General features: G+C 52.7%; 7 protein-coding genes and 2 long non-coding RNA genes across 22 annotated transcripts in view; 4 read left to right on the top strand and 5 right to left on the bottom strand.

Moving 5' to 3' along the window:
* Positions 1-107, top strand: part of C20H19orf67 (chromosome 20 C19orf67 homolog) — a 5,929-nt gene extending 5,822 nt beyond the window's left edge. For both annotated transcript variants that reach the window (XM_054538687.2, XM_002828784.5), the window contains exon 6: positions 1-107. This exon is cut by the window's left edge and continues 278 nt beyond it. The gene's annotated coding sequence lies outside the window, so the exon portion shown is untranslated.
* Positions 108-6,509: 6,402 nt separating this feature from the next.
* Positions 6,510-8,989, bottom strand: MISP3 (MISP family member 3). Of its 2 annotated transcripts, none has more exons than XR_010138419.1 (3): positions 7,698-8,416; positions 7,109-7,249; positions 6,510-6,866 (listed from the first exon to the last, which is right to left on the bottom strand). XR_010138419.1 is itself a non-coding variant. In XM_024237042.3 (3 exons), the coding sequence occupies exons 1-3, from the start codon at positions 8,263-8,265 to the stop codon at positions 6,849-6,851; spliced, it is 660 nt and encodes a 219-aa protein (XP_024092810.3). In that variant the 5' UTR covers positions 8,266-8,989; the 3' UTR covers positions 6,510-6,848. The 2 variants fall into 2 exon arrangements, 1 of the variants encoding a protein (XP_024092810.3); XM_024237042.3 differs by having other exon boundaries at positions 7,109-7,182; positions 7,698-8,989.
* A 14,830-nt stretch (positions 8,990-23,819) lies between these two features.
* On the top strand, positions 23,820-28,154 carry PALM3 (paralemmin 3). The gene is made up of 5 exons (XM_024236948.3): positions 23,820-24,106; positions 24,662-24,804; positions 24,953-25,037; positions 26,049-26,094; positions 26,233-28,154. Exons 2-5 carry the CDS (start codon positions 24,689-24,691, stop codon positions 27,888-27,890), a joined length of 1,905 nt encoding a protein of 634 aa, XP_024092716.2. The 5' UTR covers positions 23,820-24,106; positions 24,662-24,688; the 3' UTR covers positions 27,891-28,154.
* Positions 28,155-28,283: 129 nt separating this feature from the next.
* Positions 28,284-48,152, bottom strand: IL27RA (interleukin 27 receptor subunit alpha). Of its 2 annotated transcripts, none has more exons than XM_054538682.2 (14): positions 47,823-48,152; positions 47,289-47,406; positions 41,985-42,142; positions 41,740-41,912; positions 38,912-39,071; positions 38,734-38,807; positions 35,175-35,358; positions 34,895-35,083; positions 32,412-32,513; positions 32,181-32,339; positions 30,610-30,735; positions 29,790-29,880; positions 29,517-29,610; positions 28,284-29,394 (listed from the first exon to the last, which is right to left on the bottom strand). In XM_054538682.2, exons 1-14 carry the CDS (start codon positions 47,920-47,922, stop codon positions 29,200-29,202), a joined length of 1,923 nt encoding a protein of 640 aa, XP_054394657.2. In that variant the 5' UTR covers positions 47,923-48,152; the 3' UTR covers positions 28,284-29,199. The 2 variants fall into 2 exon arrangements, with proteins under 2 accessions (XP_054394657.2, XP_024094121.3); XM_024238353.3 differs by having other exon boundaries at positions 41,740-41,897; positions 47,823-48,149.
* A 714-nt stretch (positions 48,153-48,866) lies between these two features.
* RLN3 (relaxin 3) lies at positions 48,867-51,667 on the bottom strand. Its single transcript, XM_009252879.4, has 2 exons — positions 51,430-51,667; positions 48,867-49,105 (listed from the first exon to the last, which is right to left on the bottom strand). Exons 1-2 carry the CDS (start codon positions 51,617-51,619, stop codon positions 48,867-48,869), a joined length of 429 nt encoding a protein of 142 aa, XP_009251154.4. The 5' UTR covers positions 51,620-51,667.
* A 21,116-nt stretch (positions 51,668-72,783) lies between these two features.
* Positions 72,784-73,418, bottom strand: LOC134760626 (uncharacterized). The gene is made up of 2 exons (XR_010138425.1): positions 73,061-73,418; positions 72,784-72,956 (listed from the first exon to the last, which is right to left on the bottom strand). It is a non-coding gene; the product is annotated as an uncharacterized LOC134760626 (long non-coding RNA).
* A 23-nt stretch (positions 73,419-73,441) lies between these two features.
* Positions 73,442-119,735, top strand: RFX1 (regulatory factor X1). Of its 9 annotated transcripts, none has more exons than XM_054538677.2 (23): positions 73,469-73,530; positions 81,962-82,161; positions 87,113-87,481; positions 97,523-97,632; positions 97,848-97,931; positions 98,890-98,997; positions 100,455-100,571; positions 101,600-101,695; positions 102,070-102,399; positions 103,063-103,157; positions 108,104-108,491; positions 111,071-111,252; positions 112,349-112,468; positions 112,564-112,679; positions 114,514-114,632; positions 114,735-114,844; positions 115,488-115,639; positions 115,719-115,816; positions 117,250-117,399; positions 117,521-117,729; positions 117,991-118,144; positions 118,227-118,272; positions 118,401-119,735. In XM_054538677.2, exons 3-23 carry the CDS (start codon positions 87,163-87,165, stop codon positions 118,568-118,570), a joined length of 3,273 nt encoding a protein of 1,090 aa, XP_054394652.1. In that variant the 5' UTR covers positions 73,469-73,530; positions 81,962-82,161; positions 87,113-87,162; the 3' UTR covers positions 118,571-119,735. The 9 variants fall into 9 exon arrangements, with proteins under 9 accessions (XP_054394653.1, XP_063575376.1, XP_054394652.1 ...); XM_054538675.2 differs by lacking the exon at positions 73,469-73,530 and adding an exon at positions 74,024-74,182; XM_054538678.2 differs by lacking the exon at positions 81,962-82,161 and having other exon boundaries at positions 73,442-73,530.
* An 85-nt stretch (positions 119,736-119,820) lies between these two features.
* Positions 119,821-128,832, bottom strand: DCAF15 (DDB1 and CUL4 associated factor 15). Of its 3 annotated transcripts, none has more exons than XM_063719309.1 (13): positions 128,652-128,832; positions 126,841-126,938; positions 126,617-126,752; positions 125,261-125,367; positions 125,016-125,155; positions 124,756-124,926; positions 121,777-122,211; positions 121,583-121,674; positions 121,361-121,489; positions 121,187-121,272; positions 120,865-120,969; positions 120,677-120,792; positions 119,821-120,324 (listed from the first exon to the last, which is right to left on the bottom strand). In XM_063719309.1, the coding sequence occupies exons 1-13, from the start codon at positions 128,781-128,783 to the stop codon at positions 120,269-120,271; spliced, it is 1,803 nt and encodes a 600-aa protein (XP_063575379.1). In that variant the 5' UTR covers positions 128,784-128,832; the 3' UTR covers positions 119,821-120,268. The 3 variants fall into 3 exon arrangements, with proteins under 3 accessions (XP_063575379.1, XP_063575381.1, XP_063575380.1); XM_063719311.1 differs by lacking the exon at positions 128,652-128,832 and adding an exon at positions 128,454-128,564; XM_063719310.1 differs by lacking the exon at positions 128,652-128,832 and adding an exon at positions 128,444-128,546.
* Positions 127,911-131,961, top strand: LOC129051734 (uncharacterized). The gene is made up of 3 exons (XR_008516173.2): positions 127,911-128,179; positions 128,868-129,052; positions 131,656-131,961. It is a non-coding gene; the product is annotated as an uncharacterized LOC129051734 (long non-coding RNA).
* The last annotated feature ends 5,138 nt before the right edge of the window (positions 131,962-137,099 follow it).

Here is a 137,099-nt window from a genome sequence, read left to right as displayed (position 1 = left end):
TCCAAAGGGCCAGGCCGAGCTGACCTGTCTGCACCGAGTCCGGCTTGGCCGTGGGGCCCTGAATGCGGACACGTCAGTTTTGTGTTAAATAAAAGAAAGAGGTCATAGGCTCAGCGTCCGCTGCGAATGCCGCGCCCCTCCCCCGGGGGTGGCCCCACCCACTCGCATGGCCTGCTGGGAAATGTAGTCTTTTGAAAGAAGCATGGAATTCGCCAATAGGCGGACGAGAGTTTGGCACATGCGCATAGGTGCACATGAAGCAAAAAGGGAAGTGGTGCCCGTCAACACCGGAACCCAGAAAACTGCAAGTTTAGGGTAGCGGGGAAATTCAACGTCCACTGAAGGAAGAGCCTTAAGGCTACGCCCACTCCCACATTTTGACCCGGAAGTTATTTCTTTTAGCGTAAAAGACTACTTTTCCCGACGCGCCCCAGGAAAGTGCCCTCGATCAGTTTCCGAAGGGCCCGAGTTAGACTTTTTCTCTTCCAGCTTTTGGGACTTGGGGGCCGGACAGGTCGTCGTCTTTCTTGGGGTATCCGGGGTGCGGACAAGGTGGGAGAGCCCTATGGAATCTAAGCTTAGGATCTCTTAGCCTCTCTCCAACCTCGGACTGGAGAGGAGACCCTGGCTGAGAGAAATGAACTCACCTGCTCAAAGCTCCTGCGAGCAAGTGGCGGACCTTGGACCTGAACCGGGTACTTGTGGCCCGTTGCAAGGGGAAGGGTGTCCTCCTGAGCCAGGTGTCACTCAGCTGCGGGTTATCCCCCTTTAATCCAAGAGGCACCCTTTTGGTTCTCCTCCCCTCCCCCCGCCCCGCAGCATTTTCATAGAGGAGACACCCAGATCCCTGCCCTTATTCATGATTTTGAGCAAAGCACCTACCTTCCAGTCCCTGGCACATAGTATTAGCCTCCGTTTCCAGATGATAAAAAAGGACGTTAGAGGTGAAATCAATCAATATTGGATGCCAACACTAGTTTCGCTCTTGTCGCCCAGGCTGGAGTACAATGGCGTGATCTCGGCTCACTGCAACCTCCGCTTCCCAGGCTCAAGTGATTTTCTTGCCTCAGCCTCCCGAGTAGCTGGGATTACAGGCTCATGCCACCACGCCCAGCTAATTTTTGTATTTCTAGTAGAGACAGGGTTTCGCCATGTTGGCCAGGCTGGTCTCCAGCTCCTGACCTCTGGTGATCCGCTCGCCTCGGCCTCCCAAAGTGCTGGGATTACAGGCGTGAGCCACCGCGCCCGGCCACTATTGCTCTTCCATGGGTATTTCTGGTGACAATTTCTGACTGCATCAAGGATGTTTTTTACTCCACAGCTGTGGTCTGAATGACATCAAGGAAATCCTGATGCTCCCTGATACCGCTTTGAGGGATTCCCTGTGAGTTTTCCTGTGGCTCTAAGATTTTTTGGGGGGAGGGAAGGGTCTTGCTCTGTCACCCAGGCTGGAATGCAGTGGCGCAATCCTGGAACCTCCAACTTCTGCAAACTCTGGGTTCAAGTGATCCTCCCACTTCAGCCTCCTAAGCAGCTGGGAGTACAGGCAGCGATGATGCCCCTATTTTATTGTTATTATTATTATTATTATTATTATTATTGTAGAGAAGGGGGTCTCCCTATGTTGACCAGGCTGGTCTTGAAATCCTGTCTTCAAGCTATCCTCCCGCTTCGGCCACCCAAAGTTCTGGGATTACAGGCGTGAGCCACCATGCCCGGCCTTTAAGATTCTTTAGACTCGTGGGGTCCAATGGAAATATCAAGTGAGCTGCAAACGCAAATCACGTATGTAGTTTCAAATTTTCTAGTAACCACATAAAAAAATTAAGAGGTTAGGGCCGGGCGCGGTGGCTCACGCCTGTAATCCCAGCACTTTGGGAAGCCGAGGCAGGTGGATCACGAGGTCAGGAGATCGAGACCATCCTGGCTAATACGGTGAAGCCCCGTCTCTACTAAAAATACAAAAAAATTAGCCGGGTGTGGTGGCGGGCGCCTGTAGTCCCAGCTATTCAGGAGGCTGAGGCAAGAGAATGGCATGAACCCGGGAGGTGGAGCTTGCAGTGAGCCGAGATCGCGCCACTGGACTCCAGCCTGGGTGACAGAGCAAGACTCCGTCTCAAAAAAAAAAAAAAAATAAGAGGTTAGATTCATTTTCGTGATATTTTATTTAACCTGTTATACCCAAAATATTGTTTCAATGTATAATCCATGTAAAAAAAATCATTGAAGTATTTTCCTTTTTTGTACTGTCTTAGAAATCTTGGCCGGACATGGTGGCTCATGCCCATAATCCCAGCACTTTGGGAGGCTGAGACAGGTGGGTCACTTGGGGTTACGAGTTTAAGACCAGCCTGGCCAACATGGCAAAACCCTGTCTCTACTAAAAATGCAAAAAAAAAAAAAGGTGGGTGTGGTGGTGGGCGCCTGTGATCCCAGCTACTCAAGAGGCTGAGTCAGGAGACTCGCTTAAATCTGGGAGATGGAGGTTGCAGTGAGCCGAGATCGCGCCACTGCACTCCAGCCTGGGCGACAGAGTGAGACTCCATCTGAAAAAAAAAAAAAAAAAAGCCAGACGCAGTGGCTCACATCTGTAATCCCAGCACTTTGGGAGGCCGAGGCAGGCGGATCATGAGGTCAGGAGTTTGAGACCAGCCTGGCCAACGTGACGAAACCCCATCTCTACTAAAAATACAAAAATTAGCCAGGCATGGTGGCAGGCGCTGGTAATCCCAGCTACTCTGGAGGCTGAGGCAGGAGAACTGCTTGAGCCCAGGAGGCGGAGGTTGCAGTGAGCTGAGATCGTGCCATTGCACTCCAGCCTGGGCAACAAGAGCAAGACTCCATCTCAAAAAAAAAAAAAAAAAAAAGAAAAGAAAAAGAAATCTAGCATTTCACATTTACAACATATCTCAATTCAGACTAGCCACAAGCAGCTCTAGATGGTCTCCTTTAAGTCAAATCCACTGTCTTTTAAGACAGGGTTTCGGGTGGGCGGTGACAGTACAGTACTGGAAGGGGAAGGAAACAAGCTTTGTTTCCTGGGTCCTGTTGCTGAGCAGCTTTCTACACCCTTGATTCTCAAACTTCCTAGTGTGCATCAGAATCACATGGAGAGTTTAATCATTAAGTCTGGGATGAGACCCAAGAAAGTGCTTTTTTTTTTCCTCTCTCTTTTTTTTTTTGGTAGAGACTTTGTCTTGCTATATTGCCCAGGCTGGTCTTGAACTCCCAGATTCAAGCAATTATCCCACCTCAGCCTCCCAAAGTGCTGGGATTATAGGCATGAGCCACCACACCTGGCCCCTGGAAGGCGCATGTCTAGCAATTCCCCAAGCATCGCGGATACTGCTGGTCCTGGTGCCACTACGTTGAGAACTGCTGGTTTATATTTACTTCATGGTTCTCAGACTGAGCTGTATATTGTAATCACCTGGGAGCTTCAAAAAATACTGATGTCAAGCCCTTCCCCCATTCTGATTTACTTGACATATGGGGGCCTCAGTTGAGTTTAATATTTAGAAAGTTAGAGAATCCCTCATCTGTACTTAAGTAGTCCCGTCACTCTTTTTTTTTTTTTTTTTTTTGGAGACGGAGTCTCGCTCTGTCACCCAGGCTGGAGTACAGTGGTGCAATCTCGAGGCTCACTGCAACCTCTGCCTCCTGGGTTCAAGTGATTCTCCTGCCTCAGTCTCTTGAGTAGCTTGGACTACAGGCATGAGCCACTGCACCAGGCCTAATTTTTGTATTTTTAGTGGAGATAGGTTTTCACCATGTTGGCCAGGCTGGTCTCAAACTGCTGACCTCAGGTGATCCACCCACCTTGGCCTCCCAAAGTGCTGGGATTACAGGCATGAGCCACCGCGCCCGGCCCCTGTCCACTCATGACATACTTAGTTCTTGGCTCCCCTGCTGGAAATTAAGAACAGCCTCTAGGTGTTTCCATTTCCCACCTTCCCAGGCTCTCTCCGCCTTTCTCTACATAGCTCCCACAGTCACAGTGAAGTATGCTGAGGATGGGGTCACTGGGCTGAGGATAGGATCAGCTGATGAGCCCTTCAAGGGCTGAGCTGCTCTTGGGTGCAGCCTTGTATCAGCGTGACCTCTCTGTATTTTATGCATATGGATTTCACTAGACATTTGATGGCTCTATACAAGAGACAGAGTTGGACAGAGCCAAGAATTTGTTTTTGTTTAAGACAGAGTTTCGCTCTGTCACCCAGGCTGGAGTGCAGTGACATGATCTCAAGAGCCAAGAGTTGAAACAGCGATTCTAAAATGTTCCTGGGTTGGGTGTGGTGGTTCACACCTGTAGTCCCAGCTACTCAGGAGGCTGAGGCAGGAGGATCACTTGAGCCCAGGAGATCAAGGTTACAGTGAGCTGTGATCATGCCACTGCACCGCAGCCTGCGTGACAGAACAAGACCTTGTCTCCAAAATTGAAAACATTTTTAAATTTAAACTTCCTGGGTCTCCCCTTTTCTGGTCTTAGTGAATTTTTTTTGTTGTTGTTTTTTCTTAGGTTACAGATCTCACTCTCACCCAGGCTGGAGTGCAGTGGCTCAATCATAGCTCACTGTAGCCTCAACCTCCCAGGCTCAGGCGATCTCCTGCTAAGCTTCCAGAGTAGCTGGGACCACAGGCACATGCCACCACACCCGGTTAATTTTTTGTAGAGATGGGGTCGGGGGTGGGGCAGGGTCTCCCTGTGTTGCCCAAGCTGGTCTTGAACTACTGGGATCAAGCAATCCTCCTGCCTTGGCCTCCCAAAATGCTAGAATTATAGGCATGAGCCACCGTGTCTGGTCCTCAGTGCACTTCTTTTTCTTTTCTTTTCTTTTTTTTTTTTTAATACGGAGTCTTGTTCTGTCACCCAGGCTAGAGTGCAGTGGCGCAATCTCGGCTCATTGCAACCTCCACCTAGCGGGTTCACGCCATTCTCCTGCCTCAGCCTCCTGAGTAGCTGGGACTATAGGCGCCCACCACCACGCCCGGCTAATTTTTTTTTTTTTTTTTTTTGGTATTTTTAGTAGAGATGGGGTTTCACCATATTAGCCAGGATGGTCTCGATCTCCTGACCTCGTGATCTGCCTGCTTCGGCCTCCCAAAGTGCTGGGATTACAGGCATGAGGCACTGCGCCCGGCCCTCAGTGCACTTCTAAGACACTGTAAAACTAGTCCCAGAATGTTAACTGCGTAGATACAGTTTTAGAGACAATTTAGCATGTTCACCCACCCTCTTGAACCCCCATCCAGGGGACAGAAATTAACCAGAGCTTGCAAATTGACAAGCCACAGGCCCTATTGCAAACAGGTGTTGCTTGCCACCTTCCTTCCTTCCTCTCCTCTCGCACTTCCTTCCTCTCCTCTCCTTTTCTAGGCAGGGTGCCTAGAAAAAACTGGGAGGCTGAGGCCGGCAGATCACTTGAGGCCAGGAGTTCAAGACCAGCCTGGACAACATGGTGAAAACCCATCTCTACTAAAAATACAATAAATTAGCCGGTGTGGTGATGTGCATCTGTAATCCCAGCTACTCGGGAGGCTGAGGCAGGAGAATTGCTTGAGCCCAGGAGGCAGAGGTTGTAGTGCGCTGAGATCGCACCACTGCACTCCAGCATGGGTGACAGAGCGAAACTGTCTCAAAAAAAAAGTTTTTCCCAAATAGTCACAATCATAAAAATGCAGATTTCTCTCTTAAAAGCTAGGTTTCAGTTGCCTTTTTTATTTTTTTGAGGCAGAGTCTCACTGTGTCACCCAGGCTGGAGTGCAGTGGCCCGTTCTTGGCTCACTGCAACCTCCGCCTCCCCGGTTCAAGTGATTCTCATGCCTCAGCCTCCTGAGTAGCTGGATTACAGACATGCACCACCACGCCCGGCTAATATTTTGTATTTTTAGTAGAGATGGGGTTTCACCGTGTTGGCCAGGCTCGTCTCGAATTCCTGGCCTCAAGTGATCCACCCACCTCGGCCTCCCAAAGTGCTGGGATTACAGGCGTGAGCCACCGCGCCCGGCCACGGATGCTTTTGGAAAGCAGAAACTCTTGACCCAACACCACGAATGGTCCTTTCATAGTGAAGACCCATGAGGTCAAGAAGAATGGTGATCATTGGGAACTAATAATGTTGAGAAGCCTGAACCCTCACCACCTCTTTTTTTAGTAGCTATTGTTTACGTTCCCAGGGTAGGAACAGCCTCTTATCACCACTGTCTGGCCAGTGCCCAGCGCAGGGCACACCGCTGGCACCAATAAATGTTGACAAGGAAGCCTGGAAACGAGGGTGTGAACTCGGTCCGCGCGCCACATTTTGCGCCCGGGCCGCCAGGGGGCGGTAAGACCTGGGCCAGGCCTTGTCGGGCCGTGCTGGGGGAGGCGGGCAGCCCCAGAACAGGGCGGTAAGGGCGCATTCCTGCATTCCGGCCCTCACCTCTTGGGGTTTTCTCGGGCCTCCCTCGGCCCGCCGTGCTCCCGCCCCACCCCAGACGAAGAGGACCCAGAAAAAAACAGGCTGCAGTGCCCTGAAAGAAGAGGCTTTATTGGGGGTGGGGGGAGTGGGGCAATCAAGGCAGTAACTCCGGCCCTCTTAACAGTCAAGGGAGAGGGTAGTTCAGTTTGCAATTAGGCAGAGAAGGGCTGGGCAGTTTCACTGGCGGAGTTGTGGGTGGTGGTCAGTTTCCCAATGGGGGACTGTAAGTTTTATAGAGGGGGCTGGTCAATTTCACAAAGGCAAGTCGATTTCATCTTCCCTAATGCAGAGGGCCGACCCTTCTCCAGGCCTAATGCTAGACGCCCGCCGCCCTGTTCCTCTGACGCGTACGTTACTTCCGGCCGGGGGTCCCAGGCTTTTCAAACCTCAAGGTTTGCGCTCCTCCTGGGGACAGAGGGCCAGAAGGAAGGCCGGCCTCAGGGACCTGCGCACTGCATCCAGGCTCAGGGTGGCGGTTTGGGCCCCAAGACCACCGTCTCCTCTTCACCCCGGGGATGCGTCCCAGACTGAGTTCTGACCAGAGTGGCCCTCCAGGGGGGATGCACCTTTCCCCACCCAGCGTCCTGGCACCGGAGGGGTGGGGGGACCGACAAGCGCTACAGGCACACGGGTAAGGGGGCTCCCACCTGCTCCAGGCCGTTCTCCGAGACCTTTCTGCGGGGGGGCCAGATCACCGCCAACTTTCCGTCGCCCCTGCTCGCTGCGGGGGAAGGGGCGCTCAGCTCACCAGCTGGCGGCAGCCAGGATGAAAGAGGCCGGCCGCACCCCTTAAACACACACAGGCGTTCACCCTCCGCCTCCCCATGAAAGCCTCCATTCAACTCCAGGCACCCAGGAACCCGAGGGAGGAGGGAGGTGAACCCAGAATGGAGAAGCAGGAGCCCGAAAATTCAGAGGGAGGACCCAGGAGTGCCAGAACCCAGTCAGGGTTCCCTGGAACCCGACAAAAAGGAAGACATCTGGAATGCCCCCACCCCCGCGCAGCCTGGGTGGTGTGGATCAGAGAGTCCATCACTCCCGGTGGAGGGGTGGATCACAGCGAGTAATGGAGCTCCAGAAGTGGTAGGCAAGAGACAAAGTTGAGAGGGAGTCTGGGAGCTTGGAGGGAGCGACCCCGAGAATCGGAGGGCCACAGGAGGGGCCATTGAAGTTGGGCAATCGGTGGGGGCGGCTGGAACCCTGGGGGTCCCCGGCGTTGCTACGCCCGCGGCTTACCGGTGAGGCTCGGCGTAGGCTCCTTCAACTCCGCGGTGCCATAGACGCTGCGCCGCTGGCGCTGCAGTTCCTGCTCGCGCTCGCGCACCGCGCGCACCTCCTGCTCCAGCAGTGACGGAGTGAAAGGCGGCGGGGCGCTGCCCAGCACCAGGCACCCGCCCTGCACGGCAGAGCGCGGCCATCCCCCAGGCTCTGGCAGGCTCTGCGGGCCCGCGCCGTCCCCCGCCCCCGCCGAGGAGCCGCTCCCTGCCGCGGCCTCGAAGAAGCGCTTGAGTTCGCCCAGCGGCTGCGGCGGCGACCGGGCGCGCGGCTCGGGGGCCGCGGGGCGCGCCAGCGCCGCCTGCCGGTGGGCCTCCCGCTCGATGTCCCGCTGCATCTGCGCGCCCGCCCGCGCCCGCTCCAGGGCGCGCGGGAGCGCCGGGCCAGGACCCGGCAGGTTGAGCACCGGCCGCACGCGCAGCTCGACGAGTTCACGGCCTGCGCGGCCCGGGCTCAGGCCCCGGCTCCTGCGCAGGCTCTCCTCGCGTTCGCAGCTGCGGCGGATTTCGCGCTCAATGGGCGTCTCCATGAACTGCTCCTCCGGGGGACGCTGGAGAGCCTCGGGGCACGGCGGAAAACGCAAGTGGGGGCTTCCGAGCCTGACCTTGAGGAGGAGGTCTTAGGGCCTGGAGGGGGACGCTGCCCCTGGACCTCTGCCCTTTGCGCTTCGGACGGCCCAGGGTCGTCTCTGCCTGGCTCAAGACTCTCAAAGCCCGCAGCTGTGGACAGCCCGGGGCTCTCTGCGTCCTGCTCGACTGATGGCTCGAGGACTTCGCTCTCTTGCTCCAGGATCTGCACGTCCTTTGCGGAGGGCTTGAGGACCTCGGTGTTCAGCTCCGCAGCAGCTCTGGGGCTTCGCTGTCTGGCCCTGGGGACTCCTGGCTCCCTTCTTCAGACGACCCCAGGGTTTCGTTCTCCGGCCGGTGGGGGCCTTGGTGTCCAGGGTTGGAAGCAGTTCGGAAGCCTCAGTTCCCAACCGGGGTTTTGATTCCCAGAGCGAGGACAGAGGGCACTGAGGCACCTGTGGCGGCAGTGGCGGCCCGTGGGTTCCAAGGCGTCGCCCGCACCAGCCGCTTCTCTGACCCGCCTCTGGCCTCCAGGAACGGCCCCCGGGGGCAGGGCCGGGCACCGCCCCCGGCACCTGCCAGGAGGACTCCCGCCCCGCCCTGGCCCCGCCCTCGGGACAGGGGCGCCTCGGTGGGGCACTCAGTTTCAGCAACTAGCGCGCCCAGTCACCTCAGGGCACAGGACTTCTTGGAAGAGGGCTTCCCTAGACCCGGCCTCGCTCTCTGGGGGGCCATTCTGGGTGCTGGGTTCTACTGAGCGCACCCTGGCACTTTTTCAGAGCCATGTCCCCGTCATCGTCCCGGAGACTGGGCCCAGTAGCGCGTCGGACTGGGGTTCTGAACCACTAGCCCCTTGGTGAGGTGTCCCCCGAAGCCGTCTTTTCGGGACCCGGGCAGCCCCGCTCAGTCGTGCCAGCCGGCAGGCAGCGACTCAGGCCCCTGGGCCCTCCCTCCGATCCAGCCTTGCAGCGCACAGCTCCGGCCCGAGGGGGCGCCAGGAGCCGCCTTACTGCGCGCTGGGGTCTCCCTACTAATGCCTGGGCTCAGCGAGGTTCCCAGACGCGCTCCACTGCCCTCCCGCCAAGCCGAGAAGCGGCTTCCCCTCTCCTCCCGGAAAAATCCGGGAGGTGTCCGCGGCCAAGGGCACTCCCGGATTGAGGGAGGAGGGAGAGACGGACACAGCGCACCCCGGGCGCAGCTCAGCGGTTGCAGTTGAAAGGCGGTCACCTTGGGCCCGGGCGCCTGGGGAGGCCCAGACAGGAAACAAGAGGCGTCCAGGGTAGGGGGAGAGAGCAGCTGGGGCCGGATCATGCGGTTCAAGGGCAGGATCGATGCCCTTGCGCGGGCCACCCTCCCCTAGGGACATTTTCCACTTTCCCCCTAATGGAAGCAGACTCTTCCCAGAACCTACCCCCAACCCCACCATTCTGGGGTGACCAGAAGGAAAAATACAGTTACCGGCCGGGCACGGAGGCTCATGCCCCTGATGCCAGTACTTCGGGAGGCCGAGGCGGGAGGATCACCTGAGGTCAGGAGTTCGAAACCAGCCTGGCCAGCATGGCCAAACCCCGTCTCTACTAAAAATACAAAAAAAAATTAGCCAGGCCTGGTGGTGGGCGCCTGTAATCCCAGCTACTCGGGAAGCTAAGGTGGGAGAATCACTTGAACCTGGGAGGTGGAGGTTACAGTGAGCCAAGATCGTGCCACTGCACTCTAGCCTAGGCAGCAAGAGCAAAACTCTGTCTCAAAATAAATAAATAAATAGATAAATAAATAAATAAATAAATAAGCTGTATACTTCTGGGAAAAAGTTGTCTCTATAGCACCTTCCCCACTGTATCATCTCCTGGTCCTTCCTCCAGCCATGCCAACTGGGCTGGGTTCTTGGCCCCCATTCCCGGGAACATTTTTTTCTTTTTCTTTTTTGAGACGAAGTCTCACTCTGTCGCCCAGGCTGGAGTGCAGTGGCGTGATCTTGGCTCACTGCAACCTCCGCCTCCCGAGTTCAAGCCATTCTCCTGCTTCAGCCTCTGGAGTAGCTGGGATTACAGGCGTGTGCCACCACACCCAGCTAATTTTTTTGTTGTTTTAGTAGAGACGGGGTTTCAGCATGTTGGCCAGCCTTGTCTCGAACTCCTGACCTCATGATCTGCCCGCCTCAGCCTCCCAAAGTGCTGGGATTACAGGTATGAGCCACCGCACCCGGCTTCTGGGAGCTTTTTCTGACAAGGGCACCTATGATGTCCGTTTGGCAGATTCAATCACTGACTTCATTCCCTGTCCTCCTCTTCATTAGCTCCTTGGTCTTTGGGCACACCACCCCCTCCTGATTTCCTTCCACTTCACAAGCACCCCTTCTCAGACTTCTCTTTCACCTTCCTTCCCCTCTGGCTTCCTTGGGGTCACCTGATGAAAGAGAGGAGAGTGAAGCTAAGGTGTTTATCCCAGCCAGGCACGGTGGCTCACACCTGTAATTTTAACACTTTGGGAGGCCGAGGCAGGAGGATTGCTTGAAACCAGCCTGAGTAATATAGGGAGACCCTGTCTCTAAAGAAAGAAAGAAAGAAAGAAAGAGAGAGAGAGAGAGAGAGGGAGGGAGGGAGGGAGAGAGAGAGAGAGAGAGAAAGGGAGGGAGGGAAAGAAGGAAGGAAAGAAGGAAGGAAGGAAGGAAAGACATCTTTTAAAATTAGCTGGGTATGGTGGTTTGTGTCTGTAAGCCCAGGTACTTGGGAGGCTGAGGTGGGAGGATCATTTGAGCCTAGGAGTTTGAGGCCGCAGTGAGCTATAATAATGCCAATACACTCCAGCCTGGGTGATAGAGAAAGACCCTGTCTCTAAATAAATAAATAAATAAAATAACACTAAAAAAAGATGTTTAGCTGGGCACGGTGGTTCACACCTGTAATCCCAACACTTTGGGAGGCTGAGGCGGGCAGATGGCTTGAGCCCCAGGAGTTCAAGACCAGCCTGGGCAACTTAGTGAGACCCCATCTCTACAAAAAAATGCAAAAATTAGCAGCATGTTGGTGGTGTGTGCCTACAGTCCCAGCTACTCAGGAGGCTGAGGTGGGAGGATCACCTGAGCCCAGGGAAGTCAAGGCTGCAGTGAGCTGTGATCACACCACTGCACTCTAGCCTGAGCAACAGAGTAAGACTCTGTCTCAAAAAAAAAAAAAAAAAAAAAAAAGTTGGCCAGGCGCAGTGGCTCATGCCTGTAATCCCAGCGCTTTGAGAGGCCGAGGCAGGTGGATCACCTGAGGTCAGGAGTTCGAGACCAGCCTGGCCAACATGGCGAAAACCCATTTCTACTAAAAATACTAAAAATTAGCTGGGCATGGTGGCGGGCACCTGTAATCCCAGCTACTTGGGAGGCTGAGGCAGGAGAATTGCTTGAACCTGGGAGATGGAGGTTGTAGTGAGCTGAGATCACACCATTGCACTCCAGCCTGGGCGACAGAGCAAGACTCTGTCTCAAAAAAAAAAAAAAAAAAGTTTATCCCATGTCCCCTCCCTCCAAGCCCCATTGGTGACATCCCTCTGCTACAGGCAGTAGCTCTACACAGCTCTCTCCAGGGCAAAGAGGTGGTCACAGCTCCCAGGCGTTGCTAACCCAGGATGTCTGTACTGTGCCTTGATGGTTTCTCCTCCAGCTTTATAATCTGAGTCTTTATTAAGTTCTCATCAACCACTGTGTTCAAGTGCACAATCTTTTCTTTTTTGAGACCGAGTTTTGCTCTTGTTGCCCAGGCTGGAGTGCAATGGTGCGTTCTCGGTTCACTGAAACCTTTGCCTCTCGGGGTTCAAGTGATTCTCCTGCCTCAGCCTCCCAAGTACCTGGGATTACAGGCATGTGCCAGCACGCCCACCTAATTTTTTGTATTTTTAGTAGAGACGGGGTTTTACCATGGCCAGGCTGGTCTTGAACTCATTACCTCAGGTGATCCTCCTGCCTCAGCCTCCCAGAGTGCTGGGATTACAGGCATGAGCCACTGCGCCCAGCCTTTTTTTTTTTTTGAGAAGGAGTCTTGTTCTGTCGTCCAGGCTGGAGTGCAGTGGCACGATCTTGGGTCACTGCAACCTCCACCTCCTGGGTTCAAGCAATTCTCTGCCTCAGCCTCCCGAGTAGCTGGGATTACAGGCACCCACCACCACGCCCAGCTAATTTTGTATTTTTAGTACAGACAGGGTTTCACCATCTTGGCCAGGCTGGTCTTGAACTCCTAACCTCATGATCTACTCGCCTTGGCCTCCCAAAGTGCTAGGATTACAGGTGTGAGCCACTGCCACCAGCCTCAAGTGCACAATCTTTCCTGTCCGGACTCAGGCTCTGACAAATTTCAATCTCATGTTTTAAACATCTAGGCTGGGCTGGGCACAGTGGCTCAAACCTGTAATCTCAGAACTTTGGGAGGCGGAGGTGGTGGATCACTTGAGGTCAGGAGTTCGAGACCACCCTGGCCAACATGGTGGAACCACATCTCTACTAAAAATACAAAAAAATTTAGGTGGGCATGATGGCGTGGGCCTGCTACTCAGGAGGCTGAGGCAGGAGAATCTCTTGAACCTGTGAGGCGGAGGTTGCAGTGAGCCGAGATCGTGCCACTGCACTCCATCCTGGGTGATAGAGTGAGACTCAGTCTCAAAAAAAAAAATCTACACTGGGTGCAGTGGCTCACGCCTGTAATCCCAGTGCTTTGGGAGGCTGTGGCAGGAGGATCACTTGAGGCAAGAAGTTTGAGACCAACCTGGGCAACATGGCAAGTGGCGAGACTCCACTTCTAATATATATATAATATATAACACATATTATATATTATATATTATATATCACAAATTATATAATATATACTATATATTATATAATATATATCACATATTATCTATTATATATTATATAATATATATTATACACTACATAATATATATTTATACATAATATATAAATATATAAATATTATATAAATATATAAATATATTTATATATTTATATATTTATGTTATATTGTATAATATATATACTATATATGTATAATATATATTGTACATATAATATACTATATATGTATAATATATAGTACATATAATATACAATATATGTATAATAACATATATAATATATTTTATATGTATTATATTATATATTATATATTACATATAATATATATAATATATGTATTATATAAAATATATATTATATATAATATATTATATAAAATATAATATATATTATATTATATATTATATAATATAATATATAATATATAATATATAATATATAATATATAATATATTATATAATATATAATATATAATATAATATATATTATATAATATATATTATATATAATGTATATTATATATTATGTATTATATATCTAATATATTATAAATATATAATATATAATATATATAACATGTCATATATGATATATAATATATAATATATAATATATAACATATTATATATAATATGTAATATATAATATATAATATATAATGTATAATATAATATATATTATATTACATATTATATATAATATGATATATCATGTAGGACATATATATGATATATCATGTAGGACATATATATGATATATCATGTAGGACATATATATGATATATCATGTAGGACATATGATATATAGTATATTACATATTATATATTATATTATATATCATATAATATAATATATAATATAATATATATTATATGATATATAATATATATTATATTAAATATAATATATATTATATGATATTATGATATAATAATATATATATTATATATTTATAATATATTATATATTATATATTTATATATTATATATCATATATTTATAATATATTATATATTTATATATTATAATTTATATATTTATAATATATTATAATTATATAATTATAATATATTATAATTATATATTTATAATATATTTATAATATATTATAATTATATAATTATAATATATTATATATTTATAATATATTATATATTTATTATATATTATATATTTATTATATATTATATATTTATTATATATTATATATTTATTATATATTATATGTAATATATATAACATATGATATATATTATATCATATGTTATATAAATAATCTTTATGCTGATGTCTCCCAAATTTCTGTCTCTAACTCTGACTGCTCCCCTAGGCTTTGGGCTCATGTCTGGCAGTCTCAGGTCTGATAGACATTTCAGACTGAACACTTCCAAAACCACATTCTTGGTTTTTCCAACCCTACTCCTCCTCACCATGTGTGTCAATTTCACCCATTCAGTTTTTTGTGCCAAAAAGTACCCCAGGAGTCAGCCTTAATTTCTTTCCTTTAGCCACCCTCCAATTCATCAGCAAACTCTCTTGACTCCGCCTCCAAACAGATTGTGGATTCATCCACTTCTCTCCATCCTTGTTCCAGCCACCTCCTCCCTCTCAAAGGTTCCCATCAAGCCACGCACAGTAGCTTGCTCATGATCCTAGCTACCCTGGAGGCTGAGGCGGGAGGATCGCTTGAGCCTAAGTTCAAGAACAGCCTGGACAACATACTGAGACACCATCTCTTAAATAATAATAATAATAAAAATAAAACAAAGGCTCCCACCAAATTTAGAATAAAAATACGAATTCTCTACCTTGCCTCAGCAGGCTCTGCCCACTTCTCAGGTAACATCTTTTCAAACTGTCCCGTTGTGTCACTTCATTTCAGCTTTGTACTTCCCTTAACCCCTCCCCCAACTGCTTCCCCACCTCAGGGTCTTTGCACTGCTGTTTTCTCTGCTTGAAATGACAGTCACATGGCTGGTTCCTCTATTCAGGTCTCACCTCAAATGTCACTTCTTCAGGGAAGTGGTCTCTGATAACCCAGCCTACAACAGCACTCCTTCTTTAGCCCCATTCCAGGTATTCTCAATAACTCACCCCCAATTGCGGTTGCCACCAATTGCTTTTATTTTTATTTTTTTAAATTTTATTTTATTTTTGACAAAAAGTCTCACTCTGCCAACCAGGCTGGAGTTCAGTGGCACGATCTTGGCTCACTGCAACCTCTGCCTCCAGGATTCAAGCAATTCTTCTGCCACAGCCTCCCGAGTAGCTGGGATTACTGGTGCGCACCACCGCGGCTGGCTTATTTTTCTATTTTTAGTGGAGGCGGGGTTTCACCATGTTGGCCAGGCTGGTCTTGAACTCCTGACCTGATGATCCACCCACCTCGGCCTCCCGAAGTGCTGGGATTACAGGCATGAGCCACCGCGCCCAGCCTTCTTCTTCTTCTTTTTTTGAGAGGGAGTCTCGCTCTGTCGCCCAGCCTGGAGTGCAGTAGCACGATCTCAGCTCACTGCAAGCTCCACCTCCCGGGTTCATGCCATTCTTCTGCCTCAGCCTCCCGTGTAGCTGGGACTACAGGCGCCTGTCACCACGCCTGGATTTTTTTTTTTTTTTTTTTTTTTTGTATTTTTTAGTAGAGACAGGATTTCACCATGTTAGCCAGGATGGTCTCGATCTCCTGACCTCGTGATCTGCCCGCCTCGGCCTCCCAAAGTGCTGGGATTACAGGCGTGAGCCACTGCGCCTGGCCCCAGCCTTCTTTTTATTGTTATTATTTTTTTTTTGAGAAGGAGTCTTGCTTTGTTGCCCAGGCTGGAGTGCAGTAGCGCCATCTCGGCTCACTGCAACTTCCACCTCCCAGGTTCAAGCGATTCTCCTATCTCAGCCTCCTGAGTTGCTGGGATTACAGGTGCATGGCCGGCTAATTTTTTGTATTTTTAGTAGAGTCGGGGGTTTCGCCATGTTGGATAGGCTGGTCTTGAACTCCTGACCTCAGGTGATTTGCCTGCTCGGACTCCCAAAGTGCTGGGATTACAGGCATGAGCCACCAGGCCCGGCACCAATTGCTTTTATATTTCTTTCTATTTGTGTATTATCTGTCTCTCTTCCCATACAAGAAAGGGAGCTGCATAATAGCATTTTCTGGTTGTCTAGTTCATCTCTATACCCAATGCCCCCATGCCTAGAATAATGTCTTATTATTATTATTATTTGAGATAGGGTTTTGCTCTGACACCTAGGCTGGAGTGCAGTCACTGCAGCCTCAACCTCCTGGGCTTAAGCAATCCTCCTGCCTCCGCCTCCTGAGTAGTTGGAATTACAGGCATGAGCCACCATGCCTGGCTCCAACATCTAAATATTTGACAGTTATAAAATCAATCTACAAACAATTAAATGGGCTGGACGTGGTGGCTCATGTCTGTAATCCCAGCACTTTGGGGGGCGGATCACTTGAGGTCAGGAATTCAAGACCAGCTTGGCCAATATGGTGAAACCCCGCCTCTACTAAAAACACAAAAATTAGCCAGGCCTGGTGGTGCATGCGTGTAATCCCAGCTACTCAGGAGTCTGAGGCAGGAGAATCACTTGAACCTTGGGGGCAGAGGTTGCAGTGAGCCAAGATCGCACCACTGCACTCCAGTCCAGCCTGGGCGACACAGTGAGACTGTCTAAAATAAATAAATAAATAATAAATAGAATATTTTATTTCCTCCAAAAGGTGGAAATAATTCAAATGTCCATCAATGGATAAATGGATCAGCAAAATATAGTATAGTCATATGATGAAATATTATTCAGCCATAAAAAAGGAATTAAGGGGGCTGGGCACAGTGGCTCATGCCTGTAATCCCAGCACTTTGGGAGGCCGAGGCGGGTGGATCACGAGGTCAGGAGATCGAGACCATCCTGGCTAACACAGTGAAACCCCGTCTCTACTAAAAATACAAAAATTAGCCGGGCGTGTTGGCGGGCACCTGTAGTCCCAGCTACTCGGGAGGCTGAGGCAGGAGAATGGTGTGAACCCGGAAGGCGGAGCTTGCGGTGAGCCGAGATCACACCACTGCACTCCAGCCGGGGTGACAGAGCGAGACTCTGTCTCAAAAAAAAAAAAAGGAATTAAGGAACAATAAATACACGCTACATGGATGAAATTTTAAAACGTGATGCTGAGTGAAAGAAGCCAAACACAAAAGGCCGCATAGTGTGTGAGTCTTTTTTTTTTTTAAGACTGAGTTGCCCGGGCTGGAGTGCAATGGCGTGATCTCGGCTCATCGCAACCTCTACCTCCTGGGTTCAAGTGATTCTCCTGCCTCAGCCTCCCAGGTAGCTGAGATTACAGGTATGCACCACCACGCCTGGCTAATTTTTGTATTTTTAGCAGAGATAGGGTTTCTCCACGTTGGTCAGGCTGGTCTCGAACTCCCGACCTCAGGTGATCCACTCACCTCAGCTTCCCAAAGTGCTGGGATTACAGGTGTGAGCCACCACACCCAGCCTGTGAGTCCATTTTTATAGAACTATCCAGAATAGTCCAGGCACGGTGACTCACGCCTGTAATCCCAGCACTTTGGGAGGCCAAGGAGGATGGATCACCTGAGGTCAGGAGTTCGAGACCAGCCTGGCCAACATGGTGAAACCCTGTCTCTACAAGAATACAAAAATTAGCTGGGCATGATGGCGGGTGCCTGTAATCCTAGCTACTTGGGAGGCTGAGGCAGGAAAATTGCTTGAACCCAGCAGATGGAGGTTGCAGTGAGCCAACATTGTGCCATTGCACTCTAGCCTGGGCAATAGAGTGAGGCTCCGTCTAAAAAAAAAAAAAAAAAAAAAAAAAAAAATTCCAGAATAGGCAAATCCATAGAGATGGACACAGATTGGTGGTTGCCAGGGACGGGAGGCAGGGGAATGAGTAGTGACCGCTTCCTTTTGGGTGGATGAAAATATTCTGAACCCGACAGTGGTGAGGATTACATAATATTGTGAACATACTAAATGCCACTAATGGTAAATTTTGTTATGTGTATTTTACCACGATCAAAAAGTAATTTTTTTTTTCAGATGGAGTCTCACTCCGTCACCCAGGCTGGAGTGCAGTGGCACGATCTCAGCTCCCTGCAATCTCCACCTCCTGGGTACAAGCAATTCTCCTGCCTCAGCCTCCCGAGTAGCTAGGACTACAGGTGTGCTACCACACCTGGCTAATTTGTATTTTTAGCAGAGGCAGGCTTTCTCCATGTTGGCCAGGCTGGTCTCAAACTCCTGACCTCGTGATCCGCCCACCTCGGCCTCCCAAAGTGCTGGGATTACAGGCGTGAGCCACCGTGCCCGGCTCAAAAAGTAATCTTTTTTTTTAGACAGCGTTTTGCTCTTGTTGCCCAGGCTGGAGTGCAATGGTGCGATCTTGGCTAACTGCAACCTCTGCCTCCTGGGTTCAAGTGATTCTTCTGCCTCAGCCTCCCAAGTAGCTGAGGTTACCGGCATGCACCACCATGCCCGGCTAAGTTTTTTTTTTGTATTTAGCAGAGACGGGGTTTCACCATGTTGGTCAGATCGGTCTTGAACTCCGCCCTCAGGTGATCCACCCACCTGGGCCTCCCAAAGTGCTGGGATTACACGCATGCACCACTGCGCCTGGCCTCAAAAAATAATTTTAAAAAATGTTATCTGCCAGGTGTGGTGGCTCATGCCTGTACTCCCAGCACTTTGAGAAGCCAAGGCGTGAGGATTGTTTAAGCCCCGGAGTCTGAAACTGCAGTGAGCTATGATCGCACTACTGCATTTCAGCCTGGGCAACAGAGTAAGACCCCCATCTCTAAAAAAATAAAACAGTCTCCAGCCTGTGTGCTATGCAATGGTGCTCTCGTGTGGGTGAGTCTTGGCCGGCAGTCAGACTCAAGATGATTGGGGTGCCAAGTAGAAATGCCATTCTCTGGTGGCAGGGGGAGTCAGCGACTCAGTACTCTCACCCCCATGCTTGACCACGCGTGTGTGAAAGCGTGTTTTCCGGGAGGCAGCTGAGTGCAACAAAGAGGCCAGAGGCTGGTGAATAATTTATCAGGACAGCTGATAGTACCTCCCCAGAACTGCCCTCCAGCCCCCAGCCCCCCTCTTTGGTGTGCCTCCCGCCTCCCTGGCCCAAACCCGCTGGACCAGCTCTCCCGGTGCCCGCCCGCAGCACCCCCCCCCCACTCCAGGCAGCCAAGTCACAGCCTCCGGGGCACCTTCAGGCAAGTGGGTGGTGGGTCCAGAACTCGGAGACCAGAAAGTGAACTTCTGGGCAGAGATGGCCCTGCAGAGCCAGGTGTGGTCTCTGGCCACACCCATGTAAGTGTCTGGGAGGTCAGGGGGCTGGTGGGCAGGGCCTTGGGAGGGGCTCATGGGGGATGCTGGCCTTGTCTGGGAGCCGGGAGCTCCACTGGCCTCTCCTAAGGGGACCTGGGGAGTGGAGGGGGTGGCCAGCCAACCCCATAGGCTCGTCAATGTCACCCTTCCTTAAAGAGTCATGGGGTGGGAGAGAGATATAGGCTCCCCCTGCCCTTTCCTCTTCGGGGATTTTCCGCTGCCAGGGCTGAGAACCCAAAGTCCAGCCAGGGGGTGGGGCTATTGCTGTGGTGCGGGCAGTGGGGAAGGTCAGGGTCACTGGGTTCCACGTTTTGCCTCTAGAATCACCCCCTCAGTGTCCAAGGTGGGAGAAAAGGCTTGAGATCCAACAGAAGTTAAAAGCTCCCAGCCTGAGAAAGACAATGGCAACATTGCAAGGATGACCTCCTTCATGAAATGGCCACCAACTCTTGCGGGTGGCCAGAAGCCCGGGCTGCCTACGTTGTTCTTCCAGAGTTAGTTAGAGATAAGCAAGACGGAATGGGGTGTGTGAAGTCTTTTCACAGCTGAGGGGTGAGAGCTTTTTAAGGTTAAAAGGGTAGAGGGGGCTTCAGAGGTTTGGAAAGAGTTTTGGAAAAGGGGCTTCCCCCCACACTAGGGACCCCAGTTCGGTTCCTCACCCTTGTAGGTCCTCCATTGCATTATTCACCAACTACAAACCTGGTTGCTTAGCAATGGGAACCTGATCCCCCCCAGCAAGGAAGAGGCAGGGAGATTATATCTTGGGGGTGGTACATGAGACCACGGGACTTCAGCCCTCCCCCAGGAGCAAACCTATAAGCACAGAATCTGGGCTTCCTTTGGGATATCTTGCAAAGCATGACTTCGTGGCCGGGCACGGTGGCTCACGCCTGTAATCCCAGCAATTTGGGAGGCCGAGGTGGGCAGATCACTTGAGGTCAGGAGTTCGAGACCAGCCTGGCCAGTATGGTGAAACCCCGTCTGTACTAGAAATACAAAAATTAGCCGGGCTTGGTGGTGCACGCCTGTAATCTCAGCTACTCAGGAGGCTGAGGCAGGAGAATCGCTTGAACCCAGGAAGCGGAGGTTGCAGTGAGCTGAGATTGAGCCATTGCACTCCAGCCTGGGCGACAGAGCGAGACTCCAACTCAAAAAAAAAAAAAAAAAGAGCATGACTTCAATTCCTGGCCCCAAACAGCATTCAGGGTCTCCAGGCTGATCTCTTACCTACCTTGATGGGGGTTCCTAGACCTGCACCCCCGCCCCCTCACCAGCTGTGTTCTCAGTATTTTGGATCTGACAGCTTCAAGTTCTGATCTTGGCTCCATGACCTTGGACACTGCTGCCACTTCTCAGAACCTCAGTTTTCCCATCCATAAAATGGACACATTCATATAGCTTACCTCCTAGAGTCGTTGGGAGGATTCAATGAATTACATTGCACCTGGCATGTGTTATGGGCTAGCTAATGGTTGGTTGATTTTGTTCTTAGCTGGAATGTCAACTCAGCAAAGAGTTGACTCCACTGTGTCATGATAGAGGCAGGGAGGGGGAGGCAGAGGTGGCTGTGGGAACCCAGCGGAAACCCCATAGGGCACTTAGAACACTATATGCTATATATAGTATATATATATATATCATATATATAGCACTATAAGTGCTATTATGCCTTCACGTTGTGGCCGCAGAAGATCTGGGAGGTCCTAGCTGGAGTTCGGGCAATGAGGCTTACCCAGTAGGGTGACTGTTCAAATTAATAAATGTTTGAGGGTTTGATCAGCGCCCGTCCATGCCGGGTGGTGGAGATGACAGGCAGAGACATCGCTTTCTAGATACTGGCCTGTGACACATGGTCAACATAGCGACATAGGCAGGGGTGCCCAATGCATGTCTGTGTTGATAAGGTTGGTGTGACACTGACTGCCCCCTAATCATCTTGCAGTATGACAGTCACCCTCCAGCTTCCAGGGGGAGCGTAAGTGGGTCCAGAGGCCACTCTGGAGGCTGAGAAGTAGAGATGTTTTGAGGAAGACAACGACAGGGGAATCTCGAGTTAAACCTTAAATGGCAAGTCCCCCTCCTCCCAGCTCAGAGTCCAGTCCTAGGCAGAGTAACCCAGTGATCCTTGTCCCCAGGGAGGGGGGTTAGCAAGTGGAGGAGGCAGCTCTGGAGTTACCATGGCAACAGTGGGAGGGCCACAGACTCGCTTACCCCCTCAGCGCTTGAGAAATTCTGGGTAGGAGCTGAGGTCCAGAGAGGGCGTGGGACTGGGAAGAGAAAGAGGCACACAGCCTGTTAGGGGCCTGGTGGCATTTGAGAGTTTCTGCACGTCAGACTGGAGATGGTTATTATAATTAATCATACATATTATTCATCATGGAATTATATAAATTATGATTATTCATAAACAATGGGACAATTTTTGTAGCACTGTATCCTAAGCTTTTCCCTGCATGAATAGCTCCTTGCAAGGGTCCTCTGAGATCGGGGGTGGCGAGGACAGGGTGGTCAAGCTATTCCTACCCATCTTACAGATGAGGAAACTGAGGCTGAGAGAGGCAAAGCCAGATTTAGGAAGGGCTTTAGCCTCACCAGTCATGGTCACTGCTCAGTTCCCCTCCCAAGACCCTCGCTCCCCGCCCAGACTCTTCCCAGGTGCAAAGGGGAAACAGAGGCAAAGTGCTGGGCTCGGGGCAATTTCCCTACTGCTCAGGGATCTTGGCCAAGAGAGGGGTGTTCAAGACGGGTGCGGTCTCTGGGAGCCCCTCGAAGCCCCTGCCCTCTCCCAACAGGCCCATGGCGGAGAGCTCCCTCTACCGGCAGCGGCTAGAAGTAATCGCTGTAAGTGACGCCCTCCCCGCGCCCTGGGCATCCCCAAACTTTCCCCCATGCTCCCTCCTCCTCTCTCCGTCATCTCTGCGGAGAGCGCCCTCAGCTCCAGCCCCGCCCAGGGCTCCCCACACCAATTCTCAGCCCTCTCTGCCCCCCAGTTCCTGTCTGGTCACTACCACCCTCAGAATGGGGACTTGTGGCTCCCACACTTCCAGAGTCTGCATCGTCTATGCCTCATTCCTGAACCTCAGCCTCCCAAAAACCCCATGCCTGAGCCGCATCTCTCGGACCGCCGTTTATCAGACCGCTATCTCTCAAATCTCCCTACCTCGGAGCCCCCATCCTGACAGTCCTTCCTTGGGAACTTTCATCCCTGACTTCCTGGTCTCTCTGGACTCCCGCATCTCTGGGTCTGGTTACCATCAGAGTGGTAACTCTGATCCTATCTCTGTCCTGCATCCTTCCCTCCTCCATCTCCCTGAACCCCAACTTTCCGCACCCACTTACATACCCCATCTATCCATACCTCCACCTCTGTACCCCATATTTCTGACCCCTATCTCTGTATCCCATCTCCCTGATCCCCACCTCTACACCTCAGTATTTCTGGACCCCGTGGCTGCACTCCCATCTCACTACTCACTAGCATCCTTCTTTTGATCCCCATCTCTGCACCCCATCTCGCTGGACCCCCATGGCTGCACCCCCATTTTGGATCCCCATCTCACTGGCACGCTCCTTTTTATTCCCCATCTATGGAACCCCATCTCCCTGCACCCTATCTCTCTATATCCCACTTCTGTACCCTATCTCTCCAAACTCAACTTCTATACCCCAGCTATCTGCACCCCACTTCTGTACCCCATCTCACTGTACCCCACTTCTGTACCCCATCTCTCTGCACCCCCACCTCTGCACCCCATCTCTCTAGATTCCATGTCTACACTCCATTACTCTGGGCTCCCATGGCTGCATCCCCATTTCGGACCCCCCATCTCACTAGCACCCTCCCCTCCTTTTTTCTTTTTTTGAGACGGAGTCTCGCTCTGTCGCCCAGGCTGGAGTGCAGTGGCGCGATCTCCGCTCACTGCAACCTCCGCCTCCCGGGTTCAAGAGATTCTCCCGCCTCAGCCTCCCCGGTAGCTGGGATTACAGGCGCGCGCCACCACGCCCAGCTAATTTTTGTATTTTTAGTAGAGCCGGGTTTTCACCATGTTGGCCAGGGTAGGCTAGAACTCCTGACCTCAAGCGATCTGTCCGCCTCGGCCTCCCAAAGTCCCGGGATTACAGGCGTGAGCCACCGCATCCAGCCGCACCCTCCCTTTGATCCCCATTTCTCTTAACCTCGTATCTCGGAGCTCCCCAGCTCTGCCCCTCCCCCGATAGCTGTCCCAAGGCCCTACCCTCTACACCCCCCCATCCACAGACCCCCATTGGGCGCGGGCGAGGCCTCCGCAGCATCCCGGGCGCGGCCGGCCCCGCCCCCGCCCCGCCCCCCCACCCTCCGCCCGCCGCTGAGTCAGCGCCTCCGCAGCCCCCTCCCCGCCCTGGGTGCAGACCCGTGCTGGGCCGCCCCCGCCGGGCTCGCTGCCTCGGGAGCCCCGGGAGCTCCGGGGAGCCCCGCGGAGGAGGGAGGGGAAAGGGAGGGAAGAGGAGGTGGTGGAGGCCGCGCCCGGCCGGCGGGCAGCTCCGGGTCCTCTGTGCGCAGGAGAAGCGGCGGCTGCAGGAAGAGATCCGCGCCGCGCGCCGGGAGCTGGAGGAGGAGAAACTCCGCGTGGAGCGTCTCAAGGTTGGGGGCGGGCAGGGGCGCCTGCCTAGCCTGGGGAATGAAGTGGGGGGTGTCTGTGCGAGTCGGTTTGGGGGACGATAGGAGCCTCTGTCCAATTTTGGGGGGGAGCGGGCAGTTGGGGGCGTTGGTTCCAGCTTGGCCGGGGCGGGGGATGTCTTTCCCAGCCTGGGAGGGACAGGGACGAAGTGAGGTGGTCATGGGGACATTTGTTCCATTTGGGGAAAAGTCTGGGACAGTGATGCTGTTTGTCCCAATTTGGGGGAGATGGAGAGGAGCTGAAGTCCAGCTTTGGGGTAGGGAGGGGCCAGTAGGGAGGGACATTGATTTCATTTTGGAAGTGCCCGTTTCATTTTGGAAGGGTTTGGAACAAGGGATGTCTGCCCACTTGCAGCGTTGGGGGGCACTGTGGCCATGTATCCCAGCCTGATGTGTGTCGCATCTAAGTGGTTGTGAGAAGGTGATAAGATACCTGCCCAGCCTGCAGAGGTCGGGAGGGGACTTTACATGGACCGGGGTAGTCTATATGCCCAGCCCCAACTCCCTTCCCCTGCCCAGAGGAAGTCTCTCCGGGAACGTTGGCTAATGGATGGGGCAGCTGCAGTGCCAGAGCCATCTGAAGACCCCACCTCGAAGGACCCCCAGTCACCCGAGGGCCAGGCTCAGGCCCGAATCCGGAACCTGGAAGACAGTTTGTTCACGTGAGTGGAGACCTGCTATCTCTGCCCGAACCCTGCCCCAGCTGGGTGAGATCGAGATCCTGGGCACATTCCAAGGAGGTGGTAGCTTGAGCCTAGGAGCCCAAGGAGTGTGGGGGCCCAGCTCCTAGCAGCCCTCTCTCTTCTTCAGACTCCAGTCCCAGCTGCAGCTGTTGCAAAGTGCTTCCACAGGTGCCCAGCACAAGCCCTCAGGCAGGCCCAGCTGGCGCAGACAGGTGAGGGGGGTGATCTGGGGAGTGGGATGGGGGGGTGTGGCCAGCAGGCCTCAAAGCAGGACATGGAATCAGGAATGCACCTTTCTCCAAGGGCAGCCTGACCACTAGGTCTGCATTCAGATCCGCTTCCCACTTTTACTTTGCTCTGTGGTCTTGGCAGGTCAATTTCCTTTCCCAAGCCTTAGTTTCCCCATCTCTAAAATGGGAATAACAACAGTATAGGCCGGGAATGGTGGCTCCCACCTGTAATCCCAGCACTTTGGGAGGCCGAGGTGGGCGGATCACTTAAGGTTAGGAATTGGAGACCAGCCTGGCCAACATGGTGAAACCCCGTCTCTACTAAAAACACAAAAATTAGCTCGGTATGGTGGTGTGTCCCTGTAGTCCCAGCTACTGGGGAGGTTGAGGCAGGAGAATCACTTGAACCCTGGAGACAGAGGTTGCAGTGAGCTGAGATCACACCACTGCACTTCACCCTGGGTGACAGAGTGAGACTCTGTCTCAAAAAAACAAAAAGTAGCTGGGCATGCTGGCAGGCGCCTGTAGTCCCAGCTACTAGGGAGGCTAAGACAGGGAAATCGCTTGAAACCAGGAGGCAGAGGTTGCAGTGAGCCGAGATTATGCCACTGCACTCCAGCCTGGGCGACACAGCAAGACTCCATCTCAAAAAAAAAAAAATTAATTTGTATTTATGTTGATTGGAATGTAAGTGCCAAAAACAAAAGGCTTAAGTGTTCCTTGTCCATGGTAACCAGTAATTGGCAAAGTAGGCCCCTAATACAGATTGGCTATGGGAATGCAGTATTGTTTAAGCACCTACTGTGTGCAAGGCCCTGGAACATAGGGCAATAAGATAGATGAGGAAGGCAGAGGTACAGTGTGGAGTTTGATCCTGAAGGTAATAGAGAGCCATTGAGGGTATCTGGGGGTGGTGGGGTGGGAGCCTAGCATGCAGGGAGGCTGGAGGTGGGGATGAGGGCCAGCCTGACCATGTCTCTGCCATCTCTGCAGGGTCACCGTCCTCTCTCCCAGTCCATTGTCGAGGCAGTTTCTGTAGGTAAGTGTGGGAGCCCCTAGGTCTGGGGGTCAGGTCACCCCAGAGCCTGGGTGTGAGAGGGTGACTCAAGGGGAGTGTGGATGGCAGTCCTTTTGTTCCATCTTAACCGTCTTCTCTTTTGTCCTCTGACTCCCCCAGGCCAGACTGATCTGAACAAGAGAGCCTCCCTGCCAGCCGGACTAGTGGGCACGCCTCCAGAGTCCCCCTCTGAGCCCAGGGAGGATGTCATGGGGTTTCTGCCAGCCCCGAGGCAGGTCCCCAGGGCAGCAGGGGACTCCTCAGAAGCCAACGGCCCATGCCCCAGCCCCATCCCCACTCCAGAGCAGGGGCTAAGTCAGAGGGCGGTGCCATCTGAAGGGCAGGTGGGCGAGGCCAAAGGAGGGGGCGTAGTGAGCGTGGTGTGGGAAGGGCTGAGGGCCACAGACGACTGTGCCACAGGGGCCACAGGCCCCGAGCTGGAGGCTAAGGTGGAGGAAGTGGTGCTGGAAGCCATTGGAGACAGGAAGGGAGCTGGTAGCCTGGAGCTCCCGGCCTGGGTGAAGGAGGAGAGGGGCATCGTGGAGGTGGTCTGGGAGGGGGTGGGCGGCAGCGATGCAGAGGCGGTGGGGGAGGTAGGCACAGTCCCTGAGGTCGTGCAGACCAGCTTGCCTAGGCTCCAGGAGAGATTAGAGACAGCAGCTTCCATAGAAAGGGAAGATGTGCCCCGGGGCAGCCCTGAGGGTGACGGGCAGGGAGGCTCTGGAGGAGAGGAGGGATCCTTCATTTGGGTGGAGAGAGTGACCCTCAGTGAAGACTGGGAGGAGCTGCTGGTGGAGGGGTTGGAAGGGCCCGAGGTGGCAGGGAGGGAGAGAGGAGATGAAAGCCCGCTGGGGGCCGAGGGGGCCGAGACGGGAGGAGGCGAGGAGACCTGGGAGGCAGAGAAGAGAAAAGCGGAAGAATCCATGGGAATAGGAAGTGAGGAAAAGCCGGGGACAGGGAGGGATGGAGCGGAGATGTCGCCGGTGGTAGAGAGGAAAGGAGGAGAGAAGAAGTTGGAGCTGGAGAGCAGAGGAGGTGCAGAAAAGCTGGGAACAGAGAGGGAAGGAGTTGAGGAACCACTGGGCGTAGAGAGAAAAGCTGAGGGACATTTGAGGGCAGAGAAGGAAGGAGATGAGGAAAAGCGAGGGGCAGAGGAGGAGGAAGTAGAAGAACCATTGGGAGTAGAGAAGAAAGGAGGTGAGGAAGAGCCAGAGGCAACCGAAGAACCACTGGAGGCAGAGAGAAAGGGAGGGGAGGAGACACTGGAGGCAGAGAGAAAGGGAGGGGAGGAGACACTGGAGGCAGAGAAAAGGGGAGGTGAGGAATCATTGGAGACAGAGAAGACCCAAGGGACCGAGGGAGATCTGAATCTAGAACAACAGGGGTCCAGGGAAGGAAGTGAATCCCAGGCAGAGGAGGTGAATGAGGCAGGGCCTCCCCTTGAGGCTAACACGGAGACAAGGCCAGAGGAGGAAGGACCCCAGCCCCAGGAGAAGCCAGTAGGAGCCCCGGAGGAGGAAGGAGTGAAGCCCCAAACCGCTGCTGAGGGCCAAGGCCCCTTGGGGGATGCCACACCCCTTCTGGCAGAGACCCCAGCCCCAGAGCAGCCCACCGAATGCCAGCCACTGCTTCAGGGGGAGGGGCCCAGCGCCAACCCCAGTGCCCACCCTGTACCCACCTATGCGCCTGCCCAGCAGCCTGAGCCATCTGCGCCCACCGAGGGTGAAGAGGCAAGCGGCCCTAAGCAAAAGACGTGCCAGTGTTGTGAGGTCATGTGAACCCACGCCCCTCCACCCCATGTCCAGCTCCTCTCACAGCTACCTCGGCCTCTTGGCACCCAGAAGAGGGTCCCAGGTGCAGACAGGGTACCACAGGACTGGCCGTGGCACCTGGGAGCCAGCTAGCCTGCACATCCACCTACACCTGGGCTTCCAGACCCCTTGCCCACTGCCTGTGACCCTGGCCTCCTTCTGCGATGAAGCCTTTATACTTGAAAATAAAACGTGAAAGCACTCAAGATGGCTTGAATGTGTGTGTAGTCAGCACAGAATCACAGCATCATCTCCTGGTGGGAAGTTTGAGGCTTAACCCTGCTACAGTCAAGGATTATGAATCAGTGAGAGTATAGATTGAGCTGCTGTAACAAAAAGACCTCAAAGCTACCATAGCTATAAAATTATAAAAGTTTATTTTTCTCAGTGGTTCTATCCATGCGGTCATTCAGGGATTCAGGTTCCTTTTCATTTCTTGCTCCACCTTCCCCTTGAGTATGACCAAAGCTGGATCACAGGCATGTGTTATGTTCCAGCTCATAGGCAACGAAAGGGTGTGGGGGAGCCCCCACCCAGACCCCGTGTTGGCACATGTCACTTCTGACCACATTCTGTTGTCAAAAACTCGGTCCATGCTGCACCTGGCTGCAAGGGAGCTGAGATGGTGCCCAAATGCAGTGTTTTTTCTTCTTCTTTTTTTTTTTTTGCTTTTTATTTATTTATTTTTGAGATAAGGTCTCATTCTGTCACCCAGCCTGGAGTGCAGTGGTGCAATCAGAGGTCCCTGCAGCTTTGAACTCCTGGGCTCAACTGATCCTCCCACCTCAGCCTCCCAAGTGGCTGGGACTACAGGTGTGTGCCATCATGCCTAGCTAATTGTTTTTGTTTTTGATGTTTTATTTTTGTAGTGAGGGGTCTTGCTATATTGCCCAGGCTGGTCTCAAACTCCTAGCTTTAAGTGATCCTTCCACCTTGGCCTGCCAAAGTGCTGGAATTACAGGCGTGAGCCACTGTGCTGGGGTCCAAATGCAGTTCTGTTACAGCGGAACAGATTTTGGCAGGCAGCTGCCACTCTCAATTTCATGTATTTTCCTTTGCTCCACCTTCCATCCATGTCTTCCCCATGGGGGCCAAGCCCTTCTCTATAGGGGTCCTTCAATCCTAGCTCTGCCTGGCTGGGTGTCCTGAGGCAAGTGACTCAGCCTCTCTGAGTCCTCAGTGTCTTCATCCATCAAGAGGGCTAATCCAGGACTGGGGTGCAACCTGTGTGAGCATCCCTCTGGCCTGGCTGACAGCCCCCAGTCAGACGTGTGGTTCAGGCCAGAACCTGTGGCCTGGGGGGCCCCAGAAGGCCCAGCTCCTCAGGTGTGGGCAGGAAGTGCTTCTCATACCCAGAATCAAGCGGGGCGGTGGCCTGGGGGGGCTGGGAGGACTCCATAACCGGCGGGGGCTCCATCTCCTCCACTTCCAGGATGGGCAAGTCCCCAAGGGGCTGGGCCTCAGGCACTTGCTGGGAAGAGATGAGCCTGTAATCCTGCCCTGGCCTCCCTGACCCACACCTCACCCCCTCCCCACTGCCCCAGGACTCCCCAGTCCCCCAGAGGGCTCCGACTAGCCGGCCCTTTGACTCACCTCCATGTGGGGCTGCCCTGAACTGCTGTTGGCAGGATCAGGAACTTTCTCCCAGACCCAGCGGGGCAGCACTTTGTGCCTTAGGTGGTAGCACCTGGCAAGACAGGAGGAGTCAGGGCAGCGGATCCAGATGGCCAGATGCCCCAGCCCAGGGTGCAGGGTTCATGAATGTGACTGCGCCCTGAGGCCTCCCTTCAAGCCCCCTGGAAGCTCAGCGAAATGCCCAGCTGCCTTCCCCACGTGGGTAGAGATGCGTGTATCCGACAGCCTCACCTTCCAGAAGTGGCCAGGCTCAGGCCACACCCCATCAGGAACAAGCCCCACAATAGGACGCCCAGCAGAACTTTCCACCTCAGGGTGTTATCTGGTACGGTAGGGAAGAGATCATTCTTAATTTTTTATTTTATTTCATTTTTTATTTTTATTTTTGAGACGGAGTCTTGCCCTGTTGCCCAGGCTGGAGTGCAGTGGTGAGATCTCAGCTCACTGCAACCTCCGCCTCCTGGGTTCAAGCAATTCTCCTCTCTCAGCCTCCCAAGTAGCTAGGGTTACAGCCGCATGCCACCACACCCAGCTAATTTTTGTATTTTTAGTAGAGATGGGGTTTCACCACATTGGCCAGGCTGGTCTCAAACTCCTGACCTCAACTGATCCACCCGCCTCGGCCTCCCAAAGTGCTGAGATTACAGGCGTGAGCCACTGCGCCTGGCAATTCTTAATTTTTTAAAGACAGGGTCTTGCTTTGTTGCCCAGGCTGGAGTGCAGTGGTGTAATCGGCATACTGCAGCCTCCAACTCCTCAGCTCAAGCAATCCTTGAGCCTCAGCCTCTCCAGGAGCTGGGACCGAAGGCACATGCTACCACATCCAGGTAATTGTTTTATTTTTTGTAGAGATGGGGTCTCACTATGTTGCCCAGGCTGGTCTCGAACTCCTGGGCTCAAGTGATCTACCTGCCTCAGCCTCCCAGAGTGTTAGGATTACAGGGGTGAGCCCCTACTGCACCCAGCTTCCAAGTAATGACTCCAGATGCTACCTCTCCCTCTCAGTGGAGCACATCCCCTCCCTGTGGCAATCCCATCCTAACCCCCCTACCTGGTAGATGAAGCCGGAGGATGGGACCAGGAGGGCCCTGTCCAGCGATGGTAGATGCTGTCACCCACAGCTCACAGGGACCCCAAGGAAGGTCAGGCAGGGTGACACTCTGTGTGTTGCCACTCACTGGAGAACACAACCAAAGAAGTTGGGGAGGTGGTCAGGCCTACCACAGGGCCTTTGCATGTGCTCTTCCTGCTGTCTGCAACACTCTCTCCCAGGTATCCACATGGCTCCCTTCTCATCTCTTTTAGGTCTTCGCTCAAAGGTCACCTCTTCCGTGAGGCTTTCCTTGACCCCGCTCTATTTGAAATTGCACCCCCTTCACCACCCACCTTCCTTGTTTGATTCTCTCTTTTTTTTTTTGAGATGGAGTCTCGCTCTGTAACACTCTGTTGCCCAGGATGGAGTGCAGTCGTGTGATCTCAGCTCACTGCACCCTCTGCCTCCTGGGTTCAAGCAATTCTGCTGTCTTAGCCTCCTGAGTAGCTGGGACTACAGGTGCCCGCCACCACATCTGGCTAATTTTTATATTTTTAGTAGAGACTGGGTTTCACCATATTGGTCAGACTGGTCTCAAACTCCTGACCTCAGGTGATCTGCCCACCTCGGCCTCCCAAAGTGCTGGGATTATAGGTGTGAGCCACCTTGCCCAGCCCCTTGCTTCATTCTCTACTCAGCACTTATCACCATCTCATACACTGCTTAGATATTATTTAGTTTGTCTTTGCATGATCTTGGCTCACTGCAACCTCCACCTCCCGGGTCCAAGCAATTCTAGTGCCTCAGCCACCTTCTGAGTAGCTGGACTACAGGTTGTGCCACCAGGCCTGGCTAATTTTTGTATTTTTAGTAGAGATGAGGTTTCACCATGTTGGCCAGGCTGGTCTCGAACTCCTGACCTCAAGTGATCTGCCTGCCTTGGCCTCCTAAAGTGCTGGGATTACAGGCATGACCCACCATGCTGGGCCTTCTATATATATTTTTAAAATTATATATAGGCCAGTCACAGTGGCTCACACCTATAATCCCCGCACTTTGGGAGACTGAGGCGGGTGGATCACGAGGTCAGGAGTTCAAGACCAGTCTGACCAACATGGTGAAACCCCGTCTCTACTAAAAATACAAAAATTAGCCGGGCATGGTGGCATGCGCCTGTAATCCCAGCTACTCAGGAGGCTGAGGCAGGAGAATTGCTTGAACCCGGGAGGCGGAGGTTGCAGTGAGCTGAGATCGCGCCATTGCACTCCAGCCTGGTGACAAAGCGAGACTCTGTCTCAAAAAAAAAAAAAAAAAAAAAAAATGGAACCATACCACGGAACTTTAACATCCTTTTATCTTTTTCACTAATAAAATATGACAAGCATCTTTCAATGTCAATAAATATAGATTGGCATCCTCATTTTTAATGGCCGAATGACAGCTCGTTACATTGATAGCCAAGAGGGAATTGAAGACACCATGTATGGTCCCTGGGCCAAAGAGGCCCACGTGGGGACAAGGGGTGGGGTTGACTGATGGGTGGGTCTTGTGGGGGCTGGGAGGACAGGTCGGCAGGCAGGGAAGCTCACCATTCATGCAGACGGAGGGGCTGGTTCCACTCTGTGCACACAAGGTGTAGTGGGTGAGGTGGCCTCGAAGCTGGTGCCTTGGGACCTCTCCCCACGCTATGGCGGGGGTTCCTGGAGGGGCATCTTGGAGTCGCCAAAGCGTTGGCCCCACTAGTGGTGCTGGGGAGGAAGGCAGTAGGTCAAGGCCGGCCTGGGTTACAGGAGCCCCCCATCCTCCAGCCCCACTCTTACCTAGTTCCTCCCTGAACCCCCAGATGGAGGGTGCAGAGGCCAAGCCTGAAGCAGAGACTGCGGTCACAGTGATTCGATAGGGGACCCCGACAGTGAAATTCCCTGAGTGACAAAGGAATAAAGACCAGTTAGAGTTGGCTCTCCTTCCCATGCTCATTTCCTAGGTGTCTTCACCGGGGTCCCCAGAAGGACACCCTGAGATAAGGATCTGACTGTAAGTCATTTATCTAGGAGGTAATCCCAGAAAACCACAATAGGGCAGTAGGGGAGTGAAATGGGGAAGGAACAAGTTCTCACTGTGGACAACTGAGACGCAGTCCCATAGGGGACCTCTAGGGGGCAGCAGAGAGCAGGCATCGCAGAGTCAGCCCAGCTCAGGAGGACGGAGCTGGGGTATTTATCCACCAAGCCTCATTAGTCATGCTGAGGGCTGTTCCTGAGGGCTCTTAACTTCTCAATATTTCCATCTTGCTTCTCCAGCAGGCAAAATGCCTCAGTGACCAGAAAAAGCCCTTAGGCCAGGAAACAAGTGTGGGCAGCTGGGAGAGAGGCCTAAAGGCTCTGAGGTGGTCAAACAGATATGAGCAGGCAACTGACAGCACTTACCACGGTAGCTGAGGCTGCTGCAGTCCCTCCTCTAAACCCTATCACATCCACATAGCCTTCCCCAACTGGGAATTTTCCATAATTGGGCCTTCGCTTCTTTGGTTCCTATATCCTTGTGGGTCTTGGGACTGTGTCCTAAATTTCTCACCCAACATCTTCGTAGTTCTTCCAAGTCCATTAATTAATTAATTTATTTATTTATAAAGATTTCTTGCCAGGTACGGTGGCTCATGCCTGTCATCCCAGCACTTTGAGAGGCCAAGGCAGGTGGATTGCCTGAGCTCAGGAGTTCAAGAACAGCCTGGGCAACACGGAGAAACCCCACCTCTACAAAAAATACAAAAACTGGCTGGGCTTGGTGGCGCATGCCTGTAATCCCAGCTCCTCAGGGTACTGAGGTGGAAGGATTGCTTGAGCCATGGAGGTCGACGCTGCAGTGAGCTATCACGCCACTGCACTCCAGCCTGGCTGACAGAGTGAGACTCATCTCTTAAAAAAAAAAAAAATGCCGGGTGCAGTGGCTCATGCCTGAAATCCCAGCACTTTGGGAGGCTGAGGAGGGCAGATCACGAGGTCAAGAGATCGAGACCATCCTGGCTAATACGGTGAAACTCCGTTCCTACTAAAAATACACACACACAAAAAAAATTAGCCAGGTGTGGTGGCGGGCGCCTGCAGTCCCAGCTGCTCGGGAGGCTGAGGCAGGAGAATGGCGTGAATCCAGGAGGCGGAGCTTGCAATGAACCAAGATCGCGCCACTGCACTCCAGCCTGGGCGACAGAGCAAGACTCCAAAAAAAAAAAAAAAAAAAAGGGCCAGGCGTGGTGGCTCACCCCTGTCTTCCCATCATTTTGGGAGGCCAATGCGGGTGGATCTCTTGAGGTCAGGAGTTTGATACCAGCCTAGCCAACACGGTGAAGCCCCGTCTCTACTAAAAATAAAAAAATTAGTTGGGCATGGCGGTGGGCGCCTGTGATCCCAGTTACTCCCCAGAGGCTGAGGCACAAGAATCGCTTGAACCCGGGAGGTGAAGGCTGCAGTCAGCTGAGATCACGCCATTGCACTCCAGCCTGGGTGACACAGCCAGCCTCCATCTCAAAAAAAAAAGAAAAGAAAAGAAAAGAAAAGAAAAGTTAGGCTGGGCACGGTGGCTCATGCCTGTAATCCCAGCAGTTTGGGAGGCCAAGGCAGGCAGATCACTTGAGGTCAGGAGTTGGAGACCAGCCAAACCAACATGGTGAAACCCCGTCTCTACTTAAAAAAAAAATAATAATAATAAATAAACCGGGTGTGGTGGCACGCTCCTGTAGTCCCAGCTACTTGAGAAGCTGAGTCATGAGAATCACTTGAACCCAGGAGATGGAGGTTGCAGTGAGCTGAGATGACACCATTGCACTCTAGCCTGGGCCACAGAGTGGGATCTTGCCTCCAAAAAGCAAAAAAAAAAAAAAAGTCTTGTGTGAATTCACGCTATTTATTTATTTATTTATTTATTTATTGAGACTGAGTCTCACTCTGTCACCCAGGCTAGAGTGCAGTGGCGCAATCTTGGCTCACTGCAACCTCCAACTCCCAGGTTCAAGCGATTCTCCTGCCTCAGCCTCCCGAGCAGCTGGGACTACGGGCGTTTGCCACCACGCTCCACTAATTTTTGTATTTTTAGTAGAGACGGGGTTTCACTATGTTGGCCAGGCTGGTGTCCAACTCCTGACCTCAGGTGATCCGCCCCTTTCGGCCTCCCAAAGTGCTGAGATTACAGGCGTGAGCCACCAAGCCCGGCCATCACGCTACTTTAATCATAGCACTCCCTCTTACAAGTCCACCCATCCGTCTGCTCTAACAACTGGGATGGAGACCCAGGTGTCCCAGGGCCTCACCTGGTAACAGAGCACTGAGGTTCCCTGGGGGAAGCCGGACCCAGTTGAGTTTCTCCAGGGGGTCCCCATCTCGAGCCCAGTCCACTACATGCTCCAGTGGCTCCCCAGCCCCCGGTCGCCAGGTCACCAGTAGCTCCGTGCTCCCAGCGATGCTGCTGACCGCCACACTACGGGGGGCAGAGGCTGAATCTGGAGGGTGGAGAGAAGTCTCAGCTGCCCACTCAGGAAGTCACCTCCACCCCTCCAGGGCGCCAAGCTGAGGAAGGTCACAGTCTCTTACCCAAGCAGACCAAAGAGAGGTTGGTGAGAGGCTCCCAGCTTGTGGCGTTGACAGCGGACACCCTGGCCCACTCCGCCCCACTGGGAATTACGGAGCAGCAGCAGGTAATTCCTTCTGGACTCAGCTCACGACCTCCACCCCAGAACCAGACTTTGTAGCTCACCTGCACACAGGGCCCTGGGGCCTGAGGGATGAAGGGAAAAAAGGTTAATGTCTCCCATTAATCAGGCACATATATGTGTCTCCCTGAGGTCACCTGATAAACCACCGGTCAGTGAAGCATTTTTGTTTGTTTGTTTGTTTGTTTTTTGAGACTGAGTCTCGTTCTGTTACCCAGACTAGAGTGAAGTGGTGTGATCTCGGCTCACTGCAACCTCCACCTCCCGGGTTCAAGCGATGTTCCTGCCTCAGCCTCCTGAGTAGCTGGGATTACAGGCGCCTGCCATCACGCTCGGCTAATTTTTGTATTTTTAGTAGAGACGGGGTTTCACCATGTTGGCCAGGCTGGTCTCAAACTCCTGACCTCAAGTGATCTGCCTGCCTCGGCCTCCCAAAGTGCTGGGATTACAGGCGTGAGTCAGCAAACCTGGCCAGGTGCAAAATTTAAAAGGGAGTGGGGGGTACCAAAAACCCAGTAAGTGAGATAAATAACATTTTAATGCAGTATTGTAATAAATCAAAATTAATGCCAAAAAACCCATGACAAACAAAATATCAAGTTTTTTTGGTTTTTTTTTTGAGACGGAGTCTCGCTCTGTCGCCCAGGCTGGAGTGCAGTGGCGCCATCTTGGCTCACTGCAAGCTCTGCCTCCTGGGTTCACGCCATTCTCCTGCCTCAGCCTCCCCAGTACCTGGGACTACAGGCGCCCGCCACCACGCCCGGCTAATTTTTTGTATTTTTAGTAGAGACGGGGTTTCACCGTGTTAGCCAGGATGGTCTCGATCTCCTGACCCTGTCTCTTAAAAAAAAAATCCGCCCGTCTCGGCCTCCCAAAGTGCTGGAATTACAGGAGTGAGCCACCACGCCCGGCCATCTTTTTTCTTTTTTCTTTTTGACATAAGTTCTCACTATTGTACAGGCTGAAGTGCGGTGGTGCAATCATAGCTCACTGCAGCCTCAACATCCTAGGCTCAAGTGATCCTCCCATCTCAGCCTCTCCAGTAGCTGGGACTATAGATGCACGCCACCACACCCTGCTATTTTTTTTTTTTTTTTTTTTTTTTGAGACAGAGTCTCACTCTGTCACCCAGGCTGGAGTGCAGTGGCGCAATCTCAGCTCACTGCAACTTCCCCGGGTTCAGGCAATTCTCCTGCCTCAGCCTCCCAAGTAGCTGGGATTACAGGTGCCTGCCACCACGCCCGGCTAATTTTTGTATTTTTAGTAGAGATGAGGTTTCACCATCTTGGCCAGGCTGGTCTTGAACTCCTGACCTTATGATCCACCCACCTCGGCCTCCCAAAGTGTTGGGATTACAGGTGTGAGCCACTGCGCCCGGCCCCTGGTAATTTTTTATTCTCTGTATAGATGGGTATCTTGCTATGTTGCCCAGGCTGGTCTCGAACTCCTGGCCTCAAGTGGTCCTCCTGCCTCAGACTCCCAAAGTGCTGGGATTACAGGTGTGAGCCACCACACTCGGTCCAAAATATCAAGATTTTAAAGTAAAAACAGGATTTGATCCTGCACCTGTGCGAACCTACTCTGCTCACCTCCCTAAACCTGGTCTTGGTTCCAATCAAACTGTATTTCTGAAAACAGGCAGTTGGTCCTTGAACTCTAGTTTGCTGATTTAATTTTTTAAAATATGGGCCGGGCACGGTGGCTCACACCTGTAATCCCAGCACTTTGGGAGGCCGAGGTGGGCAGATCACCTGAGTTCAGGAGTTCGAGACCAGCCTGGCCAACATGGTGAAACCTCGTCTCTACTAAAAATACAAAAATTAGCCAGATGTGGTGGTGGGTGCCTATAATCCCAGCTACTCAGGAGGCTGAGGCAGGAGAATCGCTTGAACCCAGGAGGCGGAGGTTGCAGTGAGCCGAGATCGTGCCATTGCACTCCAGCCTGGGCAACAAGAGCGACACTCCATCTCAAATACATAAATAAATAAAAGATATTGGATTGTGTGGTCTAAGAAGGTGGAAGACCACACCTGTCATCGTGTTCCTTTGCTTATTTACTGAGAGCAAGGGTCAAGCAATGACGCCTGGCACATAGCTGGTGCTTCACAGATTTGAATCAGTGAGGATAATTGCACCTTGTCAGCCATTTTATAATACTTTTTTTTTTTTTTTTTTTTGTGAGACGGAGTCTTGCTCTTGTCGCCCAGGCTGGAGTGCAGTGGCTCGAGCTCAGCTCACTGCAACCTCCACCTCCCAGGTTCAAGCGATTCTCCCATCTCAGCCTCCTAAGTAGCTGGGATTACAGGTGCCTGCCACCAGGCCCAGCTAATTTTTGTATTTTTAGTAGAGATGGGGTTTCACCATGTTGGCCAGGCTGGTCTTGAACTCCTGACCTCAAGTGATCTGCCCGCCTGAGCCTCTCAAAGTGCTGGGATTACAGGCATGAGCCACCATGCCCGGCCTATTAATACCCTTTGATACTAGCATTTAAACTCTTAGCACAGGCCAGGCACGGTGGCTCACGCCTGTAATTCTAGCACTTTGGGAGGCTGAGGTGGGTGGATCATGAGGTCAGGAGTTCAAGGCCATCCTGGCCAAGATGGTGAAACCCCCATCTCTACTAAAAATACAAAAATTAGCCGGGCGTGGTGGTGGGCACCTGTAATCCCAGCTACTTGGGAGGCTGAGGCAGAGAATGGCTTGAACCTGGGAGGTGGAGGTTGCAGTGAGCCGAGATAAGATCACACTGCTGCACTCCAGCCTGGGCAACAAAGCGAGACTCCATCTCAAAATAAATAAATGAATAAATAAACTCTTAGCGCACTGTGTTATATTTTCTGGAGCTGAGCTCCAGTCTCGCTGTCAGGTTTTTGCATCTGCTGCCCCTGCCTGGAATATCTGCACCCATCCTTATGGCTCAGACTTCTCCGAAGCAGCTGACATTGGTGGAGACTTGCTCCATGCCCCACCCTATGCTGACCACTTTAGCAACCCATCCTTGAATCTTCGAAGCAATCTCAAGGGGGCAGCACGGTAAACTCTGTCTTGTTTATGTCATTGGTTTTTTTTGTTTGTTTGTTTTTTGTTTTGGAGACAGAGTTTCACTCTTGTTGCCCAGGCTGGAGTGCAGCGGTGTGATCTCGGCTCACTGCAACTTTCACCTCCTGGGTTCAAGCGATTCTTCTGCCTCAGCCTCCAGAGTAGCTGGGATTACAGGTGCCCACCACCACTCCCGGTGAAGTTTTGTATTTTTAGTAGAGATGGGGTTTCACTAGGTTGGCCAGGCTGGTCTCCAACTGCTGACCTCAAGTGATCCACCCTCCTCGGCCTCCCACAGTGCTGGGATTACAAGTGTGAGCCACTGCATCTGGCCTTATGTCATTGTTATTTAGGGGTTTCCTGACACGTGCAGAGAAATGTAACTGGTCCGTGAAGCTCACCTTCCATAGAAGCAAGAGTTCCTCTCCTCCAGGCGTCCCACAGAGATTCCCTGATACCCACACATCTTTTGGAGCTGGCAAGGATGAGGAAACGGGGGAACAAATGAGTGGGACATGATTGGACAGACTTCTGGGGGTGGGAGAGGCGTGGATTGAGGGGAAGCTCAGATATCCTCACCAGAAGGCGGTGTCTGGAAGGACAAAATGGGACTCCATTCGCCCCACAAATCCTCTTCTTTCTCCATTCGGCAGCGGCCATACACTTTGTAGCCAGTGCCTAGCTCCAAATCTTGGATCTCAACAGGGGCCAGGGGTATGGTCTTCAGCTCTGGTTCCAGCTGGGGGAGAGACAGGCGAGTGTGATGGGCCCAGGGCCTGAGTCAAGGGTATTTGAACTTACCTTTTTTTTTTTTTTGGCTTTGTTTTTCGTTTTGAGACAGTCTTGTTCTGTGGCCCAGGCTAGAGTGCAGTGGTGTGATCTTGGCTCACTGCAACCTCTCCCTCCTGGGTTCAAGCAATTCTCCTGCCTCAGCCTCCTGAGTAGCTGGGATTACAGGCGCCTGTCACCACACCTGGTTAATTTTTTTTTTTTTTTTTTTTTTGAGGCGGAGTCTTGCTCTGTCGCCAGGCTGGAGTGCAGTGGCACAATCTCAGCTCACTTCAACCTCCACCTCCCGGGTTCAAGCAAGTCCCCTGCCTCAGCCTCCCAAGTAGCTGGGATTACAGGCACGCGCCACCATGCCCGGCTAATTTTTTGTATTTTAGTAGAGACAGAGTTTCACCATGTTGGCCAAGATGGTCTTGATCTCCTGACCTCGTGATCCGCCCGCCTCGGCCTCCCACAGTGCTGGGATTACAGGTGTGAGCCACCGAGCCCAGCCAATTTTTGTATTTTTAGTAGAGACGGGGTTTCATCATCTTGGCCAGGCTGGTCTTGAACTCCTGACCTCAGGTGATCTGCCCACCTCGGCCTCCCAAAGTGCTGGGATTAGAGCTACTGCGCCTAACTGGTACTTGAACTTATCTATCAGCAGAGTGAGCAACCGTTTGTATTTGCCCAGTACCAAGGGGATTTCCAGAACATGGGCCTGTCAGAAAAATTGCCACAGTCCCGAGCAGACAGAGAAAAGGTGGTCACTCTATGTGCTAGGTATAGCAGGAAGTGGTAACTTCTATTATTATCTCGTTTTACAGACGAGGGAACTGAGGCCCACAGAGGGAAAGTGACTAGCCCAAAGTCACAGAGCTGGAGCTGAGCACTGAGGTAGTCAGATTCCAAAGTCTGCATCTCAGCCGGGTGAGGTGGCTCACGCCTGTAATCCCAACACTTTAGGAGGTGGAGGTGGGTGGATCACCTGAGGTCAGGAGTTCGAGACCAGCCTGGCCAAATAACGAAACCCCATCTCTATTTAAAAAAAATACAAAAACTTAGCTGGGCATGGTGGCACATGCCTGTAATCCCACCTACTTGGGGGGCTGAGGTGGGAGAATCGCTTGAACCTGAGAGGTGGAGGTTGCAGTGAGTCGAGATGGCGCCACTGCACTCCAGCCTGGGCAACACAGCAGGACTCCATCTCAAAAAAAAAGGGGGCCGGGTACAGTGGCTCACGCCTGTAATCCCAGCACTTTGGGAGGCCCAGGCGGGTGGATCACCTGAGGTCAGGAGTTCAAGACCAGCCTGACCAACATGGAGAAACTCCATCTCTACTAAAAATACAAAATTAGCCAGGCATGATGGCACATGCCTGTAATCCCAGCTACTCGGGAGGCTGAGGCAGGAGAATCGCTTGAACCCAGATGGCAGAGGTTACAGTGAACCGAGATCGTGCCATTGCACTCCAGCCTGGGCAATAAGAGCAAAACTCCGTCTCAAAAAAAAAAAAATTCTGCATCTCAGTGTTGCTCTGAATTGCATGAATAATCACAACTCACAACTCTTCTTTTTTAGTTTTTTTTTTTTTTGAGACAGAGTCTTGCTCTGTTGCCAGGCTGGAGTGTAGTGGCACAATCTCGGCTCACTGCAGCCTCCACCTCCTGGGTTTAAGTGATTCTCCTGCCTTAGCCTCTCAAGTAGCTGGGACTACAGGCACCCACCACCATGTCCAGCTACTTTTTTGTATTTTTAGTAGAGATGGGGTTTCACCATGTTGGCCAGGCTGGTCCCGAACTCCTGACCTCAGGTGATCCACTCTCCTTGGCCTCCCACAGTGCTGGGATTACAGGTGTGAGCCACTGCACCTGGTCAGATTATTTTTTAACTTCTTAGAGATGAGTCTTGCTATCCTGCCCAGGCTGGTCTCAAACTCTTGACCTCAAACAATCCTCCTGCCTCAGCCTCCTGAGTAGCTGGAACTCCAGGCACAAGCCACCATGCCCTGCTAATTGTTTCACTTTTTTCGTAGAGATGAGGTCTCCCTAAGTTGCCCAGGCTGGTCTTGAACTCCTGGCCTCAAGTGATCCTCCTGCCTCAGCCTCCCAAGGTGCTGGGATTTTAGGAATGAGCCACTATGACTGGGTGATAGATTATTTTGGCAGGAGAAAAAAAATTTTTTTTTTTGAGACAGTCTCACTCTGTCACTCAGGCTGGAGCACAGTGGCCCAATCTCGGCTCACTGCAACCTCTGCCTCTCGGGTTCCAGTGATTCCCCTGCTTCAGCCTTCAGTAGCTGGGATTACAGGCGCCCACCACCATGCCTAGGTAATTTTTGTATTTTTAGTGGAGATGGGAGTTCGCCATGGTGGCCAGGCTGGTCTCGAACTCTTGACCTCAAGTGATCCATCCCCCTCAGCCTCCCAAAGTGCTGGGATTACAGGCGTGAACCACTGCGCCCGGCCATGGGAGGAGAGTTTTTAGCCGAACAAGAGGCACGTGCAGGCATTTTGTGTGGGATGCAGACAGGCTCAGGGGCAGGCACAGAATGGGTCCTGGGCTGGGTCTCAGATTAGGAGATGTTGCCTCAGTCCCTGCCCGGAATAGGGTGGGGAGAAAAGGACCCCAGCACTCACCAGGGTCCAGGCTGCCTCCTGACATCTTCGGTAGTGGAACTGGCAGATCAGAACTTTATGAGATGGCCACGTAGGTGGGGCCCAATGGACAGTGGCCTCCAGGGGGTCATCCTCGGAAAAGTCCACGTCAGGGCCCAGCCGGGGGGCGTTTGGCTTCACTTGGGAAGGGGAAACTAGGGTGTAGTGAGCCACGCCCTCCAAGAGCACCCACCCCGCATAGAGCGCCCACCCTCCTGCCACGTTACTTTGGGTTTCTAGGTTCACGAAGACGGGGGGCCAGAGAGGCTGGCCTGCCTTGGTGCCCCAGACAAGGAGTTTGTCAGACATGGTGAGCTGTTCCCGAGGAATGGCCACCCAGCTCCGTCCAGCCGCCACTGCCACAGTCTGGGTTTTGTTGGAACGGCTGTGAGGAGAGAGGCGGGGATGAGATGCACACTCGGCTAGAGCCAGGACCACTGATAACCACCCTTGTGCCAACAGAGTGGCTGCAGCCTGCTCTGCTTGGGTTCAAATCCCACCTCTGCTGCTTCAGAGCTGTGTGACCTTGAGTAAGTGACTTAACTTCTCTATCTGTCAGTTTCCTCATCTACAAAATGAGGGTAATAAAAGTAACTGCTCTTTTTCTTTTTTTTTTTTTTAAGACAGTCACCTAGGTTGGAGTATAATGTCGTGATCTTGGCTTACTGCAACCTCTGCCTCCTGGGTTCAAGTGATCCTCCCACCTCATCCTCCCAAGTAGCTAGAATTATAGGCGTGTGCCACCACGCCTGGCTAATTTTTTTGTATTTTTAGTAGAGATGGGGTTTCACCATGTTGGCTAGGCTGGTCTGGAACTCCTGACCTCAAGTGATGCACACACCTCGGCCTCCCAAATTGCTAAGATTACAGGCATGAGCCACCATACCTGGTCGTAACTGCTCTTTTCTCTCTCTCTTTTTCTTTCTTTCCTTCCCTTCCTCTCCCTCTCCCATCTTTCCTCCCTCCCTCCCTTCCTTCCTTGCTTTCTCTCTCTCTCTCTCTTTTTTTTTTATTTTTTATTTTTTGAGACAGATTTTTCTCTTGTTGCCCAGGCTGGAGTGCAATGGTGTGATCTTGGCTCACTGCAACCTCTGCCTCCCAGGTTCAAGCGATTCTCCTGCCTCAGCCTCCCTAGTGGCTGGAATTACAGGCATGCACCACCACTCCCAGCTAATTTTGTACTTTTAGTAGAGACAGGGTTTCTCCATGTTGGTCAGGCTGGTCTCGAACTCCCGACCTCAGGTGATCCGCCTGTCTCGGCCTCCCAAAGTACTGGCATTACAGGCGTGAGCCACTGCACCTGGCCCTTTCCTCTCTCTTTTTTTTTTTTAGAGACACGACCTCACTCTGTAACTGGAGCAGTGTGATCATAGATCACTGCAACCTTGAACTCCTAGGCTCAAGCAATCCTCCTGCCTCAGCCTCCAGAGTAGCTGGGATAACAGGTGTGCATCACAATGCTCAGCTAATTTTTAAATTTTTTGTAGAAATGGGGTCTTGCTATGTTGCCCACGCTGGTCTCCTCTAACTCTTGGCCTCAAGCAATCACATACTGAGACCCCCATCTCTACAAAAAATGTTTTAAAAATTAGCCAGGGGTAGTGGCGCGCACTTGTGGTTCCAGCTACTTGAGAGCCTGGGGTGGGAGGATCGATTGAGCCCAGGAGGTTGAGTTGCAGTCAGTTGCAGTCATGCCACTGCACTCCAGCCTGGGTGACAGGGTAAGACCCTGTCTCAAAAACAGCAACAAAAACACCATATATAGAAAGAGAGAGACAGGCCAGGTGCAGTGGTTCACGCCTGTAATCCTAGCACTTTGGGAGCCCAAGGCAGGTGGATCACGAGGTCAAGAGATCAAGACCATCCTGGCCAACACGGTGAAACACCGTCTCTACTAAAAATACAAAGATTAGCTGGGCATGGTGGCACGTGCCTGTAATCCCAGCTACTCGGGAGGCTGAGGCAGGAGAATCGCTTGAACCAGGGAGTTGGAGGTTGCAGTGAGCCGAGATCGCACCGCTGCACTCCAGCCTGGCAACAGAGCGAGACTCCATCTCAAAAAAAAAAAAAAAAAAAAAGAGAGAGCGAGAGGTTCTCACTCTGTTGGCCTGTTGGCCAGACTGGTCTCGAACTCCTGGCCTCAAGCGATCCCCCCCCACCATCCCCCTTGGCCTCCCAGTGTTGGGATTACAGGTGTAGGGACATCACGCCCAGCCTGAGGAGACGTTTGAATAAAGGCCTGAAGGAGATGAGGCCAGAACCATGCAGTAGCTAGAAGAACAGCATTCCAGGAAGAGAAAACACAGGGTGCAAAAACCTGGAGGCCAAACTGTGCCTGGTGTGTTTGAAAAACAGTAAGAAGGGGCCAGGCGTGGTGGCTCACACCTGTAAACCCAGCGCTTTGGGAGGCCGAGGCAGGCGGATCACTTGAAGCCAGGGGTTGGAGACCAGCCTGGACAACATCGTGAAACCCCATCTCTACTAAAAATACAAAAATTAGCCACGTGTCCTGGCAGACGCCTGTAGTCCCAGCTACTTGGGAGGCAGGAGAATCGCTTGAACCCGTGAGATGGAGGTTGCAGTGAGCTGAGACTGCGCCACTGCTCTCCAGCCTGGGCAACAGAGTGAGACTCTGTCTCAAAAAAAAAAAAAAAAAAAAAGTAAAAATAAATATATAAATAAGGAAATGAAATCAGTTTGTCCAACGGACGTGTCTTCCCAATGCAGCACTATTCACAACAGCCAATATATGGAATGTGTCCATCACCAGATGTATGGATCAAGAATATGTGGGGCTGGGCACGGTGGCTCATGCCTGTAATCCCAGCACTTTGGGAGGCTGAGGCAGGCACAGTTCGGGTCAGGAGTTCGAGACCAGCCTGACCAACATGGTGACACCCCATCTCTACTAAAAATACAAAAATTAGCCGGGTGTGATGGCGCATGCCTGTAATCCCAGCTACTCAGGAGGCTAAAGCAGGAGAATCGCTTGAACCCTGGAGGCAGAGGTTGCAGTGAGCCGAGATCATGCCATTGCACTCCAGCCTGAGCGACAGAGTGAGACTTTGTCTCAAAAAAAAAAAAAAAAGTGGTATACATACAGCCTTAAAAAAGAAGAAAATACACTGTGCGTGGTGGCTCACGCCTGTAATCCCAGCACTTTGGGACGCTGAGGTGGGTGGATCACTTGAGATCAAAAGTTTGAGATCAGCCTGGCCAACATGGTGAAACTCGGCTCTACTAAAAAATACAAGAATTAGCCAGATGTGGAGATGCGCACCTATAATCTCAGCTACTCGGGAGGCTGAGGCACGAGAATCACTTGGACCAGGGAGGCAGAGGTTGCGGTGAGCTGAGATCGCGCCACTGCACTCCAGCCTGGGCGACAGAGCCAGATTCTGTCTCAAAAAAAAAAAAAAGGAAATCCTGTCATTTGTAACAACGTGGATGGAAATGGAGAACATTATGTTACGTGAAATAAGACATGGAAAGACAAACACCACATGTTTTCACTGATATGTGGAATCTAAAACATCTGAACTCCTAAAGGCAGAGTAAACTGGTGACTACAGAGGCTAGGGGGAGAAGATGATGGTCAAAGAGTACAAAATCTCAGGCTGGGCATAGTAGCACCTGTAATTCCACTATTTTGGGAGGGCAAGATGGGAGGATCGCTTGAGCTCAGGAGTTCGAGACTAGCCTAGGCAACAGAGCAAGACTCTGTCTCTCCCAAAAAAATTATTTATTTATTTACTTTTAAAATTATTCTTACTTTTTTCCCCTCCTCTTCCTCTTCTTCTTCTTCTTTCTTTCTTTCTTTCTTTTTAATAGAGACGGGTCTCACTATGTTGCCCAGGCTGGTCTCCAACTCCTGGGCTCAAGCCATCCTCCCGCCTCGGCCTCCCAAAGTGCTGGGATTACAGACGTGAGCTACCACTACAAAAAATTTTTTAAAATTAGCTGGTCATGGTGACACATTCCTGTAGTTCCAACTACTGGGAAGGCCGAGGAGGGAAAATGGCTGGAGCCCAGGAGTTTGAGGTTGCAGTGAGCTATGATCGCACCACTGCACTCTAGCCTGGGTGACAGAGCAAGACCTCTTCTCAAAATAAATAAAATCAATACATAAATCAATAAAACTAAAATAAAAATAGAAAAGAGGCAGCTTCTCTGACTCCCCTCCCTGTACCAATTAAAACTAGGCCCCCCGCCAGGCTCAGTGGCTCCTGCCTGTAAACCCAGCACTTTGGGAGGCCCAGGTGGGTGGATCACCTGAGGTCGGGAGTTCGAGACCAGCCTGACCAACATGGAGAAACCCCGTCTCTACTAAAAATACAAAATTAGCCATGCGTGGTGGCGCATGCAGCTACTCGGGAGGCTGAGGCAGGAGAATTGCTGGAACCCGGGAGGCGGAGGTTGCAGTGAACCGAGATTGAGCCATTGCACTCCAGCCTGGGCAACAAGAGCAAAACTCCATCTCAAAAAAAAAAAAAAACTAGGCCCCCTTCTGGAGGTGAATGGTAACCAGGATAGCACCATGGGAATGTACTTAATGCCACTGAACTGGACACTTAAAAATGGTTAAGATCATAGATTTTGGCCAGGCACACTGACTCACGCCTGTAATCCCAGCACTTTGGGAGGACGAGGGAAGTGGATCTCTTGAGGCGAGGAGTTCGAGACCAGCCTGGGCAACATGGTAAAACCCCATGTCTACTAAAAATATATATTTAAATAATTAGCTGGGCATGGTGGTGCATGCCTGTAGTCCCAGCTACTTGGGAGGCTGAGGTGGGAGGATCACCTGAGCCTGAGAAGTCGCTGCAGTGAGCTGACTGCCCCACTGCACTCCAGCCTGGGCGACAGGAGTAAGATCCTGTTCCCAAAACAAATTTTTAAAAATATCGTAAGTTTTATGTTGTATGAATTTTTTTTTTTTTTTTTTTGAAACGGAGTTTCGCTCTGTCGCGGAGGCTGGAGTGCAGTGGCGCGATCTCGGCTCACTGCAAGCTCTGCCTCCTGGGTTCACGCCATTCTCCTGCCTCAGCCTCCCCAGTAGCTGGGACTACAGACGCCAGCCACCACGCCCAGCTAATTTTTTTGTATTTTTAGTAGAGACGGGGTTTCACCGTGTTAGCCAGGATGGTCTCGATCTCCTGACCTCGTGATCCACCCGCCTCGGCCTCCCAAAGTGCTGGGATTACAGGCTTGAGCCACTGCGCCCGGCCTTTTTTTTTAGACAGAGTCTTGCTCTGTCCCCCAGGCTGGAGTGCAGTGGCGAGATATGGGCTTACTGCAACCTCCACCTCCCAGGTTCCAGCGATTCTCCTGCCTCAGCCTCCTGAGTATCAGAGACTACAGGCGCGCGCCACCACCTCTGGGTAATTTTTTTTTTTTTTTGTATTTTTAGTATAGACAGGGTTTCACCATGTTGGCCAGGCTTGACTCCCGGAACCTTTCAACCAAAGCAGCCTGGGGCCTGAGCGGCCACCTCCAAAGCCTGTTTCCCCACGTCACCTCCCTGTACTCACTACTTTTGGCTCTGGAGGTGTAACTCGGAGGGGGCTCCCAGGTCCCCAAGAGGCTCCCACGAGCAGTTCAAGTCGCCCAAGGGTCCAACTCCGTAGCACTGCAGTGGCCCGGCGCTGCCTGGAGAGGGAGTCAGAGGGTCTCAGGAAAGGGGGTCGAATCCCCCTCTTCCGCCTGCACACCCCAGAACTTGGACTTCTGACAATTGCAAGGTGGGGGGGCTTAGGGAAATGAGCAGCAGGAAGGGAGGCGCTAGGCACCCCTCCCCGGGCTCCGTGTAACCTCCCCCTCCTTTCCCTGTGCTCGCCACATCCTGTTAACCACCCAGAGAGCTCCCCCACCCCGCCCCGGGGCTCCGGTTCGACCTCGCTGCCGCCCCTTCCCCAGTGTCGCTCGGTCCCTGCCCCGGGAGCAGCCGTATGGCGCCTGCACCTCTGCAGTTCGCTCTGCAAACGCGTGGCTTATCCTGGAGCATTGGCGCCTTCGCGGGGAGCGCAGCGGCAGCGCCTGGGACACGAGCTCCCTCCAGCACTCACCCTGGGGACGCGTCCGCTGGAAAAGCACCCACAACAGAGGCAGCAGCGCCAGCTTGGGCAGCGGCCACGGCCAGAAAGGGGCGCCCCTGCCTCCCCGCATGGCGCCCCCCGCGAGCCCCGAGTCCGGCCCAGCCTTGCCGGGCCCGCGCGGCCGCGCTGCTCCGCTCCCAGCTCTGGGTACAGCGCCCGAGGCGACAACGGGAAGCCGAGCCACCCCTGCAGGCCGCCTCCGCACCTTTCGCTCCGGGTCCCCGCCCCTTCCCCGCGACGGAAAGTCCCCGGCTGGGGCTGCTGAGGGGGAGTGGGGAGGCGGCCTGGGCGTCTGGGGGTGGGGGCCTCCGAAGGGGTGTACCGCGTACCGCGCATCCCTGAAACCTGTCCTACGCCCAACAACCATACACACACACACACACACACACACACTCTCTCTCTCTCTGCCAAAGTCTTGGAATTTTTATTATTGGAGTTTGGGAAGATTCGAATGTGCCCAGAGCTCTCCTAGGGGGGCCACCTGCCACCTTCTCTGGGGTCCACAGCCTTGGAACTCTGGCAGGGGAGTTGGAGGGAGAGGGGATGGAAAGCAGGGCAAAGGAAGCGGGCGTGCAAAGGCTGGACGGAGACAGAGGCTTGATTTTAGCTGGCCAGGGGACAACGGCCACAGTTTGGACTGGGAAGGGGGCAGGGGTCTCTGTGTGGCCAGTCTAGGTAGAGTAGGGACCCAGTTGTGGCAGTGGAGTGTGTAGGCCAGGCAAACGCATGGTTAGGGCTGGGGAGAGGTCAGGGGTCAGGATCAGGGGTCCCCACTTGACCAGGCAGGGGCACAGCTTGCTCGGGGCCGGGGTCATGACAGGCTGGTCAAAGGGCAGGGTTGGATAGGTGGTGTCGGGGTACTGTGCGTGAGCCCACAGTGCCTGGCCTCTGTGACTTGCAGATGAATGAATGAATGTGTGAGGCTCGAAAGACAGGTGCCCAGCCAGACACTAGTTGAGTGGATGGCAGGACTGGGGCATTGGTCCTGGTGCCCACGGCTGCCCAGCCCTCAAACTAGCAAAGGCTACTGATTTCCCTTTTGCTACACCCCCACTTGCAGCAGCTGCTGGAAAGGCCAGCCAGGACATCTCGGCTGCCCCGAAGAGCCCCAAGGGTTCCTTGCCAGCTGGGTCGCCCCCTGTAAAAGGCCTGGGGTGACTTGGTGAGTGCCAGCCACTCGCTGGACCCCATGGCCTCATCCCGCTCGCCTGCCAGACTGTCTCCATCAGCATCTGCATCCGGGAAGGTATCTCCTGCAAAAGATGAACAGAGTTAGTGCTCAGGGCTCAGCTGCCGCTGCACTCACAGTCCTGGCTCCTGGCCGGTCTAGCTCTGATCTTGTGACAACAGTCATAGACATAATTCAGTATTTTTATTCCACCCAGTCCTGGGTTCAAATTCTGGCTCTGCCAGAGTAGGTGGGATTATAGGTGTCTGCCACCACACCTGGCTGATTTTTGTATTTTTAGTAGAGACGGGGTTCACCATGTTGGCCAGGCTGGTCTCAAACTCCTGACCTCAAGTGATGTGCCCACCTCAGCCACCCAAAGTGCTGGGATTACAGGCGTTAGCCACCGCACCCAGCCCTGTCATTTATTTTCCCTTACTCTTTATTAATTGAGGACCTGGTACATTTGGGAGCTGGGCTGACTGAGCATGAATCCAGCCTCTCCAAGCTGTAATCGTGAGCAAGTAAATTTACTTCTTGGAGCCTCAATGTTCTTTTCTGCAAAGTGGAAAAAAATAATTACTCCAACCTTCTCAAGTTTTATAAGGAGTAGAGGAGTTAATATTCATTAAAAAAAAAAAAAACTTAGAACAATGTCTGGAACATGATGAGCACTCAAAAATGATTATTGAGTCCAGGCATGGTGGCTCACACCTGTAATCCCAGCACTTCCAGGGGCACATGCTGGAGGATCACCAGAACCAGGAGTTCAAGAACAGCCTGGACAACACAGCACTACCCTGTCTCTACAAATAATAAAAAGTTAGACATGGTGGCACAAGCCTGTATTCCCAGCTACTCAGGAGGCTGAGGGAGGAGAACTGCTTGAGCCCAAGAGGTTGAGGCTGCAGTGAGCTGTGATCACAGCACTGTACTCCAGTCTGGGCAACAGAGCAAGACCCTGTCTCAAAAAGAATAATAATAATAATAATTTATTGTTCGCTTAATGTGTGTCAAAGAACGTTTTAAGTGCTTTAGCAGGTTAACTTCTTTATTCTTCTCAGTGACAACCAGTTGAGGTGGGTTCAGTTATCACCCGTATTTTCCAGAGGAGACCACTGAGGCAGGACTCAGTAAAGAATTTGCATAGCTGGGCGCGGTGGTTCATGCCTGTAATCCCAGGACTTTGGGAGGCTGAGGTGGGTGGATCACCTGAGGTCAGGAGTTTGAGACCAGCCTGGCCAACGTGGTGAAACTGTCTCTACTAAAAATAAAAAGATTAGCGGGGTATGGTGGCGCAGACCTGTAATCCCAGCTACTTTGGAGGCTGGAGGCACAAGAATCGCTTGAACCCAGGTGATGGAGGTTACAGTGAGCCAAGATTGCACCACTGCACTCCAGCCTGGGCAATAGAATGAGACTTTGTCTCAAACAAAAAAAAAAAAAAAAAAAAAAAGGTTAGCACACGAACACACAACTATTACATTGTAGAGCTACGATCTGAATCCAAGTGGTGTGTCTTCTAGGTCCACGCTCATACCTATCCTCCTTCTCACCATCATGAATATCTGTTTGCCAGGTCCCTGCCCCTCATGAAGCTAGGTCTTCTGTTCCCTCCGACTCTCCTGATAGATCCCAGATTGTGCCGCCGCTCTGCTTAGACTCTGCCCTAATCTGTTTTGACTTAATCATACCACTTAATCCTGCAAGGTTCAGGAATTGTGTCTCCCATTCGAAGATAAAGACACTCAGAGACTCTAATCTCAGCACTTAGATGAGGCCGAGGCGGGAGGATCACTTGAGCCCAGGAGTTCGAGACCAGCCTAGGCAACATAGTGAGACCCCTGTTTCTACAAAAAAAAAATTTTAAACGTGGTGCCAGGTGCCTGTGGTCTCAACTACTCTGGAGGCTGAGGCGGGAGGATTGCTTGAGCCTGGGAGGTCGAGGCTGCAATGAGCAGTGATTGGGCCACTGTATTCAAGCCTGGGCAATGGAGTAAGACCACATCTCAAAAAAAAGACACTCAGAGACGGGAGAAAAACCAACTTGCTGGGGAGAGGTCATGCATTAGGTGACAAAATCCAGCTATGTGTATACCATACCCTTCACATTACCTGCTGGAAAGGGTTGGAAAACACTTCGGTGTTGTCTTTGCGAATGGCGCGCTCCCCGCCCCCACCTGTCCTCGGACTTCCAGCCCCCATGGATGGCTTGCAACCCCCCATCCCAGCTCTGCAGCTCTGCTAACTCCTGAGCCTTTGTTTCAAGGCTGGGCAGGTGTCCCTGGCTGAATGTGGCAGGACAGGGACCCTCCTCCTCCAGCAACCTCCTCTTATCTCTGTCCTTAGCTCCTGGGATCCATCCAGCCACCTGTTCCCCTCCTACATCCACTCTCTCCCCAGCCTCACCCATAGCCTCCTGGGCCAGGATGTCTGATCGTCTCCACCGGGAGCCTCCGCAGGTGAAGATGACTGCTCGGATGAATTCTCGGCCGCAAAGCTTGACCCTGTAAGGCGCTGCCCGGGCCTCGGCCCCTGGCCACAGCTCCCCGGTCAGCACCCATACCGCCAGGAGCAGCAGCAGCATGTACCTGGCCATGCTGGACGGAGACGCTTTGGACACGAGAGTGGGCCAGCGTCTCTGCTGCTTCTTGGCCCCCCATTTATATATCGTGGCTCCCCCACACTCTGCCTGAAGAAAGCTGAGTGCCTCCCTTATCTTCTCCAGCAGAGGGGAGACAGGCACAGCCCCCCCAACCTGACCTTTCTCATGTCCCCAGCGAAGTGATAACCTTTCGCTAGGGACAGGGTGACGTGGCCCAGCTTATTGTCATCATCACTGACAGAAAGGCGAGAAGGTCTCCATCCTGCAGAGACCAGAAACGCATAATCCCAAAAGGCGGGGCAAGATGACACAACGGTATCCCCACAACGTTAGGATCCTGGACCTCTTCGAAGATCATAATAACAGTGAACGCCCATGCAGTATGTGCTACGGGGCCAGGCACACTACCGTAAGCATTTTATTGTTTGTTTGTTTGTTTGTTTGTTTATTTATGTATTTATTTATTGAGATGGAGTCTCGCTCTGTCACCCAGGCTAGAGTACAGTGCCAATGGCACGATCTTGGCTCACTGCAACCTCCTCCTCCCAGATTCAAGAAATTCTCCCGCCTCAGCCTCCCAAGTAGTTGGGGTTACAGGCGCCCACCACCACACCTGGCTAATTTTTGTATTTTCAGTAGAGATGGGATTTCACCATGTTGGCCAGGCTGGTCTTGAACTCCTGGCCTCAGGTGATCCGCCTGTCTCAGCCTCCCAAAGCGCTGGGATTACAGATATGAGCCACAGCGCTCGGCTGCTCAAAGCATTTTATATCTCTGTAATGTATTTGATTCTCCCAACAACCCAGGGTAATGGTTCTCAAATGTGAGTGAGCTTCAGAATCTTTGGGTGGGCTTGTTAAAATAGAAATCAGGCCAGGCGCGGTGGCTTACGCCTGTAATCCCAGCACTTTGGGAGGCCGCGGCGGGCGGATTACCTGAGGTCAGGAGTTTGAGACCAGCCTGTCCAACATGGTGAAACCCCGCCTCTACTAAAAATACAAAAAATTAGCTGAGTGTGGCAGCTCATGTCTGTAGCCCCAGCTCCTTGGGAGGCTGAGGCAGGAGAATTGCTTGAACCTGGGAGGTGGAGGTTGCAGTGAGCTGAGATGGCGCCACTGCACTTCAGCCTGGGCAACAGAGTGAGACTATGTCTCAAAAACAAACAAACAAAACACATATCTTTGTGTTCTACCTGCAGAGCTCCTGACTCAACAGGTATGGAACATATCTAAGAATCTGCATTTCCAACCAGTTCCCAGGTGACACTGATCCTGCTGGTTCAGAAACCAGACTTTTTTTTTTCTTTTTTTCAGAGACAGGGTCTGGCTCTGTTGCCCAGGCTGGATTGTAGTGGTGGCAACATAGCTCACTGCAGCCTCGAATTCCTGGGTTCAAGTGATCCTCCCGCCTCAGCCTCCTGAGTAGCTGGGACTACAGGTGTGTACCACCATGCTCAGCTAATTTTTGTATTTTTTGTAGAGATAAGTTCTCACAATGTTGCCCAGGCTGGTCTCAAACTCTTGGACTCAAGGGACCCAAATGCCTCAGACTCTCGAAGTGCTGGGATTGGCTGGACACAGTGGTTCACACCTGTAATCTCAGCACTTTGGGAGGTCGAGGCAGGTGGATCACCTGAGGTCAGGAGTTTGAGACCAGCCTGGCCAACATGATGAAACCCTGTCTCTACTAAAAATGTAAAAATTAGCCGGGCATGGTGGCAGGTGCCTGTAATCCCAGCTACTCAGAAGGCTGAGGCAGGAGAATCGCTTGAACCCAGGAGGCAGAGGTTGCAGTGAGCCAAGATTGTGTCATTGCACTCCAGCCTGGACCACCACGCCCAGCCCAGAAACCACACTTTCTTTTTTTTTTTTTTTTTTGAGATGGAGTCTCGCACTGTCGCCCAGGCTGGAGTGCAGTGGCATGATCTCGGCTCACTGCAAGCTCCCCACTTCCCGGGTTCAGGCCATTCTCCTGCCTCAGCCTCCCGAGTGGCTGGGACTACAGGCGCCCGCCACCACGCCCAGCTAATTTTTTGTATTTTTAGTAGAGACGGGGTTTCACTGTGTTAGCCAGGATGGTCTCGATCTCCTGACCTCATGATCCACCCGCCTCGACCTCCCAAAGTGCTGGAATTACAGGCGTGAGCCACCGCGCCCGGTGGAAACCACACTTTTAAGAGCATGGGGTTATGAATTCAGGACTAAGATAATTCCCACATTACAAATGAGGAAACGGAGGCACAGAAGGGTGTCCTGAGGCAGCAGATCCCAGTGTTTTTGACACCAGAAACCGGTTTCGTGGAAGACAATTTTTCCATGGATAGAGTGTCAAGGGGATGGTTTCAGGATGATTCAAGCGTATCACTGTTTTTTTTTTTTTTTTTTTTTTTTTTTTTTTGAGACGGAGTCTTGCTCTGTCACCAGGCTGGAGTGCAATGGTGCAATCTCGGCTCACTGCAACTTCTGTCTCCCAGGTTCAAGTGATTCTCCTGCCTCAGCCTCCCGAGTAGCTGGGACTACAGGCACATGCCACCACGCCCGGCTAATTTTTGTATTTTTAGTAGAGACGAGGTTTCACCATGTTGGCCAGGTTGGTCTCGATCTCTTGACCTCGTGGTCCGCCCACCTTGGCCTCCCAAAGTGCTGGGACTACAGGCATGAGCCACCGCGCCTGGCCAAGCGCATCACATTTATTGTGCACTTTATTTCTATGATTATTATACTGTAATTGTATATTGAAATAATCATACAACTCACCATAATGTAAAATTAGTGGCAGTGGCCAGGCACAGTGGCTCATGCCTGTAATCCTAGAACTTTGGGCAGCTGAGGCGGGCAAATCACTTGAGGTCAGGAGTTCGAGACCAGCCTGGCCAACATGGTCAAACCCCATCTCTACTAATAGTACAGAAATTAGCTGGGCATGGTGGCACATGCCTGTAATCCCAGTTACTCAGGAGTCTGAGGCAGGAGACTCACTTGAACCCAGGAGGCAGAGTCTGCAGTGAGCCGAGATTGAGCCACTGTGCACCAGCGTGGGCGACAGAGTGAGACTTTGTCTCAAAAAATAATCATCATCATCATAATAAAATAAAAATATATATATTGAGAGACTGGGAATAGTGGCTCATGCCTGTAATTCCAGAACTTTGGGCGGCCAAGGCAGGAGGATTGCTTGAGCCCAAGAGTTCCAGACCAGCCTGGGCAACATGGTGAAACCCCACCTCTACAAATAATGTAAAAATTAGCCGGGTGTGGTGGCACACGTCTGTGATGCCAGCTACTCAGGAGGCTGAGGTGGGAAGATCACTTTTGCCTAAGCATTCACGGCTGCCATGAGCTGAGATTGCATCAATGCACTCCAGCCTGTACAACGGAGCAAAACCTTGTCTAAAAAAAAAAAAAAAAAAAAAATTGAGGCCGGTCATGGTGGCTAACGCCTGTAATCCCAGCATTTTGGGAGGCTGAGGAGGACAGATCACTTGAGGTCAAGAGTTTGAGACCAGCCTGGCCAACACGGTGAAACTCCGTCTCTACTAAAAATACAAAAATTTGCTGGGCATGGTAGCAGATGCCTGTAATCCCAGCTACTCGGGAGGCTGAGGCAGGAGAATCTCTTGAACCTGGGAGTCGGAGGATGCAGTGAGCGGAGATCATGCCATTGCACTCCAGCCTGGGCAACAAGAGCGAAACTCTATCTCAAAAAAAAAAAAAAAAGAGAGATAAGATCCATATAAAATAAAACTAACCAGGCCAGGCACGGTGGCTCACATCTGTAATCCCAGCACTTTGGGAGGCCAAGGCGGGCAGATCACTTGAGTTCAGGAGTTTGAGACCAGCCTGTCCACCGTGGTGTAAAACCCAGTCTCTAACAAAAATACAAAAATTAGCCAGGCGTGGTAGCACATGACTGTAGTCCCAGCTATTCTGGAAGCTGAGGCAGAATTGCTTGAACCTGGGAGGCGGAGGTTGCAGTGAACTGATATTGTGCCACTATACTCCAGCCTGGGTGACAGAGACTCTTGTTTCCAAAAATTAATAAAATAAAACAAAAACAATTTTAATACTATATCCATACAATGTTCATAGCAGCATTATTCACAAGAGCCAAAAGGTGGAAGCAACCCAAATGTCCACCCACAGACGAAAAAACACAACATGTTCCATCCATACAGTGAAACATTATTGAGACATAAAAAGGAAGGAGGCCGGGCACTGTGGCTCACACCTGTAATCCCAGCACTTTGGGAGGCAGAGGCAGGTGGATCACTTGAGGCCAGGAGTTCAAGACCAGTCTGGCCAACACAGTGAAACCCCATCTCTACCAAAAAATACACAAATTAGCCAGGCTTGGTGGCGCATGCCTGTAGTCCCAGCTACTCTGGAGGCTGAGGCACAAGAATCACTTGAACTCAGGAGGCAGGTGTTGCAATGACCCGAGATTGCACCACTGAACTTCAGCCTGGAAGAAAAACAAGACTCTGCCTCAAAAATAAATAAATAAATAAATAAATAAATAAATAAAATAAAATAAAATAAAAGGAGGAAGCACTGCTCCATGCCATGATGTGGAAGAACCTCGGAAAGATAATGCTGAGTGAGAGAAGCCAGACACAAAAGGCTACATAGTGTGTGACTCTACTTATATGAAATGCCCAGACCAGGCAAATCCAGAGACAGACAGTACATTACTGGTTGCCAGGGGCTGGGGAAATGGGGCACGGGGAGCCACTGCTTACTGGGTATGGATCTTCTTAAGAGTGATGAAAATGTTTTGGCACTAGAGATAGTGGTTGCACAACACTGTGAATGTAGTAAATGCTATTGAATTGTGCAATTTAACATGGTTAATTCTATGTTATGTCAATTTCTTTTCTTTTCTTTTTTTTTTTTTTTTTCAAGATGGCCTCTCACTCTGTCACCCAGGCTGGAGTGCAGTGATACATTCTATCTCAGGTCACCACAACCTCTGCCTCCCGGATTCAAGTGATGCTCCCACCTCAGCTTCCTGAGTAGCTGGGATTACAGGCATCTGCTACCATGCCTGGCTAATTTTTGTATTTTTAGTACAGATGGGGTTTCACCATGTTGGCCAGGCTGGTCTTGAACTCCTGACCTCAAGTGATCTGCCCGCCTCAGCCTCCCAAAGTGCTGGGATTACAAATGTAAACCACTGTGCCCAGTCTTTTCTTTTTTAAAGAGATGAAGCCTGACTATGTTGCCCAGGCTGATTTGGAACTCCTGAGCTCAAGTGATCCTCCCCCTTTGGCCTCCCAAACTGCTGGGACTACAGGCATGAGCCACCAGGCACAGCTATGTTAATGTCAATTTCACCTCGACTTTAAAACACAGCAAAAACAAGGGCTCTGGTAAGGGGGACAAGCTTGGCTTCAAATTCCACCTCTGCCTCTTTCCTGCTGTGTGACTTTGGCCAAGTCACTTAACCTCTCTGTGCCTTGGTTTCCTCAATTGCAAAATGGGAAAGATTTAATGAGTGAGTCAACTTTTTACAACAATCTCTGGCATGAAGTAAGTGCTGTTTAAATGTTATTTCTACTGGACGCATTCCCTTTGGATTAAAACTTCATCTCTTTGTCCTTTTCTCTGTCACAAACTCTTGGCCCCAGTTGCCTGCTGTGATTGTCACGGGCCAAGGGCAACGTTCCGGAGGCAGAAGTCACCTCTGATTGTTCTGCTTCTAAAGGGCTGATGAATAATTCTCTCTTCCCCTCTGCCTCTTCTCCAGGAACCTCCTGTAGGGAGGTACCCTCCTGCCCTTTTCTCCTGAGCCCCCGGTGCCTGGCCTGAGGACTGGGGAAGAACAAGCATTCAGGAAATATCTGCTGCCTGCCTGCCTGACTTAACTGATGGGCCTCAAACCAGAAGCCTCTTTTTTCTTTTCTTTTCTTTTTTTTTTTGACACAGAGTCTCACTCTGTCGCTCAGACTGGAGTGCAATGGAGTGATCTCGGCTCAGTGCAGCCTCTGTCTCCAGGGTTCAAGCTATTCATGTGCCTCAGCCTCCCAAGTAGCTAGGACTGCAGGTGTGCGCCACCATGTCTGGTTAATTTTTGTATTTTTAGTAGAGACGGGGTTTTGCCATGTTGGCCAGGCTAGCCTCAAACTCTTGACCTCAAGTGATCTGCCCACCTTAGCCTCCCAAAGTGCTGGCGTGAGTCACTGCGCCCAGCCCAGAAGCGTCTTTTGTGTCTCACATAGAATCAGAGTTTTGGGCCCAACATAGCTAGGTTCAAATCTCTGTTCCTGTGTGTCCTTCGGCAAGACCCTATACCTCTCTGAGTTCATTGTGAAGATGGAGATGATAAGTATACCTGCTTCATGAGCCTCTTGGGGACTTTGGTGAAATTCTATAGAGTCCTAAGCATTCTGTACAGCTCTTGTCGGTGTAGCGTGTAAATGGTGATCTGCAGAAATCTATGTCCACATCCTAAACCCTGGGATCTATAAATGTGATCTTACTAGAAAAAGGTATTTGAAACCAAGTGCAGTGGCTCACACCTGTAATCCCAGCACACTGGGAGGCCAAGGAGGGCGGATCACCTGGGGCCAGGAGTTTGAGACCAGCCTGGCCAACACGGTGAAACCCTGTCTCTACTAAAAGTACAAAAAATTAGTCAGGCATGGTGGCAGGTGCCAGTAATCCCAGCTACTCAGGAGGCTGAGGCAGGAGGATTGCTTGAGCCCAGAAGGTCATGGCTGCAGTAAGCCATGATTGTGTCACCCAGCCTGGGTGACAGAGATCCCATCTTAAAACAAAACAAAACAAAACAAACACAACATTAGCCAGGTGAGGTGATGTGCGCCCGTATTCCCAGCTACTTAGGAGGCTGAGGCCGGAGGAACACTTGAGCGTAAGAGTTTAAGACCAGCCTGGCAAAATGTCAAGATCTGGCCTTTAAAAAATAGAAAATATTAGCCAGGCATGCATCCATGTGGTCTCAGCTACTTGGAAGACCAAGGCAGGAGGATTGCTAGAGGCCAGGAGTTCAAGACCAGCTTGGACAATATAGTGACACTCCCGTCTCTACAAATACAAAAATTAGCTGGGTATGGTGGTATATTCCTGTAGTCCCAGCTACTCAGGAGACTGAGGTGGGAGGATCGCTTGAGCCCAGGAATTTGAGACTGTAGTGGGCTGGGATGCACTCCAGCCTCGGCAACAGAGTGAGACCCTGTCTCAAAAAAAAAAAAAAAAGAAAGAAAGAAAAAGAAAAAGAGCCTCTGCAAATGTAATGAAGAACCTTAAGATGGCCTGGCGGGGTGGCTCATGCCTGTAATCCCAGGACTTCAGGAAGCTGAGGTAGGCAGATCACCTGAGGTCAAGAGTTCGAGACCAGACTGGCCAACATGGTGAAACCCCGTCTTTACTGAAAATACAAAAATTAGCTGGGTGTGGTGGCGGGCGCCTGTAATTTGAGCTACTCAGGAGGCTGATCCAGGAGAATCACTTGAACCTGGGAGTCAGAGGTTGCATTGAACCCAGATCGCATGCCACTGCACTCCAGCCTAGCAACAGAGTGAGACTCCATTAAAAAAATAAAAAATAACCTTAAGATGAGCTCATCCTGGATTATCAGTGTGGGCCCTAAATCCAATTATGAGTGTCCTTTCAAAAAACAAAAGAGTTGAAGACACAGACGAAAGAGGAAAGTTCATATGAAGACAGAGGCAGAAATTGGCTTAATGCCATTGAGGAAGCCAAGGAAGGCCTGGAGCCTCCAGAAGCTGGAAGAGGCAAGGAGGGACCCTCCCCTAGAGGCCTGAGAGCGGGTGCGGCCGTGCGACGCCTGCATTTCAGACTCCTGACAACCAGAACTGGAAGGGAATAAATGTTCATTGGTGTAAGCCACCTGGTTTGTGGACATTGGTTGCAGCAGCTACAGTGAAATGAGTATAGTCAGAACAGGAAATGTCACCTGCGAAGAATATGGGTGTCATGATGATTTTGTTCACTATAAAAATGCAAGCCAATTTTACCAATTCTAAATAAAGCCCTGATTTCCAAACTTTATACACATAAAATATATATTTATAAGTTCATAAAATTATTATAATATACATTTATAAATTATAATATAGCTATAATATACATAATATAACATCTATAACATATAAATATATTTATATACCATATAATAAATATATTATATAAGTATACTTATATATTATAGATGTTATATATTATACTATATTCTATTATATAATATATTTATATATTATATAGAAATACATTTACATATTTATATATAAATATATTATAATTATAATTATATAGTATATTATAATATAGAAATATATTCTAAGTAAATATTTATATATGATATATGTCATAGTATATTTATATATAATATATTATATAACCTATTTATATATTATATGTTATATATAAATATTTATATATTTATTATATTATAATACAATATATAATATATAATATAATATATAATATTATATCATATTAAGATAAGCTCATCCTGGATTATCTGGGTGGGCCCTAAATCCAATTATGAGTGTCCTTTTAAAAAAACAAAACAGTTGAAGACACAGACTGTATATATAATATATAATATATAATATATAAATATATGTATTATATGTAATTATTATAAAAATATACATTATATATTAACTATAATTATTATATATCATGTATGATATATAATGTATATTATATCATATATAATCTATTATATGATATATAATTTTATATTATATGTTATATAATATATCATATAGCATTTATATATAACATATTACATAACATATTTATATATTATATAAATATTTTATTTATATAATATGTTATAGTATATTAATATATTCTATTATAATTATTAATATATTATAATGTATTATGATATATAATATATAATATGTAATATAAATGTTATATAATGTATAATATAGATTTATATTTCCTGACTATCTCTGGGGACATGTTAAAAAAAGTAAAGAAAAATATATAATATATAATATGTAATATATACATTATATATTATATGCTACATATATGCTATATAAAATATAAATATATAGCATAATGTAACATATTTTTATGCTATATTATTTATATAAGCATAGCACATATAAATATAGCCTAGGACATAATGTAACATATTTTTATAGTATATTAATATATTGTATACAGAAATATATGTAAATTAATTAATACATCTTATATTAATATAATTTAATTAGTATAATATAATTAATATAATATATTAACTTAATATAAATTAATATGTCTACATATATGTATGTAGACAATATATTAATATATTATATATAAATATATATTATATATATTGAGATGGAGTCTCGCTCTGTCATCCAGGCTGGAGTGCAGTGGCACCATCTCAGTGCACTGCAACCTCCACCTCCTAGGTTCAAGTGATTCTCCTGTCTCAGCCTCCTGAGTAGCTGAAATTACAGGCACCCGCCACTACTCCCGGCTATCTTTTGTATTTTTATTAGAGATGGCGTTTCACCATGTTGGCCCGGGTGGTCTCAAACTCTTGGCCTCAAGTGATCTGCCCGCTTTGGCCTCCCAAAGTGCTGGGATTACAGACATGAGCCACTGTGCCCAGCAATAAATATAAATATATATATATACACATATATACATATATATACATATATATACATATATATACACACATATATATACATATATACACATATATATATACGTATATACACATATATATACATATATATATGTATATACACATATATACATATATATATATATATATATATTTTTTTTTTTTTTTTTTAAGAGACTGGAGTCTCGCTGTGTTGCCAGGCTGGTCTTAGTTCTCTTTCCTAAAGTGATCTTCCCACCTCAGCCTCCCAAATAGCTGGGATTAGAGGTCTGTATCACTGCCCTTGGCTTCTCCAAACTATTTAATTTATCTTTGAATAGTTAATACATTTACATGCTTCAAAAAGCAAAGCATATAAGGTTTATGAAGCAGCATCTGCCTTCCAAGTTTCAGTTCCTCCCCTTTCCCCCATGAATAACCACAGCTCTTAATTTCCTGAGTATCTTTCCAGAATTACTTTGTACACATAAAAACAAACATGAATACAGATTTTTCTTTCTTTATGAGACAGGGTCTCACTCCATTGCCCAGGCTAGAGAGCAGCAGTAATATCACAGCTCACTGCAGCCTCGATCTCCCGCGCTCAAGTTATCCTCCCACCTTAGCTGCCTGAGTAGCTGGGACCACAGATGCATATCACTCTCAGCTCATTTTTAAATTTTTTTGTAGAGACAGGGTCTCAGTATGTGCCCCAGGCAGGTCTCAAACTCCTGGGCTTTATTTATTTATTTATTTATTTATTATTTATTTATTTATTTTTTGAGACAGGGTCTTACTCTATTGCCAGGCTGAAGTGCAGTAGCACCATCCCAGCTCACTGTAGCCTTGACCTCCTGGGCTCAAGTGATCCTCCTGCCTCAGCCTCCCAGAGTAGCCGAGACCACAGGCACAAGTCACCACGCCCAGCTAAATTTTGTATTTTTTTTTTTGCAGAGACAGGGTTTCACCATGTTGCCCAGGCTGGTCTTAAACTACTGAGCTCAAGCAATCTGCCTGCCTCAGCCTCCCAAAGTGCTGGGATTATAGGTGTGAGCCATCGTGCTCAGCCAGTATGTTAAAAACATTTTTTTCCCTCTTTGGCTTTGTCTGGCTCTGGCTCTGTCACTCAGACTGGAGTGCAGTGGCACAATCATAGCTCACTGCAGTCTCCAACTCCTGGGATCAAGCCATCTTCCCACCTCAGCTCACTACTATCCTTGGCCAATATTTTTCTTTTTCTTGTTTTTTTTTTAATTTTTTTTTTAGAGACAGGGCCTCAATATTTTGACCAGGCGTGAGCTGCTGCACCTGGCCTAAACATTGTTTGTTAATGTGGCAAAATACATGTAAAATCTACCGTTTTAACATTTTTTTTTCTTTCGGCATGGAGTTTTGCTCTTGTTGCCCAGGTTGGAGTGCAATGGCGCAGTCTTGACTCACTGCAATCTCCGCTTCCCGGGTTCGAGAGATTCTCCAGTCTCAGCCTCCCGAGTAGCTGGAATTACAGGCGTGCACCACTACATCCAGCTAATGTGTTTCGTATTTTTAGTAGAAGACGGGGTTTCACCATGTTGGCCAGGCTGATCTTGAATCCTGACCTCAGGGGATCTCCCCACCTCGGGCTCCCAAAGTGTTGGGATTACAGGCGTGAGCCACCACGTCCGGCTGTTTTAACTATTTTTAAGTGTATGATTCAGTGGCATTACCCACACTTACATTATTGTGCAATCATCCATCTCCAGAACATTTTTGTCTTCCCCAACCAAAACTCTGTCTCCATTAAACACTATCTCTCCATCCTTCCTCCTACCCCTGGCAACCACCATACTACTTTCTACCCCTATGAATTTTTTTTTTTTTTCTTGAGGTGGAGTCTCCCTCCCATTGCAGAGGCTGGAGTGCAGTGGCGCCATCTCGGCTCACTGCAACCTCCACCTCCTGGGTTAAAGTGAGGTCTCCTTCCTCAGCCTCCTGCGTAGCTGGAATTACAGGCACCTGCCACTACACTCAGGTAATTTTTTTTTTTTTTTTTTTTTTTGAGACAGAGTCTCGCTCTGTCACCAGGCTGGAATGCAGTGGTGCGACCTCAGCTCACTGCAACCTCTGCCTCCCGGGTTCAAGGGATTCCCCTGCCTCAGCCTCCGGAGTAGCTGGGATTACAGGCACACGCCACCACGTCCGGCTAATTTTTTGTATTTTAGTAGAGACGGGGTTTCACCATGTTGGCTGGGATGGTCTCGATCTCCTGACCTAGTTATCCACCCGCCTCGGCCTCCCAAAGTGCTGGGATTACAGGCGTGAGCCACCGTGCCTGGCCTAATTTTTGTATTTTTAGTGGAGATGGCATTTCGCCATGTTGGCCAGGCTGGTCTTGAACTCCTGACCTCAGGCTATCCACTCACCTCGGCCTCCCAGAGTGCTAGGATTACAGGCCTGAGCCACCACGCCCGGCCTTTTAAAAATTTTTTTCCAAGATGGAGTCTTGCTCTGTCACCTAGACTGGAGTGCACTGGTATGATCTCGGCTCACTGCAACCCTCGCCTCTCAGGTTCAAGAGATTCTCCTGCCCCAGCCTCCCAAGTAGCTGGGATTACAGGTGGGCATCACTAGGCCCAGCGAATTTTTGTATTTTTAGTAGAGATGGGGTTTCACCATGTTGGCCAGGCTGGTCTCGAACTCCTGACCTTGCTATCCACCCACTTCAGCCTCCCAAAGTGCTGGGATTACAGGCATGAGCCACCACCCCTGGCTGAGACTTCATTTCTCCAAAAGAATTTTTAAAAGTTGGCCCAGGGTGGTGGCGTGTGCTTGTAGTCCCATCTACTTGGGAGGCTGAGGTGGGAGGATCACTTGAGCCCAGGAGTTGGCGGCTACAGTGAGCTATGATTGTGCCACTGCACTCCAGCCTGGGTGACAGAGCAAGATCCTGTTGGGTCTCACTAGAGACGAGGTCTTACTATGTTGCCCAGGCTGGTCTCGAACTTCTGGGCTCAAGTGATCCTCCCACCTCGGCCTCCCAAAGTGCTGGGATTATAGGCATGAGCCAGCATGCTTGGCCTAGAATTTCATTAAAAGGTAGCATGTTCTACACATTCTTCTGAATGTTGCTTCTCCACATGACTTAACAAGTGTTGGAGATCTCCTCTTAACAAAACTTTATTTTATTTTATTTTATTTTATTTTTTATTGAGACGGAGTCTCGCTCTTGCCCAGGCTGGAGTGCAGTGGCGCCATCTCGGCTCATTGCAACCTCTGTCTCCCAGGTTCAAGGAATTCTCAGCCGGGCTCAGTGGCTCACGCCTGTAACCCCAGCACTTTGGGAGGCCAAGGCGGGCAGATTACGAGGTCAGGAGATCGAGACCATCCTGGCTAACACGGTGAAACCCCATCTCTACTAAAAATACAAAAAATTAGCCGGGCGTGGTGGCGGGCGCCTGTAGTCCCAGCTACTTGGGAGGCTGAGGCAGGAGAATGGTGTGAACCTGGGAGGTGGAGCTTGCCGTGAGCCGAGATCGTGCCACTGCACTCCAGCCTGGGTGACAGAGCGAGACTCCGTCTCAAAAAAAAAAAAAAAAAAAGGAATTCTCATGCCTCAGCCTCCCAAGTAGCCGGGACTACAGGTGCATGCCACCACGCACAGCTAATGTTTTTATTTTTTAGTAGAGATGGGGTTTCACCATGTTGGCCAGGCTGGTCTTGAACTCCTGACCTCAAGTGATAGGCCCACCTTGGCCTCCCAGAGTGCTGGGATTACAGGCATGAGCCACTGTGCCTGGCTGCATCCTTGTTATTTTTTATTTTTATTTTTTCACAGCCGCATAGCATGCTGCTGTGTGAGTGCTTTATAGTTAATTTCACTCTCAGAGATGGACAGTTTTTCCACTCGTTTGTTCTTAGGCTGACATCGCCATACAGAACGTCATTTTACACATATGCAAGTGTCTCTGTGGATAAATTTTCCGAAGCGGGATTTCTGGCTCAAAGACTGTGTGCATTTGTAATTTTTACACATATTGACAAATATTCCCCCTCAGGTGTTAGAGCGACTCACACTCTCTCTAGCAATGGGTAAGAGTTCTGCTGCCTTACAGCCTTACCAACAGAGCGTGTTATCGAACTTCAGTTTCTTGCCAACATGACATGTGAAAAATAGTATCTCAGAGTACAGAAAATTTGCATTTTCCTGACCACAAGCGAGGCAGAGCAAAGTCCCATGTGTTTAAGGACCATTAGTTTCCTCTTTACTCTCTGGTAACCTCCCTTGCCTAGTATACTTTTGGATTATTGATCTTTTTCCTTCTTTTTTTAATTTTTTTTTGAGACAGAGTCCCACTCTGTTGACCAGGCTGGAGTGCAATGGCATGGTCTCGCTCACTGCAACCTCTGACTCCCAGGTTCAAGCCATTCTCATGCCTCAGCCTCCTGAGTAGCTGGGATTACAGGCGCACACCACCATGCCCAGGTGATTTTTGTAATGTTAGTAGAGACGGGGTTTCACCATGTTGGTCAGGCTGGTCTCGAACTCCTGACCTCAAGTGATCCACTCACCTTGGCTTCCCACAGTGCTGGGATTACAGGCGTTAAGTCACCTCGCCTGGCGGGTTTTGTTTTTTTTTTTTGAGACAGAGTCTCACTCTGTTGCCCAGTTGCCCAGGCTGTAGTCCAGTGGTATGATCTCAGCTCACTGCAGCCTCTGCCTCCTGGGTTCAAGCTATTCTCCTGCCTCAGCCCCTCAAGTAGCTGGGATTATAGGGGTGTGCCACCACACCTGGCTAATTTTTGTAGAGACGGTGTTTCACCATGTTGCCCAGGCTGGTCTCGAACCCCTGACCTCTGGTGATCCACCCGCCTCAGCCTCTCAAAGTGATTATAGGCATAAGCTACCACGCCCAGATAATTTTTGTATTTTTAGTAGAGACAGGGTTTTGCCGTGTTGGCCAGCTGGTCTTGAACTCCCAACCTAGGTGGTCCTCCCACCTGTGCCTCCCAAAGTGCTGGAATTACAGGCGTAAGCCAGCATGCCTGGCCTGTTATTATTTATTTGAAGCTTTTTCCATTACTTTTTTTTGCTTTGTAGAGATGGAGTTTTGCTATGTTGCCCAGGCTGGTCTTGAACTTTTGGGTTCAAGTAATCCTCCCACCTTGGTCTCCCAAAGTGCTGGGATTACAGGCATGAGCCACCAAGCATGGACTGTTTGAGTTTTTCTTTTTTTTTTTGAGACGGAGTCTCGCTCTGTCACCCAGGCTGGAGTGCAGCGGCAGGAACTTGGCTCACTGCAAGCTCTGCCTCCTGGGTTCACGCCATTCTCCTGCCTCAGCCTCCCGAGTAGCTGGGACTACAGGCGCCCGCCACCATGCCCGGCTAATTTTTTGTATTTTTAGTAGAGACGGGGTTTCACCGTGTTAGCCAGGATGGTCTCGATCTCCTGACCTTGTCTCTTAAAAAAAAAAAATCCGCCCATCTCGGCCTCCCAAAGTGCTGGAATTACAGGCGTGAGCCACCACGCCTGGCCTCTTTTTTTAAAAAACTTTTTTTTTCTTCCATAGGTTATTGGGGAACAGGTGGTGTCTGGTTACATGAGCATGTTTTTAGTGGTGATTTGTGACATTTTGGTGCACCCATCACCCGAGCAGTGTACACTGCGCCCTATTTGTAATCTTTTATCCCTCACCCCTTCCCACCCTTCCCCCACTGTATCCCCAAAGCCTACTGTGTCATTCTTATGCCTTTGCATCCTCCTAGCTTAGCTCCCCACTTATAAGTGAGAACACACAATGTTTGGTTTTCCATTCCTGAGTTACTTTACTTAGAATAATAGTCTCCAAGTTCATCCAGGTTGCTGTGAATGCCATTAATTCATTCCTTTTTATGGCTGAGTAGTATTCCATCGAATATATATCCACAGTTTCTTTATCCACTCACTGATTGATGGACATTTGGATTGGGTCCATGTTTTTGCAATGACAAATTTTGCTGCTATAAACATGTATGTGCAAGTATCTTTTTTGTAGAATGACTTCTTTTCCTTTGGATAGATACCCAGTAGTGGGATTGCTGGATCAAATGGTAGTTCTACTTTTAGTTCCTTGAGGACTCCCCACACTGTTTTCCATAGTGGTTGTACTAGTTTACATTCCCACCAGCTGTGTAGGAGGGTTCCCTGATCACTGCATCCATGCCAACATCTACTGTTTTTTTGATTTTTTGATTATGGCCATTCTTGCAGGAGTTTAAGGTGGTATCACAATGTGGTTTTGATTTGTATCTCCCTGATCATTAGTGACGTTGAGCATTTTCTCATTCGTTTGCTGGTCATTCGTATACCTTCTTTTGAGACTTGTCTATTCATGTCCTAAGCCTACTTTTTGATGGGATTATTTGTTTTCTTCTTGTTGATTTGTTGAAGTTCATTTTAAATTCTGGGTATTAGTCCTTTGTCAGATGTTTACATTGTGAAGATTTTTTCCCACTCTGTGGGTTGTCTGTTTACTCTACTGACTGTTACTTAGCTCTTTAGTCTAATTAAGTCCCAGGAATTTATCTTTGTTTTTATTGCATTTGCCTTTGGGCTCTTGGTCATGAAATCCTTGCCTAAGCCAATGTCTAGAAGGGTTTTTCCAATGTTATCTTCCAGAATTTTTATAGTTTCCAGTCTTAGACTTAAGTCCTTCACCCATCTTGAGTTGATTTTTGTGTAAGGTGAAAGATGAGGATCCAGTTTCATTCTCCTACATGTGGCTAGCCAGTTATCCCGGCGTTACTGTTGAAAAGGGTGTCCTTTCTCCCCTTTTATGTTTTTGTTTGCTTTGTTGAAGATCAGTTGGCTGTTAAGTATTTGGGTTTATGGTCTATGTGCTTTTTTTTTTTTTTTTTAAGGCAGGGTCTTACTCTGTCGCCCAGGGTGGAGTACAATGGCGCGATCTGGGCTGACTGCAACCTCCGCCTCCCGGGTTCAAGCGATTCTCCTGCCTCAGCCTCCCAAATAGCTAAGATTACACGCGCCCGCCACTGCGCCCACCTAATTTTTGTATTTTTAGTAGAGACGGGGTTTCACCATGTTGGCCAGACTGGTCTTGAACTCCTGACCTCAGGTGATCCACCTGCCTTGGCCTCCCAAAGTTCTGGGATTACAGGCTTCAGCCACCACGCCCGGCCTATGTGCCTATTTTTATACCAGTACCAGAGCACGGCCTATTTTAATGTTTGATTTGCAGTTAGTTGAATCTTCCAATGTGTAACCTGTGGATACAGGGAGGGTCGACTATATGCTGTACAACCTCTACCAGATAAAAATATAGAACATTTCAGCCTCCACCTTGCATTTCCAGCCACAAAGTCTTACAATGAACTTTTTTTGAGACAGAGTCTCTCTCTGTCGCCCAGGCTGAAGTGCAGTGGCGCAATCTCGACTCACTGCAACATCCACCTTCCAGGTTCAAGCCATTCTTCTGCCTCAGCCTCCCAAGTAGGTGAGAGTATGGGCGCACACCACCATGACCAGCTAACTTTTGTATTTTTAGTAGAGACGGGGTTTCACCAGGTTGGCCAGGCTGGTCTCAAACTGTTGGCCTCAGGTGATCCGCCAGTCTAGGCCTCCCAAATTGCTGGGATTACAGGTGTGAGCCACCGCGCCCAGCTGAATATTTTTGATGGACGACATGGTCTCCAGGCTTGGTCCAGCTACTTCTGGGAATTGGAGAAATGGGTAGGAGGTGGAAATAGGGCTTCTAGTTTCCTTCCCCTCAATGAAGACCCCATGGCTGGTCCTGGGACCCTGATGTGACTTGTCTTGCCAGCTGGGATTCATTCTTGGGCACTGCCTGCCTGGAATTTTCATTAATTCTTGGGGGTACTGTCAGGGCTGGGACTCAGCTGGCAATTCCGGGCAGACTGGAGCTGCTGCTTCTCCTCTTCTCCCATCCAGGGTCACACCCAGGGCACTGGAAAGTCCCATGAAAAGAGATGGGCTCTGGTTCCTCCAGCTTCGTGATCTTGGGGTGGAGATGTTACAGGAAAGGGGTCCTGATCCAGAGTCCAAGAGAGGGTTCCTGGATATCATGCAAGAAAGAATTCGGGGCCTGGCGCGGTGGCTCACGCCTGTAATCCCAGCACTTTGGGAGGCCGAGGCAGGCAGATCACGAGGTCAGGAGTTAGAGACCAGCTTGGCCAATATGGTGAAACCCCATCTCTACTAAAAATACAAAAATTAGCCAGGCGTGGTGGCGCTCGCCTGTAGTCCCAGCTACTTGGGAGGCTGAGGCAGAAGAATCGCTTGAGCCTGGGAGGCGGAGGTTGCAGTCAGTCGAGATTGTGCCACTGAACTCCAGCCTAGTTGACAGAGAGAGACTCCGTCTCAAAAAAAAAAAGAAAAAAAGAAAAAAGAATTCCAGGTGAGTCCGTAAAGTGGAAGCAAATTTGTAAGGAATAAAAGAATGGCTACTCCATAGAGCAGCCTTGAGGGCTGTATTTCTTTTTCTTTTTTTTGAGATGGAGTCTCTGTGTTGCCCAGGCTGGAGTGCAGTGGTGCGATCTTGGCTCACTGCAACCTCTGCCACCCGGGATCAAGCGATTCTTTTGCCTCAGCCTCCTGAGTAGCTGGGATCACAGGCGTGCGCCACCATGCCTGGCTAATTTTTGTATTTTAAGTACAGACGGAGTTTCGCCCGTGCTGACCAGGCTGTTCTTGAACTTCTGACCTCAAGCGATCTGCCAGCTTCGGCCTCCCAAAGTGCTGGGATTACAGGCGTGAGCCACCACGCTCAGCCTTATTTCTTGATGATATGCTAAACAAGGGGTGGATTATTCCATGCCTCTCGTTTTTAGTCCATATAAAGTAACTTCCTGGCATTGCCATGGCATTTGTAAACTGTAATGGTGGTGGTGGGAGTGCAGCAGTGAGGACCAGAGGTTACTCTCATGGCCATCTTGGTTTTGGTGGCTTTGAGCCGGCTTCTTTACTACAACCTGTTTTATCAGCAAGGTCTTTATTTATGTATTTTTTTAAATTATTTTTTAAATTTTTATCTTTTTTGAAACGGAGTCTCGCAATGTCGCCCAGGCTGGAGTGCAGTGGCGTGATCCTGGCACACTGCACTCTCCACCTCCCGGGTTCAAGTAATTCTTCTGCCTCAGCCTCCCAAGTAGCTGGGATTACAGGCGCACGCCACCATGCCCGGCTAATTTTTGCATTTTTAGTACAGATGGTGTTTCACCATGTTGGCCAGGCTGGTCTCAAAATCCTGACCTCGTGATCTGCCCACCTCAGCCTCCCAAAGTGATGGGATTACAGGCGTGAGCCACCATGCCCGGCGAGTTCTTTATTTTTATTTATTTATTTATTTATTTGAGATGGAGTCTCACTCTGTCACGCAGGCTGGAGTGCAGTGGGGTGATCTTGGCTCACTGCAAACTCTGCCTCCCGGGTTCGAGCGATTCTCCTGCCTCAGCCTCCAAGTAGTTGAGATGACAGGCGCCCACCACCACGCCCATCTAATTTTCCTATTTTTATTAGAAATTGGGTTTCACCATATTTTCCATACTGGTCTGGAACTCCTGACCTGAAGTGTTCCGCCTGCTTCCGCCTCCCAAAGGGTTCGGATTATAGGCATGAGCCACTGCACCCAGCCAGCAAGGTCTTTATGAACTGTATTTTGTGCTGACCTCCTGTCTTATTCTTATCCTGTGACTAAGAATGTCTTAACCTTTTAGGAATGAAGCCTAGCAGGTCTCAGCCTCATTTTACCCAGTTCCTGTTCAAGATGGAGTTGCTCTGGTTCACACGCCTCTGGCAGAGGCGGCACCTACTTCCTCTCTCTGGGCCTCCATTGCACACCTGTCAAGAGCGGGGACTGTCCCACTTTGCTGGGTTTGCTGGGAATTATGTGGCTATTATTACCTCTACAACCTTATCTCTCCTGGCTTTAGCAGTAGTTCCTCTTCCCAGCTTTGAAGGCAGTTCTCTCCACCTTCTTGTTTGTTTTTTTTTTTGAGACGGAGTCTCACTGTGTTGCCCAGGCTGGAGTACAGTGGTGTGATCTTGGCTCAATGCAACCTCTGCCTCCCAGGTTCAAGTGATTCTCCCACCTCAGTCTCCCCAGTGGCTGGGACTACAGGCATGTGCCACCACACCCAGCTATTTTGGTATTTTTAGTAGAGACGGGATTTCGCCATGTTGGCCAGACTGTTCTCGAACTCCTGAACTTGGCCTCCCAAAGTGCTGGGATTACAGGCATGAGCCATCACGCCCAGCCCCTCCACCTGGATTTATGAGGCTTGCTTCGTCTCTCACCACTCCGGCTCATTCTGTGGGACCCCCCCTCAGGTAACACTGGCTACAGCATCCTCTCATTCTCCTACCCCACTCTCTTATGTTGCTCTCAGGACTCTAAGGAGCCTATCTTACATATTTATCTGTTTATTGTGTATCACATCCTAGAATGCAAAGTCAAGGGAGTTGTTTGCTTTCTTTTTTTTCCTTTTTTCCTTTTTTTCTGAGACTCAGGCTGGACCACACAGTCATTGCTTACTGCAGCCTCTACCTCCGGAGCTGAACCAATCCTGCCAGCCTCAGCCTCCAGAGTAGCTGGGACCACAGGCGCATGCTACCACGCCTAGCTAATTGCTTTTTTTTTTGAGACAAAGTCTCGCTCTGTCGCCCAGGCTGGAGTGCAGTGGCAGAATCTCGGTTCACTGCAACCTCCACCTCCCGGGTTCAAGCAATCCTCCTACCTCAGCCTCCGGAGTAGCTGGAATTACAGGCATACACTACCATGCCCGGCTAATTTTTGTAGAGACGGGTGTCTTGCTTTGTTGCCAAGGCTGGTCTTGAACTCCTTGGCTCAAGCAATCCTCCTAGCTTGGCCTCCCAAAGTGCTGGGATTTACAGGTGTGAGCCACCATAAATGAAATCACCTTTCTTCACTTTTACAGCCCAGGCCCTTGCACCGAGGAAATATAATGCTGGTTGAATTAGGAAACAAACTTAGGTGGAGTCACTTTCTGAATGCCACACAGCAGGGCTGGCATTAGACTTCAGGGCTGTCTGAGCCTGTTTTCTTTTCCCCTTGCTGTTCTAGGGCCTACCTGGGATGAGAATGCAAAATTTAACAGAAGGCCAAAGAGCTCAGTCATAAGATAATTGATATTTAAAACATAAAAAGTAGGCCGGGCGTGGTGGCTCACGCCTGTAATCCCAGCACTTTGGGAGGCCGAGACGGGCGGATCACGAGGTCAGGAGATCGAGACCATCCTGGCTAACACGGTGAAACCCCGTCTCTACTAAAAATACAAAAAATTAGCCGGGCGTGGTGGCGAGCACCTGTAGTCCCACCTACTCGGGAGGCTGAGGCCGGAGAATGGCGTGAACCCGGGAGGCGGAGCTTGCAGTGAGCCGAGATTGCGCCACTGCACTCCAGCCTCGGCGACAGAGTGAGACTCCATCTCAAAAAATAATAATAAATTTATTTTAAACACAAGATCTGACCCTGAGCTTGCACAGCTCATCTCACCTTAATCCCTGTGTTGGCGGATCCTGTCTTTATTTAAAATTGTGATGTTTTGTTCATCATAGATTTATTTTTTCCCATTAATTTGGATATTTAACAAATATTGAATTAGAAGATTATTTATCTTGATGACTGAGTTTTCGCTCCCAAGATGTTCACCCTAGTCCGGGCCCTGTTTCTGTCTCTTCTCGTCCTGCAGCACCCGGACAGTCCCTTGAGGAAACTGAGGCACAGAGGAGCGTTATGTGTGGGAGGTGTGTGTGTGGCGGGGGTTGTGGTGAGCTCTCCTGGGCGGACCGAGCTCCCTGGGCTGGGCCGGGAGCTGACCTTTGCTTATCTATCGCGGTTGAAGCCGCTAATGAAGTCCCCCGCCTTGCAGAGACCTTTCCCAGGGCGGCCGCACCGCCTGCGGGGCAGAGATAGCCGCAGTCACCCCGGCAGCGGTGACCTTTTCCGGCTGGAGGGGACCGGGAGGCGGGAGAGGGCGCGGCGGCCGCGCTGTGTGGCCGGCTTGGGCGGAGGAGGATGTCACCCCAGCGGGTGGGAGCTGGGATCGAACCCCGCCGCGGCCTCCCGCGTCCACCCAACCCCGACGGGGCCACGGACAGTGAGGAAGGCGGACGCGTGCCCAGTGACGTCATCGAACCCCGAGTCCGGCCTTCGCCGCTGTCGTCACAGAGGGGCTGCGCTGCGTCACTGCATTCCTTCCCTGACGTCAGCGCAAGAGGCCAGAAACTGGCCCACCGAGCGAGAGAGAAGTCTGGAGCGGAGTCTTCCTTTCTCGCCTTTTTAATTTGGTAAGACATGTAAAGCGTACGCAAGAGCGGACTACAACTCCCAATCGGCCTTGCGTGCCGAGCATGCGCACGGCCTCCAACCAGAGAGCGCGGCAAACCTTTGGTAGATTGACGTCCCTTTAGTTGAACCAGGAGGCCGGTTTTACATCTGCAAACCAATCCTGTCCTCACGAGTCCCACCCCTTTATTCTTAGCCAGCTGCTTCCCTGCTGGAGTGACGGGCCCGGCTGCCTTTGAGGGGTCAGTTTCTTTTGATGGGCATTCATACTGACGAATCAGATCGCCGGGAAGTCGAGAGGGTGTTGAAAAGCGTGCATCGGAACCAATAGTTTAGCGGCAAGGCCTAGCGCCGTCCAATCACTTCTCCGGCTGCCGCCAATCACCCCCGGGCCCCGCCCCGCGCGCGTGACGTAACAAGGGTGGGTAGCAACAGTTGCCCCGGTGAGGGAAACGGAGGCGCCATAGCCACGGTAGTCGTGGCGACCAAGCAACCCGGCAACGCGAGTCAACAACAACAACCACCGCCCGGCCGACCCCCAACCCTACCCCCCAGGCCCGGCCCGGGGACCCCAGCACGTCCCCTCCCTTTCCCAACATCGACTCCGAGACCTCCGAAAAGCCTTTCCGCAGACAGAAGTGGGGAGAAGCGGAGGTAACCAGGGCGGCCCCGGGGTGGCTGGCCGGGCCGGGGTGGGCGGCGGGGCCGGGGCGGTGGGTGTCTCTGTAATCACACTCCGGGGGGAAGGGGCGGGCGGTCAAAATGGCGGCGGCTACTGTCTGGACCGTGGGGGAGGGGGCCGGGGCCCGGCTGGAACGACACCACCCGCCCCCGTCCCCGCGGCCCGGCCCCCGTGAGGGGCGGGCGCTCGCAGGCCCGCGGCGAGTGGAGGTCGGCAGGCCGGGGCGGGGGGCTTTTATATGTCGGGAGCGCGAAGGGGCGGGCCTGGGGAGGCTGGGCCAATGGGAGCGAGGGAGGGACGAGGCGGGGCCAAGGTGGGTGGGTGGGACCAGGAGGGAAGGTATGGGCGGGGCCGGCTGGGTCTCCCCAACCTCCACCTCGGGAACCAGGGTGGGCAGCCACCACCCGGTCCGCCTTCCAGATCCTTAAGCGACTCCCTTCTTCCTTAAGAGCCTTGCAGTTGTCCCAGGACTCAGAACTTGGACAAGTGCTTGTCCATCTGAGGCCTCAGTTTTCCATCCTGTAAAATGGGGAGAATCATTGACATCGCCCTTTTCCTGCAGTACGGAGACTCCTCATTCCTTCCAGGAATTTCACTTACGGCTTATCTTTGAACCTTTTCCTCATATCTACCGTTTCTGAATGTGGTTTGATAAAATAACTGTTAGCTAGTCCTGATTTCAACACTGCATCCCACTCCTAAACCTGCCACCTTCTCTCTGGGAGAAAGCAGAGAGGAAGCAGAGTTTCATGGAGGAGCTAGGAGTCGATTTGGCTTTAGCGTGGAGGATTTGGTTTGCAGAAATCAAAGTCCATGGTAGGGAGGAGTGATCATGAGGGACTGCTTTAGAGGAACAGAAACCTGAGTGCTTTTCTCTGGGCTGCTGTTTGAGACCTGATGTTTCCTGGTTTGAGGTTGCGGGGGTTTGTTCCTGGAGATGGGACGTTTCTGGGTCCTGCCCATCGAGGTCTCCCCTACTGGGAATGGGGGAGCAAATGGCGCCTGAGGAAATTTCTTAGATTTTTTAAAGCCGCTTCTCTTGGCCAGACACATGTTTTTGTGTCAAATGAGTGTCAACCAAGTCACATGTCACTGACAAGGTCCCAGCCTCTAGGGCCACGTGGGCAGGAGCGGTCAGAGGGAAGGGGAAGCTATCCATATTTGTGAGAGGAGAATCTTTGCCACTGCTTTTTGGGGTGACAATATCCTGCCAGCTCGGGGAGGAATTTTTTTTTAAGTAGCCAGCCAGGCCAAGTCTACTTGGCTTATTCTCCGTCTTGCTTTTGAGCTTAGTGTCGGTGTGGAAACTGCAGCCATTTCCTTTTAAATCACTCAATAAATTCCAAGGAAAAGGATCATTTCAGGCTTTTTCCCAATAGTTTGAGATTGGTCTGGTGGGGGTTGGTGGGTCCTCACTTCTCCAGGTAATTTTTCTAGGCCTGGCCCTTTTTAGAGGAGGTAGGGACTCTTTGAAAGTTAGGACAGGTGGAGATTAACTTTCAGTAAAACAAACAAAAGAGCTAGAAATGCCAAGTTGCTAGAAGGATCATCAGCACTTTTTTTTTTGGAGACGGAGTCTCGCTCTATGGCCAGGCTGGAGTGCAGTGGCTTGATCTTGGCTCACTGCAGCCTCCGCCTCCCGGGTACAAGTGATTCTCCTGCCTCAGCCTCCTGAGTAGCTGGGACTATAGGCGCACGCCACCATGCCCGGCTGATTTTCATATTTTTAGTAGAGACGGGGTTTCACCATGTTGGTCAGGATGGTCTTGATCTCTTGACCTCGTGATCCGCCTGCCTCTGCCTCCCAAAATGCTGGGATTACAGGCGTGAGCCACCGTGCCCGGCTAGCCCTTCTTAAAAAAGCTAACTGAGCAGGCTGGGCGTGGTGGCTCACGCCTGTAATCCCAGCACTTCGGGAGGCTGAGGTGGGCGGATCACCTGAGGTCAGGAGTTTGAGACTAGCCTGGCAAATGTGGTGAAACCCTGTTTCTACAAAAAATTAGCCAGGCGTGGTGGCACATGCCTGTAATCCCAGCTACTCGGGAGGCTGAGGCACAAGAATTGCTTGAGCCTGGGAGGCGGAGGTTGCAGTGAGCTGAGATCGCAGGCCACTGCAGTCCAGCCTGGGCAACAGAGTGAGACTTGTCTCAAAAAAAAAGCTAACTGAGCAGAAAGTGATGTTACCAATTATCTGGTCTTGTTGACTGCCTCAGTCACCAGTTACATTTACAGGTGAAGGGCCTGAGGAGTCATTTGACTAGGAAGAGAACACTAGGTTGATTTGAAGCTGACTTGAAACAGTCAGCTTTTCTAGCTGTGTGCTCTTAGGTGAGTTACTTAAGTTTTCTGGGCCTCAGTTTCCCCTCCTTTCATCTAGGGGCAATAATCCTTGGTAATCCTTTCAATCTCATGTTTCTGTGCTATGGATCCCAGAAAATAATACCTGTTGAACATCAAATACATAGGAATTGCTGAAACTAACTAAATACAAAGTAATTGCTAACGTAGTTATGTTAGCCTCTGCTGTGACGGTGATTGTCGCTTCCTGTTCAACCCTTGGAAATACACCGTTGGCTTTTATTTTTATCATTTTGAATCCAGTGAGAGCCCTCATGGCTTTAAAGGTTGACTTGCTTCTCGCTTGCTGGGCTGTGTGGGTCGATGACGGGGATCCAGGAAGCTGGATACCAGGAATCCAGTTTGTAGTTGGAAAGTCACTCCCCTGGCTGCTGAATGGCTGTTCTCCGGCTTTGGGAGAGTCACTAGAAAGAAAAATCCTGGCCGGGCACAGTGGCTCAATTTGGGTGCTCACTCCCCAGCACTTTGGGAGGCCAAGGTGGGTGGATCACTTGAGGTAAAGAGTTCGAGACCAGCCTGGCCAACACGGTGAAACCCTATCTCTACTAAAAATAAAAAAAGTAGCCGGGTGTGGTAGCACATGACTGTAGTAGTCCCAGCTATTTAGGAGGCTGAGGCAGGAGAATCCCTTGAACCGGGGAGATGGAAGTTGCAGTGAGCCAAGATCATGCAACTGCACTCGAGCCTGGGTGACAGAGCAAGACTGTCTCAAAACACGCAAAAAAAATGCTACTTGGGCTCAGGACCAGACTCAGTCCCAAGCCTTCCAGGAGGCAGCTGGGTGAGCGGGGATGTGGACATTGTGGGAACGGTGGGGAGCTGGGAATGGTGTCTCTGGAGCCGAGGTCCTCACCCTTCTCCTCTGTCATGTACCTGAGCATCTTGAGGAAGGGGATGGCCAGGCTGCCCCTCCCAGAGATGCTGCCTTCGATAGCAGCTGCACAGGACGTGGTCTTCCTAGGCGAGACTTTCTCCCGTCTGCTTCCCAGGCCTGTTCCGGACCAGAAGGCATTGCCTGGCTCTGTAGCACAATCCGGCTTCTGGCAGGAGAAAGTAACTTTCTCACATGGTCTCAGCAGTGGATAGACTGGAACCTGCCTTTGATGCTCACTAGCAGTGTGTTCTGGTGCATCATTTATGCTGCCTGGACAGTAAGAGTCAAAACCCCCACTATTTGCCTGTTGCCTGTCAGTTTTCTTTTTTTTTTTTTTTTTTTTGAGACAGAGTCCTACTCTGTCGCCCAGGATGGAGTGCAGTGGCGTGATCTCAGCTCACCACAACCTCCACCTCCCCAGTTCAAGCAATTCTCCTGCCTCAGCCTCCTGAGTAGCTGGGATTACAGATGCCTGCCACCATGCCTGGCTAATTTTTTTTTTTTTTTTTTTTTTTTTTTTGAGACAGAGTCTCACTCTGTCGTCCAGGCTGGAGTGCAGTGGCACGATCTTGGCTCACTGCAACATCCACCTCCCAGGTTCAAGCGATTCTCTTGCCTCAGCCATCCGAGTACCTGAGAATACAGATGCCCGCCGCCAAGACTGGCTCATTTTTGTTTTGGTTTGGTTTGGTTTATTTGAGACGGAGTTTCTCTCTTGTTGCCCAGGCTGGAATGCAATGGCGCAATCTTGGCTCGCCGCAACCTCCACCTCCCAGGTTCAAGAGATTCTCCTGCCTCAGCCTCCCGAGTAGCTGGGATTACAGGCACCCACCACCACGCCCAGCTAATTTTTGTATTTTTAGTAGAGACAGGGTTTCACCATGTTGGCCAGGCTGGTGTCGAACTCCTGACCTCAGGTGATCCACCCGCTTTGGCCTCCCAAAGTGCTGGAACTACAGGTGTGAGCCACCGCAGCAGCCTAATTTCTGTATTTTTAGTAGAGACAGGGTTTCACCATGTTGGCCAGGCTGGACTTGAAATTCTGATTTCAGGCGATCTGCCCACCTCGGCCTCCCAAAATGTTGGGATTACAGGTGTGAGCCACTGCTCCTGGCCTTGCCTGTCAGTTTTCTAGGAGCTGAGACAGAGTGAGGGGCAAGGCCCACCAGGTCTCTGCCTGTGGGGAGCTTACCTTTCCAGTCATGGAGGGAAGAGGAACTAGGAGGAAGAAAATAAATCCAGCCAGACGCAGTGGCTTATGCCTGTAATCCCAGCACTTCGGGAGGCTGAGACATGAGGATCACTTAAGCCCAGGAGTTTGAGACCAGCCTGGGCAACATAGCGAGACCCCCATCTCTTAAAAAGATTAAAAAATTAGCCAGGTGTCATGGCACAAGCCTGCGGTCCCATATACTGTGGAGGCTGAGGCCGGAGGATCACTTGAGCCCAGGAATTGAAGGTTACAGTGAGCTGTGATTGTGCCACTGCACTCCAGCCTGGGCAACAGAACGAGACCCTGTCTCTAAGAAATGAAAAAGAAAGAAAGAAAATAAACTCAACAGGGAAACACAGTGTCAGGAAGCAAATGAAATAGTAGTATGTGCCTGAGGGTACCTTCAGACCCAAGGAAGTGTGTATGAGCTGAGACCTGAATAAGGAGGAGAAGCCAGCCATGAAAGTGGCGGTGGGGACAGCATGCCAGGTGGGAGGAAGAGGTGGGGCCGAGGCCATGAGAGGCAGGAATGGATCTGCAGCAGTTTTTTGGTTTTTTTTGTTTTTTTTTTTGCAGAGAGGCTCACTGCAACCTCTGCCTCCTGGGTTCAAGCAGTTCTACCTCAGCCTCCTGAGTAGTTGGGATTATAGGCACATGCCATCACGCCCACCTAATTTTTAAAATTTTTTTGTCGAGATGGAGTCTCGGCTATGCTGCTAAGACTGATCTCAAACTTCTGGCCTCAAGCAATCTTCCTGCCCTGGGCTCTCAAAGTGCTGAGATTACAGGCGTGAGCCACCATGCCTGTCCAGGATATATTTTAAAGAGACAGGGTCTTGTGCTGTTGCCCAGACTGGAGTGTGGTGGTGTGGTCATAGCTCACTGAAGCCTGGAACTCCTGGGCTCAAGTGATTCTCCCACCCCAGCCTCCCGAGCAGCTGGGACTTCAGGTGTCGGGTACTATGCCTAGCTGATTTTTTCAGTTTTTTATAGAGATAAGGCGTCACTTTGTTGCTTAGGCTGGTCTTGAACTCCTGGGCTCAAGTGATCCTCCAATCTTGGCCTCCCAAAGTGGTGGGATTATAGATGTGAGCACTGCGCCCAGTCATTAGGAGATGTGTGCGTGCGTGTGTGTGTGTGTGTATGTGTATGTGTATGTGTGTGTTTGTATGCATGCAGTGGCACAATCTCAGCTCACTGCAACCTCTGCCCTGCCAGACTCAAGCGATCCTCCTGCCTAAGCCTCCTGAGTAGCTGGGATTACAGCCACACACCACCACACCCAGCTAATTTTTGTATTTTTAGTAGAGACGGGGTTTCGCCATGTTGGCTAGACTGGCTTCAAACTCCTGACCTCAAATGATCTGCCCGCCTCAGCCTTCCAAAGTGCTGGGATCACAGGCATAAGCCACCACTCCCGGCCTCTAGGATATATTTTGGAGGAATAATTGACAAATCTTCTAAATGAATTGGATATAGAGGATGAGAGAAACACACATCATCCCATTTAATTTTGCCATTCTTCTGCAAGTTCATTATTGAAGCCATTCTACAGATGAAGAGAGTGAGTTTTCTTTCTATATCTTTGGGAGGGCCTTGCTGAGGATGTAACCATTTGATTAGAGAATCTGGCATCCAAAACAGGGGTCAGGCGAGGCGCGGTGGCTCATGCCTGTAATCCCAGCACTTTGGGAGGCCAAGGTGGGAGGTTCACCTGAGGTCAGGAGTTCGAGACCAGCTTGGCCAACATGGTGAAACCCCATCTGTACTAAAAATACAAAAGCTAGCCAGGCATGGTGGCAGGCACCTGTAATCCCAGCTCCTCAGGAGGCTGAGACAGGAGAATCACTTGAACCTGGGAGGCGGAGGTTGCAGTGAGCAGAGACTGTGCCATTGCACTCCAGCCTGGGCAATAAAAGTGAAACTTTGCCTCAAAAAAAAAAAACAAAAAACAACAACAACACAGGAGTCAGCAAACTATGGCCTGCTGCCTGTTTTTGGCTGGTGAGCTAAGAATGATTTTTACATTTTTAAATTATTGGAAATATCAACACCAGAATTATATTTCATGATATGTGAAAATTACATGAAGTTCAAATCTCAGTGTCTAGAAATAAAGTTTTATTCACACACAGCCTGCTCATTTGTTTACCTATTATGCATGGCCACTTTCACATTACAGTTGAATAGCTGCTGCAGAGACTAGCCACAAAACTAAAAACATTTACTGCTTGGCCCTTTACAGAACTTTGCCAAGCACTCATTTAAAGTAATAGATTTAAACAGTCTTCATAAGCAGCTGCTGGCTTTGAAGATAGGTGCAGCCACTAGTGCTTTTCTTGGCAGATTCATTGCCAAGGAACAGTTTGTTAAGTAATTCCCTTGTTTTGTGTGCCAGGCTCCATAAAGAAAGGGTTCTCATGCTCAAATATATGGGCAATACCTCATGCTATGTATGTATATGTGATTTATTTCTCTCTAGGGAACAAACCTGTATAATTGCTTAATGTAGTCTCCTTAAAAGGTAGAAAAGGGCTCGTTGGTCAAATAATTGTAGGAAAAAGATTGATAATCACAGTGCTGAGAAGGCCTCCAATAGAGAAGTTGGTTTAGTTGTTCCTCGATCTCCCACCTCCTCCTTTTGAGCTCAGCCTTTTAGAAATTAATCATTTCCTCCTCTTCTTGCCCCAGAGTGGAAGGGATGAGGCCCATGGGCTTTGTGTTCCTAGGAGGAGAAAGAGCCAGTAAGTGAGGAGCTTTTAAAGCCCTTTCTTTGTGGGAGGGGCCACAAGGGGCCAGGTCTCTTAGGGCTGAGAAAGCCAAGGCCAGCATTTCTGAGAGTGCTGTCAGGACTGTCTGCCTCAGAATCATCTAAGGGACCAGCTAAAACAGACTCTGGGGCCATTTCAGACTCACTGGGCAGTAGAGCTCAGGAATCTGCATGATGTTGCCGATGAAAGCTTAGGTTGGATTTTCTCTTGGTGTCCCCTCCCAAGAGCTTGAAGATCCTGTCTCCTTCCTCCTCTGTCCCAACCTGGCTTGGATATTTGTTGAATGAGTAATAACACCTGCCACTTATCAGTGTTTATTGGGTGCTGAGCTGATCTCATTGGATCTTTTTTTTTTTTTCTTGAGACAGAGTCTTGCTCTGTCACCCAGTCACCCAGGCTGGATTACAGTGGTGTGATCTCTGCTCACTGCACACTCTACCTCCTGGGTTTGAGTGATTCTCCTGCCTCAGCCTCCCGAATAGGTGGGACTACAGGCATACGCCACCATACCTGGCCAATTTTTGTATTTTTATAGAGACGGGGTTTCGCCATGTTGGCCCGACTGGTCTCGAACTCCTGACCTCAGCTGATCCACCTGCCTAGGCCTCCCAAAGTGCTGGGATTATAGGTGTGAGCCACCATGGCCGACCTGATCTCATTGGATCTTTGCAGCCATTTGATGAATTGGGTGTTCTCGTTATCCCCAGGTAACAGGCAACTGAGGCCCAGAAGAAGGTTGGTAATATGTTAATGAGTTAAGGCATAGTGCCAGGGTTCATGTGGGTGAGGGTCTGACACCAGGCAGATGAAGGGTCGTTGGCTACAGTGACTTGAGTACCCGAGCTGGGCCAGATTTGGACCTGATGGTGTGAGGAACCTCTTCCCCTCTAATTGTGGCAGAAAGGAATTTGGGGAGGGCAGGGGCTGGAGGAAGATGGTCTTCGCCTTGTTCAAGGCAGGCAGCAGCCTTTTCCCTCTCACGGTGGGCAAGTTTCTCTGCTGCCCGAGTCCCTGGGCCTCAGAGCACTAAGGCTGGCCAGCTGCTAGGTGGGAAGGCCCCAAACAGCTTATCCTGCCTGCCTCTACTCCTACCAGAATGACCTCACCTGACACGGAGGGTGGCCCCAGGGCCCTGTCAGCTCTGTTCCCGCCAGCCAGGAGGGTCCTGGAGTCCCTCCCGAGCCTGCCCCAAGCCCAGAGGGCACACCCAAGAGGCAAGTGTAAGCTCCTGTTTCCTTCATCCTCAGCAGCACAAAGCTCTGGATGCTGGAAGGGAGGCAGGGCCAGGAGGTATTTTCATCTTTCCTGGAACAGTGTTAAAGGGCCCTGGGCAGTGAAGGGAGCCAGAGCCATTTCCTGCGTGCTTATAGCATGCCAGATGCCTGGCCACGCACTGCCCACAGGATCAGGTTGAACTCAGCAGCCCCGCCTGGTAGGGCCAGCTGTCCTCCCATTTCACAGATGGAGCCGTAGAGGCTCTCCTCAAAAGTCACACAGCTAGGAGGTAGCCAAGTTCAAATCATGGCGCATCCATCCCCATCCAGGGCTTGTTTCTCACCTGCCTTGCCCCTCTGCTAACTCGGATACCTCTTGAGTTTGGCATCCAAGAGCAGAACCCGGATCCCGGGGGAGGGAGGCACAGGGAGACGTGAAGGATGGGAACCGGCCTCCTCTGTGCTGCTCGGGCCGGCTTCCCCCTTGCCAGTTCTGCTGCCCTTAACTGCGACCTTGGGCGGGGGCATAACCTTTGCAGGTGACGCTTGGGTCTCCCTGTTGGAAGAGCCGGCAAGATGCCGTGTACTGACTTAAGAAGCAAATGAAGGTTGGGCATGGTGGCTCATGCCTGTAATCCCAGCACTTTGAGAGGCCGAGGTGGGTGGATTACTTGAGTTCAGGAGTTCGAGACCTGCCCAGCCAACATGGTGAAATCCTGTCTCCACTAAAAACACAAAAATTAGCTGGGTGTGGTGGTAGGCTCCTGTAGTCCCAGCTACTCGGGAGGCTGAGGCAGGAGAATCGCTTGAATCCGTGGGGGCAGAGGTTGCAGTGAGCCAAGATCGTGCCACTCCACTCCAGCCTGGATAATAGAGTAATACTCCGTCTCAAAAAAAAAAAAAAAAAAAAGCAAATGAGCCCTGTGCCTGGCATCCTGAGTAGGGCTGGGGACTGACAGAATGTATCTGGGGGTCAGAGAGACCTGGGTTCAATCCCCCCTCACCAGTTGCTCGAGGCTTTCAGCAGCCTACCCCTCAGCCTCGCTCAGCTCATCTGTAAATTGGGCATGGTGATGCCTCCCTCACATGGCTGCCGGGAGGAGGTGACCTCAGTGGAGGGGTCTGGGGGTTCCTGGTCAACCAACAGCAGTTGTTGTTTTTTACCTCCTCCTTCCTTTGAGGGTCACCCTGCGGCTGGAGGGCCATCTGGGCACATCGTGGCACATAGGTGCTGAGTGTTAGTGCAGAAGAAGCTCTGGTCCAGTTGCCAGCCAGGATGCAGTACTGCCCGGAGTCATGGCCAGCTGTAGGCAGGGCTCTCAGACCCAAATGTCTTCTGGGGCCAGGCAGGAGCCACCAAAGCACGGAGCTGGAGCCTTTCCTCTTAACCACTCGTGCCTCTGTCCCACTGTCCGTCAAATGCTTTGGACCTGGGAATAGGGCTCATGAGTACAAGGGTCCCCAAACCATCTGCTGATCCCCTGCTACAGCGGGGCTGAGCCGGAGGGAGACCATGCCCAGCCCAGCACCTGGGAGAGGAACACACCCTTTAGCAGCCAGACCCGCACTGTTCTTTCCTTTTGTTTTGTTTTGCTCTGAGACAGGGTGTTGCTGTGTCACTGAGGCTGGAGTGCAGTGGAACAATCTCAGCTCACAGTTGTCTGCAACCTCCACCTCCTGGGTTCAAGCAATTCTCCCACCTCAGCCTCCTGAGTAGCTGGGATTACAGGCGCCACCACTCCCGTTTAATTTTTTTTTTTTTTTTTTGAGACAGAGTGTCACTCTGTTGCCCAAGCTGGAGTGCAGTGACAAGATCCCGGCTCATTGCAACCTCCCCCTCCCAGGTTCAAGTGATTCTCCTGCCTCATCTTCCTAAGTAGCTGGGATTACAGGCACATGCTGCCATGCCCAGCTGATTTTTGTACTTTTAGTAGAGACGGGGTTTTGCCGTGTTGACCAGGCTGGTCTTGAACGCCTGACTTCAGGTGATACAGCCACCCCAGTCTCCCAAAGTGTTGGGATTACAGGCGTGAGCCACCGTGCTCGGCCAAGGCCGGCCCTGTTCTGAGGTCAGCCGCAGCTGCCAGGTTCTCAGTGCAGCCTGGGCCTGCTCCCAGCCCCGTCGCCCCTGGCCACAGAAGGGCACTGTCCCACTGATGAGCTTACGTCTGGTGTCAAGACCCATAACTGCTCCCGGGCAGAGGGCCCAAAAAGCCCCTGTGGCCCCATGCAGCTCACAGGGGCTTTTTGGACTCAAACACCTTCCCACTGGGAATGCTACTCAGCCAAGAATCCCAAGTCCAGATGGCAGGCACGTAGGGAACTGGCACGGGTCCCTGGGAGGCAGCTTTCCCCATGACTCTGCTTTCCGGCAATAAACTGACGAGTCAGGAGCATAGAACACCCAGAGTTCAAACGCAGCCCTGCCACCACTTCCCTGCTGTGTGGCCTGGGGCAAGCACCTTAACCTCTCTGAGCCTCAGCTCCCTATCTAGCAGACAGAACCCAAACCCAGACATGGTTGTTGGAAAGTTTAAAATGAAATAGGCCGGGCATGGTGGCTCACACCTAGAATCCCAGCACTTTTTGGGAGGCTAAAGTGGGAGGATAGCTTGAGCCCAGGAGTTCAAGACCAGCCTGGGCATGATAATGAGACTCCCATCTCTGAAAAAAATTATTATATATATGTATATTTCGATGTATATATACATATGTACATATATGTACATGTATGTATATACGCACATACACGTGTACATATATGTATATTTCATATAGTTCTATATATGTATAATTCATATAGTTCAATACATATGTACATATGTATATTTCAATTTGTATTTTTAGTAGAGATGGGGTTTCGCCATGTTGGCCAGGCTTGTCTCGAACTCCTGACCTCAGATGATCCACCTGCCTAGGCCTCCTAAAGGGCTGGGATTATAGGTGTGAGCCAGCATGCCTGGCCTGATCTCATTGGATATTTGTAGCAATTTGATGAATTGGGTGTTCTCGTTATCCCCAGGTGACAGGCAAACTGAGGCCCAGAAGAAGGTTGGTAATATGTTCATGAGTTAAGACACAGCATCAGGGTTCATGTGGGTGAGGGTCTGACGCCAGGCAGATGAAAGGGTCGTTGGCTACAGTGACTTGAGTACCCGAGCTGGGCCAGATTTGGACCCGATGGTGTGAGGAACCTCCTCCCCTCTAACTGTGGCAGAAAGGAATTTGGGGAGGGCAGGGGCTGGAGGAAGATGGTCTTCGCCTTGTACGTATGTACATATGTATATTCGCATATGTACATATGTACATATATGTATATTTCAATATACATGTGTACATATATGCATATTTCAATATACATGTGTACATATATGCATATTTCAATATACATGTGTACATACGTATATTTCAATATACATGTGTACATACGCATATTTCAATATACATGTGTACATACGTATATTTCAATATACATGTGTACATATGTATATTTCAATATACATATACAATATATAAATATACCTGTGTACATGTATGTATATAGTATATATATATGTGTGTGTATATGTACTATATATATATATATGTATATGTATGTTTCAATATATAAGTACAAAAAATATACACACACACACACATATATATATATATTTAGACAGAGTCTTGTTGTGTCGCCCAGGCTGGAATGCAGTGGTGTAATCTTGGCTCACTGCCACCTCCGCCTCCCAGGTTCAAGTGATTCTCCTGCCTCAGTCTCCCAAGTAGCTGGGACTACAGGCATGCACCACCATGCCCAGCACATTTTGTATTTTTAGTAGAGAGGGGGTTTCACCATGTTGGCCAGGCTGGTCTCGAACTCCTGACCTCAAGTGATCCACTCGCCTCGGCCTCCCAAAGTGCTGGAATTGCAGGCGTGAGCCACTGTTCCCAGCCTAATATATATTTTAAAAAGATGAACTAACATAGGGAAAGTGCCCAGCCCCATGCCTGGCCTACAGGAGCCCTCAGGAAGTGCCCACTTAGGGTCGTCAGCTAAGGAGATGGAGGCAAGGGAGGGGGCAGCCCCTGGTATTTGAGAGTGACCCAGTGAGAACCGTACCATTTTTCTCTGGGTGAGGGCACAGAGCAACCACACGGGCCCAAGTTCCCCCGCAGTGTGGGGAAATGCGATCTTAACGTGCATGTGGGGGTCTCTGGGTACCAGGGACTGGGAAGGCAGGAATCCTGGCTTGGGGTGAGTGGGGGTGTGGAGTGGGGCTCCAGCCCTGGTCTACAGCTGGTCCTCCTGCAGTGACGGGTTGGATATTTCTGGCCACCAGCCTGGGGATTTAATTAAGTTAGTGATGAACCCAAGCACATCTCCAGGGAGCCCAGAGCTGCCCCTGTTTTCTCTGCCTGTGGATTAATTCCTGTTTTTCCTTCTTTTGTTTTGTTTTGTTTTTCTCTCCCCCCTCCCCGTCTTTCTTCCCAAGGAATTAAAAAAAAAAAAGCCTTATTTATTATCATTTTCCCCACCGTTGGCATGGCAACACAGGCATATACTGAGCTACAGGCAGCCCCGCCACCATCCCAGCCGCCACAGGCCCCGCCACAAGCCCAGCCCCAGCCGCCACCGCCACCACCCCCAGCGGCACCCCAGCCCCCGCAGCCACCCACCGCTGCTGCCACCCCTCAGCCCCAATATGTCACCGAGCTGCAGAGCCCCCAGCCCCAGGCACAGCCACCGGGCGGCCAGAAGCAGTACGTGACGGAGCTCCCGGCTGTACCCGCACCCTCGCAGCCAACCGGTGCACCCACCCCTTCGCCTGCACCCCAGCAGTACATCGTGGTCACTGTCTCTGGTAAGTGCCGCACTCGTGTGTCCTGAAAACTCCTCTGAGTTGTTCGGATAGCCTAGCCCCTGGGTGTGAAGGCACAGGGCTGCCATGTCCCCCAAGGTTTCTGGATGGGACTTGCGGTATCACTAGGGCAGGGGTGCTCAAGCCATGCAAGGAGGTCTCTGTTCCCTCAAACTCCTTCCCACCAGAGCAGCTCTTAGAGCTTCTTTTTTTGGTTTTATTTTGTTTTTTGAGACAGAGTCTCATTCTGTTGCCCAGGCTGGAGTGCAGTGGCACAATCACAGCTCACAGCAGCCTCAACCCTCCAGGCTCAAGCAATCCTTCCACCTCAGCCTCCCAAGTAGCTGACACCACAGGTGCCCACCACCATGCCTGGATAATTTTTAAAATTTTTTGTAGCTATGGGGTCTTCCCATGTTGCTCAGGCAGGTCTCAAACTCCTGGCCTCAAATGATCCTCCCACCTCGGTCTCCCGAGTTGCTGAGACTACAGGTGTGCAGCTGTGCCCAGCTAATTTTTTTGTTTTTTTTGTATTTTTTGTAGAGATGAGGTCTCGCCATATTGCCTAGGCTGGTCTCAAACTCCTGGGCTCAAGCGATCCTCCTGCCATACCCTCCCAAAGTGCTGGGAATACAGGCATGAGCCACCATGCTCAGCCTATTAGAGCTGTTCTGACCTCTCTTTGCAAGTAAGATGTCACTGGAAGAAGGGTTTGGGCAGTGGCATCAAAGTTTGCATGCACCTATGGGAGACAGAGGCCTGGCCTGGCTACACACCAGTCTTTTGGCCTCCCTGCTCTGGTTTCCTCATTTGTGATGGGATCATCATAGCTCCTCGCTCTCAGGGGACACATGCGAGGGTCTCATAGCCAGGATGGCCTTGAGTGGGCAATTCAGGGAGGTCAGCCGGGGTTGGGGGCCTGGACATGTCACCTCCCCTTCCTAGAGCAGCCACCCTGTTGTTTTGGGCAGGATCCGGGGACTGGCCCTTTTCTTTATTTTTGCTTTTCTTTCTCATGACATAAGCTAAGGCACACAGGACCTGTGTTGAGAGCAGGCCATCTTGGACAGACCTGTGCCCTCTGAGCATTTCCCACAGTAAACACAGTGACGATGTTTTGACTTGTTTAGGGTCTGCCTGAGGGCTGGGTCTCTGTCTCGACTGACTCAGTGCTCTGATGGGAATGGCAGCACAGCCTGGTCATTAGGCTAGATTTGTGTGTTTTTTTGGTTTAGAGATGGGGTCTTGCTATGCTGTCCAGACTGACCTCGAACTCCTGGGCTCAAGTGATTCTCCTGCCTCAGCCTCGTAGGTAGCTGGGACTACAGGTGCCTGCCACTGTGCACAGCTAGTGTGTTTTTAATGTGCTCTGTGATGGACGGAGGCCTCAGTGGGAGCCCGGATCAAAGCTGGCCCTGGTCCTTCTCAGAGTGGGAATGGAAGGGGTGAGACCATCAGGGAATCCTGAGGGGCTGTGGAAGGGGTGGGTCAAGATGGGGTTGGGGACCATCAGGTCATAAAGAGTCATCAAAATATGTAGCAATTGGCTGGGCGTGGTGGCTCACGCCTATAATCCCAGCACTTTGGGAGGCCGAGGCGGGCAGATCACTTGAGGTCAGGAGTTCGAGACCAGCCTGGCCAACGTGGTGAAACCTCGTCTCTACTAAAAATATAAAAATTAGCTGGGCGTGGTGGCGCGAGCCTGTAATCCCAGCTACTCAGGAGGCTGAGGCAGGAAAAATCACTTGAACCCGGGAGGCAGAGGTTGCAGTGAGCTGAGATCGCGCCACTGCACTCCAGCCTGGGTGACGGAGAGAGAATCCATCTCAAAAAAAAAGTAATGAAAAGTGTAGCAATTGGCCCCGTCGTGGAACAGAGCAGATGGGGCTGGGGCCCTGGGCGGTGTCCCAAAGGCTTCTGGCAGTGTCTGCATGGGAGGTCCAGGGTCTCTGGCAGAGGTTTGGGGCGGGAACATGCAGGGACTCAGGGCAGTGACTCTTTACTATATGGACGGAGTGGAGGTGTCTGCATGAGTGCCATACTTAGTGCCCCCCCGCCTGTGTAGACACAGCCCTGCCGTGGTTGAGGTCGGGCTGCAGACATGGGCAGGGTCTTCAGGCGACAAACCTCTGGTGGGTTCTCGGCGCCGCTCAGAAATCCTGCAGCATTTCCTTAACAGTGAACTTTATGCTCCAAGAAACCCATTCTCCCTCTGCCCCGCCTTCACCTCCATCACCTCTGTCTCATACTATGCTCCTGGTCCCTGACCCTGCAGGCAGTCTTACTGGGGACAGAGTACCATCAGGCAACCACAGGGACCCCTTCTCCTGCCCAGCTCCTGGGGTGCATCTGCACCCACCACCTCTGCCTTCTCCTTGGATTAAGCAGCACCACCCATATCCAGAACACGCTCCTGCTATTGCTCCTTCTAGTTCCTTCCACATCACTTAATCCCCCTCTTGCAGATCTTCCCATCCACCCATCAAGGTGGAACAGCACCCATTTTGTTTATTTTTTATGTATTTATTTTTTGAGACAGGGTCTTGCTCTGTCGCCCAGGCTGGAGTGCGATGGTGCAATCGTGGCTCACTGTAACCTCCAACTCCTGGGCTCAGTGATACTCTCAACTTAGCCTCCCAAGTAGCTGGGACTATAGGCATGTGCCACCATGCCCAGCTAATTTTTTTTTTTTTTGAGACAAAGTCTTGCTCTGTTACCCAGGCTGGAGTGCAGTGGCGTGATCTTGGCTCACTGCAAGCTCCGCCTCCTGGATTCACGCCATTCTCCTGCCTCAGCCTCCCGAGTAGCTGGGACTACAGGTGCCTGCCACCACGCCTGGCTAATTTTTTGTATTTTTAGTAGAGACGGGGTTTCACTGTGTTAGCGAGGATGGTCTTGATCTCCTGACTTCGTGATCTGCCCGCCTTGGCCTCCTAAAGTGCTGGGATTACAGGTGTAAGCCACCATGCCCGGCCTAATCTTTTAATTTTTTTGTAGAGACAGAGTCTCACTATGTTGCCCAGGCTGGTCTTGAACTCCTGGCCTCAAACAATCCTCCCACTTCAGCCTCCAAAAGTGCCAGAATTTGTGTGAGCCACCGTGCCCAGCCAAGCCCCCATTTTATCCAGGAGCTGGAGAGTTCCTGGACCCCCTGCAGCCAGCCCCCTTTTCCCCAAAGATCTCCTCCTGTGAGGCCTCCAGGAGCCCACACTGCCCTGGTCTCTGCCCACCTCCCTACAGCCCCTCCGTGGTCCCCTCTGTTGCTCCTCTTCATCTCCCTGACCTTGTCAGCAAAGGAGGGGGAGCCCTCGACTCAAGCCTGGGAACCTCTCTTAGCTCCTGTAGTTCTCCCTTCACGATGGCCTCATCCCGTGTCCCAGCTCTCGATGCCCACACTGAGGTCTCCAGCCTGGGCTACAACCCTGAACCCCAGGACCCCACATCCAGCCACTCTTGACTCATCCACTCGGTGTTGAACTCGCTGCAGGCCAGTGCAGCCACATTGAATTCTGCATTTTTCCCTCTTCAAATCTTCTCTCCTTCAAGACTTTCTCATCCTCCCAGGCCCACCGTCAGTCTTGTTTCTGTCCTACTCCTCCTTGAATAAGACCTCTTGGCTCCACCTCCTAAACTCTTCCAGAACCCACCCACCTCTTCCACTTCTACGAACCCAGTCCTGGTCCAGCCTCCACCCTCACAGTCTGACCCCTCCCAGCAGCCAGAGGGAGCTGGTTCACAACTGTCCATTAGGTCCCGTCACATCCTAGCTCAACCCCATGGCTCCAAGCCAGGTAGTTCCACAAGCTCTTTCAGAAACCCCAGCCTAGGCTTTCTCAGCTCCTTCCCTCCCCCGATACCTGACCAGAAAGGACTTTAAAAGCTACACGCACACACACACTCTCTCTCTCTCTCTCCCTCTCTCTCTCCCTCCCTCTCTCTCTCCCTCTCTCTCTCTCTATATATATGTATATATATATGTGTGTGTATATATGTGTGTGTATATATATATGTGTGTGTATATATATGTGTGTGTGTATATATATGTGTGTGTGTATATATATATGTGTGTGTATATATATGTCTGTGTGTATATATATATGTACATATAAAAGCTAGGCGTGGTGGCGGGCGCCGTAATCCCGGCTACTTGGGAGGCTGAGGCAGGAGAATCGCTGGAACCCAGGAGGTGGAGGTTGCAGTGAGCCAAGATTGCACCGTTGCACTCCAGCCTGGGCAACAAGAGTGAAACTGTGTCTCAAAAAAAAAAAAAAAAAAAAACGCTCCACACACCCTGCGCCCCTACTAGCAAATGCCAAGCCCCTTCAACTCTGGCCTGCCAGCCTCCCAGCCTCGCCCGCTTCCACCCATCCCCTCACATGCCTGGTCCAGCCCCTCTGGCCTTCCTACAGCTCCACAAACCTGCCAGGCTCAGTCCTGCCTCCTGACCTTTGCACTCTCGGTACCCTCTGCCAGGAGCACTCCCTGCCCCAGACCCTCTGGGAGCTTGCCTCTTGTCTCCCTCAGGTCTTTGCTCAGACACCACCTTTCCGACTCCCACACCTCCCTGCCCCTACCCCCATTGCTCACTCTCTGTCTTCTTGTTTGTTTGTTTTTGAGACAAAGTCTCGCTGTGTCACCCAGGCTGGATGCAGTGGTGCGATCTCAGTTCACTGCAACCTCTGCCTCCCAGGTTCAAGCGATTCTCTTGCCTCAGCCTCCCGAGTAGCTGGGATTACAGGGACGCATCACCACGCCAGGCTAATTTTTGTATTTTTTGGTAGAGATGGTGTTTTGCCATGTTGGCCAGGCTGGTCTCAAACTCCTTACCTCAAGTAATCTGCCTGCCTCGGCCTCCCAAAGTGCTGGGATTATAGGTGTGAGCCACTGCGCCCCGCTGGTCTTCTTAACACTTATCACTACTTGAAGTTATGATAATGGGATGGTGGGGGTGCCCACCTGCAGGCAGGGCTCTGTCAGTGCTCAGTCTCTGTGGAATGACTGAGGAGCACCAGCCTGACCCAGAACAGCCTAGAGGAGCACCTAGCACAGCCATCATGTCCCATCAGCTCCTGCATGGCTGACTGTTTGCAGGAGGCCTCGCATGTCACCAGTGGATGGCTCCGCTTGGCGCCCAGAGTGTCTGATGGGTCCTGATCCACGCCATGGGTGTGAGTCTTACCTGCTTCAGGGTCCAGGCTCCCTAGAGCCAGGGTCTGGAGTGGGCACACAGCTCCAGGCTCCACCACTCCCCAAGTCCTTCCACTCTTGACCTTGGCTTCTCCAGCTCTTCCCGCACTCCCCCAAGGGGGCCCTGGTGCTTCAAAGTCAAGACCAAGTCCCTGCACTTTGGGAGGCTGAGGCAGGTGGATCACCTGAGGTCAGGAGTTCAAGACCAGCCTGGCCAACATGATGAAACCCCGTCTCTAATAAAAATACAAAAATTAGCCAGGCGTGTTGGCGTGTGCCTGTAGCACCAGCTACTGGGGAGGCTGAGGCAGGAGAATTGCTTGAACCCGGGAGGTGGAGATTGCAGTGAACCGAGATCGTGTCATTGCATTCCAGCCTGAGCAACAGAGCAAGACTCTGTCTCAAAAAAAAAAAAAAAAAAAAAAAAGAGCAAGAAGTCAAGAGCAAGGCATGGTCTTTGGGTCAGACAGAGCTAGGCCGGACTCTAAGTAGCTGTGAGGCATGGGGAGGTGGCCTCTGTGTCCCCCATCTTGGTAGTGTTCCCAGGAGGATACTCTGTACCCACGAGGGCAGGCTGCAGCAACCCTGCTGTCCACAGAACTCTCTGGGGCTCACTTTGGTCAGGCGGTGGCTTAGTCGCCTTTCACAGTGGTCCCAGGGAATTTCATTTCCCTGCCACTCCACATTCTGGCAGGTGCCAGCCTGTCCCCAGAACGGTCACTGGGCAATGCTTCCTGGATTTGTTCTGAGGAAGAGGAGGTTGGCTTGTGCCCTGCCAGCTGTCCCCTCCCCCACCGCTTGCAGTAACTCCCGAGCCTTCCTCCCTGACCCTCGGCCAGGTCAGCGTCCTTCCTCATCTAAGGGTGGCTGGGGCCACGTGAGCGCCGGGGAAGCAGGAGTAACTGACCCAGTGAAGGCTGCCACAAGGCACCTGGGACTTCTCCCAAGCCAGGAGCAATCGGAGCTGACCAGGGACCCAGGGAGTCGGCAGGGAAGAGGAAGGGAGGGGCCTGGACCCAGACTTGGAGCCTGGGGCTGGATGCCAGCCGACACCAAACCAGACACAGCTCACCCAGCCCCAGTCCCCGCCTGCCCTGCCTAAAGGTGACTTTGGAGGTGGTAGGAAGGAAGATCAAGTTTCCCTGGTCAGGAACAATACTAGATCCATAAATCCCTGTCCTCAGAGGCCATCAGACTCTCCCAGAACCCAAGGCAGAAGGAGAGTGCTGTGGGCTCTGGCAGCCACTCCTGGGAAGGTGAAACCGAGCCGGCCTGCAGGGAACAGGGGCCGCCCCGAAGGAGGGGCCGAGTCCAGCCCTTCTTTTCTTCCCTGCTTCTCTCTCACTTGGAGTTCTAGGGGGTCCAAGAAGACTTGTGTCCAGACAGAGAAGTGGAGGGTGTTTGTCAGCATTCCCAAGCACAGATGGGGAAACTGAGGTTGGAGCAGACAAGGGACAGAGGACACTGGGGGCAGCAGGGGCCCCTCCAGAAGCCCCTGACTGATATCATCCCAGGGAGCCCAGGGGCAGGAGGCAGAGGGTCAGGTGGCCCCATCTGTCCATGGGGAAGGGGGCCAGGCCCCCAGGGTGGATGCCAAGAGCCCAGCCTCTCGGGCCTCCCCTGGGCTCCCCCAAGTAGCTCATTTAAGATTTGAGTAGGTCTAGATGGGGAAGTGCGGGGCCCGGGGAGGAGGGGTGCCCACTTGTCAGAGTCATTCCACTGCTCAGAGATGTTCATGTGTCAGATTCAGAGACAGGAAATCGGCCGCCGTTTCCTGAGACAGTGGGGGCCTCCCTGGCCTCCTGCACATGCCCAGAGTGGCGATCTCCGGCAGATAGATGCAGACGCTCGCTGCAGACTCAGTGCCACCCCCCACTTCCCCTCCTGGCTTCTCCTCCCTGAAACACAGTGAGAGCCAGACCCAGTGGTGGAGGGGCCCTGCCCCGGCCGCAGGCAGACAGGGACGGCTGCACAGGAAGCCCTCATCGCATGAGTCGCTCAGGCTCACCTGTTCAGCCTCGTGGCGCATCCCCTGGCGCCCTCCTGGGCTGGCAGGCGGGGTCCCAGCCTTGAGGGCTACCCCAGAGGCGGGAGACGGGCAAGGCTGCTTCCTGGAGACAGCCACCTAGTCCCAGCAGGTCCCCAGGCCTCCTCCTGCTGTGAGTCCTGCTCAGCGACCAGCCCCTGAGCCCTGGAGGTGGTGGGGGCCAGCCCTCCACTCCCTGCCCACCTTGAGCTTCCTGGGTGAGACACTATCCCTTAGGCTGGGCCTGAGTCCTTGGGCCCCGTGGACCCAGGTGTGCAGGGCCGGTCACGTGACTCGGGGCTATCTCAGGTTTCTCCCAGGAGGCGCCCTCTCAGCAAGGGCCTCCTCCCTTATGGCCCAGGGCTGGGAAGCCTAAAGCAGATGCCAGGGAAGATTCCAGCAAAACATAGGGATTGGGGCCTGTGGAATTGGCTGCACAGATAGCTGGTCAGGCAGGCATGGGATTGACCAAATGCCCCACAGCCCACATACAGCTACGCGGAGGCCTCCCCCGACACCTCCTCCCACATCTGGCAACCCCCGCCCCCAGCACACACTCCTGCGCTCTGCCCTTGACTTGGCCTTTGCATCTGCCCTGGATAGCCCTCCTGCCCTGTCCAGGCCCCTCTCCTTCCTGTGCCCTGCCTGGACAGCCGAGACCCAGTCTGGATGCTTCAGACTTTGAGGGGTCCCCATAGACCCCCAGCTTACTTTCCTTCCTGTGCCCATATACCCAAGTTCACACATCACTGCCCTTGGGGCGCAGCCCAGGCAGAACCAGTGACTCCGGTTCCATATGTGGTATGAGGTTCGTGTGGGCCCAGAGGGGAACCTGTGTCATGGCCTGCACGGTGGATGGTGCATTTGACCTTGGACAGATCACGTCCTTGCTTCTGGTCTCTGTTGCCTTGTCTGAAAATGGGTAATAAAAGCTCTTACTGTCAGCTGGGTGCAGTGGCTCATGCCTGTAATCCCAGCACTTTGAGAGACCGAGGCAGGCGGATCACTTGAAGCCAAGAGTTCAAGAGCAGCCTGGCCAACATGACAAAACCCCGTCTCTACTAAAACCACAAAAATTAGCTGGGCGTGGTGGCGGGTGCCTGCAGTCCTAGCTACTCAGTGGGCTGAGGCAGGAGAATCACTTGAACCGGGAGGCGGAGATTTCAGTGAGCCGAGATTGCGCCACTGCACTCCAGCCTGGGCAACTGTGGGACCCTGTCTCAAAAAAAAAAAAAAAAAAAAAATCCCAGAAAGCTCTTACTGTCAGCCAGGCACAGTGGCTCACGCCTGTAATTCCAGCACTTCGGGAGATGGAAGCAGGTGGATTGCTTGAGTCCAAGAGTTCGAGACCAGCCTGGGCAATATAGCAAGACCCCAGTCTCTACTAAAAATACAAAAATTAGCCGGACATGGTGGTGCATGCGTGTAGTCCCAGCTACTTGGGAGGCTGAGGCAGAGAATTGCTTGAACCCCAGGGGACAGAGGTTGCAGTGAGCCAAGATCATGCTACTGCACTCCAGCCTGGGTGACAGAGCAAAACCCTGTCTCAAAAAAACAAAAAAGCTCTTACTATCTCTGGCTGTCCAGAGTCTAACGTAACACCTAGTGTGTCAGAAGCAACACTAGTGTCTGCAGTGATAACTCCTTGCCCGTGGCCCTTCAGTCCTGCCGGAGGTCGGATAAACCCCTCTAAATCCCCAAGAAAGGTGGGCCTGGGACCTTGGCTCCTTGGTGTTGGAGGAAGGGCAGGCACATGTCCACCCCCAGCCTCACCTCGGCCTCTGGAGCTGCTGGGGGTAGGCCAGGTCACATGGAGGCGATGGGATGGATGGTGTCCCAGCTGGGGTGAGGGTCTTCTAGCCAGCACCTCTTGGGGACACTCGCCTCTACCCCCAGCACCCCTGCTAATCACTCAGCAAGATGTGCATGAAATTTGACCTGTGCCTGCCTGATAGCATCTCCGGGTACCAACCTCCCTCCTCACCCCGCAGCGCTGCCCCAGCCCCGCGAAGGCCCTGCTCTGCTGGGGAGGGGAGTGTTTTTCCCAAGAGGGCAGGCAGGCTCTCTGCATCCACCGGGGGGATTAGTGCCCCAAGGTTGTGGGTATAAAGCCACCTGCACACCCTGCTGTTCTATAGAGGCAGGCAAGGAGCAAAGAGCGCCAGGCAGGGCCCCCTGGACGGACAGACGGACAGGGGGGTGGGTGGGGTGGGGGAGGGGATGAGCACCATGTTCTATGATTGTCTCTTCTCAGCTGCCTGTCAGCGTGAGTACCTGCCTCCCCCACTCCAAGCCCCTTGTGGTCCCCACCCCACTGAGGACAGAGGGGCAGGGAGGGAGGACTTGGCCACAGGCTAGCAAGACCTTCCAGGGACCACTCCTCCAAGAAGCTTCCACTCCCGGGAAGCCAGGGTCACCCCAGAGAAGGTGGCCCCAGCGCCTTGATCCTTCCAGCGCTGCCAGGACCCTGGAGTGGACAGTCAGTTCCCTGCCTGTCCACAAGTCCTGTCTGCTGGGAAGGGTCCAGCCTTCTGGGTTTTGAGCATCATAGCTCTTCAGTCACCCTATCTGGTCTGACTTCAGGATGAGGAAAGCTGATGAGGGCTGCTTCCAGGTATTAAGGATCCTGGGTCCTGCAGGCCCCAGCCCGCTCTGCCACGTGGGCCCCTGATGGGTGCAGTCAGGGCTGGCCAGGGGTAAGCAGGATTCTTGGAGGGGCCTGACCTTGCTGGGGGTTGGCTTCAGGCTGCATCTGCCCCTCCAGGTGGGCTCAGGCTTAGGCTGGGGGCGGGGACAGCAGGAAGAGCTGACCTGGTGGCCCCTCCCCACAGAAGGTGCCATGCGGGCCAGCGAGACGGTGTCGGAGGCCAGCCCCGGCTCCACCGCCAGCCAGACCGGCGTTCCTACTCAGGTGGTTCAGCAGGTGCAGGGCACCCAGCAGGTAGGATGTGGCCCTCCCAGGGGGCGGGGGAGGGCCCGTGAGGGGGGCAGTGCAGGCTGCGGCCTCGGGGGCCTCACCTCCCCTCCCCGCTTCCTGCTGGAGCCATCTGCTCACCTGTTCTTATCAAGATGTGCACAGCAGCCGCCTGCCACCCAACCGCGCCAGGCCTCCCTGGGGGAAGCAGCAGCTCAGCTCCTCCTGCCTTGTCTCCACAGCGGCTGCTGGTCCAGACGAGCGTGCAGGCCAAGCCAGGCCACGTGTCGCCCCTCCAGCTGACCAACATCCAAGTGCCCCAGCAGGTAAGGCTGCTGCACCTGGCCACCACCCAGGAAGGCTTCCTCAGGGTAGAAGACCAACCCTCTGTGGCAAGCCTGGATCTGTCCTCACCAGGATCGAGGGAAGAGTCCCCATCCAGGGGCTGCCCTACCTCCTGGCTCTGGGCAGTCACCTCCCCAGGGTGAGACTATCCGGCAGGGGCCATCAGGGACAGAGGAGCTGCAGGAGCCATCTCAGCAGAGAGAGCAGGATATATAGATGGGAAGGTGGTTTGCGGGTCCAGCCTGGTGTCCCGAAGCAGAGAACCCAAGGCCGGGTTTAGAGTCAGGAGTCCACAGCCAGCACAGGGTGGTCTGTCCCCCAGAAGGCTGCACATGAGGTGCCGCACACACCCGTTTCCGATTGATCAGTGTAGAACTGGACAAAGTACTGTTGGGTTTTGCAGTGGCTCGATCTCGGCTCTCTGCAACCTCCACCTCCCAGGTTCAAATGATTCTCCTGCCTCAGCCTCCTGAGTAGCTGGGACTACGGGCATGCACCACCACGCCCAGCTAATTTTTGTATTATTAGTAGAAACGAGATTTCACCATGTCAGCCAGGCTGGTCTCGAACTCCTGACCTCAGGTGATCCGCCCGCCTCGGTCTCCCAAAGTGCTGGGATTACAGGTGTGAGCCACCACACCCAGCCTAGTACTGTTGGGTTTTAAGGATGACAGCACATTCCACATGGCCTGACAACAACTCCGGCTCTGCCGCTTCCTGGCTCTAGGACCTCAGATAAGCACCTTTGCTGTCCTGAGCCTTGGTGTCATCCTCTGTGAAGTGGGGGCAGTAGCTGAGCTTCATCAGGGCTGTCAGGGTGATTCTGTGAGCTAACAGGCGTGAAGCACTTAGAACGTTGCCTGGCACCGCGCAGATGCTTGGTGCAACCGCACGGGCTGTCATCAGTGATCTGTCCTGCCTCTCCTTCCCTGGCCCCAGGCTCTTCCCACGCAGCGTCTGGTGGTGCAGAGCGCAGCCCCAGGCAGCAAAGGTGGCCAGGTCTCCCTGACGGTCCATGGTACCCAGCAGGTGCACTCGCCCCCAGAGGTAAGTGGTGGTCCTGTCAGCCACCCTCCCCCCTGCTGTCTCCCCAGGTCAGCAATGTATCCCCATAGTATATTTGGGGCTCCCTGCCCCACCCCCCAAGCCCACTTGCTCCTCCAAAGTCCTGCTTCCCTCTTCGCTCCCAGTGCGACGCCCTTGTTGACCCCAGGTAGGGTGGCTTAGCTGCCCAATTCCTGGCCATGCCAGCTCTGAGCTAAGCGGCCGTGGAGATCCGCTCTGGGAGAAGGAGGTGATCTCCTGGGTTGAGATGGTCCTGGCAGCTCCAGCTCAGGGAACTGCATTCCGAGAAACAAAGTGGGTTACTCTTCCCCCCGGAGGGTGGGACAGTCTCTTCCAGGAAGCCTTGGACCACAGGGTAGATTCTGGGGACCCACAACACCAATGAGGGTGTTGAAGACAGGCTGTGGATGCTGTCTGCATCAGGAGCTCGGGGTCAGATGGCTGGCCCAGCCGCTTCCTCTTGTGGGACTCTGGACAGGCCTCTGAGCCTTGTTTTGTTTTGTTTTTGAGACAGAATCTCACTCTGTCCCCCAGGCTGGAGTGCAGTGGTGCGATCTCAGCTCACTGCAACCTCTGACTCCTGGGTTCAAGCGATTCTCCTGTCGCAGCCTCCCACGTAGCTGGGATTAGAGGCATGTGCCGCCATGCCCTGCTAATTTTTGTATTTTTAGTAGAGATGGGGTTTCGCCATGTTGGCCAGGCTGGTCTTGAACTCCTGACCTCAGGTGATCTGCCCACCTCAGCCTTCCAAAGTGCTGGGATTACAGGCGTGAGCCACCACGCCCGGCCCCTTTGAGCCTTCTGAGCCCTGAGTTTTCTCTGTGTCAAACAACTGATGGTATCAACCACCCCTCAGCTTGCTGTGGGAATTACAGCCTGAGGCACAGCGGGGCTCAGAGCAGACACGGGGCTCTATGGCCAGCCTGCCTGGGCTCAGCCCTGTGCCTCACCACCTGCAGCCGTGTGACCCAGGGCTTGCCCCTTCCCCTCTGCCCCTCCATTGGGAAGTGGGGGTGCCATGAGATTCCAGTGAGTACATTTAAAGCGCTCAGTGCAGTGTCTAGTGGGAGTCGGCCCAATATCACACCAGAGGCTGCTGTCGTCATTGCTCTAACCTTTGAGGATCAGCCCCAGGAGAGCTTCAGGGGTGCTGGGGACACCACCCACCATCAGCCAACCTTGCTGGGGAGGGTTAAACCCCCATCGTCGCCGGGAGTTGACTGGGGCTGTTGCAGGGAGTAGGCATTTGGATGCGTGGGATGCGGTCAGTTACCAGCCTCGGTGGTTGGGATAGGTCCCTACAGACTGCCGCTTTCCCCAGACAGCTCTCCTGAGAAGGGTGTGTGTGAGGGCCCAGGTGTCCCAGAGGGGGTGTGAGCCCACCTCAGAGAGGATGCAAGCCCACCCCAGCAGCACTCCTGTGTCTCCTTCCCTTACAGCAGTCGCCAGTGCAGACCAACAACTCTTCCAACAAGACGGCCGGGGCCCCCACGGGCACTGTGCCACAGCAGCTGCAGGTCCACGGCGTCCAGCAGAGTGTCCCCGTCACCCAAGAGGTGCCAGGCCAAGGCGGGCAGCGGCTCGGGCCAGGGGTACCAGCCAGGCAGCCTCTGCAGCCCCCCACGGCTGTGCCTCTGGCCTATTAGAGCCCAGTCCATGTGGGTCCAGCCCCGGCCTGCCACCCTGGCCTTTGATAGGCATCTCTGCCTGGCTCCAGACTCAGCATCCTGGGGCTGGAGGATGGGGGAGCTGTGGGGAGGACGAAATTTGAACCTCCTGGAAGGAGACTGGGGCGTAGTGGGCCATGGGAACCGCTTGGAGAAGCCACCTGAGCCTCTTTGGGCCCATTTGCCTGAAGGAAGCCCCGAGGCCACATCCTGGCTCCTTCTGGGGAGGATTTCAGGGAGGGGACCCAGCCCCCAAATCCACACCCAGCCTCTGCAGGAGGCAGAGCCCTGAGCCGGCGCAGGTTAAGACGCTGGGGCTGCGCGCCACCTGGTTGTTACCACTGAAGTTGAGGGGTTCCCAGCCCCTTGAAAAAACAGATGAAATCCATAGACCCTTCCCCAAGTGTAAACAGAAACCCTGTCCCAGAGTATTCACAGATACTCCCCCGCCTGGCACTAGAGCCCCCCGAACCTCCAGACCTAGGTCCAGGCCCCAGCTCCTCCACTCAGCACCCTCCTCAGCCAGCCTCCGTTCCTGGCTCTGCGCCCCTAGGATAATCCCCGCATGCCCGCCACAGCACAGAACAGGGCAGACAGTTGACATTGGGGGGTGTGGGGACGAAAGATAACCCAAGGCCTTGCCTGCGGGTTCTTGGCACAGCTTCAAGGGCCTATAGGGAGAGGGGGCGGAGAGCAGTGACCCCGAAGTTAGTCCCAGGTTCAACTCAGCCCTGCTGCTTCCTGGGAGCCTCACTTTATCAGTAACGGATCCAGCACCCTCCTTGCTTGGCTGGAGAATGGTGGCCTCTTGCTTATGGGTCTGCTGTGAGCTTTACAGAAGCTCACCTGTGCAGGGGCTGGGTAGGTTGACGGCTATCGCTGCCATGGTCATCTTATTGTTGCCTTTCCCCTCCCAGAGATCTGTGGTCCAGGCCACTCCACAAGCGCCCAAACCCGGCCCGGTGCAGCCGCTGACCGTGCAGGGCCTCCAGCCAGTCCACGTGGCTCAAGAGGTGTGTGTCTCCCCATCCTACTCCAGGGGCAAAGAGGCTGGTCCCGGGGTAGGGGCTGGGGCTGGGGAGTGCAGGCCCCTGAGGCCGCAGGGAGGGAAATGCCTCTGTGAGCTGCAGACCCTGCCCTAGATCCTTCCCCTTTCCCGGCCCCCTGGCAGCTCAGGGTCCAGGTTTTGCTAAGAGAGATCTGGATTCAAATCCCGCTTCTTTCTTGCGTGGCCCTGGGTCAGTTCTAACCCCTCTCCGAGACCCCGGGCGGCGGGGATCTTCCCTCGGGTGGCTGCGTGCGCGCTCAGCAACCCGGTGGGTGGAGGCCTGGAGCCCCGCCCGCGGCCGCCCTCGTTGACCCCCCAGTGTCTCTGTTTGTCCTCCAGAGCTCAGGCAGTCAGTTTCCCGCTAGGAAGGCAGAGCAGCGAGATCCCCGGCCCACGCCGCCGCCGGAGCCGCCGCCCCGGCCGCCCGCGTGCAGCGGCGAGGCCCCGCAGCTAGGCAGCCCCGAGCCGCCGCCGCCCCATTACGAGCCGGGCGCCGAGCAGTGGGTGGAGCTGGTGGGCGTGCTGCCCCCACACCTGCTCCTGCCGCAGCAGAAAGTGGTCTTCGAGCCACTGCCCCGGCTCCCGGCCCGAGCCAGCCCCGACCAGAGGGTCAGGATCCAGAGAATCCCCCAGGTGCTAGTGTTCGGCACGGCCGCCACGGCCCTCAAAGTAGGTGGCGGACGCACGGGCGGGGGGCAGCGGGCGGGCAGGGGCGGGGGCGCCCGGTCTGGGCCGCCCACCAGGCCCCGCAAGCCCTATAGACCCCACCTCCGCCCGACGGGTCGGTCTGGGGACCCGCCTCTGACTCCCCACCCAAGCCCCGTCCAGGTCCCAGCTCCGCCCCTGCAGACAAGGGTGGGGGGATGGAGGTGGGGGACTCAGGCTCCGCCCCTAAGGCCCTGTCAGTGATTCCAGGTTCTGTCCCACCAACCGGGGCCCCAAGCTCCGCCCCTCACATCCTGTGCCCGGTTTCCAGGCCCCGCCCCTGAGGCCCTTTCTGTAGCTCCGTGGCTCCAGCGATAGCCTTGCCCCTGTGCCTGGGGTTCAACCTTCACGCCCACCGCAGGACCCTGTCTCGGGTCCCCTCCACTGTCCGTCGGGCCCCACCCTTGCTGGCCCCAGCCGAAGCCGAGAGTCCTGGCTTCTCCTGACACAGCTCTTCCTGATCCCCAGCCCTGGCCTCCTCCAGGGTGTTTTGTTGAGAGTCCAGAAGCCACCCTTGGGTCCGAGAACTGGGCGTCAGGGATAGCCTGGGTGGGCACCGGCCCTTTAGAGGGAGAACCATAGGAGCTGGCCCACCCCGACCCTCCACGTGCCCTTCCTCTGCCCCAGGTGCAGCAGCTCCAGCAGGTGCCCGTCCCACACGTGTACTCCAGCCAGGTGCAGTATGTGGAGGGCGGCGATGCCAGCTACACAGCCAGTGCCATGTAAGTGAAGGGAGAGGGGTGGGTGAGGGACTCAGGTCTGCGCTGGACCCTCCCCAGGCTCCCAGGACACCAGTCCCCAGTCCCAGCCCCCAGCAGGCCATCCGGCCTTCAAGGCCTCAGGTGACAGACACACAGGTGGGCACTCCCTGGGGGCAGCCACAGCCACGAAAAGTGGCGAAGCAGAGGGACCCTCGAAGGTTGGGAAAGGCACCCCGGCATAGCTTAGGGTTTGGGAGTCAAATGAGCCTGATTTTTAACCAAAAAAAAAAAAAAAAAAGGCCAGGCGCGGTGGCTCACACCTGTAATCCCAGCACTTTGGGAGGCCTAAGCGGGCAGATCACTTGAGGTCAGGAGTTCAAGACTAGTCTGGCCAACATGGTGAAACCCTGTCTCTACTAAAAATACAAAAGTTAGCCAGGAGTGGTGGCAGGCATCTGTAATTCCAGCTACTCGGGAGGCTGAGGCAGAAGAATTGATTGAACCCAGGAGGCGGAGGTTGCAGTGAGCTGAGATCGTGCCACTGTACTCTAGCCTGGGCGATAGAGTGACACTCCATCTCAAAAAAAAAAAAAAAAATTATTTGACTCTCAACCCTGTCCCAGAAAGGATGCTGTGACCTTTTTCTTTGTTTCTTTCCAGAGATACTCTAAGAACAGAAACTCTAGCCCTCTATCCATTTTTTTCTTTCTTTCTTTTTTTTTTTTTTTTTTTTGAGACGGAGTCTTGCTCTATCGCTAGACTGGAGTGCAGTGGTGTGATCTCAGCTCACTGCAACCTCCGCCTCCTGGGTTCAAGTGATTCTCGTGCCTCAGCCTTCTGGGTAGCTGAGATTACAGGCACACACCACCACACCCAGCTAATTTTTGTATTGTTAGTAGAGATGGAGTATCACCATGTTGGTCAGGCTGGTCTTCAATTCCTGACCTCGTGATCCACCCGCCTCAGCCTCCCAAAGTGCTGGGATTACAGGCATGAGCCACCGCACCGGCCTCTTTTTTTCTTTTTTTTTTTTTTGAGACAGGATCTCACTCTGTCGCCCAGGCCAGAGAGCATTGGCGTGATCAGGGCTCACTGCAGCTCACAGGCTCAAGCAATCCTCTTACCTCAGCCTCCCTAGTAGCTGGGACTACAGGTGTGCACCACCCTGCTCACCTAATTTTTGTATTTTTGTAGAGCTGGGGTTTTGCCATGTTGCCCAGGCTCATCTCCTCGAACTCTTGGACTCAAATGATCCTCCCCTCTTGGCCTCCAAAAGTGCTGGGATTACAGGCATGAGCCACTGTGCCCAGCCTCTACCCACTTTCTTTGGTCAGAAATAGATGCAGGACATTCCATCCATACCTTATTTCTTTCCTGGCTCTTCTCCCATGTGTCCTCATGGGTCCTGGTCACCCTCTTAGCTGCTGTGTAATAACCCCTGTGCAGATGCAGCAGCCACGATGTCATCAGTCCCCACCCAGTGATGCGTAGGGGGCTTCTTCCCCTCCCTGGGTACAGCTCTACCATTCCTGTGTATGGGCCGTGTCAGGCAGGTGCTTCATCCTGGCCCCGCTTCAGTCCCGGCTCTGGCTCCTCACCGGGGGTTCTCCATGCCACCTTCCCTCTCCCGTCTCCACAGAAATTGCTGCAGTACTAGAGTTACTGTTGGTTTAGTTTCTAGAGGTTTCACTTGGTTTTCTTTGCATTTGCATGATTTCTTTTTTCATCCCTGCCACTTGTTCTTCTGGGGACAACACTGGGATTGGGTACCTCATGGATTGACTTAGTCCTAGGGTCATGATGCTCTGACCAACCCCAACGGGCCTGGTCCAGGCACCTAAATCGTGAGGCTTGGTCCCCGGCGTCCGGCTACCTCACAGTTCCATTTGTTTCTTTCCAGTGCTGCTAATCTTTTCACTGTGTGGTTGAGCCAAGCTGGCAGGGGCCAGACAGGGCATTGCAAAGAGGAGCACGGTGTCCAAGGGTTCCTGCTGCCATCCCTGGTAGCGCCTCTCCTGTCTCCTTTGCTTCTGTCTGAATTCCTCTCTCAGTGATTGTAGTGTGTGTGATTGCACCTAGTTCATCGTTGCTATCGGGTTTTTCTTCTACGAGAGGTTGTTGGGGGCCACTCCTGCTGTCAACTGCCCACCCCTTCTGTCTCTCCCTCTGAGTGAATTACTGCAAGTTCCCGACCCTTTGCCAGCCCTATCCCCACCCTGGCCAAAGCCACAGCCCCTGGGCCTCCATCCCTGGTCCTGTTCTGGGGGGCATCCAGAGCTGCACACATTCATTTATTCAGTCATTCAGCAACCATCTACCAAAGCAACGTTTTTGCAGCACACATTGCATGCTGGTGTGCAGGAGTGAGCAGGCTGTGGCCTCCGCCATGGAGAAGTGGGGGCTCTTGCTCAGGTCATGTGCTCTTGGTGTCACTTTGTGTGGTAGACATAGGGCAGGACAGAGAGTTCGAGAGCTGGACCTGGTGTCTGACAAAGACCATGCTTCCATATCTCCTTCCACTGTCTCCCTCAACTCCCTCTCTTTGTTTGCCCACAGCCACTCGGGCCTGTACGGCTCCCTCCCCTGCCACCTTCAGAGTCTGAGCCAGGCCACCTCTTGACTGACCGCACCGTCTTTCTGGATGTTTAATTTTTTTTTTTTTTTTTTTGAGATGGAGTTTCCCTCTTGTTGCACAGCTGGAGTGCAGTGGTGCAATCTTGGCTCACTGCAACCTCCACCTTCAGGGTGGTTCTCCTGCGATTCTCCTGCCTCAGCCTCCCGAGTAGTTGGGATTACAGGCACCCACCACCATACCCAGCTAACTTTTTGTATTTTTAGTAGAGAGAGGGTTTCATCATGTTGGCCAGGCTGGTCTCGAACTCCTGACCTCAGGTGATCCACCCGCCTTGGCCTCCCAGAGTGCTGGGATTACAGGTGTGAGCCACCGTGCCTGCCCTCGCCCCCCCCCCTTTTTTTTTTTGAGGTGGAGTTTCACTCTGTCACCCAGGCTGGAGTGCAGTGGCATGATCTCAGCTCACTACAGCCTCCACCTCCCAGGTTCAAGTGATCCTCCTTCCTCAGCCTCCTGAGTAGCTGGGACTACAGGCACCTGCCACCATGCTGGCTAGTTTTTGTATTTTTAGTAGAGACGGTTTCACCATGTTGGCCAGGCTGGTCTTGAACTCCTGACCTCAAGTGATCCACCCGCCTCGTCCTTCCAAAGTGCTGGAATTACAGGTGTGATTACACTGCACCTGGCCTAATGCTATATTTTTAATCACTAGCACACTGAAAGAGTTCAAAGATCAAAACTATGTCCAACGATGTTTAGTGAGATGGTGAGAGGTGCCCCCGGCCTGTCCCCCTCGACGGAGCCCTCCACGCCCACAGATGACAGACACGCATGCCACATGCAATGCATTCTTCCCTATTGTTCGGTCACAGGGTCCCCACCCTTCTCTGCCTCTTATCTGCCCCGTGGTAGGTTCTGGAGCTTGTTCTTTCGATGGACGACAAGCCCTGCCTCCTTCTCTTTCACCCCGTGTAGGATTCCACCATCTTTTATTTAACAGCCCCTTGAGGTTGAACCCCTGGTGGTTTTTATGCTTGTGACGATTTGAAGCCTCAAGCCTGTGTCACCCGTGCCCATCCCGTCACGGGATATCTGAAGGAGAGAGGCTTCCCCAGCCTGGGATAGGTAGCTTGGCTCAGGGGAAACATATTTGCATTCCTGATGGTCTCCTCCAATCACAGCGTCACCTTCTCTAGTCCCTTCCAATCACAGCATCGCCTTCTCTAGCCCCACCCCCTTCCTGCTGCACTCACTGCCTCATCACCTTCTGTTACGATCTCTCATTTACCTTTGCACGTGGCTTCTTGCCTGTCTCCCCAACTAGACGGTCAGCTCCTCCGGGGGCCGGGGCTTTTCATTCTTGTCCATTGCTGTGTCCAAAGTGTGTGAAACAGTGCCTAGCACACAGTAGGCACTCGAAGCACTTGCCAATTTTATTTTTTTAATGAAGTGTGTAGCATTGCAAGTTCCCTAACCCTTCAGTATTTTTTTTTTTATTTAAAAAGACAGGGTCGGCCAGGTGTGGTGGCTCATGCCTATAATCCCAGGACTGTGGGAGACTGAGGCGGGCGGATCACTTGAGGTCAGAAGTTCGAGACCAGCCTGGCCAACATGGTGGAACCCCAACTCTACTAAAAAAATACAAAAATTAACCCGGCGTGGTGGTGAGCCGTATTCCCAGCTCCTTGGGAGGCTAAGGCAGGAGGATAGCTTGAACCCAGGAGGCGGAGGTTGCAGTGAGCCAAGATCGCGCCACTGCACTCTAGCCTGGGTGACAGAGCGAGACTCTGTCTCAATAAGTAAATAAATAAATAAAATAACAAAAATAAAAAGCCAGGGTCTCAGTGTCACCTAGGCTTTCTGCAGTGGTAGTATGGTTCATAGCTCACTACAGCCTTGAACTCCTGGACTCAAGGGATCCTCCTGCCTCAGCCTCCCAAGTAGCTGGGATTGCAGGTGTGCACCACTACGCCTGGCTAATCTTTATATTTTTTGTAGAGATGGGTTTTCACCATGTGGCCCAGGCTAGTCTTGAACTCCTGGCCTTCAATGATCCTCCTGCCTCTGCTTCCCAAAGTGCTGGGATTACAGGCAGGAGCCACCATGCCCGGCTGAGTTCCCTCACCCTTCTTTCTCAGTTTCCTGATTTCCAAAGTGGGGAAGGTGACTCTGATGCCAGAGGACTGGCTGCTTTGATGATTATGTGAAATACTGCCCATCAGGCACTCAGGATGGTACCCAGTCCATTGTAGGTGAATGCTAGGATCTGCTCCTTGCTGCAGGGGAGCTGCTGCTTCCCCAGTCCCCTCCTGGGACCCCCCTTCCTGCACAGTCATGCCCCTCGGCCCCCCAGTTCTCATCCCCCTGACTCTCCCCGGCTTTGCCTCTTTCCCAGCCGTTCCAGCACCTACTCCTACCCCGAGACGCCGCTGTACACGCAGACGGCAAGCACCAGCTACTATGAGGCCGCAGGCACGGCCGCCCAGGTCAGCACCCCCGCCACCTCCCAGGCGGTGGCCAGCAGTGGCTCCATGCCCATGTACGTGTCCGGCAGCCAGGTCGTCGCCAGCTCCACCAGCACTGGGGCTGGGGCCAGCAACAGCAGCGGAGGTGGTGGCAGTGGTGGTGGCGGCGGCGGCGGCGGGGGAGGAGGTGGCGGGGGTGGCAGTGGCAGCACCGGAGGCGGCGGCAGCGGAGCAGGCACCTACGTGATCCAAGGCGGCTACATGCTGGGCAGTGCCAGCCAGTCTTACTCTCACACCACCCGTGCCTCACCAGCCACGGTAAGTGCCCCAACGCGGGCCCCAGAGGAGGCAGGCAGTGGTGGGTGGTGGGCACTAGAAGCCCAGTCTATGACGGTGGTTACCAACCACCGTTAGCAGGAGCCTGTGTGGCCCCCAATGAAGAGTACATATGCAGATGTCCTGGGATTGAATGCTGTGTGGCCTCAGATAAATTGCAGATGTCCTGGGATTGAATGCTGTGTGGCCTCAGATAAATTACTCAGCCTCTCTGGGCCTCAGCTGATATGCATGAAGTTCTTAAAACAATACTACAGAAGTGTTGTCTATTGTTGGCTGGGCGCTGTGGTTCACACCTGTAATCCCAGGACTTCGGGAGACCGAAGTGGGTGGATCACCTGAGGTCAGGAGTTCAAGACCAGCCCGACCAACATGGTGAAACTGCATCTCTACTAAAAATACAAAAATTAGCCGGGCATGGTGGTATGCACCTGTTATCCCAGCTACTCAGGAGGGTGAGGCACGAGAGTTGCTTGAACCTGGGAGGTGGTTGCAGTGAGTGGAGACTGTGCCACTGCACTCAAGCCTGGGAGACAGCAAGATTCTGTCTCAAAAAAAAAAAAAAAGTGTCTGTTTTTTTTTTTGAGACAGGGTTTTGTTCTGTCGTCCAGGCTGAAGCACAGTTCTGTAATCATAGCTCACTGCAGCCTCAAACTCCCAGGCTCAACTGATCTTCCCAGCTTACCCTTGCAAGTAGCTGGGACTACAGGCATGCCCCACCATGTCCGGCTAGTTTTTTTGTTTGTTCCAGACGGAGTCTCGCTCTGTCACCAGGCTGAAGTGCAGTGGCACGATCTCGGCTCACTGCAACCTCCACCTCCTGGGTACAAGTGGTTCTCCTGCCCCAGCCTCCCGAGTAGCTGGGACTATAGGCGCGCCACCACGCTCAGCTAATTTTTGTATTTTTAATAGAGACGGGGTTTCACCATGTTGGCCAGGATGGTCTTGATCTCCTGACCTCATGATCCACCCTCCTCGGCCTCCCAAAGTGCTGGGATTACAGACGTGAGTCACCACGGCTGGCCGATTTAAAAAAATTTTTTTTGTAGAGACAGGATCTCACTCTGTTGCCTAGGCTGGTCTTGAAATCCTGGCCTCAGGCGATCCTCCCAGCCATCTATTCTGATTAAAATTGATGATAGAGAATAGATAATGAGGGCAGAAACAAGCCAGCACTGCCATGGGGAGCTTCCTGAACAGGGTTCTTCCACCATCGGGAAGGCTGGTGCTGGAACCTCCCTGTGCCTAGAAGTGGTTGTATGAAGTCCCTGGGGCAGCCCTGGATTCCAACCCCAACCGGGCCCTTCGACATTTGTGTGATTGTGGGGTGGGTCAGCTTGCTGGTCCTGGTGGTCCCTCATGGTCCTGATGTAGCCTGGCTTCTAGTCTATTCTAGTCTTTTTTTTCTTTTTTGGAGATGGAGTTTTGCTCTTGTCACCCAGACTGGAGTGCAGTGGCGCAATCTCAGTTCACTGTAACCTTCCCACCTCCCAGGTTCAAGCAATTTTTGTGCCTCAGCCTCTCGAGTAGCTGGGATGACAGGTGCCCACCACCACACCTGGCTAATTTTTATATTTTTAGTAGAGACAGGGTTTCACCATGTTGGCCAGGCTGGTCTCTAACTTCTGACTTCAGGTGATCCACCCACCTCAGCCTCCCAAAGTGCTGGGATTACAGGTGTGAGCCACCACTCCTGGCTTGGAAATTTGATTTTTTTCACTCTGCATAAATTCATATAATTTTTTTTTTTTTAGAAGGAATCTGGCTCTGTCACACAGGTTGGAGTGCAGTGGTGCGATCTTGGCTAACTGCAACCTCTGCCTCCCTGCAACCTCTGCCTCCCGGGTTCAAATGATTCTCCTGTCTCAGCCTCCCAAGCAGCTGGGACTACAGGCGCACACCACCACTCCCAGCTAATTTTTGTATTTTTAGTAGAGACGGGGTTTCACAATATTGACCAGGCTGGTCTCAGTCTCCTGATCTCATGATCCACCCACCTGCCTTGGCCTCCCAAAGTGCTGGGATTACAGGCATGAGCCACCACGTCCTGCTAATTTTTTTTTTTTTTTTTTTGAGACAAGGTCTCACTGCTATCCAGGCTGGAGTACAGTGGCTCGACCATAGCCCACTGCAGCCTTGAACTTCTGAGCTGAAGGGATCCTCTTGCCTCAGCCTCCCAAATAGCTGGGACTGCAGGTGTGCACCACGACGCTAGCTAATTTTTAAAAAAATTCGTTGGTAGAGACAGGGTCTCCCTATGTTGCCCAGGTGGGCTCAAGTGATCCTCCCACCTTAGCCTCCCAAAGTGCTGGAACTAAAGGAGTGAGCTGTGCCCGGCCTTTAATGTATTTAGCTGCACATGGCAACTGTATTGGACAGTGCAGTTCTAGAGAGTTCTGTGGGACGTAGTTCCTGGGGAGGATGGCAGTAGGATGTGCTAACTTACGTGGGCGTGGCTGTCAGGATCCCAGCTGGAAGTCGATATGGGGCACTCAGCCCCAGCACTCAGAGATGACGGAAGCGCCTCTGACTGGTGCTCTCCCATCTCCCTCCCGCCCCAGGTCCAGTGGCTCCTGGACAACTATGAGACGGCTGAGGGTGTGAGTCTGCCACGGAGCACCCTCTACTGCCACTACCTGCTGCACTGCCAGGAACAGAAGCTGGAGCCTGTCAACGCCGCCTCCTTCGGCAAGCTCATCCGCTCCGTCTTCATGGGCCTGCGAACCCGCCGTCTGGGCACCAGGTAGCGCCGTCCGTCTACTCCCAGCAGCCCCTGGGGAATTGGCGGGCATGCCAAGGCCCACCCCCACTCCAGGTCATCTCAGGCAGTCCAGTCCAGCCCAGCCCCGCCTGCCTCCGCGAGGCTCCTTGACAGCCCCGCTCACTCCCACCCCAGGCCTTTTGCACTGGCGGTGCCTTCCACCTCATGTGCTTCTCACCCCTCCTTATTTGCACATCCCCTGACTGCCTCAACTAAAACCGCAGCCTCCCCTCTCCCCTGCCTGACACCCCCAGCCGTGCTTTATTTTTCTCTTTAGCATTGAGCACCCTCACATGTGCCTTTTTTTTTTTTTTTTTTTTTTGGAGACAGAGTCTCACTCTGTGGCCCAGGCTGGAGTGCAGTGGCTCAATCTTGGCTCACTGCAACCTCCGCCTCACGGGTTCAAGCCATTCTCATGCCTCAGCCTCTCGAGTAGCTTGGGACTACAAGCATGTGCCACCACTCCCAGCTAATTTTTAAAAAATAATTTTAGTAGAGACAGGGTTTTGCTTTGTTGGCCAGGCTGGTCTTGAACTCCTGCCCTCAAGTGATCCACCTGCCTTGGCCTCCCAAAGTGCTAGGATTATAGGCATGAGCCACCATGCCCAGCCCACATGTGCCTTTTACGTGACTTATTTCAGTTGTTCTGGTCCATCTGCAATGGTCGTACCTTGATGACGCGGGGTTGTACCTAGTCAGTGCTTCCTCAGGGCCTGTGAGTCAGTAAATTCATGTGGGAAGGAACAAGAAGCCATCCCACGAACCCACCCCTCTCTTCTTCTCCTTTGCAACCCCCGTGGCTCATCTCCGCTCACGTCTGGGTTCCCATTCCCAGCTTCAGCGGCACCTCATTCAGCCATTCAGCCATTCATTTATGCATAATCTTGGGCAAACTGCTGGCTCTCTCCTGACACCCACAGCCCCTGCGCCTCCTCAGTGCAGCACCCCCGTCTCTGCAGGGCAGGTGTCTCTCCATCCGTTCTCCTAGCAGAGAGGAGATGGGTGTGCCGTGAGGCGCTCCATGGCCGGCCAGCCGGCAGACCCCCAGCCCAGCCCTTCCCCTCCACCTCCCTCCCAGGGGCAACTCCAAGTATCACTACTACGGCCTGCGCATCAAGGCCAGCTCACCCCTGCTGCGGCTGATGGAGGACCAGCAGCACATGGCCATGCGGGGCCAGCCCTTCTCGCAGAAGCAGAGGTAGGAGGGCAGGGCCGGACCCAGGGCAGGGCAGGCCGGGGAAGGGCGCACAGGCCGGCCCCCAGCAGCTGGCCCACCTGCCCATTCTACTCCAGGCTCAAGCCCATCCAGAAGATGGAAGGCATGACCAACGGCGTGGCGGTGGGGCAGCAGCCGAGCACGGGGCTGTCGGACATCAGCGCCCAGGTGCAGCAGTACCAGCAGTTTTTGGGTGAGAGCTCCCTGGCCTGTGTTTTCCCAACCATCGCCTTCCTGCCCTGTGCAGAGGGTTCCCAAAGCCAGATGGTGGCAGGCAGCCTCTGAGCTGGGGAGGGCTTGGTGAGAAATGCCCGAGGACCTGCAGCGGGTGGGGGAGACATCACAGTCTCCGTCCACAGTGACAGTTCTGTCCCCAGAATCCTTCTTCAAAGTAGATTCTCATTTCTTTCAATGCAAAGCATTTCTCGGAGATTCTGAGCTTCCCAGTGAATCCCCTTTATGCTACATGAGATTTTCTTTATTCTTGTGTTTGTTTATTTTTTTGAGACGATTCTCTGTCGTTCAGGCTGGAGTGCAGTGGCACCATCCTGGCTCACTGCAACCTCCGCCTCCTGGGTTCAAGTGACTCTCCTGCCTCAGCCTCCTGAGTAGCTAGAACTACAGGCATATGACACCACACCTGGCTAATTTTAGTAATTTTAGGAGAGATGGGGTTTCACCATATTGGCCAGGCTGGTCTTGAACTCCTGACCTGAAGTGATCCTCCCGCCTTAGCCTCCCAAAGTTCTGGGATTACAGGCGTGAGCCACCATGCCCGGCTTACATGAGATTTCACATCCCACCCAGTTGGACATGGTTACTTGTTGGAGATGTGACGGCAGGTCCTCTTCCCTCATGAGTCCTGTGAGGCCCACTCGCTTTCCCGTCTAGCCATCCCACAGCCATGGTGTCCACGGGGCTAGGACCACTCACTCGCCAAGAAGGCAGGTGTGTACCCAGTGTTTCTAAAAGTAAGGCCTGGTGCAGTGGTTCATGTCTGTAATCCCAGCACTTTGGGAGGCCGAGGCTGGAGGAATTGCTTGAGGTCAAGAGTTCGAGACCAGCTTAGTCAACATGGTGAATCCCCATCTCTACTAAAAATACCAAAATCAGCCGGGTGTGGTGGCAGGTGCCTGTAATCCCAGCTACTCAGGAGGCTGAGGCAGGAGAATTGCTTGAACCCAGGAGGCGGAGGTTGCAATGAGTCAAGATCGCGCCATTGCACTGCAGCCTGGGCGACACAGTGAGTGAGACTCCGTCTCAAGAAAATAAAAAAGGCCGGGTGCAGTGGCTCACGTGTGTAATCTCAGCACTTTGGGAGGCTGAGGTGGGAGGAATTGCTTGAGTCCAGGAGTTGGAGACCAGCCTGGGCAACATAGCAAGACCCCATCTCTTAAAAAAAAAAAAGGCAAAGTAAACAACAATCCATGAAAACAGGGCCAAAGGATGCTAAGTAAACAAGCAAACCCTTGGCACCCACAGTCCAGCCACACATCCTCGATCCTGAGCACGTGGGAGCTCATTTCCCCACCTGCCCTGGAGTCCAGGACATCCCATTTGTCCCATCCGTGCCTGGGGACATAGGGGAGGGTGGGGAACAATACTTCTGGCAGAGTCGAGGGGCATCCCTAGGGCGACTGTCCATGGCTAGCCCCAACCTGGGGTGCTCAGGCTCAGGGCAGTGTCCTGTGGTCCTGACTGTGCCCTGGGGGCCTACCCAGTCCCTGGCCAGGTGGGTGCTGTGTTGCAGCCGGGACTCAGAGGCGCACGTCCTGAGGGCTGGTGCAGTGCTGCCACTCAGCAGACAGGCAGGGCTGCCACAAGACCCTCCTGTCCTCTCTGCCAGAGGAGTGTGGGCCCTCACTCCTGGGCCCGTCCTGGGCCCGGGCCAGGCGCTCGCCCCGCCGAGCCTTGTCTCATCGGCACATGGGGGACCCCAGTCTGATGGGAAAGGGACAACTCAGTAGGACCCCAGGGTGGGCAGGCAAGGGGGATGAAGGGCCTCATGGTTCCCCCCGGCCCCCCAGATGCCTCTCGGAGCCTCCCTGACTTCACAGAGCTCGACCTCCAGGGCAAGGTGCTGCCTGAGGGCGTTGGGCCCGGGGACATCAAAGCCTTCCAGGTCCTGTACCGGGAACACTGTGAGGTAGGGCGGCCAGGTGGGCAGGCAAGTGGACGGGGACGCAGCCACGGGCATGGGAGCACCATGCTGCCCCCCAGCCTCCCTGAGCATCTGCCTCTGCCACAGGCCATTGTCGACGTCATGGTGAACCTGCAGTTCACCCTGGTGGAGACTCTGTGGAAGACCTTCTGGAGGCACAACCTCAGCCAGCCCAGCGAGGCACCGCCGCTGGCCGTGTGAGTACTGCCCGGCGACTGTGGGAGGGGTGGGGGGAGGAGGGCGTGACCCCCAGGTGATTTTGATGCCCAGGGTTGGGGCACCTGCTTGTCCCCTGCAGTTTGTGGGGTACACATGTCCTTGGCTGTGTGGAGTGTGTGTGTATAGCCACCCGACACTCAGAGTCGGGGGTGGAGTGCCTGACCAAGCCCAGGCATGGGGCAGGGCACCATCTTCTCCCTGGAGTGGCAGGTTCTGGAATCTGACCCCTGTATGCAGGGTAGGGCATAGGATCCCGTCCCACCCCTCGGGCCTGTGCCAACCAGACCCTGGGGATCTTTGGGAGGCAGGGGGTACTTACCTGGGGACGGGGGTACCTGTGCCCTTCTGACGCTGGGGGCAGGGCCACAGAGTGCCCCCAGTGACCCTGGGTTGGGGACAAGGCTACACCTGTGCCTTCTGGCACTGGAGGCAAGACCACAGAGTGCCCCACTGACCCTGGAGTGGGGGTAAGGGGGTACCTATGCCTTCTGACGCTGGGGGTAGAACCACAGAGTACCCCAGTGGCCCTGGGTCAGGGACAGGGGCTACCTGTTCCCTTCTGACAATGGGGGCAGGACCATAGAGTGCCCCAGTGACCCGGGGTGGGGTGGGTGCCCGCAGGCATGACGAGGCCGAGAAGCGACTGCCCAAAGCCATCCTGGTGCTCCTCTCCAAGTTCGAGCCCGTGCTCCAATGGACCAAGCACTGTGACAACGTGCTGTACCAGGGCCTGGTGGAAATCCTCATTCCTGACGTGCTGCGGCCCATCCCCAGTGAGTACTCAGCCTGCTGGGCATCCCCTGCCCCACATACACCCGCCCTGCCCTGACTGGCCCCCGCCACCGCCCACAGGTGCCTTGACCCAAGCGATCCGGAACTTTGCCAAGAGCCTGGAGAGCTGGCTCACCCATGCCATGGTCAACATCCCCGAGGAGATGCTGCGGGTGAAGGTGAGGGTGTGAGGGGGTCCCTTTCTCCTATCTCTGGGGCTTAGGCCTCCATTTCCTTTGCTCTCCAGGGGCGGTAAGATTTGTCCCCACGCCTGTTCCAGGGATGATGCCTGTGGGGGAAGGGGAGACCTTCTCCGCCTTGGGGAGCACCCTGGGCATTGTCTTTATAAACCACTGTCCTGAGGCACCCACTTCTGAAATGCAACCCCCTTTGTGGTGTTACTGTACTCAACACAGCATCTTTCAAAAATAAAAACCAACTGCAAATGTACAGTAGTTCCCTTTAGACAGCCTTGCTAGAAAGTGCTTCAGGTGTGCAGAAACAGATAAAACTTTTTAAGAAAGGCAACAACATCTATAAGGAAACATAATACTTGCCTTTTTCATCAAAAGATTCACACTCACTGACTACTTAGATGTTAGGAATTTGATGGGATGTGGTTGGGAAACAAACAAACAAACTAAAAAAAACCACCACTGGGCACAGGGCAGGGACTGGGGCCTGTGGAGACAGTAGATGCCAGATCCAGGAGCAAACCCTTCAGAACCAGTGAGACTCATATATTCACACAATCTCCTTCTCAGTACACAGCAATGAACAAGATGGACAAAACCCCTGTCCTCTCCCAGAGCTGAGATTCCAGGGTACGAAAGAAAATGAGGCCGGGCGCAGTGGCTCATGCCTGTAATCCTAGCACTTTGGGAGGCCGAGGCAGGCGGATCACTTGAGGTCAGGAGTTTAAGACCAGCCTGGCCAACATGGTGAAACCTTGTCTCTACTAAAAATACAAAAATTAGCCTGGCGTGGTGGTGTGCGCCTATGATCCCAGCTACCCAGGAGGCTGAGGCACGAGAATCGCTTGAACCCACGAGGCAGAGGATGCAGTGAGCCAAGATCGCGCCACTGCACTCTAGCCTGGATAGAGTGAGATTCAGTGTCAAACAAAAGAAGAAAAAGAAAATGAAACATGTTTATCAAAGCAGTGTTAGCTCTTTCTGTGCAGTGCCCTCCATATTATCTATTGCGTTCTTTCGTTTAAAAAAAAAAAAAAAGGCCTTTCTTGGCACGGTGGCTCACTCCCAACATTTTGGGAGGCAAAGGCAGGAGGATCACTTGAAGCCAGAAGTTCGAGACTAGTCTGGGCAACATGGCGAGACTCTGTCTCAATTGTTATTTTAAAAAATAAAAATAAATTTTAAAAAATATCGTGCCCTGGTCAGAACACAATAAATTGAATTTTGGGGGACACTTGTGAGTGGGCACCCAAAGTTTGAAGGTCCCGATCCTTCTGTGTCCCAACAAAAGTAGCGAGGCACATCCCTCCTTTTTTAGGAAAAAGGAAACAGACTTAGGGAGGTTGCAGCGGGGTGGGGCCAGGGCTGGCGGGCCGGGGTTCCTCGGAAGCAGCAAGCCCCTCAATCCCTGCACGCAGGTGGCCGCGGCCGGCGCCTTCGCACAGACACTGCGGCGCTACACATCGCTCAACCACCTGGCGCAGGCGGCGCGCGCTGTGCTGCAGAACACTGCACAGATCAACCAGATGCTGAGCGACCTCAACCGCGTGGACTTCGCCAACGTGCAGGTGAGCGCGCGGCGGGGCGGGGCGGGGCGGAGCGGACGAATGAGGGGCAGCCTAACGGGGCGGGCCAGGCTGGGGTGATGGCGCCTGAGTCCCGGGCGCCCGCCCACCCGCTGTGCCCCAGGAGCAGGCCTCGTGGGTGTGCCGCTGCGAGGACCGCGTGGTGCAGCGGCTGGAGCAGGACTTCAAGGTGACGCTGCAGCAGCAGAACTCGCTGGAGCAGTGGGCGGCCTGGCTGGACGGCGTGGTGAGCCAGGTGCTCAAGCCCTACCAGGGCAGCGCCGGCTTCCCCAAGGCCGCCAAGCTCTTCCTCCTCAAGTGGTCCTTCTACAGGTGCGCGCGCGGCGGGATCGGGCCCGGGCGGCACCAGGGAAGGCCCCGCGTCCCTGGGGGTCTCAGGTGCTCTTCTACGACTACCGGAGCCTGCAGGCGGGGCGGGCGGGCTGGGGCCCTGGGCTCATGCCCCGGGAAGGCTGTGAGGGATCCAGCCTGAGTCGCTGGGCTGGCGCGAGGCCCGGGCTCATCGCAGCGGGGAGGGGGAGGGGGGTCGGGCCGGACGGGGCCTGACGGTCTCCTCTCCTTCGCCATCCCCAGCTCCATGGTGATCCGGGACCTGACCCTGCGCAGCGCCGCCAGCTTCGGTTCCTTCCACCTCATCCGGCTGCTCTACGACGAGTACATGTACTACCTGATAGAGCACCGCGTAGCCCAGGCTAAGGGCGAGACCCCCATCGCCGTCATGGGCGAGGTGCGCGCGGCGGGCCACTGGGGGCGCGGGCGGGGCGCCAGGCGGCGGGACCCTCGCCCATTTTCTTCTTCTCTTTCTCCAGTTCGCCAATCTGGCCACCTCTCTGAACCCCCTGGACCCCGACAAAGGTAGGCGAGGCGTGTTCCCACCCAGGGCGCGGGTCCCGGGGGTGGCGGACAACGGAGGGGCTCGGGAGGAGGAGGAACCCGGGGGCGTTGCCACCCCGCCCCGAGCCGGACTTGTCCCTGTGTCCTAGACGAGGAGGAGGAAGAGGAGGAGGAGAGCGAGGACGAGCTGCCGCAGGACATCTCACTGGCGGCTGGCGGCGAGTCACCCGCACTGGGCCCAGAGACCCTGGAGCCGCCGGCCAAGCTGGCGCGGACTGACGCGCGCGGCCTCTTCGTGCAGGCGCTGCCCTCCAGCTAAGCCCTTGGCCTCCCCGCCCCACCCACCCCCGCTACCCCTCCACGCCAGGGTCCCTCACAGCTTCTGTGGCTTCGTGGTCACTGCTCCAGCCTCAGCCAGGGCAGGGAGGGGGACTCCGAGACAGGGAAGGCCGGGGCCCTCCTCCCTTATGGGGCCGGCACAATCAGTAGGCTGGGCGGAGCCGCAGCTGCAAACTCTGACACAAAAGACGTGCCTTAAGGAACCCGCCGCGTGCCCAGGTGCCCCGCGGGGCATCCAGCTCGGCCCCTTGGCCGCCCCCTTCCCAGGCCGCAGCATCTTCTCCCCAGCCGTGTCCTCCCACCACCCCAGGGGGCAGGCAGGCAGGCCCCCTCCTGTGCGGAACTGTTAACTTATTCAGCTCGCTGGCTTTGCACAGCCTGTCCTGGGCCCAGCCCTGAGCCCCGGGCCGGCGCAGGTGGGCGTCACCTGGGGACTCCCCACTGTCAGCAGCAGCCCCGGGACCCCCTACCCCCAGCAACCCCACTGCTTCCCCTTCTTGGTATTAAGTGCAATTAAAGCCGTGGGTGTCGCATCTTCTCCAGCGCTGGGCCCTCCCTTGCCCCCAAGCCCAAGAAGGGGGCACTGCCCGGCCCGGCTGTGAGGAGGGCGGCAGGGGGCACGGCCTCCAGCTTCCAAAGAGCAGCGGGCCGCGGGGCCGGGGAGTGCCCACAGACCCCAGCCCCCGCGCCCCCGCCCTCCGCCGCTGGTTTGTAATGGAACCTTTTCTGTGCCCCTATCTTCCTGGAGACCGTGCTTCTCCTCCGTGCCGTGCGCCCCCCACCCCATGACTATTGTGCGATTTGTGAGCGCCGCCCGAGCGGAGTTGGTAACTTGTTGGGTTTTTTTCCAACCATCATGGCCTTATCTGTTCCAGTTTTCTCAGTGTTTTCAGCCTGTGAGATAGATGTTTATGGCAAGAAAAAGAAAAAAAAAATGGAAATCTGACCTATTGTATAAAAATCACTATTTTGTGTGCTCCGCGTGCTATAGCTTTTGGGGCGGCCCTGCCCAGTCCCCGTGCCCACGGGGCTCCCTCTCCCGGCGGTGAAAGTGTCCACACGTGTGGTAGTCTAGTGTGCCGAGCTGTTTTCTACCTTTTTGTAGTCTTTCTTAAAACAATAAATTCCGCTGTGATATTTGCCTACTGCTGACTCGCCGGGCCTTGGTGGGGGCCTTGGGGCGGGGACTCCAGCTGGGCCCCAAGCTGCAGTGACAGGACCTCAATGAGGTTCAGAAATTAAAACATTTATTACATGAAGAAGAACGGAGTGGGGATGGCCAGGTTGCCGGCCTGGGTGGGGAGGCTGGGGGCGGGCAGGGCAGGGGGAATGGGGTCCATTCGACCTCCCCGAGGGCAACGTCCGCAGCTGTAGCTGAGGAAAGGGGCAAATGCACGAGGGTCCAGGCCCATGCCCAGCTCGGGGTGAAGGCGGGGCGCTCAGGCTGGTGGGGCAGGGAGCGCCCTCTCTGCCCCTTCTCAACTTAAATAGGCATAAATAAAAAGCGTCCAGACCCTCAGGCCAACAGAGACTGCCCTGCCCAGCCCCGTTCCGCAGCCTAACACTAGTGCCGGTCATCAGTCGGTGGGCCAGCCGGCCAGGAAGAGGCCACCCCAGGGAGGCGGCCGGTCCCAGGCCACGGAGGTAGTTGGAGTCAGTGTCCGGGGCGGCCCGGCCCTCACAGCACGATCCACGTGTATCGCTCGCTGTCTGCCAGAACCTTCAGGGAGCACCCTACAGGGACAGGTGGGGACAAAGCATAGAGCCCCTGCCTGGCCCTGCGGCCACACCCTCCACCTGACTTGGTTCTGGCCCAGAAGGTTCCAGAAGGCAGGGACCCTGCTGAGTTGCCCTCCGCCTCTAGCCTGCAGCTACCCAATCAATGTAGCGTGAATGAGTGACCAGCCAGGCCATGACTGGTGGGAGGCTCCCAGGCCCCACGCCTTCAGGGCTGCTGAGCTGGGCCTGGCCTGGGCCGCCCTCTCACCAGCCTTCCCACCCATTTCATCAGCGCTCAGGAATCAGCTCCTGGGTGAGGACAAGTGTCCCTGGAGACCCTGACCATCACGGGGTCACCGAGCCCCACCTTTGTGCAGCGCCTCATTGGTCATCCTGTTGACGTAGCGGCCGCTGCTCTCGGGCACCAGCCACTTCATGACCATGTCCACGCAGCTCTTGCGGTAGGAGCTCCAGACACTGCCGCTGCGGGGCCAGGGGGTGAGTGGCTCTCATCGCCTTGGCCACCCCCGACCCTGCCCCCCAGCCCTGCCTCACCTGGTCTGCCCTTTGACCTCAGTCAGGTCGCCTACACTGACTGTCTCGAAGATCCCTGTGTTGAGGTCCCATGCCACCTTGAGGCTGGTGTGATAGGTCTTTGGTCTACAGTGGAGAGGGACACAGGACAAACGCTCGGACAGCTGGGCTCCTGAACCAGGCCCCAGGCTACCCTGAGGGCCTTTTGTCTTGGGAGCAGCTATGGAGGGGCCCAGCCAGGATGTGGCACAGGGAGAGCCTTCTTACGTCCCCACGCCCCCACCCTGAAGTGTCTGCCAGTGGCCCCCCTAGTGGACAGAGAGGGCAGGATCCCCGCACTCACCGGAGCTGGCCCTCCTCAGTGGGGGACGGGAAGGCCAGGAGCAGCAGGCCAATGTTGATGAGGACCTGGTTGGTTTCTGGGCAGACCTGGGGGTGGGGGTGGAGGATGCCAACTGCTGAGGGCGACCCCAGAGTGCAGGAGGCCCTGGGCCCACCTCGCCCACCCTGGGCCCACCTCTAGAATGACGATGTCATAGTCGCTGAAAGAACAGAACTGGTGGCCCCAGGTAGCATCGTGGCGGATGACCTCATTGATAACATATTCGAAGTCTAGTGTGAGCTGCTCCACTGTCAGGTACTGGCCCTGCGGATAAGTGGGCAGGCACAGAGGACGGTGCCAACTGCCCCCCAGCAGCTCCCTGGGACTGTCCTTGGCCCGCCCACTGCCCACACCCACCTGGACAGCAGTCCGCTCCCGCATGGGCCGCAGGTTGCGGCCACGAAGATCAGTCACCACGAAGGGCAGGGAGATCTTGTCGTCCTCGAACTCTGGGGAGGCAGGAAGTGGGGGTGGGGTGGAGGGAGGCCAGGGGCCCCGTCTGGGTTGGCCTCCCCATCCCAGGCCCTGCCGCATGCCTGCCCCCCGCTCACCATCCTCTGGCTCCGTCCCCTCTCCAGACTCCAGCACATAGTACAGCTTGGTGTAGTTGACGTAGCCAGGCTCGGGGGCAGGCGCCTCTGAGGCAGGGGGGCTGTCCCGGGGTGCCGCCTCTCCACACAGGGCTAGGGGCTCAGAGTGCGCACGGCAGCGGCTGCCAGAGGGTCCTGGGCACAGGGCAGGCCGGGCTTCCTCAGGGGCCCCGCCCTTGGCCTCTTTGGCCCGGCGGAAGATGTCAGCCACAAACTCCTTGGCTTTGGCAATGGCGGGCGAGGGCTCAGGAGACCCAGAGGAACGGGCTGGGGCCGCCTCAGGGCAGAAGCTGGGGAGGGCAGGGGGCAGCTCTGGGCTCTGGGGCTCAGGGGGGCTGGCAGGCGCCGGGGGGCAGGTGCTGTGGTCATACAGGATTTGGCAGAAACTCCTGTCACCTAAGAAGAGATGGGGGTGGAGAAGTGTCAGTCTAGGGTGCTCCCAGCCTCGCTCAGTGTCCCCAGGGGTTTTCAGAAACCCACCTTAAGGAGACACTTCTAAGACTTGGCTATGCTGAGATCAGTTTGAAACACCCAAAAGGGGAAAGACCTTTCTGCGCATGCACACCACGCATTCATGCGTGCAGACGTTCATTCAAGCCCCTTTCTTAAGCTGTCTACTGAGTGCCCCACACTGAGGACACAGGAGTGAACCAGACAGACAGAACCCTGCCCGGAGGGAGCCAACACTCTACAGTGTAGAGTGTTCACTACAGTAGCATCCAGCCTCCTAACATCTGCCACTCTCTCAAGGGACATCTTGTGATTTTCACTGGCGTTTCTCTGATATGGAAGACCTAAGGCAAAGCCGTTGGTCCTTCCTGACACAAGCCAGACCGCCGCGGGCACACTTCATCGACTCGGGGCCTCTGTCTCTGCTTGCCTAGAGACGACTCCCCCAAGGAATGTGGGGAACACATGGAGAACCCCAACATATTCACTGAGCAGCCCTGTGGCTGGGCCCCAACCCAGGTTTCCTCCGAGCCCCCTACAAGCAACCCCTAGAGAGGGGCCACATCCCCCAGCATGCAGCTCAGGGATGAACTTGCCCAAGATCATATCTGAGATAAATAGAGTCCAGGCCCCCCTCCACCACTGTGACAGCCCTTCCACAACAGGGCAGGGAACAGAAGGTGACAATGGCCAAGGAAGAAAGCACCCCTCTGTGTCAGCAGCTCCCACTGATGACCACGCCCTTTCCCTGGGCTGGCACAGAGACGATCGTCCACTGTGGTCGTTCCTAACAGGACCCACAGCCAAAAGAGCAGAGCTGCGTCAACCCTCGCAAACTGGGGGGTTCATGGCCAAAAACCGAGTGGCCGAGCCTCAGCAAGGGACAGCACCTCACCCTTCCTGGTATAGATTGGGGGTGAGGACAGGAAGCCCCAGATATGTCTGGGGACAGAGTGCCCTGGCCCCTGGCTTATTTGTGGGCTGTGTTATATACATTTAATCCTGCCCATTCCCCGACCACCCCCAGGGACAACCATTTCCATGGGGATTTAATGGACATCTTTGCATCTGAGTTCTTGCAAAATTAAAACGTCTTTTTTTTTTGGAGATTGAGTCTTGCTGTCTCCCAGGCTGGAGTACATTGGCACAATCTCGGCTCACTGCAACCTCCGCCTCCCAGGTTCAAGCAATTCTCCTCCCTCAGCCTCCTGAGTAGCTGGAATTATAAGCATGTGCCACCATGCCCAGCTAATTCTTGTATTTTTACTAGAGACGGGGTTTCACCGTGTTGGCCACACTGGTCTTGAACTCCCTGATCTCATGTGATCCACCTGCCTCAGCCTCCCAAAGTGCTGGGATTACAGGCATGAGCCACTGTGCCTGGCCTAAATCGTCTTTTTAATTTATATTAAGTGGTTCCAGTTATGGATTCCTTGTGTTTCACCTACATGTGCACACATCTGACACATGCTCCATGGATGCACACGCAGGGGCCTTCATTGGTGTTCCACAGATGCCCCCAACCCCTCGCCACCTCCTAACTCACTCCCCAATCCCCAGGGAGGGTTCTTCAGGTGGCCCCCAACTCCCCCTCAGCAGTCTTGGACATACGGACCCAGTGAGACTCTGCCAGAGGGAGAGACCCGGGCACAGGGCAGCTGGGTCAGTCATAGTCACAATTCTGTTGCCAAATGGCCCCCGGGGCCCCCTCCCTCCTGTTGCTGCCAGCCGGTGGCATGATCCAGCCTCCTGACATTTGTCACTGTCAAGGGACATCTTGTGATTTTCACTGGCATCTTTCCGATATCAAACATATAAGGCAAGTGCCTGCCCACTAACCACACCCCGAAATGTCACATTAGCGTTTCTCAAGAGAAAGGGGCGCTACCCCGTCCAGCTAGCCACCTGTGGCTATTTCAGCTTAAAACAACTACAATTAAATCCATCACAGGCCAGATGCAGTGGCTCACGTCTGTCATCCCAACACTTTGGGAGGCCAAGATGATTGGATCACTCGAGGTCAGGAGTTTGAGACCAGCCTGATCAACATGGTGAAATCCCATCTCTACTAAAAACACAAAAATTAGCTGGGTATGATGGCACAGGCCTGTAGTCCCAGCTTCTCGGGAGGCTGAGGCAGGAGAATTGCTTGAGCCTGGGAGGTTGCAGTGAGCCAAGATCGCGCCACTGGACTCCAGTGGGGGAAAAATAAAAAAGTATCACAAGCTCAGTTCCTCAGTCACATGAGCCACATTCCAAGTGGCTGCTGGAGGCAGCCATGGTGGGACATCTCAGCCACTGGAAAGATCCCATGGGCAGGGCTGTGGTGGGCGTGACCACATTTGGACCGCAGCATTCCCGCGACCAGGCTGTGTGACCTGGGGAAGTAGCTCCCACCTCTCTATGCCTGGGGCCCCTTGTCTGTGTGGTGGGGTAGGGAGAGGACCCGCTTCATGCGTTGCCGGGTGGCCACGAGACTGCAGGGCCTACCTGCCGAGTGGACGGAGACGGCGCAGGCCACCAGGGAGTAGCTGGTGTTGAGCAGCACCACCTGGTCCTTCTTGAGCTGGAAGGCGGGCTGGAAGGTGGGGAAGGGGTAGACCACCTGGTACTTGGTGTGCAGCATGAAGCCATGCCGTAGGCACTGCGCATTCGGGTCTCCTGCAGCAACACACGCCACAACAGCTCACTCTCGGCCCAGGGCAGGGGGGGAGGGGGGAAGGGGGCCCTCGCCCCCTCGGCCCCCTCACCTGGGTGGGCCCGGCTGGCATCCTGGCAAGCAGCACAGCGGCCTGGCGGCGGCACGGCCACAGTGCTGACGTAGATGTCACGGTGGTTCTCGTCACTCATCATCATCATGTTCATGAGCATCCCGTTGGCCGAGCGGGTGCTGGGGGCCAGCATACCCTCAGCTGCCTGGTTGGCGCCTGGGGGGCCCCCCACTGCACACCCCCTGCCCCAACCAGCCAAGGCTCCCCCAGAAGCCTGGTCTCACTTGAAGCCAAAGACGATGACCTTAGAGGCGTCGCTGGGCCACTCGCATACGGTCAAGTACAGGTCGCTGTAGATCTCCTCGTCCTGGAATAGCCGAACCTGCCGGACCTGCGAGGCACGTTCAGGGTCAGCACCGGGGCAGGGAATCTGCGGGGGTCCCCCGAAGCTGTACGATGCAGTCCCTCATCAGGGCTGGGGCTGAGCAGGTAGGAGCACCCCAACAGCACCCGCCACACCCCTCCACCTTGCCTGAGGACAGCCGTGGAGGCTCCTTTCACCAGTGGGGGAGACCAGGCCAGGGTGGGATGCAGCCGATGGGAACAATGTCCCGGGGGGAGACTGCGCCAGGCACTGGTTCCAAGCCCAGCCTACCCTGAAGCCCGTTCAGCTCTCTCAGTTCACATGTATGCTGAGGTAACAGCACCTACCTCCTTGGGGGGGTTCCAGGAGTCAAGGGTCAAGGCTAAAGCCAGGGTGGCTTGGTCCTAATAAAGCTAACTGGCCTGGGCCAACATGTTCTATAGCTTCATAGGGTGTGTTGAACCAAATGGAATTGCTGCTATTTACCCATTTTGAACCATAAAAATGGTCATTTCTTTTTCTTTTTTGAGACAGAGTTTCGCTCTGTAGGCTGGAGTGCAGTGGTTCAATCTCGGCTCACTGCAACCTCCACCTCCCAGGTTCTAAGCAATTCTCCTGCCTCACCCTCCAGAATAGCTGGGATTACAGGCATGTGCCACCACGCCCGGCTAATTTTGTATTTTTAGTAGAGACGGGGTTTCACCATGTTGGCCAGGCTGGTCTTGAACTCCTGACCTCAGGTGATCCACCCACCTCGGCCTCCCAAAGTGCTGGAATGACAGGCATGAGCCACTGCGCCCAGCCTTCATTTTTTTTGTTTTTTGTTTTTTTTAGAGACAAGGTCTCACTCTGTTGCCCAGGCTGGAGTGCAATGGTGTGATCATGGCTCACTGCAGCCTCAAACTCCTGGGCTCAGGTGATCCTCCTGCCTCAGCCTCCAGAGGAGCTGACTACAGGCACACGCCAATATGCCCAGCTAATTTTTTTTATTTTTAGTAGAGACGGGGTTTTGCCATGTTGCCCAGCCTGGTCTTGAACTCCCAGGATCAAGTGATCCTCCCGCCTTGGCCTCCCAAAGTGCTGGGATTACAGGCATGAGCCACCATGCCAGGCCCTGGTAATTTCATATGGTTGGATCTAACACATGGAATCTTGACGATGAACCCAGGAGTACATGATGATCATTTTACACCCAAGGAACCTGAGGCTCCGAGGGTGCTGTGACCTGCTGGACCACACCATCTGAAGGGCCAGTCTGGTGCTGAAGCCTCCCTACCAGCTTGAGCTTGCTGTGAACGTTGAATTCCCACCAGTACAGATGGTAGATGTAGAAGGAGAAGTCGTCGTCCCCACTGCTGCTGGTGTAGGAGAGGACGTAGCGGCCGCATTTGGAAAAGCCCAGGAAGATGTGTCTGTGGGGATGAAGGGGGCACAGCGGCCAGGTCAGGGCGAGCCCACCACCCCCACCCACCTGCCCCCTTTGCCTGGTCCCAGCCTCACCCTGCATAGAGGAAGTCCTCATCCACAATGTTCTTGAGGGACACGCAGACCCGGGGAGGCAGCTTCCGGAAGAGGCGAGGGGAGAGCTGTCCGCTGATCTGGGGAAGGGGTGGCCAGGGCACTTCAGGCACCATCTGCAGCCCCCAGCCCCCTCACCCACGGCAGAGAGGCAGAGCAGCTCTCACCGGGTCCAGCCCAGCCCAGCCCACCATAATGGTCAAAAGAAGGCCAAGCTCTGGAAGGTGGGAACAACTGAGGCAGATGGGGACAGTAAAGCCAGGTGGACTTCACTTGAGCCTTCATCTCCACCAGGGACCCACGCCACCTTCCCAGTTCCATATCTCTTCAGCCACAGGTCCCTCCTGACTGAGCCCAGCGTCACCGCCCCCAAGAAAGTTCCCCAATCACCCTGTCCCACGCTGGGCCACCTGCTTCCCTCCCTGAAGGCTGTCCCTAAGCTGTGGGTATTTATCCTACTAAGGAGGCTGGGACAGGGTCCTGACCTGCACCAATCTGTTCCCAACCCACCAGCCTTCAAACAAGGGGGCTCCTCCTCCCCGGGGCAGCTCTGGCCTCTGCTGGGGGCCAGTCGAGGCAGATAGAAGGATGAGCCTAACCAATGACCCAACTCCCCCTTCCCAATTAACTACCGCCTTCCAACGGAATCCAAGGGAATCCCTCATCCCCAAAACTTCACCGAGGAAGGATCTGCGGGGACTGACAGGCAGAAGCCAGGCACAGGGATATCCGAGCAGCCTCAGTCTTGCTACCCAGGCTGACTGGGGAGACACAGCTCTGCCTTCAAGACATTCCAATCTGATGGGACGAGTCCTGTCTGGGAAGCTCCCTGTCTGATGGGAGACAGCCTTATCCACATGGAGGTCTCAGTCTGATGGAGGAAACAGCCCGGCCAGCCAAGCCCAGGCCGACAGGGGAAGACACAGTCCCTGCCCAAGGAGCTTCCAAGCTAAGGGCGGAACCACAGCCAAGCCCAGGGAGCTCCCAGGCTAAGGGCGGAGACTGTCCCAGCCCAGGGAGCTCCCAGTCAAAAGGGGGAGACACAGCACTGTCCTTACAAAGCTACCAGCCTCACGGAGAAGGCGCAGTCCCTGTCCACAGAGACACAGCCTTGCCCCAGTTACTGTCCACCTGCAAGAGATCCACATTTCTGCCCTCCAGAGCTCCCAAACTGATGGGGGAGAGAGACATCATCCCCCAGCTCTGGGAGTTTCCAGTCTGATGGAGGAGGCAGAGCCTGCTTCGGTAACTCTCACTCTGCGGGGGAAGACTCAGCCCTATCCAGGGAGCTCTCACACTTTCAATGGGGAGGCCCACCCAGGTACTGGAACTCCCAGCTCATGTGTGGTCGGGGCTCGGGCAGGGAGAGGAACATCAGGCGGAGGAAGCCCAAAGCCAGTGGCAGGGGCTCTGCAAAGGGGGCGGGAAGGTTCCATTACGGAGGGGCCATGGGAGCAGGGCTTTGAAAAGCCTGGATCGCCCCCTTCCTCCTGATTCTCCCTACGGCCTCTGGGGTCGCCTCCCTCCGAGCCCCCTCCCTGGGGCCCCGCCCCCAACCCTCCATCCCAGCCCCTTTGCCGGTTACCCGACACAACCTCCTGCATCCAGGCCCCCGACTGAGCCTCCTCCAGCCAAGCCATCTCCCCCGGGCCCCGCCCAGGCGCTGCATCCGAGCCCCCTCCCCTGGGGCCCCGCCCCCAACCCCTCACCCCGCGAACGCCCTCCTCCCTCCGCCTGCCTCGTTCCTACTCCCCACCCTCCGGCGCGCTCCCCACTCCGGCTCCAGGCCTCACCTTGACCCGCTCCAGCTGCTTGAGGACGTGCTCCCGCCGCCGCCCTGCTGCCCGCTTTCCTCCGGCTCCCCCGGGGCCGCCGCCGCCGCTCCCAGCCCCGCTGTTCCGCTCCGATTTCGAGCTGGGCGCCATTTTCACCCCCTCCCTCCACTTCCGGAGCAACCGGCCCCTTCGCCCCACCCCTGCCGCCTCCTCATTGGTCCTTTTTCGGAACAGCGGCCCACCGGTTGGGCGAAAGCCCGCACTCGCGCTATGCCTGTCCATCAAAGCCACCTCGACTCTTGATTGGTAGCGACAGTAACAGCCCCCGCGGCCGTTTGCCGTATTCCCGCCCTGCCTCAAGGACGTACCATTCGGAGGTCCCGTTTGTTCTCCTGGCCAAGATAACTTTGATCTGATAGGTAAATATCTCTGTCGGTCTCAACGGCGTCACGCCCCCTGTGGCTAGCGGGTTTCCATGGAGACCACAGGCGGTCCAGGCCCTTGGGCGGGGCGACGGGGACCCTGTGGTCCACCAAGGCTCGAGAATCCTCAGCCCCGGGCTGCCCGCGCCCGGTCCGGGTGGGCAAAGGCCTGACGAGCATACTTGGGCGGCAGAGCCAGGCCGAGGAAAGAGATTTACAAAGAAGGAAAAAACGATGGGATTCGATGAAAGCTTGTTTCCGATGGGCGGGTTGGTGGAATGATGGTGGTGATAATGATAGCATCAATCATGTATCGCTCCACATGTGACAGACACGGTTCTGAGCTTAAACAGTTCGATGTGGCGGGGCCCTGTTGTGCCCATTATGCAGATGATGGCAATAAAAATAATTGTTGAAGGTCCGCTCCGTGCATCATATTCGTATACATTACCTCATTTATTTTATTTTTTTAGACAGAGTCTCACTTCGTCACCCAGGCTGGAGTGCAGTGGCGTGATCATGGCTCACTGCAGCATCGACCCCGGGCTGAGATGATCCTCTCACCTCAGCCTCTCATGTAGCTGGGACTACAGGCGTGTGCCACCACGCCCGCCTAATTTTTTGTATTTTTAGTAGAGAAGAGGTTTCACTATGTTGGCCAAGCTGGCTGCGAACTCCTGACCTCAGGTGATCCGCCCGCCTAGGCCTCCCAAAGTGCTGGAATTACAGGCATAAGCCACCGCGCCCGGCCTAATTTTTTGTATTTTTTGTAGAGATGGAGTTTCGCCAAGTTGTCCAGGCTGGTCTCCAACACCTGGGCTCAAGTGATCCTCCCACCTCTGCTTCCCAAAGTGTAGGGATGACAGGTGTGAGCCCCCACCCCTGGCCAGCCCATTCAATCCTCTAAACAATCTAGAAGATAGGTTTTTTTATTATCTTCATTTAAAAAAAAATTTTTTTGTAGATACGGGGTCTCACTATGTTGCCCAGGCTGCTCGAAAACTCCTGACCTCAAGCGATCATCCCATCTCAGCCTCCCAAAGTGCTAGGATTACAGGCATAAACCACTATGCCCGGCTGATTTCAAGGGTGTTAGGAGTTATGTGACAGAAAACCTAAGACCAAAATATATGTTTTTTTTATATTACAACACAATATCACAACATATCTTTTTAAAAAAAATTTTTTTTGAGACAGAGTTTCGCTCTTGTTGCCCAGGCTGGAGTGCAATGGCACAATCTCAACTCACTGCACCCTTCACCTCCCGGGTTCAAGCAAGCGATTCTCCTGCCTCAGCCTCCCGAGTAGCTGGGATTACAGGCATGTGCCACCATGCCCGGCTAATCTTTGTATTTTTAGTAGAGACAGGGTTTCACTATGTTGGCCAGGCTGGTCTCAAACTCCTGACCTCAGGTGATCCACCCACCTCACCCTCCCAAAGTGCTGGGATTACAGGCGTGAGCCACTGCGCCCGGCCATCACAATGTATCTTTAGCCAAAGATTCCCATGCTTCTTGCATACCCTACGTCCATGGAGAGCAAAGCTGTCCCCAAGACAGTGGGGACACCTGGCAGCTACTGCCTTAACGAAGTGATCAAAATCAACATCACCAGTGATAAGTCATTTTGACATCATGGACCCCAGCTATGTGATAGGGAGGACATTTGTAACTGTCTGATATTATCCCCAAACCTAGAACCTCAATCTAACCATTAGACAACATCAGACATTTATCCCAGATTGAAGAATGTTCTCAAAATACATGACCAGGCTGGGTGTGGTGGCTCACACCTGTAAGCCCAGCACTTTGGGAAGCAGAGGAGGGAGGATCACTTGAACCCAGGAGGTCAAGACCAGCCTGGGCAACATGGCGAAACCCTCATCTCTACAAAACATCAAAGAAATTAACTAACTCTATTGGCACACATCTATAGTCTCAGCCACTCGGGAGGCTGAGGCAGGAAGATTATTTGAGCCCAGGAGGTCAAGGCTGCAGTGAGCTATGATGGTGCCACTGCACTCCAGCCTGGGAGACAGAGCGAGAACTTGTCTCAAATAAAAAACAAAACAAGGCCAGGCATGGTGGCTCACGACTGTAATCCCAGCACTTTGGGAGGCCGAGGTGGGCGGATCACAAGGTCATGAGATTGAGACCATCCTGGCTAACACAGTGAAACCCCGTCTCTACTAAAAACAGAAAATTAGCCAGGCCTGTAATCTCAGGTGGCACACGCCTGTAGTCCCAGCTACTCGGAAGGCTGAGGCAGGAGAATCACTTGAACCTGGGAGGTGGAGGTTTCAGTGAGTTGAGATCACGCCACTGCACTGCAGCCTGGGTGACAGAACAAGACTCTCAAAAAAAAAAAATTAAAAAAATTAGCGGGGTGTGGTGGCGTGAACCTATAGTCCCAGCTACATAAGAGGCTGAGGTGGGAGGATCACCCGAGCCTGGGAGGCTACAGTGAGCGGAGAATGAGCCACTGCGCTCCAGCCTGGGCGACAGAGTGAAATCGTGTCTCAAAACAAAACCCAAAACCCAAAAAACATTAGAGGAAATTGAGTGAAGGGAATAAAAGAACTCTCTGTACCTTCTTTGCAGATCTGAAAATGTCTAATTTCAGGCTGGGCACAGTGGCTCACACCTGTAATCCCAGCATTTTGGAAGGCTGAGACAGGAAGATGGCTTGAGGAAAAGAATTTGACCAGCCTCGGCAACTATCAAGACCTCATCTCTACAATGAAAAAACATTTTTTTTTCATTAGTCAGGTGTGTGGTAGCACGTCTGTAGTCCTATGTACGTGGGAGGCTGAGTCGGGAGGATCCCTTGTGCCCAGGAGTTTGAAGTTACAGTGAGCTGTGATTGCGTCACTACATTCCAGCCTGGGTGACAGAGCAAGACGCTGTCTTTAATAATAACAATAATAAAATTTAAAATAACAAAAATAAAATAATGTTGTTTCAAAATTCAAAGGAGCCGGGCGCGGTGGCTCACGCCTGTAATCCCAACACTTGGGTAGGCCAAGGCGGGCAGATCACTTGAGGCCAGGGGTTCAAGACTAGCCTGGCCAACATGGTGAAACCCTGTCTCTACTAAAAATACAAAAATTAGCCGGGCTAGATGGTGGGCTTCTATAATCCCAGCTACTCAGGAGGCTGAGGCATGAGAATCGCTTGAACCTGGGAGGCAGAGGTTTCAGTGACACAGAGCGTGCCTCTGTGTCAATAAATAAACACATAGATAAACTCTACGTTTTTAAAAGAGCATGGGGGAGGATTTTTTTTTTTTTTCCGAGACAGAGTCTCACTCTGTCACCCAGGCTGGAGTGCTATGGCACCATCTCGGCTCACTGCAACCTCCGCCTCCCAGGTTCAAGTGATTCTCCTGCCTCAGCCTCCCAAGTAGCTGGGATTACAGGCGCATGCCACCATGCCTGGCTAATTTTTTTTTTTTTTTTTTGTAGAGGCAGGGTTTCACCATGTTAGCCAGGATGGTCAGGATGGTCTTGATCTCTTGATCTCGTGATCCTCCCGCCTTCGCTTCCCAAAGTGCTGGGATTATAGGCGTGAGCCACTGCGCCCAGCCAGGAGGATGTTGTTATGACTGCTATGTGCAGAATGGTCTTGGGGGATGAGGATGGGGGCAGGAATAGTCTTGGGGGAGCTAGGAGGATGGGTGATGCTGACTTAGATTCATCTACTAGCATTGAAAATGGAGAATACGGCCGGGTGCGGTGGCTCACGCCTGTAATCCCAGCACTTTGGGAGGCTGAGGCGGGTGGATCACGAGGTCAGGAGATCGAGACCATCCTGGCTAACATGGTGAAACCCCGTCTCTACTAAAAATAAAAAATAAAATAAAATAAATTAGCTGGATGTGGTGGCAGGCGCCTGTAGTAATCCCAGCTACTCGGGAGGCTGAGGCAGGAGAATGGCGTGAACCCAGGAGGCGGAGCTTGCAGTGAGCCGGGATTGTGCCACTGCACTCCAGCCTGGGCGACCGATCAAGACTCTGTCTCAAAAAAAAGAAAATGGAGAATACTGGCAGCGGTGGCTCATGCCTATAATCTCAGTGCTTTGGAAGACCAAGGCAGGAGATGGCTTGAGTGGGAGGATTGCTTAAAGTCTCCCTTGATCTCCAAAGACCAACCTGGGCAACATAGTGAGATCCCATCTCTATAAAAATTTTAGAAATTAGCATGAGGGCCTGAGCCTATACTCCCAGCTACTTGGGAGGCTGAGGTGAGAAGATCACTTGAGCCCAGGAGTTCAAGGCTGCAAGTGAGCTGGGATCACACCACTGCACTTCAGCCTGGGCAACAGAATGAGATGCTGTCTCAGAAATAATAATAAAAATAAAGAAAGAAAATGGAGAAAAGTGGCCGTAGTCAGAGCCGATGGGGTCATTTTCAAGGACAAGATATTGGGATAGGGGCTAGGAGAGAGGAGTTAATGATGACTTTAGCATCTGAGTGGAATATTTAGCAAAATGTTAGTGCCATTTTCTGATATGAGGAAGACTAGGGAGAAGTCAGTTTGGCCCAAGTCAGTTGGATATGTACATGGGACAAACAGACTGTTTTTCCTTCTATATCACATCACTCTCAATCCTTCGATTCTGACACCAGATGATGGGGCAGCTTCCCCCAAATCAAGTAATTCCCCAATTCTTTGTGGACGCCAACATGATGTCCTGCAATTTACCTCAATTCTTTTCTTTTCTTTTTTCTTTTTTTTTTTTTTGAGGTGGAGTTTTGCTCTTGTCACCCAGGCTGGAGTGCAATGGTGTGATCTCAGCTTGCTGCAACCTCCGTCTCCCGGGTTCAAGTGAATCTCCTGCCTCAGCCTCCCAAATAGCTGGATAGCTGGGATTACAGGCTCGCACCACCAGGCCCAGCTAATTTTTGTATTTTCAGTAGAGACGGGGTTTCGCCATGTTGGCCAGGCTGGTCTTGAGCTCCTGGCCTCAGGTGATCCGCCTGCCTTGGCCTCCTAAAGTGTTGGGATTACAGGCATGAGCCACCATGGCCAGCCTTTTTTTTTTTTTTTTTTTTTTCTTTTTTTTTCTGAGATGGAGTCTTGCTCTTTCACCCAGGCTGGAGTGCAGTGGTGCAATCTTGGCTCACTGAAACCTCCGCCTACAATAATTATTATCAAGGTGCTTTTATGGTGTTTTGTTTGTTTGTTTGTTTTGTTTTTTGTTTTTTTTGAGACAGGCTGGAGTGCAGTGGTGTGATCATAGCTCACTGTAGCCTGGACCTCCCAGCCTCATACAATTCTCCCACATCAGCCTCCTGAGTAGCTGGGACTACAAGTGCGTACCACCATGGCCAGCTAATTTTTGTATTTTTAGTAGAGACAGGGTTTCACCGTGTTAGCCAGGATGGTCTTGATCTCCTGACCTCGTGATCCGCCCACCTCGGCCTCCCAAAGTGCTGGAATTATAGGCGTGAGCCACTGCACCTAGCCAAGACTTCCCATATTTCTGATCGTTTGTCACTTGGACTCTCCCTTAATACGTATATGTATTTGTTTACAAATAACCCAACTATACAGGTGCATTTAGACCACTCTTTCTAGCCTGTGAATTAAATCATACCTGGAAAATGGCCATAAAACAGGATGGGGCAGGTAAATAGAACTAGAAATTATGATTCATTTCCCACACCCAACTTTGGAGGCCAGTGGCTTTGAACACAGAAAGCCTTGGGCTCAATTTTCCTTGTGGTCCTAACTCCTCATTGCTTCCTTTTTACAGGTCATCCCACTTTTATGCAGTAGTGATAGAAACTCAATTTTTTTTTTCCAAGACAGAGTTTTGCTCTGTCACCCAGGCTGGAGTGCAGTGGCTCGATCTCGGCTCACTGCAACCTCTGCCTCCCAGGTTCAAGCAATTCTCCTGCCTCAGCCTCCCAAGTAAGCTGGGATTATGGGTACCCACCACCACGTCCGGCTAATTTTTGTATTTTTAGTAGAGATGGGGTTTCATCATGTTGGCCAGGCTGGTCTCAAACTCTTTACCTTGTGATACGCCCACCTCGGCCTCCCAAAGTGCTAGGATTACAGGCATGAGCCACTGTACCCAGCCAAGAAACTCCATTTTTATCTGAACATGTGGCTTCCCAGTAGAAAGATGGTGTTTCTCAGCCTCCCTTGAAGTTAGCAGTGTGTATCCACCATTTCCTTTCTTTTCTTTTTTGGAAACAGGGTCTTGCTCTGTTGCCCAAGTTGGAGTGCAGTGGCACTCCATCCAGGCTCAAGCAATCTTCCCACTTCAGCCTCCCAAGGAGCTGGAACTACAGGCATGCACCACTGTGCCCAGCTAATTAAAAAGTTTTTTGTTTTTTTTTTTTTTAAATGGAGTCTCGCTCTGTCACCCAGGCTGGAGTGCAGTGGTGTGATCTCGGCTTACTGCAACCTCTGCCTCCCAGGTTCAAGCGATTCTCCTGCCTCTACAACGCCAGGTGCAGTGGCTCACGCCTGTAATCCCAACACTTTGGGAGGCTGAGGCGGGTGGATCACAAGGTGAGGAGTTCAAGACCAGCTTGGCCAAGATGGTGAAACCCTGTCTCTACTAAAAATACAAAAATTAGCTGGGCGCGGTGGCAGGCACCTGTAATCCCAACTACTCAGGAGGCTGAGGCAGGAGAATCACTTGAACTCGGGGGACAGAGATTGCAGTGAGCCGAGATCATGCCACTGCACTCCAGCCAGGGCAGCAGAGTGAGACTCCATTTCAAAAAAAAAAAAAATGTAGAGACAGGGTCTCACTTTGTTTCTCAGGCTGGTCTTGAATTCCCGGGCTCATGCAGTCCTTCCACCTCCACCTCCCAAAGTGCTGGGATTACAAGCGTGAGCCACCTTGCCCAACCTAATTTTCTGAATTTTTTTTTAGAGATGAGAGTCTCACTATGTTGCCCAGGCTGGTTTTGAACTCTTGTCCTCAAGTGTTCCTCCTGCCTCAGTCTCCTGAGTAGCTAGGATTACAGGTGTGAGCCACTGCACCCTGCTTAAATTTTTTGCTATTTATTTCAACAGATGTACAGGGCACAGTGGTGCATGCCAATGGCTCCAACTACTCAGGAGTATTGCTTGAGCCTGGGAGTTGGAGTTCAGACTGGGAAACATAGCGAGCTCCTGTCTCTTAAAAAACAAAATAAAACAGGCCGGGTGTAGTGGCTCATGCCTGTAACCTCAGCCCTTTGGGAGGCCAAGGTGGGTGGATCACCTGAGGTCAGGAGTTCGAGATCAGCCTGACCAATATGGTAAAACCCTGTCTGTAATAAAAATACAAAAATTATCCAAGCATGGTGGTGTACGCCTGTAGTCTTAGCTACTGGGAAGACTGAGACAGAAGAATTGCTTGAACCCAGGAGGCAGAGGTCTCAGTGAGCCGAGATCGTGCCACTGCACTCCAGCCTGGGCGACAGAGTGAGACTCCCTCTCAAAAAAACCCCAAAACAAACAAAAAAACCCCAAACAGGCCAGGAGTAGTGGCTCACATTTGTAATCCAGTACTTTGGAAGGCCAAGGCGGGCGGATCATTGAGGTCAGGAGTTTGAAACCAGCCTGGCCAACTTGGCAAAACCTGTCTCTATTAAAAATACAAAAATTAGCCGTGCATTATGGCCTGCACTTGTAGTCCCAGCTACTTGGGAGGCTGAGACACGAGAATCGCTTGAACCCGGGGATCGGAGGCTCCAGTAAGCAAAGATCCCGCCACTGCACTCCAGCCTGGGCAACAGAGAGACTCTGTCTCAAAATAAATAAATAGGGCCAGGTGTGGTGGCTCACGCCTGTAATCCCAGCACTTTGGGAGGCCAAGGCGGGCAGACCACGAGGTCAGGAAATCAAGACCATCCTGGCTAACACGGTGAAACCCCATCTCTACTAAAAATACAAAAAAATTTAGCCGGGCGTGGTGGCAGGCGCCTGTAGTCCCAGCTACCCGGGAGGCTGAGGCAGGAGAGTGGTGTGAACCCGGGAAGCGGAGCTTTCAGTGAGCCGAGATTGCGCCACTGCACTCCAACCTGGGTGACAGAGCG

This window comes from Pongo abelii, chromosome 20 (genome assembly GCF_028885655.2).
Source record: "Pongo abelii isolate AG06213 chromosome 20, NHGRI_mPonAbe1-v2.0_pri, whole genome shotgun sequence".
NCBI classification, from domain to species: domain Eukaryota; kingdom Metazoa; phylum Chordata; class Mammalia; order Primates; family Hominidae; genus Pongo; species Pongo abelii.
The sequence above is the reverse complement of the archived record's forward strand: the minus strand, read 5'-3'. Positions and strand labels throughout refer to the sequence as shown.

Excerpts from the sequence above, each read along its gene's own strand:
- MISP3 (XM_024237042.3), bottom strand. The coding sequence starts at position 8,265 with ATGGAGACGCCCATTGAGCGCGAAATCCGCCGCAGCTGCGAACGCGAG. Across the intron at positions 7,183-7,697 it reads GCCTACGCCGAGCCTCACCG|CGAGCAGGGGCGACGGAAAG; the intron begins GTAAGCCGCGGG and ends CTTCCCCCGCAG.
- PALM3 (XM_024236948.3), top strand. The coding sequence starts at position 24,689 with ATGGATGGGGCAGCTGCAGTGCCAGAGCCATCTGAAGACCCCACCTCG. Across the intron at positions 25,038-26,048 it reads GGCCCAGCTGGCGCAGACAG|GGTCACCGTCCTCTCTCCCA; the intron begins GTGAGGGGGGTG and ends CCATCTCTGCAG. Across the intron at positions 26,095-26,232 it reads TGTCGAGGCAGTTTCTGTAG|GCCAGACTGATCTGAACAAG; the intron begins GTAAGTGTGGGA and ends TGACTCCCCCAG.
- IL27RA (XM_054538682.2), bottom strand. The coding sequence starts at position 47,922 with ATGCGGGGAGGCAGGGGCGCCCCTTTCTGGCCGTGGCCGCTGCCCAAG. Across the intron at positions 41,913-41,984 it reads CGTGAACCTAGAAACCCAAA|TTTCCCCTTCCCAAGTGAAG; the intron begins GTAACGTGGCAG and ends ACTACACCCTAG. Across the intron at positions 35,359-38,733 it reads AACTCTTGCTTCTATGGAAG|GCCCCAGGGCCCTGTGTGCA; the intron begins GTGAGCTTCACG and ends TTCATCCCTCAG.
- RLN3 (XM_009252879.4), bottom strand. The coding sequence starts at position 51,619 with ATGGCCAGGTACATGCTGCTGCTGCTCCTGGCGGTATGGGTGCTGACC. Across the intron at positions 49,106-51,429 it reads CCTGGCCCAGGAGGCTATGG|GAGATACCTTCCCGGATGCA; the intron begins GTGAGGCTGGGG and ends CATCTTTTGCAG.
- RFX1 (XM_054538678.2), top strand. The coding sequence starts at position 87,163 with ATGGCAACACAGGCATATACTGAGCTACAGGCAGCCCCGCCACCATCC. Across the intron at positions 102,400-103,062 it reads CGGCCGCCACGGCCCTCAAA|GTGCAGCAGCTCCAGCAGGT; the intron begins GTAGGTGGCGGA and ends CCTCTGCCCCAG. Across the intron at positions 114,845-115,487 it reads GAGGCACCGCCGCTGGCCGT|GCATGACGAGGCCGAGAAGC; the intron begins GTGAGTACTGCC and ends GGGTGCCCGCAG.
- DCAF15 (XM_063719309.1), bottom strand. The coding sequence starts at position 128,783 with ATGGCGCCCAGCTCGAAATCGGAGCGGAACAGCGGGGCTGGGAGCGGC. Across the intron at positions 126,939-128,651 it reads AGCAGCTGGAGCGGGTCAAG|ATCAGCGGACAGCTCTCCCC; the intron begins GTGAGGCCTGGA and ends CCCCTTCCCCAG. Across the intron at positions 121,490-121,582 it reads GGGAGCGGACTGCTGTCCAG|GGCCAGTACCTGACAGTGGA; the intron begins GTGGGTGTGGGC and ends ACTTATCCGCAG.